The 144,179-nt window shown below is 46.6% G+C and overlaps 1 protein-coding gene across 2 annotated transcripts; it reads right to left on the reverse strand.

Moving 5' to 3' along the window:
• Window positions 1–19,149: 19,149 nt before the first annotated feature.
• LOC138268434 (protein S100-G-like) lies at window positions 19,150–78,829 on the reverse strand. 2 transcript variants are annotated; one of them, XM_069218059.1, is made up of 3 exons: window positions 78,733–78,829; window positions 36,615–36,742; window positions 19,150–19,434 (listed from the first exon to the last, which is right to left on the reverse strand). In XM_069218059.1, exons 1-3 carry the CDS (start codon window positions 78,791–78,793, stop codon window positions 19,297–19,299), a joined length of 327 nt encoding a protein of 108 aa, XP_069074160.1. In that variant the 5' UTR covers window positions 78,794–78,829; the 3' UTR covers window positions 19,150–19,296. The 2 variants fall into 2 exon arrangements, with proteins under 2 accessions (XP_069074160.1, XP_069074159.1); XM_069218058.1 differs by having other exon boundaries at window positions 36,588–36,742; window positions 78,733–78,808.
• Window positions 78,830–144,179: the final 65,350 nt, after the last annotated feature.

The following is a 144,179-nucleotide window of genomic DNA, read 5'->3' on the forward strand; positions in this document are numbered from 1 at the left end:
AGTCACCATGCACATTACTGCACTTTCCAACCAAATAGGCTTATTGTACAGAGGGCTGACCATACCCTAAATGTGTCCAGGTAAATGGAAGGCTTCGAACAACAAGGGTCTCACGCTTTAGCCATGGGCCATTGGGAGCGGATGCAGGTTGATTAGGTCTCTGCAGTCTCTCTCCAAAATACCCCAGGAGTTTTTTTTTTATTCTTCTAACTACACCCCTGGAATATGTTTGGGAAAGTTAAAAGTTCCCCACGTGTTAAATAGCAAAGTATTAAAATGATGTAATTTTGCATTGTCAAACACTGCAGCACTGAAGACGCCTCTGGAGGAAAAAACTAGGAATATCTTTAGTTGAGGACAGGAGAAGCAGGCAGGTAGTGTTTCTATGCACCCTGCTCTGCAGCCTTTCAGAGGCCGCCTCCGCACGATGTTTTGAAATATACGTTTTTTCTGCTGAATTAAGGACATTGAAAGAATGGCAGAAGTGGGTGCTCTTCTTTTTTTCTAATATTCTCGCTGGCATATCTTTAAAACACGTCTGAGGTCCTGCATCAGAACACTGACAAGAATTTGTGTACGAACCTATTCCACTGCTCAACTTCAACAATGCATTTGCTGAGCTATGAACAGTTCAAGGTCCATGAGTGAATATGCCATCAGTGCTGTTTTTTGCTTAAATTTTGGAATTTGTAGTTCTGATTTTATGATTTTATAATGGGGTAAAATTAATTGCAAATTTTAGAATGCATAGAATATACCTGGACTGAATCCCATATGGAACTTTGAAACTTCGGACTCACTGTTTAACTGCTAGTCTCTCATTACCCATAAAATGTAATGCTGCTTGCTTTACCCCTCTCTTCTGTTAATACCTCTTCTCCCTCCTCCCTCAATGTGCAGGTTCCTTTCTTCTCCTCTCTTTATCCTTTAAAGACACTTTTATATAGTGGTGGAGTTCCACACTGGCTACTGAAATATCGGACACGTTATAGGGCCCCTGCCTAGTCTGTTCCTCAGGTGTCACGGAATGTTTGATTCCAACTTGTCCAATTCATTTATCTCCAACACACCATCTGACCTCAGAGAGCCTGGCACGGATCTTGGCAAAAAGATGTATAGCTATGGCCTGGAAATCTGATGAAGCCCAGCTTGTGACCCACTGTTGGCCTGAGGTGGTGAAGTGGGCCAGTGCAGAGCTAACTGTTCTAGGACTTTGAGCTCCAGGGTGTTGGAAAAACCCTTTGGGGCATTGGGAAGCTGACCTGGTAAAGTTGGCAGTGGCGACTGGTGACATTTGAAAGTGATGGGGCGTAAAAGTCTGGGTACAACTTTTATGTAGCGAGTGAAGTGAGCTAGCTCAATGGACAAACTTGGGGTCCAGGGTGGGTCCTCCTCCCAAGACAAAATTGAAAAAAGATTGACAAATGGTGCATTTGAAAGGAAATAAATTTAGTGAGAAAGCAAGGTTCATAAAATACATGGGAATGTATAGTATTGAAACGTTAAACACATTAAAAACGGCCCCATATCTTACTGCATTAATATGTTCACCCTTTGCGTGAATTGTACACTGCAACAACTTCAGGCCCTTTAAAGTGTGTGCTTTACCCAGTGTCTTGCACTACATGCGGCATCAACTTTGGAAGAAAATGCTCTAACCAGGCATCAGGAAGCACCCACAGCTGATGGCTGCAATCAGTCACACATAAATATGTGCAGACAGGTCTTTAAGTGGGATGGAAAAAGTGGGGGCTCTCTATAAGGGAACATGCAAAACAAATGTCTGTGATTCCCATAGTGTGCCACCCAGCCTGTATTTTGTTTTCTCTCTGAGATGTTATTGCATCCAGAAATAAAACACAACAACTGACATAAACCTAAGACCTGCCTGTACTGGTGGCTATGTCAGTGGTTGTTAGCTGTTGAAGATAAATGAGTAACAACAATGATAAGTTATAAATAATTAACATTGGACATGTTTCAATTCTGAAATCGTAAGACTGTGAATTAAATAATATTGAGGACTGTGGAAGGAGTAGAGCCTTCATTTATGCGTGCTTTATGTTAGATATGTATGCCCTCTTTCTCTTCACATCCCATCCATCTGCACATTTTCAACCTTCTCTCTCCTATCCAACCCATTCACACCCTGGAAATGATCATATATTTTACTTTCTTTCTAGCACTGGAAGAAGAATGGTTCACCTCCAGATTTGCGGGGGTGTGGAGGAAGGGTTTTCTCCATGAAGATTTTTTTTCACATGAAGGACAAAATGTGCATTTGCGCAGAGGGCTCCTTTCTCTCTGAGCCTAAATTTGCCCTCTTTAGAACTGTACAGGGGGAGTAGAAGCCGTGGGAGATGTCACCTGACATTCCCAGTGGAACACATAGAAGCCTGGAGTAGCTTTCTAGGCCAACTACTGCCAATGTTTTTGAACTGGAAACATAAGTAAAGTAACGATGAAGATTAATTGCTCAGCATGAACATATATACCCTTAATGTTTTTTTGTGTTAATCGCAGTAGTGGCCGCCTTATGTCTTGAGGGTGGCAACAACAGAGAGGGTGGGAAAGGAAACAGAAAAAAAATTAAAGAAAACCAACCTGCCTGTTCTCCTCATCATCGATGCATCATGCTGCCTCGCGTGTAGCTCCTCTTAGTCTGGTGTCCCAGCATTCACTGGGACACTAGCACAGGCTTCCCAGCAATCCTGGCACTGCTTTTATACTAAAGCAGCACCAGAATTGGTCTGTGCAGTTTCTCCAGCCCGGCTGTTCAACCCGGGCTTGAGAAACCTAAATGCGCATGTGTGTTTGGCTGGCCGTCTCTCCCCTCCTCCCCCCACCCACCTCCCATGGCCCAGCCCCGCCCCTCCCTTTACATGCTGGCTGAGCCAGCAGATGAAAGATAAAATGATAGTAAGCTATTGTTTTATTATTCATCTGCTGGCTCAACCAGGGGGGCGAGGCCCCTTCGCCACTTCGGAGGAGCTACCCCTGAAAGTTGGACCAGAAATTAGATGAATGACCCATGTGAATGTAGACTTGGTCCTCTAGCGAACGTGTGGTGGGGGGAGCTCAAATACAACCTGCAGGTGTCCAACAATAGTATGCCCCAAAGACTGTTGCAGTGGTTGCAGGTAGCCTGCCTACTTGCGGCGAGTAAGTTTACTTATGTAGATTTATCTCCAGAGAGCGATAAGGTGGATTATGGGATCCTGGGGAAGAACGCAGAGGGGAGACGGAAGGCACACACATTTTGTTTATTTCAATTCAGGTTTGTAATTAATGTGGTTGTAGTTGCTGTTTTTGCTTCTTTCTGCTCAGACACAATATAATTATATCAAATGCCCAGATTAACAGATGTCCCCTTGGGAGGTGGCATACACATTGGAAATGGGGCCCTCAAATTCCACCTGTATTTATTTCTGGGTACAATATGGCTGCTGACAGCTTCCCTGTTGTCAGCGGTTGATAGCCATGTGACACTGAAGTAGACACTGTAATTGTAAAAACCAATAAAAATATTCGCAAAAATAGAGACTTTTGTATGACTCTCTAGTCCCCTCTCATTGACTGCCACTGCAATATATATGTGCTCTGTCCCTCAAGGGTTCATTCTTGATCTTTCGGAGTCTCTATTATTTTCGTTCAGTATCCCATTCACTCTTTCCTGTTCATTACCCTTTTCTCTGTCTCTGGCTCTTTGTCCTCTTTTGTCTCACTCTGTTTTTTCTTATTGCCTTCTCCCTTGACTGTATTCTATCTCTTCTTCTTTTCAGGATCCTTTTAATCATCCGCTGTACATTCTCAGCTCTAGTCATTCTCTCCATGACTACCGTTGCTCTCTGCCTCTTTCTACCTCCTCCTTGATTGGCCCTCATCAGTGGTTGTCACTCTCACTGACTGACTAATATTGCTTCCTCGCTTCTCCCTCCACTCTATAATTGTCTCTCCTCTAACAGTTCTTCTCTTCCTCTATCTTGCGCCTCTCCCGCCTTCTCTGTTTCTTATGTATCTTGACTTCCAATCCTCTTTCTCCTCTTGGGTGCTAATATTTATTCAATACTCCTCCCCTCCCTTTTATTGGTTTACATTTCTGTTATGATCTGGAGGGAAAATGGACAGGTTGTTACCTGATTAACTGAGTGTGCCAGGCCAGAGTAACGCCACACATTGCTTATTGTGAATCTGCCTGACATGGGTGACTGAATGGTGAGCGTAACTGTTCCTGGAGAGCATTGCTTACATGTACCTAACTCTTCACAAGCAACAGTGTAAGGTTTTAGTTGACAGATGTACTGCGCAAAAATCCCTGCTTACCCTTGTTCCCTAGACCATTTATGTTCCTTGTTAGTATTGAGTATCTCGCATCCTCTGAGTGCCTAGGATGTGCCATTGATACTGAGTATAGTGGTATCTGACTGCATTCATGCTTTTTTGAACATATAACCCTCTATTTCTTAGTGCCCAATACACATATTAAAAGGACTTCTCACAGTAATAGCACTTGGTTTAACAAGGAGTGCATGCAGGCAGGCAGGCAGACTAGAAGACACAAAGCAAAAAGGTACTGGGACGAGAAGAGGTGGCATGATCTCTTAAAATCATGCTCTGAGAAAGATTTGTGCAAATTCTAGTCCCTAGTGACATGGGGAGGAATGGGGAGGGTGTAAATGTGGTCCCTTCACAACCTACACATTTTATCTTGCCTCATGATTGGGTTAACCATTTTAAGACATCATATACTCATGAAGTACAAGCCCCAGAGTATGATCCAGAATACCCCGGAAGCCCCGTCCCAAGATTATTTGACTTAAGTGACGTAAAAACTTCTATAAATGCCACTGTCCCAGGGAAGGCTCAGGGGCCTGATGGTATTCCAGAAAACATCTTCATCCACAACACAGAAAACTGGTCTAAATATATTTTAGCATTGATTAATGCTATTGCAAGGGGCGCGCCCAACCCCAGTTCTTAGAAAGGAGCCAAGGTCGCATCTATTTATAAAAAAAAGGGAGACAGAAAGGTGCCTATAAGTCTAATTGATTTTATTCTGAGGGTCTTTTGCTTGGTGGGTCTGGAAAAACCCAGGTGGATTGATGATGAAAAGCTACCTATCACATTGCAAGCTGGTTTTAGAAAGAAAACTAGTACTATAGACCAGGTCTTTCAATTATTTTTTCTCCTGTATTGAAAAATTGTGTTAATTGACAAGGGTCATCTATTCGTGGGCTTTGTCGATTTGAAGTCTGCTTTGATCTTGTAGCCCGGCAGAAGTTGTGGCAAGTACTACAGGAGATGGGGATGCCAACAAATATTATATCAATTGTTGTTCGCCTCCAGGAGGGCAATTTTGCCAGAGTTCGATGGAGTGAGTAGGGTGAGCTTACAAGTCCAATTCCTATTAAAAAGGGCTTCTGACAGGGTTGTGTGCTTGCCCTTACTTTGTTTTCTTTGTATTTGAATGATGTAATGCACTTTTTTCTCATTGTTCCCTCCCTATGTTCCAACTTTGGTCAAGGTAAAAATACCCACCTTACGTTTTGCTGAAAACACCCTACTAGTGTCTCAAATCCCAAGTAGGCAGCAATGCTTACTGAACCGATTTAAATACTTTTCTCTTTGCGCAGTTTAGAAATAAATACAGCTAGGACCAAGTATATGTCCATTAATCAAAACAAATCATATAAAGGGTAGGATGGCCATGGGTGAAGTACAGCTGGAAAGAGTAGGCACCTTTAACTTTTTAAGAATTAAACAAACAACTGGTATGTCATGGAAAAGGCATGTTGACAAAATGCCCTAAAATATAAACAAATTGTGAGCGCTATTTTGCAAGAACATTAAACATCTTACAGCAAACCAGCAGCTCCAGTGTTGCAGGTTTATGATTCAAAGGATGTGGGCACTGCTTTTTATGGAGCAGAACTTTGGCATTTTTACAATGTAACAGATATGACAAGATCTGAACATAAGTTCTTGACTAGTTTAGTTTCCCTCATCTCCCCTCCAGTACTCCCACATAGCCGCTAAAAATTGATATGGGGAGGAAAATGATTTTAGATAAAGCAAGAATTTAGGCCGGTTCCTTTCTGGAGGAGACTGAGAACCACTCAGAATTAGCTGCATATACAGAAGCTCTACAAGATGAGTAAACCAGGACAGATTCCACAAAATTGACTGGCTCAACAACATTAGGAAAGAGCAAATAAAGAAAATATAATGGCGGTGGGTGGCACAGATAGATGGTCAAAATACTAGCAGGGACTCACTGTCAAATTAATTTGCCGAAATCAAGTCTATTAGTTTAAATTAACATTATTTGGGCTATATCACGAAGCTAGTTGATAGGAAACTATATATTCAATTTAGGATAGGATCTTTACCTCTCAAGGCATTTATAGCGAAATGGTCAGCTACATCCAGGCCATTGATGAAATGTGCACTATGCAAAACACATAATGAAAATGAAGTGCATGTTTTATTTGCCTGCAAGGCTTACTCATGCCCGAGATCAATTTGGATCAAGCCAGTCTGTCTCCAGATAGGTGCACGGAATTATCTAGTAGCCCTAGGAATATTAAGATCAGATCCTAATCTTCCTTTTGCCTGTTCTGTTGCCAAATATTTGGGTAGGATGTGGATTATAAGGTATAAAGCTTTGTAAATTCAAACATAAGGTTAACAAAATAACTTTCAATGTGTTACATACAGGGGAGGGATTAATACCAACTAATAGCAATCCTGCTGATGTTGAATTACCTTTTTCTTTGCATTGAGGGTTTAAAACGAGAATGCTGTTCGATGTCCTGGTTTTGTCAACCATTATAGGTTTTGGTTTACAGATTGTATAAAGTCTACAGAAACAGTTAACACGATCGCTTGAGGGGATAGTGTAGTTGAAATGGAAGTTGAGTGTTTGGTCATTTATTTTGGATTACAATTGTGATTTTTAGCATTCATGTACCCCGAAGATAAGAGTAATGCCACTGTGCATTGACTTTGTACCATTGCACTTTTTCTTTTAGATTGCACATTGTACTTTATATTATATGCAAGGGATGTACAGTTCTGTTCACTACATTTGCAAATGACATTCTGGCCCTCATTCTGACCTTGGCGGTCTTTTCGCAAGACCGCTGAGTTACCGCCGCGGTGAAGACCGCCGACCGCGGCGGTGTGCCGCTGTGCGCATTCTGACCGCTGGGAGCGTTCCGCCGGAAAACCGCCAGCAGCCACACTGGCGGTCGGCGGGAAAGTGGAGACTGGTCAACCTCCACCGCCACGCCAGCCGAACACCGCCCACAGAATTACGACCCACATTTCTGTGTGGCGGTCTTCTGTTGGCGGTCTTCTGTTGGCGGTCACGTCCCTATGGCTCCCGTCGCCTCCCGGAGGACCAACGCACAAGGTAAGTTGATCGTCCGTGAGGGGAGGGGGTGGGGGGGTGTTGTGTGATGTGGGCGTGCATGGGGGTGTGCGTGTGAGTGTGTAGAGGGGGTGTGTGAGTGCGTGTATGCGGGCGGGGGGTGCTGCTGTGTCTATGGGTAATGTGTGCTGTTCGGCAGGTGCGCATGTCGGCATGTATGTGTGCGGGTATGTGTCCCCGTTGTGTATGTGTGTGTAGGGGGTGTGTATATGTGCATGTTGGGGGTGTGTGCATGTCGGGGTACATGTATGTGCATGTCGGGGTGGGGGTGGGGAGGGGGTTCGTACCACCTCTGGGGGGTGGCAGGGGGGTGGAGGGTGTGGGGGGAGGACTCGGGTGGGTAGTGGGGGGTGGGGGAGACCCCTATCAGTGCCAGGGAAGGAATTCCCTGGCCCCGATAGTGCTTACCGCCATGGTTCGCACGGCGGTTCCCGCCCGCAAGAAACCGCGGCGGTAGGCAGGGTCATAATACCCTTGGCGGTCTTGGGACGACCGCCGGGCCGGAGTGCGCAAACTCCAGCCCCGCGGTCATGACCGCCGTGGCGGTCGGAGTGGAGAAGTAGCGGTCGGTCGCGGCGGGGACCGCCGCGGTCAGAATGCCATTTTTAATACCGCCGGTCTGTTCGCGGTCCGACCGCCGTCTCTCCGCCGACCGCCAGGGTCAGAATGAGGGCCTCTGTCTCTTTGGATAATCTCCACAAAAAGAACCAGTTAAACTCGCTATCTCGGTTTTATTTTTAGCAGGATGGTTGGAGCATGGACAATAGCCAAGTAATTTTATTATGTAACCTATCTTTTGATGGTCACAATGTACTATTGGAATTTATGTATCAGTCTGTTGCATTTATTTGCATATAATGTTTTAACTTAGCTACTTGCCCGTAGAATGAGTTGTGTATTTTTAAAATGTGTACATTTTATCACGGTTTCATTGTGCTGTGGTCTACCTTTTATGGCATTTGTTGCCGAATAAAGCTACTTCTACATAAATGGTGGGAATGGATGTCAAATGTTTTTTCCACATCAAAAATGTTTGACAATGGAGACAAAAATTGTTAGCAAGTGCAAATGCACTTTTTTCATATTAAGTTCTGGTTCGTAAATGTACACTTGCTACATTTCAAATGCTTGACCATTGATTACAAGTACTCCTGGAAGTTGCGACGGTTGCAGCTTCACACCTGGAAATTTTGATGAGTTCCAAGGAAACAGGAAAACTTCTTCAAAAGTAAAACTGTCCCAACGGGCAGTGGTACAGTAAAAGTGCCATGAGCTGTAACTCAATCGAGGAAAATAGGCATAGGTGACCCAGGTTGGGCCTCTACACACTCTTTGCCCCCGTGTACCTGCTACACTATTGATAGTTGTGCTGGTCCATAGAGAAGCACTTTTTGACGTTTTTATGCCTCTATCTCATTGCTTTTTGCTCCATGCTGTGTCACACTGGCTATTTCAGTGAACTGCATATAAAATGAAAACTGTCTTGGGCCCTATAAGCTTTTTGCATTTCTTTGTTCATTTTACCAAAATTCTGCGTTCACATCATTGTTTTCCCTGCATGCAATACATAAGAGAAGATGCAGCACACAAGGTCTGAGGAAGAAGCATCAGTGTGTGTGGCGGTGAGAAGTCCATAGACAAGTCAAGACCTGCAGGAAAATTAGATTTCCCAAAAGGGCAAGGCATTTGAAACCCAATCATTTGTGGCAGGTATCATGAACTATGTGGCTTTCTAGAGAACCATCAGCCTTTCCGTTAGTATCCCTATCTCTATAGGCCACCCCATCTCTGGTCGAACAATTTCTAACTGCAAATCCGTGATAAATAAGCAAAATAATTGGGGGGGGCAAAAGACAACCCTCATGTTGCCCATTTTTATTTAGAATTTTGGGCAACGTTTTATCCTTAAATTATAACTCAATCTGGGCCTACCTGTCAGTATGCAAATGTTTTATAACTGATAATAGTTCAGAGGAGTCTGCATAGCCACTAACCTCACCCGTAGAATCAAATGATCCACTAAATCGAAAGCCAACCCAAAATCCATGAAGCAGCAGTACATAAGCTTTGTCTACTCCAGGGCCCTCCGGACTGTCAACAGCACTGCAAAACATTGGCCGAAGTTGGACAGTTTCTCTGAAACTTGGCTTGCTCTAAGGTTATAATTTATTAAGTTCGGACCATTTATTTAATGATGCAGTACTAGTTTGAAAAGATCTTTGCAACCGTATCCCTAAAAAATGTAGTTGATAAGTGGCAGGACGTCTTTTCAATCTTTATTGAAACATGGTTTCATAATTGTCACACACCAGGAAGGAGGATGTTTTCTTTCCCCTAGCAACTACTCATGCATAGAGCAAAGTTAAACAGACCACCACAAGATATGAAACACTGAAGTACATCCCAGCAGTTGATCAGAGCCCACTCCCTGGGATAAATTCATAGTTTGTTTCACATTACTATTGTTTTCAATGGTAATAATGTCCTGGGCTGGCTCACCTCCTTCATCTCCGAAAGAACCCAAAGAGTTTGCCTCACTCCTTTCAGGTCGACAGCCACCAAGACCCATCTGTGGGGTCCCCCAAGGATTCTCCCTCAGCCCCACCCTTTTCAATATCTACATGGCTCCACTCGCCAGCCTCATCCGCTCCCATGGCCTCACCATCATTTCATACGCTGACGACACCCAGCTCATCATCTCCCTCACGAGGAACCCATCTACCGCCAAGAATAACCTACACGCCAGACTCCTCGCCATCGCTAACTGGATGACAGCAAGCCACCTCAAATTGAACTCAGAAAAAACCGAGCTCATCATCTTCGGTCCCAACAAGACAGCATGGAACAACTCTTGCTGGCCCACCACCCTAGGACCACCCCCAACACCCACCAGCCACGCACACAATCTCGGCATCATACTGGACTCATCTCTCTCCATGACTCAGCAAATCAACGCAATATCATCCTCCTGCTTCAACACCCTTCGCATGCTACGCAAGACTTTCAAATGGATTCCTTTAGAAACAAGAACAATGGTCACCCACCCTCTCATAAGCAGCAGACTGGACTTCATCAATGCCCTCTACGCAAGGACCACAGACAAGCTTCAGAGAAATCTCCAGCGCATCCAGAACGCAGCCACACATCTCATTCTCAACCTCCCTCGCCATGAACACATCTCCGCCCACCTCAGATCCCTACACTGGCTGCCCATCAACAAAAGGATCAATTTCAAAATCCTTGTCCACGCTCACAAAGCCCTCCACGACACTGGACCAGCCTACCTCAACGAACGAATCAACTTCCACAACCCAACTCAACAGCTCCGCTCCACCGACCTCGCAACAGTCCCCCGCATCCAACGCACCACCTCCGGCGGCAGATCCTTCTCCCACCTCACTGCCAAAACCTGGAACTCCCTCCCCACCAACCTACGCAAGACCCAGGACCTCCTAACTTTCAGAAAGCACCTCAGAATGTGGCTTTTCAAGCAGTAACCCCCCCTCCAGCGTCTTGAGACCCTACCGGGTGAGTAGTGCCCTTAAGAAATTTGATTGATTGATTGATTGATTGAGTAGAGACTCGCCTACAACATAGTGATCACACTTCCATTATTTGCAGATCCATTATAAAGAAATTACATGTAGGCGGCCATACAACTATAAACGGTTGTGTGGTTTTGCCTAAATGAATTAGCACATAAAACACTTAATCAGGGCACAAGTCTTAAAAAAAAGAAGTGAGGGGACTAAGCTAGTTAGGCAGTATGCAAGTGACAGCACAGCGTGTGACATCATGGTGCGTGACATCACGGCGCATGACCTTGCATGTGGCATCACAGTAATTGACATCACAGGAATTGGCATCACAAGCCTGACTTTACAGGAAATGGCATCATAAGAAGTGACAACAGATCTTAAGACTTCACATATATGTTGATCAGGTCTATCATGGGTACATTTGAGAGCCTTATGAGTATACATGCAAGCCCTCCTGATTAAGGCAGGAGACTCACACTTTTGTAAATTGCACATAAAACAATGTTGCCTTTTGTCAGTGTAAAGCTTCCTTTACCCAAGGATTGAACAAACTATCTCCACTGCCTGCCTCCTTAACCAAGCATAATATTCAATAAGCAGCATATTTCCATGCAGATGTGATTGCTTTAGCTCCCTGCGCTCTATTTAGGTGAGACCACTCTCCTATGTGAAGCATTCATACTCAGTTTTACCCACCTGCACTCATTTTAGGAGACTGGACTCATTTTTCATCAACAAATGATGACCCAAAGCAAGATAGAAAGACTTAAAGGAAAGAAAGGAGAAGAGAGATAAAAAAAACAATGATGAAGGCAGAAAATGGGATGAAAAAGAACCTGCAAAAATATTCAAGTGTAGGGTAGTGAAAGAAAAAGGATATGGCAACCTTCGCATTTAGCAATAGGACAATAAGAAAAGGTTTGGGGCTCTGCATTTGTTTTTACAAATTACACGCTGCCCCTTAAAACGTCACCTTCACATTTAGCAGCAGGCATCTCTCATGTTCTTATTGTTGGCAAAACTATATCTAAACCACTCTCACCTGCACCAGTGCAACCTGACAGCTCACCCTGGAATCAGTACCACCATAATGCCCACACCGCAAACTATGGCCAGTAATCAGAATCTACACCAGACTATGCTCGCTAATAAGAACTGTGAACATCCTAGACATATTACACTGCCAACATGGTGCACTGGAGACGGCCTGCTTGGCCTACTTGTTTACAATAACACTGACCTATAGGCTCGCCTGTCAACAGTAACCTCATGCAGAAGGAGCCAGCCCTAAGTAAGCACAAGTAATCTTTCATTTCATATATAGCATAACTCTGAATTATATCAGTCTCCCAGACCTAACAACATAATAGCAACAAAGCTACCCTGTGTTATTGTGTTATAATACAGTACATTGCAAACTTTGCAAGAATCCTGCAGTAGGGAGGAGTGAGAATGGCAAAAAACAAGATCACCCATACCCCGGCAGGGTAACATCTTGGCAAAATTTAACACAGCCAAATGCCAGAGCTCTCAAATTTCCGGAGTTTCAAAAAAGCAACTTGTCTTCCTTTCAAGGAAAACAGCTCTTCAACATTTAGTGATAGAAACTGGTAAATAAGGCACATAGGCCCTCATTACAACCTCAGCGGTCTTGTGAGAAGACCGCGGAAGACCGCCGAGGCTGCGGGTGCAAGAATACCACCAGTGCTGGCGGTAGTCCTGGCTCCCTATTTTGACTTTTCCGCTGTGCCAGCGGACGGTAACAGTGTTACCGTCTGCTGGCCCAGCGGAAAAGTCACATCAACATTGCTGCCAGCTGGTAATAGAGCCAGCGGCAATGCTGATGTTCAGGCAGTGAAATGCGCGATGGGGCTGTGCCTGGGGGCCCCTGCACTGCCCATGCCAAGTGCATGGGCAGTGCAGGGGCCCCCAGGGGCACCCTGAGTCCCCTTACCGCCAGCCTTTCCATGGCAGTGTCTACCGCCATGGACAGGCTGGCGGTAAAGGAGTCGAAATCCCCAGGGCAGCGCTGCTTGCAGCGCTGCTCTGGTAGATCACGGTTGCCGGGACTGCCATGGCAGTATACCGACGGACCCGGTGGTATTACCGTGGCGGAAGTGCCACGGTCGATATGAGGCAGGCAGTACCGCCAGCCTGTTGGCGGTACTACCACCACAATAGCCCTGGCGGTCACCGACCGCTAGGGTTATAATGAAGGCCATAATTTCAAATGTTTGGAAATTATATTTTGTTGTGGTGTGACAGATTTAGATACTTCTGCACACAACTGAAGTATTTGGGTCATGGAGGTGCAAGCAGGATTATGCAAGGCAGTCTTTATTTGAAGTGAAAAGTGTACAGTTGCAACATCTGCCTGGCACCCAAGTTTCAACCTGGTGTACCAAGAATTAAAGACAAAGTATTAACATTTTTTGTAAAACATGAGAAATAGGAGAACAAAAGAGATGTCTAGTCAATGGCTGAAATGAACAATGTGAAAGCAGAAAACCTGGGCTTAATCACAGCTTCCTAGTTTGACCCACTTCTGTAATCCTAGGCAAATCTCCCTCTTGTGTTTGATTTAATAGGCTATAAGGTTGCACGGTGTATAATCAAAATCCATTTGCAGGGAAAGGAGGAACCAAGTAAGTTCACTGCCAGTAAGAGATCTTTGATGAAAATTTGACTATAAGGTCCACGTGCCTCCTTACCCTCATGAAGCTCTAAATAGGATGCTACCAAAGAAATGCAAATATAGGGACCAAATGGGTCAGTATTCAAGGCATGTATGAGTATGGTGGATGGAAGTTTCACAATTGAATGCAAACAGATAGGACAGTAAGGGGATCCTTGTGAGGTCCTGATGAAAGCCAACTAGCTGAGTGAGGCATTGATGTGATGTATGAAACATGTTGACCCAGGGATACAGGGGATACTGATTTCCTTAGTGCCTCCCCACCTATCTTCAACTCCAGCCGGGGGCCCTTCGAAAACAAATTAATCCTCAGGACACCCTGGACTATTTTAAACCTCAGATCCCACCCAATAACCACAGAGCACCCTTGGCTATCAAGGTTGACCCCGTCCAGATCCATTAGGTATCTGGACAAGGACTCTATGATGAAACATGCCACTTGGAATTCCAGTGGGTGAGGGTCCTTTTAATGCCATAGGGTGATCTACTTAGGCTGGTATGACGAAATAGACGAGGCACTGTAGGGGTTACCTTCTGTTGTTTTTGTATGGTTAGATGAGTGGACTATCATATCTTACTCCTTCCTTCTTGGGCATAGTAATGAGTCATCTAGGCCACATGAAGGATGCATTTGACACTTGACTTTCATGTGGCTTCTGTCATGCTCCCAGAAATAAAGACAAACATTTTTTCTTTGGTGTGAAATAGGAGAAATAAAGAGATTTCCATTATGTGGCTGAATTGCACAAAGTAAATGCTAAAAACCTGTGTGCTGCCCATGACCTTCTGCCAGGTGGGAGCCGCAGTGATGATTGAGGGCTGTCCCCCTGGTGCATTTCTCTATCAAGTGCAATGCTGTGACCTGAATGGGCTGTTTTCCTGTGTGTGCTGTCAAAAAAATCATATTCCAGTAGGGGGGCCATGGTGAAATGAGAGGGGTGTCACCCTGGAGCAGTGTGCAGCTGTGAAGGAGAAGCAAGTCATTACCCACAAAGAAAGAGCAATGATTCAACCACTGAACAATCCAGGAGGACCCAAGAGCTGCCGCAGGATTCAGAGAGGCTTAAGTCGGTGGAGGAGTGTGTGGACACCTGCCATCTCTACCGTAGCATGCAGTATTTTGCTCACTGCCAGGCAGCAGATGCTTGCCAGTGCATGCTGAACCTCCACTCTAGAGAGAGCGAGCAAGACTGAATACTGGGCAGCCAATACTGGTCTTGCTCTGACTGACACGCTATAGCGCAGAGGCACTTTGACTTTCTCAATACCATCATAGAACTTCTAAATCACTAGTGGTACCTAACTGGAATGTCGCCTAACATAAACAGGAAATAACCTTGATCCTTTTAAAGAGAAGTGGAACTCCAGACCTGATCCAGAGAAAGCTAGTGTGTCTGCCTTAAGACGACTGTGTAAATTATTTGTACACAAAATAAATGGGTGGCCAATGCACCACCCAAGTAATGCTTACTTGATGCACTGTAATGCAAGGCAGTGCATTGCACTGCCTTGCATTAGGTTTTTTTGTTTGTTTGTTTTGTTTTTTTACACAAAAACTATCCAATGTGGCTATTACCTTTTTGTATGTGTGCTGCAGAATGCAGCATATGTGCAAAGAGGAAATAATAAAGGGAAATAAAGAAATGTCTCCTTGTTATGCCAGCTCCTGGTAGACTCACCAGTTTCGTGCAAACCTATGTAAGGTAACGCAAGGCAGGGCAATGTTCTGCATTGAGTTCGTTTTTTTTTTTGTTTTTTTTTTACAAAGCCACACAAACGGGATTTGTGTGGCACTGTAAATCCCAAAATAGATTTTGCGTCAAGGTTGTGTCAGAAAAGTGATGCAACCCAATGCAAAATCTGGGCCTCAATTTATGAATTTAGGGACAGATTTATGTCTGGGGTTACGTTGATTTTGCACCACGCAATGTGGTGTATGCACAACGCAACCCCAAAATGCAATGTATCAAGCAATGCAAGGCCACCATGTGTGGCCCTGAGTGGCTTCATAAATCTGGAGTAACACAACACAGCACAGAGTGTTGCGTGGGTGTTCCCAAGCATCACCCAGGATTCTGACACATTACCAGAAGTGGTAGACCTGGGAATGTGCCAAAATGCTGCATCTTCGCAGGTGATGCGTAACTAGGAGAAATATCTTTATTTCTGCCCATTACTTCCTCTTTCTATAAGTGCTGCATTTTGCAGCACACAGAAAGAGAAAAATGCCTCAGGGGATTGTTTTGTGCAGGAAGAGGCCCCTTCATGCACAAAAGCAATCCTCCTTGCAACACAGGCAAACTTGCACCATGGTACAAGGGTACCTGCATTGGCCCTAGACAGCCAAAACAGTGCCTGTGCAGGGACAAAAGCAGGAATGCTCCATAATCTTGTAAATGTGGTACATTCCTACCCTTTGCCTGTCACGCATCACAGCATAGCAAGGTGACTTGCTGAGCTGTACTGCTTGACTTTGCCAAACATATGGCCCATATATTTTTTTAAAGTCTGACACAAAGAATTGTGCAACAAAGAGAAAACTGACAGTAAATCTGTTCTGCTTACTTAGTTGTAAAGCCTGAATTTTAAAATATCTTGGGGGGGGGGGGGGGGGAGGGGGCACCTCCTGCAGAGATCTGTGTTTTCCCAGTCACTCTGAGTGAATAATAATGGTAAGATAACTTTGGAGGTCAAATGCACTTGCTGGAAAGATCTGTGTTTTGCCATGCCCCAGTTTTGACTCAAAGTAGCATAGTGGGTGAAAGTGTCTCCTGCAAAGCACATCATGTGGAATGCAGATGACAGGTTTTATTTTATGTAGGTAGGTTAATGGGTTACTGCTTTGAACACTGAGATCCTTACTTGCAGTTGCAGTGTAAGCCTTCTGATATAGCACAATGAGCTATGAAGGATGGTATGTGACTTCTAAACATTGTACCTGCCACTAATTTATGTAACATATTCAGTACATTAGTTTACAAACTTACATAATTTATTGTGTATGTAATATGTACATGTAATGTAAAATGCACTGACACCCTGCATTGACATGAGTGGCGCTATAAAAGAAAAATAGTAGTATTTAAATTATTTCAACCCCTGAGGGTAGTAGGGGCTATATAAATGCAATTTATTTTAAGTAACTTCTGGGAAAACCAACACTTCTGACATTCTTGCAGTGCATGCATATTTGGTATACAGGGACTGAACAGTCAAAAGTATGCCTCTCTAAATTATGTGTGAAGTGCTAACAAGGTGTGTATCCTTGTTTCCCTTCCACCGCATGTGCATCTAGGTGTGAGGCTCCAGACCACCCTCAGCCAGAAGACTCGAACAAAAGGCCTGATGACCCCTCCCTCAGATTCGGCCTTTGTAATGGGCCCAGCTGGAGACTGAAATGCGAAAGCCTCCTGCTGCCTGCACGTTGTTGCGGATTGAAAGAAAACAACATGCAGGCTGCGGAATGTGCCCCGGTGTTTACAAATACACCGGGCCGGGTTCAGCATATTTTATGGTAGGGCCCAACTTCTTGGCAGGCTGGACGGCCTCCACCCTATTGAAATAAAGGGCGGACGCCATCTACCCGCGGGTACCCCCCACTTGTGCCCTGCACTTAACACTATATGCACAATCTTTATTGTTGCATCTGGTGTACAATTTTGATAAGCTAGCTTTCTGTTCAATAAAAGCTTTCCCTGTGTGAGGATGAAACATTTTCTCAGCTCTTATATACCCTCCAGCATAGTTAGGCACTCACTCTTCTTGATTTCAGATAACTTTGAATATTGTCTCCACTCACTTGAAATTCTGATATCAGACGTTTAATGTTTCTGCATTGCTGATATACAAATAATGTTTTTTTCATGCATACCATTTGAAATCGCTAACTTTGCAGAACTGTCCAATGTCTATTGTTGACATTTTTCATTACAGCTTTGAAGGCTGATAATTTAGAGTCATATGCAATGCTGATACTGTGATATTTCTAAATTATATGTAATCAATTACTTCTTTCCAACTTTCGTTCTTACTTCATCAAATATTTGTATTTCTGATTTTTCCAAATAATTTCATAGTTGTGGTTTTCATCCATACTGGGTGCTTGCAAGAACTCATTCCACTTGACTGACAAATATTTTTTAATTAAACAATTTTTATGTTTCCTTTGAAATGTCTTTCTCAACTATAACGCTCTATTCCTGACAACTTCTCAGTCTCCTCTAAACATTTTTAGCTCCAGACATCTCTGCCTGGTTCAAATCCCACTGAAGAGACACTTAGGGGGTTATTACAACTTTGGAGGAGGTGTTAATCCGTCCCAAAAGTGACGGTAAAGTGACACATATACCACCAGCCGTATTACGAGTCCATTATATCCTATGGAACTCGTAATACGGCTGGTGGTACATCCGTCACTTTACCGTCACTTTTGAGACGGATTAACACCTCCTCCAAAGTTGTAATAACCCCCTAAGGGCCTGATTTAGAGTTTGGCTTAGGGGTTACTCCATCACAATGGTGACGGATACCCCATTGGCCGCAATCTAAATCCCATAGGACATAATGGGATTTAGATTTCAGCAGACAGGATATCCATCACCGTTGTAACGGAGTAACCTCTCTGGCAAACTCTAAATCAGGCCCTTACTGTTGAATGGTGGCCTTCTTCGAGGAGATGGCTAGTCACTGCTCCTCATTCACTTTCTCTGATTCCCAGCTGCTACACAGCTCTCGTAGATGTAGTGCTCAGTCGAAGATTGCTTAGCCACTGCTCAGCAAGGGCCTCAATCAACAGCCAAAATAGTTCTAAATAGTTCTGAGGCTCAACTGCTCACTCATCAATGATAGTCTGCACATACTAGTCATGTCAACTGGTCCTGTCGTCTACTGCGTGCTTCTCCACCACTGCCCACTTCCCTGATGTCACTGGAAATCTCCAACTCACTAGTGCCTTTTCTCCTTTACAGCCTGGCCACCCACGCCACTCCTTCTCTGAACTCCTGGTACTAGCCTAGATGGTGATTGATTCTGCTGCACTTGCGTTTCTCCAGCTTCTTTTACTGCTTCCGCACCAGGCAGCACTATTAAGGCCATTCCACTAAACTAGAACTGTGTGATAGGACATAGTACACTCTGTGAAGCACTGTGAAACTGTTTGAAGAGCCAAGATGTACTTTGGGTATTCAGGAGTGGAGAAAATCTCAAAAACACCAAGGCTTGTGCTTGAAGTCATGCTCAGGTTTCCCTTTGATTACATAGACAAACTCGTATATCAATAACTCTCCCACAGTATGATAAGGTCTAGGGTATGTTGTATGCTTTTCCTGTTCACCATCATCCATGTTCGTTGCTTTTATTGTAATTCTGGTATTATTATAGGTTTACTTAGACATTTCAGCGATGTTGACATGTGTAAGGTGTTATATCCGAATTTTCTGTCCTGTGCTACATTATTCTTCCCATTCCCATAAAAATGAATGCACTTTATTGGTTTTTAATCACATGATCGAAATATGTTTATTTGAAAAAACATATACAGAAATGTAAGACATTTATAGTATTTTGTTGCTGTTAAATCATCAGAAGAGCCATTCTTGAAAAAGATTCTGACATCCGTAGCATGTGTCCCTTCATTTAGAAGCTCCTTGCATCTCTACGCTCAGGAAAGCCAGAAAAAGGACAAACTCCTTGAAATTAACACTCTTGTCTCCATCGAAGTCCATCATTGCCATCACTGTCCGGATCATATTGTCGCCATCCTCTTGTTTCTGTCAGTAAAAGAAAAAACAGAAGCTTGGTTTATGGCAGAGGTGAGTGCCACTATCAGACCTCGTGTCCCTCTTGCCCCACAACATTTCCAACTCAGTACTTTTTTCTGCCCCGTCTATATTTGAACCTTATCATAGCACAAGAGACCAGAGACACATTGGGTACTTCTTTCTCATTCCTGCCTTTGGTTCTTGAGTGTTGATTCAGAGATACATCTGATTTGATGGCGTTTTAACAGTTTATTCATTGTCTTTGCAGATAGGTTATTCATGTTTTGTGAACATAGAAGAAATCCAGGATATGTACGCTTAGCTTCAGATGAATATCCGATAACAGACTGTGAAAGTGCCTGAATTTCTGCTATTTCCCCAGACCATACATATTGTGCCTGTAAGGAAACTGAATGAATAATTACAAAATTATCAAACTATTCTCTATGCTTGATACTGCTTAGCTTCCCTTTTAATAAATTATTCATAGCTTCTTGTACAAGCTTTCCTATTCCAGCACCATCCTAGTTAAGAAGTCCTCCATTGCTTCCTTTTCCAACTTTCCATCCGCATGCCAAGTCATGCCTCAATTCTTTGAAAGCTGCATTTAATACTAATACATTTGCAATAATTAATGGCTAAGAATTAACATGAATTATGCTAGAGTAGTGAAATCAGGAGTTATGAAAATGTGCCCACCTAGGTGGTAACAATAACCATGTGCGACATTAATAAAAATATTATTAACTGTTTAGAACTAATATTCATATCCTTGAATACAATGTATTAATGTATCATATAAACGTAGTAATGAAATGTTTTGCTTACAATTACTAGGCATTGAGTAACGTTGAAATAATGGGCCTAGTAGACAAGGCCTCATGTTAAGTTTCATGGCATAAATAACTCTTTGTAAATGTTTTGTAAAAGCAGTGAATTCACACTTATTCATTGTTCACACAGAGCTGACCAAAGATTTGTAATGTTGCAGCACACCTGGAAGCATTAGCTATTTGGGAGTTCGTGGCCAGACAGCAACAGAAATTTGAGAGGAGAATGAGAAAAGTCGAGAAAACTTTAGCAGTGGCAAGATGGGATAGAGAGCAGAAATTTTGGAGAACTGAGACTTTACAGGGAATTAAGATGTTTCCTGCAATTACAGAAGAGAACAAGAGCCATGTCAAACAGAATGCCAAAAAGAAGGGTTCATATCCTTCTGAGGAAAAAGAGCAGGAGGCAAAGATGTCTAGAAAATCCTTGCCCTATGATTAAGACTCAGATGATGATGAGTTTATCTTGCAATTATTGAAAAGTCGTCCCCCACCATATGCAGCACGTGAGACAGGTCCAAGTACTAGTGCTGATCCTACTGCTCCAGTACCTACTGAAGCAACACAAAGCCAAGTACAGGTTAGCCATATTGTCCCTACCACTTCCACAATTCAGACTCCTATGCAGCAGGTTGACATACCAAGGATTTATCCAGACGTCCCTATTATAAGTTCAACCGCAGGTTTAATAGTGCTGACAGGACAAGCGTCCCAAATGAGACAGGTTTACCAAAAGCCAACATTGATTCAAATCGAATCTACACCTAATTTAATATCCTAGTGCAAGCTCAGACAATCCCGAGATATAACCCTATAACAATGTCACAGACAAATACATCTGCATTGACAAATCAGAGTACAGGAGTAATGTACCCTAGAGATCAGAACGTCCAACCGAGTCCAGATGCTTCATCAGTACCTGTTACCATTCGTCACAGAATACCATTGTTTGCTCAGGGAAATAATTAAAGCAATGAACAGAAAACTTTCAATTCAAGTGCAGAAATCGAGAGATTCAATGTAAATGCAGGAGTCTTATCCCCGATGGTTAAAGCATTTTACATGACAGGTCCATTAACTGACTTAAATTATTCCAGGACTCCACCGAATATCTTGGGGAGACCAGACATAGGTTCTAACCCATTCTTGGTGACTCCAGAGACTCCATGTTTAACGTTACAACAGTTGCCCAGTATAAGTAATAACAATATCTCATTGCAAGGTTTGACAGCCCAGCAATTAACCAAATGGTTGGAAAAGTTGAGTAACACACCAGAAGATTCCAGTGGGGGAAGGCCGCTGAATTTGACCAGGCTTAAACTAGAAACAGAGAAATGAATTGAGGGAACAATTGAATTAAACAGGATTGACTCATATAGAGAAAATGAATTACGCTTTTCGTGCAAAATATTTATCAACAAAGCAGGATTGGTGCACCAGAGATTAGCAGATGTAGCAGATAAATATTACATAGAAATTGAGAAAATAAAGCATTTAAAAAGGATTTACAGGTCAGAATTTGACCCAAAGAACATTGAGAACATGAGAATACCGGGAATGGAAATTCACATTAGAGAATTAATCCAGAGCATTCAGACATGGGGAGCATTAGATAAATGGGAAGGCAGATGGGTAAAGAAAAGAGACAAAAGGAAAAAGTAGTCTGCAAACCAAATTGACAGTTTGCTGCAGATTGATGATCCAGTAAAAATATTACCAATAAGAGAAATTCCGGGCGGGAATTTTGTACATGTCCCTTGGAGCCTGAGTGACATTCTGTCATTTACAAATGACTACTTGAGACTGAGAGAGAAACCAGTGAAATGGTACCAACAAACAGACAGGTTTGTGAAACTTGCAAAATGCCTGTGGAAGGATTTGAATACCCAATTGGAAATAGTAGTTCCAGCTGATTTGTGGGTGCATTGCAAAGTAAGTAGAGATTAGCCAGTGAGAGAGTCCCCACAAGACCCATCCACAGGTGCACTATCTCCTGATGTAATGAAGTACTATTACAAAGTGACTGAATTCTTGAAAACAAGAATTTCCTCCCAAAATATTGATTGACAGAGAATAGACAGGACAGCTCAGGAGGGAAAGGAGTCCATACATGCATACTATGGGAGATTGTTGCAGGCATTCAAAAATGACAGTGGTACTGAAATGATTGAGCTGAAAGACATGATACATTTTGTGTTCAGATTTGTTGAAGGATTGAGACCTGAAATCAGCTAGATGATTAAGAGTCATTTGATTTCCTGGCAAGCAAAATCGATTGATGAAGTATTGCAATATGCTAAATATTGTAGTGATGAGACTGAATTGAAGCAGAGAAAGTTGAAAGAGAAGGCAATGGTGATGCAGATTAAAGTGGCACAATAAGTAATGCAGGGAGTTTTTTCTGCAGCAGCTGCAGGGAAACGTTGTTTCAGAATCAGGCGAGAGTTAGAGGTTGTGGTGAAAATGGAAATGTGAATTGTGGCATCGATCTGAGCACTTTAGTCATTCAGCATGATATGCAGGCAATAAAAAGGATGTTACCTTGTCACGCTTGTGGTGACCTCGGACATTGGAAGCGGGAGTGTCCGAAAATAGATCAGGAATGTGTTGTCATACAGACGAATGAAAACAATCCTTTTGTGAACATGAGAGGACCAAGAACGAAAGGGCAAAACTTTAATTTCCAAAATAATATGAATCAAGTGCAAGGTCCTCAGCCCATGCAACAAATGCAAATGCCATGTTTTCAGATGCCACAGTCACAGCAAATGCAGTCACAAGTTCAGATGGTACCTAAGCAACAAATTCAGATAACTCAAGCTCCAGTGGAACAGCAGCAGATGATGCTTCCTCAGCGGGGAACAGGTCAACAGTTTGACACTAGTAATAAAAATACACCAATTCCCATTACACAGCGAGAATGAATTGAATGATGAGTTGATGAGTGCATGTTAGCAGCTTCATTAGTAGTAGACTAAAAGGGTATATATGTGAAAGGAAAGGTGATGGGTCACAAGGTTTCATTCTTAGTCTATACAGGAGCTACAAATGTCCCACTGTGAGAACTGCAGAGGTCCCAACTTTACCCCTTTCAGAGAAAACAGTGCAAATCATGGGAGTCGCAAATCAGAACCTGATTACAGAACCAGTTTCAGTTAAAATTGGAAACTTCAAAGGCTAACACAAATTTGTAGTTTGTGACTCAAGTTCCGTTTCCTTACTAGGAGGAGATTTGCTACGTAAAATGAGATGTTCAATTACCTGTTCAAATAATGGGATTGCCATTCAAACAAACAGTGATGATAAGACGATCAATCTGGGTAAACTGACTGTAACTCAGTAAGTAAAGAGTACCAATTGATCAGTACGAGACCTTCCCTCTGACCTACAGTGAACAGTTAAGATGAAAGTGTGGGATTTTTCATGGAACAGTCATCGGTCAAATCAAAGGAGTTGAGCCAGTTAAAGTCACAGTCAAGCCAAATGCTGTTTTTCCACAGATTCCCCAATACCATATGACACCAGACACTATTGAAGGGGTTGCACCTGCAATTGCAGGGTTCGTGAGACAAGGTGTCCTAAAAGAACTACTGAGCAGCCGATGTAATTCTCCTATCGGGGTTTATGAAAACCCTGTGGAAAATTTTGGATAGTTCAGGATTTGAGGAAAATAAATGATATTGTGATTAAATGTTGTCCGGTGGTGCCAAATCCAGCTATAATATTATTTCAGATCCCATGTGATGCTGAATGGTTCACTGTAGTGGACCTCAAGCATTCTTTTCTCTACTTCTTCTTGAGATAACCAATTTCTTTATTGTTTCAAATTTCTTAATCAAATATATTGTTGGTGCAGAATCCCACAAGCTTTTTGAGAGTCCCCGCCCATCTTTAATCAAATATTAAAGAAGAGCCTGGAAACATTGAAAATGCCTTTCCAACTTTGGTTCAGTACATTGAAGATTTGTTGATCGCCTCAAAAACAAAAGAAGCATGAAGGCAAGATACGATTGCATTATTAGTAAATAATTTAGGAAAGAACCAACATAAAGTGTCCCCAGCAAATTCACAGTACTGTCAGAAAGAAGTGAAATATTTGGGACATCAGATTGAAAAGGGAGCAAGGAAAATATCCAGAGAAAGATTCACTGCCATATTATAGATGAATCCTACAGCTACACAAAGGGATGTTAGAATCTTTCTGGGGATGGTGAGCTCTTGCCGTCAGTGGATTCACAATTTTTCAGTCATTTCCAAACTACTACAGAAGCTGACTCACATAGAGGTTACTGACCCTCCAGAGTTAGACCAAGTTTGCATGAAAGCCTTTACTGAGTTAAGAGAGAGTCTGTGCAAAGCTCCGGCTTTGGGAACGCCTGACTACACAAAACCATTCATATTGTTTTTGTCATGAACGTGATGCATGTTCCTTATCCATTTTGAAACAGGTACATGGTGGTGTAAACCGCACGTATCATATTTTTTATCTACTTTGGACCCATTTGCAGCAGCTTTGCCTGGCTGTTTGCGAACTGTGGCAGCAGTTGGATTGAGCCTCACTAAGCGTGAGAGCATTGTGATGGGACATCCCTTAACTGTTTTGGTTCCTCACTCCATTGAAGTTTTGCTTACCCGAACGAAAACCCAGCATCTCACGTATGCTAGACTGACCAGATACGAAACTCTGATTGTATGTTTGCCAAATGTTACTCTGAAAAGGTGTGCAATGCTTAACCCAGCAACTTTGCACCAAAAGAAAATATTGAAATTGATAAATTAAAATTTGTCCGGAAGTTACTGAATTTTGCACAAAACCCCAACCTGACATTCAAGATACCCAATTGGAAGGAAATGACCAAATTATTTTTGTTGATGGTTCCTGTTTGAGGGATTACATTGGAACATTAAAAGCAGGATATGCTGTGTGCACAATTTCTGGAATACTCAAAGCTTCCTGGCTTCGAGGAGTATTTTCCGCACCGGTAGCTGCATTTATGGCTCTTACTTGGGCATGCCAAGTTTAAAGTTACCATCTATACCATGGGTACTCACAAACTTTTTCTCGGGGCCAAAATTGCAGTATAGTTTGCGGCCGAGGGCCGCACTGAAGTGACAGCGGGGGGCGGGGCTTAGAGGGGGCGGGGCTTAGAGGGGGAACAACCACCCCACCCCCTTTTTCAAAACAATGCCCCTACCCCAGTAACACACACAGCGCGCACACATACAGCGCCATCTGCTCTCACCCCTACCCCAGTAACACACACAGCGCGCACACATACAGCGCCATCTGCTTTCACCCCTACCCCAGTAACACACACAGCGCGCACACACACAGCGCCATCTGCTCTCACCCCTACCCCAGTAACACACACTGCGCCATCTGCACACAGCGCCATCTGCTCCCACCCCTACCCCAGTAACACACACAGCGCCATCTGCACACAGCGCCATCTGCTCTCACCCCTACCCCAGTAACACACAAAGCGCCATCTGCTCTCACCCCTACCCCAGTAACACACACTGCACCATCTGCACACAGCGCCATCTGCTCTCATCCCTACCCCAGTAACACACACTGCGCCATCTGCACACAGCGCCATCTGCTCTCACCCCTACCCCAGTAACACACACTGCGCCATCTGCACACAGCGCCATCTGCTCCCACCCCTACCCCAGTAACACACACTGCGCCATCTGCACACAGCGCCATCTGCTCCCACCCCTACCCCAGTAACACACACAGCGCCATCTGCACACAGCGCCATCTGCTCTCACCCCTACCCCAGTAACACACACAGCGCCATCTGCTCTCACCCCTACCCCAGGAGCACACACTGCACCATCTGCACACAGCGCCATCTGCTCTCACCCCTACCCCAGTAACACACACTGCGCCATCTGCTCTCACCCCTACCCCAGTAACACACACAGCGCCATCTGCACACAGCGCCATCTGCTCTCACCCCTACCCCAGTAACACACACAGCGCCATCTGCTCTCACCCCTACCCCAGTAACACACACAGCGCGCACACACACAGCGCCATCTGCTCTCACCCCTACCCCAGTAACACACACAGCGCCATCTGCACACAGCGCCATCTGCTCTCACCCCTACCCCAGTAACACACACAGCGCCATCTGCACACAGCGCCATCTGCTCTCACCCCACCCCAGTAACACACACACAGCGCAATCTGCTCACACGCCTACCCCAGTAACACACACTACATTAAAAACAAATAAATAAAAAACCAAAGAGCCTTACCTGACTCAAAGCACTGTAAAGATGCCACAAATCTGGAACAGCAGGCAGGCAGGCGGGCAGCAGACGTGGAGCCGGTGACAGCAAGCAGACGACCAAAGCCCCGTAAAAGTTAGCTGCAAGCGCTGACTTTTATGGGGCTTTGGCTTCCACGATCGTCAGGGCAACGCAATAAACAATGGCCGTCGTATGTAAACATAGAGGAGGGCCGCGGGAGCATGCTCCCGCGGCCCTCCTCTATGTTTACATACGGCGGCCATTGTTTATTGCGTTTGGTGTGCGTCTCGCGGGCCGCCAAGTTAGGTCCGTGGGGCCGCTGGCGGCCCGCGGGCCGTACTTTGAGTACCGTTGATCTATACAGACAGTATGGATTTGGAATAGTGCACGATTTTGGTCAGCTGTTTCTTGACCTCTTCTGGTTCACCAGTTAGAAAAGGTGACAGAATCCATGATTTGTTACAAGCTTTACAAATGACTGAAAAGATTGCTGTGGTGAAATGCAGTGCAAGATTTTGTTTCAATGGGAAATGGATATGCAGATCAAGTTGCAAGGTTTTGCACAGTGAATTGTATATCCTTCAAGGAAAAGTGGGACTTGTTGCCAGAAGAAGAAGTTGGCACAAGTTATGCAATGGCTGTAGTTGATACATGGGAGGAGTAGAAGAACATCCAAGAACACGCTGACAGAGAGGAAAGACACACATGGGTGAAACTGAAATGTGTACAAAGAGAAGATGAAGTTTGGGTGTCCGGGGAGGACAGGTAGTTCTTCCTAACTGTCTACTTACACAAATGGCTAGATACTATCATGGACAAGCACATGTTGGGAGAGATGGGATGATTCGAACCCTTAAACAGTCTTGGTTTAACCCAAAATTTAGACATGTTGCTGAAGCAGTTTGCCACCGTTGTATCATCTGCCAACAGATGAATGTGGGAAAAAGAACAGTCATCAACATAAGCCAAATTGGAAAAACGGAAAGTCCATTTAGCAGGATGCAAATGGATTTCATTGAAATGCCTGTGTGTGGAGGGTTACGATATGTGTTGGTGGCTGTTTGTATTTTTAGTCACTGGATTGAATCGTACCTCAAACGTAGGAATGACAGCCTTACCGTAGCAAAATTATTTCTTAGAGAACTGATGCCACGTTTTGGTTTCCCAATCTCTTTAGAATCAGATATAGGAAGTCACTTCAATAACAAAGTAATTAAATTACTATGTTTAGCCTTAAACATTGAGCAGACGTTGCACTGTAGCTATTGCCCGAAGCTTCAGGACTCGTAGAGCAAATGAATGGTACACTGAAGTCACGTCTTACAAAAAGGTGCGCATCCACAAACATGAAATGGCCTGATGCCCTGCTGTTGATTCTGAAGAGTATGAGAAGCACATCTGACAGAAAGACTGGACTGTTGCTGTATGAGCGGCGAGGCTGCCAGGGGTTCCCAGAAATGCTCATGTGAATATAACAGATATATGGTATTGGATTACTGCAAGGTTCTAGCCGATGTGGTTGGCTCTTTTTCTCATCAGGTGGAGGCCACCACTGGGCAGCCATCTCAAGATCAGAGTCACAAACTGAGAGCTGGAGACTGGGTTGTGATCCAAAAACACATGAGGAAGACTTGTTTGGAGCCCCGGTGGAAGGGGCCCTACCAAGTGGTACTAGTCACTACTACTGCTGTGAAGTGGGCAGGAGTTCTAAATAGGATGCACACCAGTCACACTCAAAAAGTACCCTTTCCTTGGGACAAGGAAGAAGAGTTGTTGAGATTACCAACAACATCCAGATACATTCAAGAAGCAGAGAAGATAACTGGAGAGTCAGAAACAGACTCTGAACCGTCAGAAGAAAATCCAGATACCCGTTTAAGAGACGAGAAGGAAGAGTTACAGGAAGTCGACAGTGAACAAGTCTCAACTAAGACAGCAGGAACATCTGATCAGTGGAGGGCTCTCCCAGAAGCAGACGATCTCTAGACACAGACAGAGCAGCCCACCGACCCAGGGGGAAGGGGTTGAGTTGGATCAAAGTCAACCAGATCTGACTCTTCCTGAGCCCACTGCAGGTACATCAAGTCAAAATCCTGCAGAGCAAGAAGTTACAAGTCCAGCAATGAAAACAGCAATGACAAATGGATCGCAGAAATAAGACAAGTGGCCAAAATCTCAAAAGAAGGGAAAAGACTCAGGCACATTGTCAACAATCCAAGAAGAAGTAGACACCACAAGAAAGGAAGATTTGAGTAACGGAGAATTAAGTGGAAATTGAAGACTGTAAAGAAAATGAGTTGCAAATCGAAGATATTCAGGCCCTTAATGGGCATAAGCAACAACTAGTGATTGGCAACACAAATGTTTGTCATTTTGTTTTGATTGAGAGATTCCAGGTCAATACTTTGGCACTTAAAGGTGTTTATGAACTGAACTTGGAATTGGAATTTGTGAAACTGAAAACCGAAAGAGACATTCAATAACCTGATAAGACTTTTAAGAAAACTGATTTGATAAACTGCTGAATCGATTTTGACAGCTGCTTTTGACAAAAGCTCTGGAAAAGAGACTGAAAGCTGGAAAATAAACGCAATGAAGATTGACGATTTTTTTTGTGTTGTCTAGCTGCACAGTCAATTTTCTCATTCTGCTTTCTGTTTCTTTACAGATCATGAATAATAACAAGCAGGTAAAAACAATAGGTGTTGTAAATGCATATGTATTGGATTAGCAATTGTATGCAGGACAGTATGTTTGCTATTGATTGTGAGTATAGGCTTTCTCAATAAAGCTGAGACTAATCACACCACTTCTTTAGAAGTTGAACATACACTTACAAAATTAGAAGAGTTTAAACAGGATGAGTGATATTTACACGTAGATAAATAACAAGGAGCTCTTTCGTCTGGTGTTTTCTATTGCTTGCTTTACGAATATGTTGAGACAATGAATGTGAGAGAATGCTATGTTTTCACTCAAATTCCTTCATCAGGGGAAGAGGGAATAACTTTCCATAGTTTGCCACTAACATATGGGATTAGTTGCAGTCTTTTATTAACAAGCTTTTATAACCAAGAAAACATACAGTATTTCTATTCAAATCATGACGTAGTATTTTCTTTTGTTCCTATTTAAGTATTTGAGTAATCTATCTAGAGAAAAGAGTATGGAATTAGTGAGAGGCTTCTTTGAACCGACACTAACCTTTGGTACTGCTTACACGCATAGAAATAAACTCACATGCTTTCTTTCACCCGTAGAGAAAAGTTTCAAACTGAAGACAGAAGAAGGGCATTAACCTCCTGGGTGCCTGGTACGAGCTGGTCGCGCCCTCGGCAACGGTTCCTGTGTGCTGAGGACGAGACCAGCTCGTCCTGCACCCGGCCCACGAGGGGAGCACTAGCTCTCCCCCCTTGGGCCTCCCACCACACACCTTTATCAGGGATGAAGGGGAATCTCCCAGTCCCCCCTAGTGACGTCTGATGATGTCAGCGCGCAGTCGTGCGCTGACCTCATCAGAGGTCACCTCCCATTGCGCTTCAAGCTGAGCTTCCAGCACGATCTGGAAGAGAAATGCAAAGCATTTCTCTTCTGACCGGGAGGTGAGGGCAAGCAGAGGCATGTAAGGAAAGGAAAGGAAAGGAAAGGCCTTTCTTTTTCTTTCATGCTTGTTAGACTTCGCATCATTGGCATGGTCCCCTCTAACTTTTTGCCTCTACTTCCCATGTTGTTTCTGTGTGCTGGACTCTGTTTTTGCTGTTTTGTTTGCTCTGGACACTTTACCTCTGCTGACCAGTGCTAAAGTGTAAGTGTTCCCTGTATAAATTGTATTTGTACATTAGCTTATCCATGATTGGCATATTGCTTTACTAGAAAGTCCCTAGTAAAGTTCAATAGAGGTGCCCAGGTGCTGTAAATCAAATGCTACTAGTAGGCCTGCAGCACTGGTTGGGCCACCCACATTAGTAGGCCTGTAAACATTTTTGAGACCTGCCACTGCAGTGTCTGTGTGTGCAGTTTTAAACTGCCAGTTCCACTTGGCAAGTGTACCCACTTGCCATGCCTAAACCTTCCCCTTTTATACATGTAAGACACCCTTAGGTAGCCCCATGGGCAGTGTATGTTAAAGGTGTGTTACATGCCCTTATGTGTTTTACATGCCCTGACGGTGAAAGACTGCCAAATTCCGTTTTCACTGTTTCAAGGCCTATCTCTCTCATAGGTTAACATGGGGGCTGCCTTTAAATATTATTAAAGCACATATTCCCTTTGGGAGCAGACAGGCGTGGGGTTTGGGGTCTCTGAACTCACAATTTAAAAATACATCTTTTAGTAAAGTTACTTCTTAGATTGTGTGTTTGGAAATGCCACTTTTAGAAAGTAGGCATTTTCTTGCTTAAACCATTCTGTGGCTCTACTTGTTTGTGAATTTCCGGTCTGGGTCAGTTTGCAGTTGGGCTGTTTACACCGCTTCTCTAGACAGTGACACAAAGGGAGGTGGGGTGTAGCCTGCATATCCTGATGGGCCATCTGAGCTGAGGGGAGGGGAAGAGTGGTCACTTACACCTGAAAGGGCTGTGCCTGCCCTCACAAAATGCAGTCTCCAACCCACTGGTGTGTGTCTGGGGCCTGGCCTAGGCAAGGCAGGATCTTGAAAACAACAGAGACTTCTCTTTGAAGTAGGCCTACTTCAAAGGCAGAAAGGGATGCAAGAGGAGCATACAAAACCCCTGAAAATCAGATTACTTCTGGAACCAAGAGGAACCTCTGCCAAGGAGAAGAGCTGGAAGGTAGAGGAGGAGTACTGCCCCTTTGCCTGTGACTGTGCTTTGCCGGGTTGGCCTGCAGTAGCTGCTTCTACCTGAGAGAGGACAAAGACTGACTTTTGTGTGACTACCCACTGGTAAAGATTCTCCAAGGGCTTGAGCTGAGCTTGCCTCCTGTTGTTGAAGTCTCAGGGACAACAAAGACTTCTCTCTGCCAGCACTTGGGCTTTCTGCTGAGAGTCCTGCCTGCCAAGTGGCGCCATAAGGTGTCTCTGGGCCCTTGAAAGGTGCAGCTGGTGGAAACGGACAGAAATCCACGCAAAGACCGCCAGGCGGGGAAACTTTTGACACACCACCCGTCTTGCGGCTAATAAATGACGCGCTGCCGGCCTCGCAGCGAAAATCGATGCTCCACCTGCATTGCGGCTGGGAGATCGACGAAACACGGCTGGAGAAATGACACGCAACACCCGCAGTGGCTGCTGTTAACGACGCAAGCCCCCAGGCAGTGAGGTTTCTTGACAGCGTGTGACCGGATTTCAACACAGCATCTCTGGGTGTGGAAAATCAATGTAAAGCCTGCCTGGAACCGAGGTGCCAGTCCGGATCGAGGCATTTCTCTCTTGCAGGAGAGAGGAAACAACGCACGCCAACCCGACCGGAGGAGGAACGACGCACGGTCTCACTAATGAGTGAGAAATCGATGCATCACTGGCATTTTTCAACAAACACTCACCTATGCGGCTTTATTTTGACACTACTGACGCTACCCAGGTACCTTTGTGCGCTAACAGCATTCTCACTGTTTTCTAAGGATTAAGACTCTTATTTTTTTTTTTAATTCATATCTTGACTTGTGTTTGTTGTATTTTTGTTGTCATTGAACACTGTCTCATCCGGCCCCTTTCCCACATTTTCACAGGCCACCGAACTGGAGGTGGAGGTATGTTCTATTGGTCTCCGAACTGGGCTCTTCTCCATACTGTTGTATGCTTAAAGCAGTTCTGCCGGTGGTGCGGGGGATCTTTTCCTTAATGGTAAGGTTTTTCCCAACATTTTTTCCCCTATTCCAGCAGTACTGCCATTCTACGGGGAGGAGGGCAGTCCCTTCTGTGTAGAACACTCAGTAGGTGGCAACCTGTAATGCACCACTCTGCCATCTTCCTAGGATGTTTAGTGATAGTGTTACAATTACTCCGTGGAGCTTCACAAATGTACTGTGGTCACTAATGCATGCGCTCTGTGTGGCAGCTGAGGCCACTACTTAGCCCATTGATGCAGGCACTGCATGCTGGCACTGACACCCATTATTAGGCTACTTACATGCAAACACTGTGTAAGGAAACAAACTCCCCTTTCTAGGACCATTGATGCATGTACTGTGTGGCACCACGAACTCCTGTTTCTAGGCCCATTGATGCAGGCACTCTGAGTGCTACTGACATCTTTTATTAGATCCAGTGATGTATGCTATGCATGGGGTTACTGACGCCCATTAAAAGGCTCATTGATGGGAGCACTCTGAATGCTACTGACATCTTTTATTAGATCCAGTGATGTATGCTATGCATGGGGTTAGTGACGCCCGTTAAAAGGCTCATTGATGCGAGCACTCTGAGTGCTACTGACATCTTTTATTAGCTCATATAGGGGGTCATTCTGACCCCGGCGGCCGGTGGCCGCCAGGGCCACCGACCACGGGAGCACCGCCAACAGGCTGGCGGTGCTCCCACGAGCATTCTGACCGCGGCAGTTCAGCCGCGGTCAGAAGCGGCAAGTCGGCGGGCTCCCGCCGACTTACCGCTGCTCGGGGGAATCCTTCATGGCGGCGGAGCGCGCTCCGCCGCCATGAGGATTCTGACCCCCCCTACCGCCATCCTGTTCATGGCGGGAAAGCCGCCATGAACAGGATGGCGGTAGGGCGGGTCGCGGGGCCCCTGGGGGCCCCTGCCGTGCCCATGCCAATGGCATGGGCACGGCAGGGGCCCCCGTAAGAGGGCCCCGCAAAGTATTTCAGTGTCTGCCTTGCAGACACTGAAATACGCGACGGGTGCCACTGCACCCGTCGCACCTTCCCACTCCGCCGGCTCGATTACGAGCCGGCATCCTCGTGGGAAGGGAGTTTTTCCCTGGGCTGGCGGGCGGTCTATTGGAGACCGCCCGCCAGCCCAGGGAAAAACTCATAATACCCTCCGCGGTCTTCTGACCGCGGAGCGGTATAATGGGGACGGAATTCTGGCGGGCGGCCTCCGCCGCCCGCCAGAATCAGAATCACCCCCATAATGTATGCTATGCGTGGCGTCACTGACTCCCATTAAAAGGCTCATTGATACGTGTACTGTGTGTCACCACAGACTCCTGTTTCTAGGCTCATTGATGGAGGCACTCTTGAGTGCTACTGACATCTCTTATTAGCTCCATCGATGTTTGCTATGCATGGGGTCACAGACGCTCATGAAAAGGCTCAATGATGCAAGCACTGTGTGACGCCAGTGATGCCTGTTACTAGGCCCAGTGATTCGTGCCCTTGGTGAAGCTACTGACGCCCTTTATAAGTCTCTTATCCTGTTGGTTGGTGTCGCTGATGGATTGTGTTGCTCCACTGCCATTAGGTCTCTTGACGCAAGCACTGTTTGGCGACATTGACCCCAGGTATCGCGACATTGATGCATTCACGTTTACATTAGACTGCGTTTCAAAAGCATCTGTCATCGAAATGCTTACAACCAACAAAAGACTCCTGAAATAAGCCAGAATTTTCAGTTTCGCTAATGCCTGTTATTATCAACTGCAAATGTTGAATTAATTTATGAAGATTACATCTGTAAGAACGAGAATATTGACTGTTGATGCAGAAAGACAACCACTCACCAATGTGGACTCTCTGTGTCTTCTTTGCCTTATCGCTGCAGTGTGTCTACACGGATATTCACTCAGTTTCTTGCATATCATGCACAAGAAGCTGAGTAGCCTTTTACTCACTGGGATACGTAAGTGGAGTAACAGATTGATTTGCGAGAGATTGCGGAAGTGGTCAAATAAGAAGCCAGAATTAAAGCCGTGCCACCTTGTACTGAGGTCTGCAACTTAGCCTCTGGTATACATTTGCTTCCCGCCCTGTTTATTGCTTGACCTGGTAAAAAGGATGAACAAATTGCTTAGGGTGTTTGGTAAAGTGAAAGTGGCGAGATCTGTTGACATGATTGTTCCACAGCACAATGACCCTGGCGGGCAATGGCTTTCCTAGTGCAATATGTATGTTTGTAAGCTTTTATGTTTTAAAAAAAATAAAAATAGAACATATATTCAATTAGTTTGTTTCTCATTTGAATAAAGGACCCAGTTGAGCAAATAACTGTCCATGCACGTGCTTATAGCAAATAAAATCTATTCTTGTGTTTACCCACCTCCCCGCTCCATCAGGTGTTAGATATGTATTGAAATTCATCATTTGACCCGGTTTCAAAGATAAAGAGTCTCACTGAAAGGAGCGTGATCTCCCCAAAATTAGCAGTTTTCCCATCTAGTCTACTCTTGATCATCCTGCCTGAATTAGAGGCCGAGGAAAATAGTTTTCCTGGTAGCTTTGTGATCAGGAAAAACTCAAAAAAGCAGAAGGAATGGCACGGAGGGCCACTACAGCTCCATTTCAGCCGCCCTTTGTTCTCTCAGCCATCCATTTTTAGTTCCCATACACAAAAAGTTCAGAAGTGTTCCAGCAAGTAGAAACATCATATATGTTTTTTTCCTGAAGGTAGGCTTCTGCTCTGGGGAAAAAGCAAGTGATGGCGGTGACGCCATACCTGCATGGACCTACCGCCATGATTTTTCTTTCTGAAGCAGATCCTGTCATGGACATCGAATGTGATTCTGGGAGAAAAGAGAATTACCGAGTAGGACCACGTCTATCTCCATGCTGATTATTATTGAATTAGCAACCAAAATATTTCGAACAGGGAAGTGTGATCCTCAACTGTCCTAAATTAATGGCTGACATCCAGTTTCATAGCTGCTTGCCGAGCCTGTTGTACAATGTTGAGGGGAGAAGCTGAGAGAATCTTTTGACCAACCAACGTTTTATCACTCTCTGTACTTCGCCATCAACCACAGAACCAACAAAGGGTAAAGGCAACACCTAGTTTTTGCAACTCTTACAAATGGCCGAAATACAATATGGAGATCTGTTTGAAAAACAATGTACTATTATTCTTAACCACCACACTATAATCACCTTTTTTAGGGGCGTACGCAAAGTGCTCCGTCCCGTGTTGTAATCTCTAAGCACGCCCATGTCATGTCAGTCACTTTCACTGGTTCGTTGGCTTGCCTTTTAAAATCTGCTTGCTTTCATTAGTGAAAGGCATGCATATGTCATGCCTTTTCCGGTGTTTAGCCCTCCTCGAGTGCACCGACCAACTACTGAAAACATATGAGGCTCCATGTTTTCCATCCGGTTTCTGGACTACTTTTTCTCTTTATTTAGCAGCGTGATCTTGCTGGGTAGTAGTCGAGCGCTTTGCATAACATCGATCCTGTTACATAGGTAATTGCACTTGAGCAGATTAAATAGATAATTGCACTTTTGCCGGTTACATGGATAGTTGCACTTTTGCCGATAGGTTTAATTGAGAGTGAACTTTTATTTACCTTTGTGTGTCTGCTTTGCGCTGATGGAGGCCGTCGGCTTGTTTATTTTCAGTTTGAGTGGCAAGAAAAGTCCAGTTACTAATTTTCATTGTAAATAGCTCTAACTCGAGCAAAGGCGAAACCCATTGCATTGCAAGTGCTTGTTAGTATAGTAATTATTCTTCAACACTGTCCACCAAGCAGAATCTTTTTTTGCATGCCATGACCGCAGCAGAAATATCAAAATATTTTTAGAAGGGTGCTCCGCTAAACCACTGGCCTGAAGATAATAAAGTATGAGAAATACAATACCTCTTGCTCCTGAATACCTACCCCAAAATGAGCTTACACTCTAAATGATGCAAATCCAACACTTATCTCAAATTAGTCAAGTGAATCAATCTAACAGCCTAAATGTGGCAGGGATGTATCAAAAGAGATCTAAAAATCAATTCCAGTTTTTTTTCAATCATCCAGGATTACAAATCGAGAAAAAAGAAGAGCTTGCTGCTTTGTGTGGACCTTTGCTGCTGGAGCGATCGGCTGCATTTTTTAAAATATTAGGCCACTTACAGCTCTGTCATCTTTTGGACATTGATGTAATTTGAGCTATGCTTAGCCTGAAATTATTTTCCTCGATAAGATTAAATTGTTACCCCCTAATCCAAGATGTACTCACGGACAGTGATGGGAATTCTGCACGCACCATCTTCTCAAGCTCCTCCTGGTTCAGTTCTCCTGCATTGAGGTCCTCCCCAGAGTACTTTTTGAAGGTGTAGCAGATGTGGTGTATAACATTCTCTAGGGTGATAGACATTGCACTTTGGGTATGATCTAGAAGCAGAAGAACAGCAAAGTGCATTTTTTCTTCATTCTTTTACAATTGGAAGCAAATGATATTTCCCGCACAAAAATAATTTCTCTATTAGTATGTCCCACATTGTAATGCCACATTCAAGTTAAGGTGTTCCGCATGGATGAAGTCGGGGCAAGGATTTTCTAAAAATACCTATAAAACTGTTCCACTTATAGTGATACACCAGGCATGTAGGTTGTTTCCCTTTATTATACTATTTTTGGAGGGTGAGGTTGTGTACTGTATTGCCACATTGTATTCTATGTACTTAAACTGTACACAATTTGCCCATAAGCCCATAATCAATTTATAAACAAGACATCAGTGTTTGATTTAATAAACATTGTGTGATTTGTATATTTTGTTTATTTAATTGTTTTCTGAAGCACAAATGGAGTAAGTGGAAATTTAGAGTAACAAGCAACAAATAACAAAAACTGGAAAATAGACTTGGGAAGGTTGGGGGGTCAAGACGGGGTCAGAAATAGGGCCTGATTTAGATCTTGGCTGGTGGAGTTACACTATCACAAACGCGACGGATATCCCGGTCACCATATTATGATTCCATTATATCCTATGGAAATTGTAATATGGCGGACGGAATAAACCATCAATTTTGTGAGTAACCTGTCCCTCAAGATCTAATCAGGCCCTTAGTCTAGATGAAGGCTTAAAAGGACGTATTTTTCATGATATTCTGAAAGATAGGATGTTGGTTGCATTCTTAGCTGGAAAGTATGAGTTCGATAAGTTATTTAGAGTTTCAGTGAAATATTGCTTCATAGGTTTATTTGTGATGTCATCAGTGATGTAAATTAACATTTTATGAGTGTAATGTGGGAGGTCATAAGCAGTAGAACAACGGGCCCAATTTACAGTTAATTCACTTAACTATAACTGGAAAATTTCAATGGTTTTATGTTTTGTTAAACATTAGTTCTTATCTCTTTTCAACACCTAAGTATGACATCACTTGAACTTTTGTTTTTTTCAGTGAATTTCTATGTTTTTATGATCATATTCAAAACTTTCCAGGGTTGGTCAGAGGGTATTGCCTTTGGCCTGCCCCTGCGCCCAACTTCCTACAGGTGCCCAACCCTCCACAGGTGCCAATCCTCTGGCTAGACTCTGCGCGAACCCCTGGGGTTGCCCAACCCACCGCTGCACACACTTTTTGTGTAATCCAGTTGTAAAAGGCACACAGGATATTAGCCACGTTTGTGACAGAGTATCACATCTACTAAACTCTAAATGAGGCCCTCAATCGCTCTAGCTCCCACTTTAGCAACATTTCTTCAAACGATTTCTCTCTATTGATTTGTGCAGTATATTTTACCTGTTTTATGTGACTAATTTTTCCTGCTAAGTTACATCATTGCCTGACAATCATATTATTGGAAGGAATTACATGAGATACCAAATTTCTAACTGCATAGCACACTGAGGTGTAGTAGGCAGCACCTGAACTCTAGATGCAAACTGAATGAATCACCTCAATTGACGCCAAGCAACCCCCGGTGACATTTGGTGCCCAAAATGGCTCTGAAAACAACACGAAGCAGTATTGCTTCAAATAAAGATGAAAACAGGCTTTCAGCCACAGTGCACATGCTATTTGTCACAGTCAATAGACGTTCTCATAAAACTGCATCTTCAACAAAAAGCACAATTCTTATTTTGATTTTAGCAATATAAGTAACAAAATGTGACATCATATCTTTACTTCACTCCTTTCCCCACAACCTTTATCTGTCTCTTCTACCATGACACCTTGTTGGTTGACACAGCATCACCTGGAAGTATGTATACGTCATGAGCCAGTTTGTGTCATTGAATAGTTGAATACTTGTTTCAGGTGTAGTTACAAGGCGTCATTTACACTGGCACTAAGGCCTTCATTACGACCCTGGTGGACGGTGCAGTGATGGCGGTAAGACCGCAAACAGGCCGGCGGTCATTACTGCTCCATTTTGACATTGCAGGTTTGGCATATGCCAAACTGGCAATGTACCGTACCGTCCGGCACAGCGGTAATGACCGCCAGGCTGGAGAAAACGGTCTCCAGCCCGGCTGCCCTCACTAGTCCGCCGGTGGTATCAGGACCCTGCATACCGACATGGATTTCGTGGGGTTTTGAACCGCCACGAAATCCATGGCGGTAGGCACTATCAGTGCCAGGGAATTCGTTCCCTGGCACTGACTGGGGTCTCCCCCTCCCCTGAGTCCACCCCCATCACCCACGACCCCCCACCACCCACGAATGTTAGTAGGACCCCCTCCCTACACTCGCCCCGACCCCCAAATACCCCCCATACATACCCCCACACCCCCTTCATGCACACTCACACCACTCACACACATACTCGCGCACATAATGCACACATACATACACATAACATTTCCCCTACACACATTACACCTCCCGTATACATACACGCACTCACACACCCCCTCTACACACTCACACACAACATCCCCATCCCCCTCCCCTAACCGACGATCACCTTACCTGTTTCGGTGATCCTCCTGGAGGGAACGGGATCCATGGGGGCTGCTCTGCCGACAGCACCCCGTCACCAGAACACCGCCACACCGAATACTGAGACGTAATTCGGTGGGCGGTGTTCTGATGACGTGGCGGTGATGGTGGAGCAGCCTCCACTACACTGCCGACTGCCAGTATGGCTGCTGGCGGCTCTCCATCCAAAAAAGGGCAGAGGGTCGTCAGCAGTCTTAATATGGTTGGCGGAAGACCGCCAACACTAGCGGTCTTCGGCCCGGCAACCTCAGCGGTCTTTGAAAAAGACCGCAAAGGTTGAAATGAGGGCCTAAGTCTAGAGGTGCGAATGACCCTTTGCAGCTTAATTAAATCTGTGTTCACTCACCCAACAAAAGGGCATGGGTCAATGTTCCTTGCTTGCACTGGAGCCTTTAGCATCTTTGCATTTTACAGAACCTTGTAGGAGAAGACTGAGATAAGATTGCACTTGAGTGTATTTCATACAACCCAAAGGACAATTTTATGCCTGCTATATATCCTGTCCCTTGGTTCAACACCAAATATTTCAAATTGTATACCTTTTTTAAGAGCTGTGATCTGGGGCATCACTCCAATGGTCCATTGTTAATGGGGAGCACAAAGATGCCCACAAAAACCACAGCTTTAAGAATTTTTTTTTTTTATTGATCTTCGTTAGTTTTTTTTTTATATGTTGGATACAGCAAGACAATTGTCAGAAAAAGTCCCTCAGTTTACAAAGTGTTGTCAATAAATTTAAGTAGCAGTTAAGCAGCCACATATGCGAATTAGAATCTTACTGCAGGAATGTAATGCAATTGCAATAGATCAATAATAAACCAAATGTACAACAATAGTAAGTTCAACAACTATGTAGCTAAAGAGTTAATCATGCCACATTGATCAGCATGTATGTATGTGGAGTTTTAAGCACTCTGATAGTAGTGTAGGGAAGTCCATTGGTTGTGATCCCTCTCAGTGGTCGCGGTTACCAACCTTCCAGCTCCAGTACTTGAATTGAAAATAAATTACTCCAGGAACCCATAAATTGGGAGTCAAGGTGTGGAAGATGAAAGGGGATAGAGTCAGGAGTGGCAGGACTTGAAAATCAAAGTCTAACAGTCCACTTTTTATTTTCAAAACAATCGGCAGTAAATAAATTGGACATATGTTACAATACATCTTTTCTAGCTTACTTAATTGGCCAGAGGCCGGTATCTTATAGGGTTAAAACACCTGCTGAGAGATCTTTGTGTGCCCAGTATTTTAGGTAAGATAACTCTAGTAGGTAACAGAGTTCTGGGAGAGTTCTTTGTTTTGTCAATCATAGTTTTGACTCCTAAAGTAGCATAAGGGGTTACTGTGCTAGCTGCAAAGCACATCGTGTAAAATGCAGATCACAGATTTGTATTTTATGTGGATAGGTAAGTGGGCTACTGCTCTTGACACTGAGATAATTTTGTTACTTCCAGCTTCTAATATAGCACAGCTATCTGTTTAACCAGCATCAATAAGCTGCATGCAAACTGTAAGTCCTGTGTTTAGATCCTTATTGTTTTTTCTCAATATATTGCTATTCTAAGTTTGCAAAGCAGGGTTCCTTTGGGAAGTCATAAAGTCTTGTTAATACAGACTATTGCAATCTCTGTGTTACGGTTTATTTCCTGACATTTTGTGTCTCCCGACTATTCACTCTTAACATATAATGCTCCTCATTACGACCATGGCGGTCTTAAGACCGCCAGGGCTGCGGTGGCGGTCGGACCACCGCCAATGTGGCGGTCCGACACCCACAATTACGACCGTGGTGGTTGCGCCATGGCCCGACTGCCCGCACCGCACTTCTCCTACAATGGAGAGCCTGGCGGTCCTGATCCGCCAGGGCAGCGCTGCACTTCGGTGCCCTGGGAATTACAAGTCCCCTCTCCGCCAGATTTTACGTGGCAGTAGCACTACCATGTAAAGGCTAGCGGAGATGGGGTGCAGAGGGCCCCATGGGGGCCACTTCACTGCCCATGTACTTGGCATGGGAAGAGCAGGGGTCCCCATGGCCAGCCCCGTCGCGCTTTTCATTGCCTGCAGTGAAAAGCGCAACGAGTGCTGGTGCACCCTACGCCCCGCAATATTGTCAAGGTTGTGGGCTGTTTCCCGCTGGGCTAGCGGGTGCCAACTCTGTTTCCGCCTGCTGACCCAGCTGGAAACTCTTAATAGGGGCCGCAGGAAGGGGACCACCCTGGCAGTAATCCGACCGCAGGAGTTTGGCGGGCGGACTTTTCCACCCACCAAACTCATAATTAGGGCCAAAATGTCTACAGGTATAGATGATATATGACTCCTACCCCTTTGTTGTGCCTCACTGTGTATGATGTAAAGTGCTTTAATGGCCCGCACTGGAATGAGTAGCTCTGTAAAGAATTCAATAAACAAAGTAGTAGGTGTCATTTAAATCATTATTTGTGTGACTACTCATATACAGAGAAATCTTGCATTCTTACAGTGCATGCACATCTCTTACATAGGGAGTTGAAAAGTCAAAAACCTGCCTCCCAGTCATGGTAAATCGCAACTGCTTGAGAAGTGATAAACTGTGTGCCTTTTTTCCCTTCCATTGCATTGGCTTTTAGGTAATTGGGCTCAGATGGCTCCTAGAGAGGCGAATACTTCAAGAAAAGAAGAGCTTATGGTCCTTTAAATAAGGCCTTTGTTTTGGGTCCTGCTGGCAGAGAAAATAAGAACGACTCCTCTCTGCCTGCTGGCTGCTACTCCGAACGGAATGCAGACAATGTGCGGGTTATGCCAAATTATGTCCTGGTGTCAGAAAACGGCAGCAGGACAAATTCAGCATGTTTCCCTGGGCTGGCTGGCTCCCAGATCTGGCCCAGAAATAGCTGCGGGAACATATATACGACAGAATCCTCATTCTTTCCATCACTGTCCAACTCTCATGATGCCCTGTAGTGGAGGTGTCAATATTGTTTTTGTGTGTATGCTAGTGCGTTATGTGAATAGATGGAATGACAAATGGTCAGATGGCAAAGCCAAGTAGGACTCTCTTTAGGACTCCATCTATGTTGCCAACAAGTCTTGTAGTCCAAGAAGGGGGTGGAGTATTGCAGATTAATACATTTAAAGGTGTACAATGACAGGTGTCTGTCATAGGTTCAAGACAACTGGATCTATGCCAGACTTTCAGAATATCTTCACAGTGCCAGCTTTAGGGTGGTGCGACTGGTGCTGTCGCACCAAGCTTGAGGGGCACTACATTCTGCAATATCATATGAGGTTAAAAGCACCTGCTGCGGAGTTCCCTGTGTGCCCAGAAACTGTCAGGCAGTAATAATAATATCACGATAACTATGGTGATTAATTTACCTGCTGGAGAGGTCTGAGTATTGGTTAATTTGTAAATAAAAACGAGCCTGTGCCCAAACCGCCCCTCTGAAACACGCGGCTGCTGCAATCAAATGTGCAAGCAGAGAAAACTGAGGCTGCGGAACCCTAAAGCCATCTTGGGCCTATTTAATCCATTTATGGCCACTCCTTGCCCCTTCATCTCACACTGGCAGCTTTCTGCTTTCTCGCTTTGTGATGCTTTTCAGTCTTTCTTTTCTCCGTCTTCCCCATACGTGTCACCTGATTGCAGAAATTGCCTGATGCAGAAAAATAACTGCTGGCCCTCAAAAGTAAGTGCTGGTGCCCCCCACCGGAAACCACCGGCTCAAATTAAGCACTGAGTCTGACGTTTGTCTTGAAGCAGCTTTGACTGACCAAAAGTAGTGCAGGGGGTTAATGTGCCTGCTGCAAAGCATTTGTAAAATGAACGTAACTGAAGTGTATTTTACGCAGAAAGCTCAGCGGGTTAGTGCTTTTGTTACAGATATCCCTTAGTTACTTGCAGTTCATAAGGTACAATCTTGCTAATAAAGCACAGCAAAATTTGAACTGGCATCAAGGAGCTGCATGCAAACTGCGAGGTATAGGTTTAGAACTTTGTGTTTTTCCCTAAGGTTGCTAAAAAGGGTTTGTTTGAGTAGAAGTGTATTCTTATAGGTAAAGTCGACCAAAGTGTTACATTTTAAATCGTAAGTTTGTGCTTCTCCAGGCCCAGGGACCTTTTCCCATTTGCGACTGGATTACCTCTACATGTTTGTAGTCTGTAAAATATTAATGTTTATTGACCCCGGACATGTGTTTTTCAGCTGAGTCCATGAGCTACAGCGAACTCCTCCAGGAAAATGTGTAGTTCAGCTAGTTCTCCATGACTCATTCTATCTGGACAAGCCTGGTTTCTCGAGAAGTCCACCAAAACAAAACTTTCAGGAAAAAGTATGTGCAAGCGTACCTGCTGGCATAAGGTAAATTGCAACAATAGAGACATAGGGACATTTTTCAGATTTTTTGCAAAACAGCTTCACTGCAGCACGAAGTATCAAGAATCAAACACACCACAGTTTGACTGCAGGTGGGGACATTTTTTTATCCAAACTTGAAGTGTGAAAAATTGAAATAGTGGTATTTCTTCGAAGATCACCATAAAACTAGTCCTGTTCTGTCACTCTAGAAACCAGATCCCCTGATGTTCTGGCCCTATAGGATGGTAAGCGTACATGTGGCAGAGTAAGATGGCAGGAATCTGCACAGAAGGGACACTGCTCTCCAGCTCTCACCCTGACCAAGCAGGTCCAGCTATTGAGACTGGTCCTCCTCTCTCCCATCTTACACTAGGACATACCTTTTTTATTACCTTTTCCTGACTAGTACGTCTGCCTCTGTCCTGCACTCCATCACTTAAATATCACACTTTTCTGTTTGTAGGAGAAATAATTTAATGGATAGGAAAGTGGCTGGGCCTTTCTGGTGATTCACTTAAACTGCTTACCTTGTCTATGTTCAGGTACCTCTGTTTACTTTAAAGTGGTACCATAAACATGCACATTTTATTTTTGCTGAATTGGATAATATTCTTTTTAAATACCTTCCTGCCCATTCCATTTGAGGCCATGCAGGACAATCCTGAAATCTCAACAGTTGATGTGAGAACTGAAGAGACTGCGAGAAAAGGGTGTGTGGAAATAGACCAGACTATATAGGAATTGGAGAAGGAGAAGAAAGTGATATGAGTGTGAGAGTGGCGGCTGAAGTAAGGGCAAAGTGGCGGGGCACAAAACAAAAAAGGCACAAAAAAACGTGCCTGCTGCATCGCTGGCAGTTTGTTGTTCTACCGGGTCCCTTGCACAGCCTCACATCTTGCCCTGCAGCCAATCGTAACACTGCTTTCATGCTGCTGAGCACACGCAGGCAGAGTGGGAGCCTGTGCCTGCTCTGCCTCACCCAGCAACACAGTGCTGGGTTGGAGACAGCTCAGTGCGCATGAGTGTTTGGCGGTCCTGAGACAGCTGGCAAAACACACATGCGCACTGAGGGGAGTGCACCTAACCCTCCCCCAAGTTCCTGCTATCCCCATGGCCTAGTCCCCCAAAAATAAAACAATAATAAACATAGTTTATTATTATTTTATTTTTCAAGTTTGCAGCTGATACTGCTTGCGGGAGCAACGCTCTTCTGCCATAGCGTGAGTAGCAAATGGAGAAAGAAAGGGTGGAGAGAGTACGGGAATAGTGTGGAATGTATATTTAAAGGTGAAAGGAGAAGAAAGGGGTTTGAGATAGTGATTGGGACATGGGATGAGATGGGGCGGGGTGGAGAAAGAAGAGATAGTAAGGCAATAGAACAGAACCTTTAGTTTGAATGAGAGAAGGGGCTCTAGAAATGTGATTATGATATGAAATGGGAAAGGTTGTGGGGAGATAAGAGAATGTACGGATTGAAGTCCTCTTCACCTATGCACCTACTTGTCTCCACATGTACACCTCATGTGGTAGTTTGTCTCCCACTCATTCCCCTCCAAAGACCAAAGTCTGTCCCATGTATATCTCCTCCAGGTCCTCTCGGTTTTGGGGAGTAAATAGCAATATCACAGATGAGATTAACCATTTGCAGCTTAAAACTATGATATATCCATGTGCTGTGCATAATTCACCCATCTAGTGGTTGGATATGGGAAATCGTCTTGTTTATCTTTCTTGAAAGTAGATGCTTACAATAGGTATGTCTAGAATGAGTCACTATAAAAACGGACCATTACTCAAAACTTCTGATTGTTGTTTTTCCTTTTTTGTTCAAATGGCCCTGTCCTTCCCATTTATAGTTTTCATTCTAATGAGGTTTGTGTAAAAGGCCTTCTCTTTCCTAGGGCTTTAGTTGTGGAGAAAACTACCAAATCAACTTAGAACATTTCCTTCACACCTGCACTTTTGCAATCATCTGAAAATGTTTTGATATAATTGTTGCTTTATTTAATTTTCTTTTCTCCTGCTGGTCAGAGCACTAAACAGCTCCCTGTCTGTGAGATCAATGTTTCCTCTTTTTCCCTACCTGCATCTCCGTGAGCAGGGAAACAGAGGAAACCTCTGCTCGCACTGAGTGAGAGCTGTTTGACAGCTCTCCCTCACTACGAGCGGAGTGTTTGCTCTGATTAGGCGGCAGCTGTCAAAGCTACTGTCAAGTCAGAGCAAATAGCTATGTCCTGGGGGTGGGGCCCCTGGGACATAACAGGAGCTGGGCCTCGGGTGGCGGTCCTCAGGTCCACGAGGTCCCTGGGACAGGGGGTCCGTAACAGATCGCCTCCTTGTTATACTTTAGTCCGGGGAGGTGGCCGACCCCGCGTTGAATTGTATTAGGACCCCAGGAAGGTGGCTTTCCCTGGGTCAATAATAAGTACCAGAAGGGGGCCCCGTGCACCCCCTACTTATTTTTTTAGATGCCCCCGAGACCATGCCCATCCGGGTGCTTTCAAAAACGAAGGGCGGAGACGACGCTTGTCTTTTTAAAATCATTTTTACAATGAATTTGCAGTGATGCTGCAAATTCGCAGCATTTTTTTTTTTTAAGTAGTTTTTTGCTCTGGCGGGAGCCCTCTGGTTCCCCAGCACCAGAGCTAAGGGGTCAGCGGCCCTACCTTGGTCCGTTTTCATTTTTTTTGCATTCTTTGGTGGGACTTGGCTGAAACCGAGTCCCAAGATGGCCGCCAACACTTCCTGGTTGAAAGCATAACCTGCGTACCGAAAGCTAGCTTTCTGCCAAATTTGATGTCATTCCGTCCAGCGGTTCGGGCTATAGTCGTGTTCCAAGGTCCTATGGGAATAACTATGGGAAGCACACGTTTCTTTAACCCCCTTTTTCTCGGCCCCCACTTGACAGATCACCCGAAACTTTTCATGCGCAACAAGAATCACCGGGGCACTTTTTTTGGAAAGTTTCATGATGATTTGTCAAGTGGTGCCAAAGATATAGGCAAGTCAAAAAATGCTTTTTTTATGGAAACATGTCCTAACTGTAACTACCTACTGGTGACTTCCGACTAGGAGATAATATATACATATATATATATCTCTTAGAGACAACTAGCCACAGATCTTTTATCTTAGAATTCTCCCCCAGGGATCAGACTGGATCCGGAACTTTTTCCTCAGCAGTACCTCTGTGCTTCGGTAGAGGGTGTTGAGCGACTCTGCAGGAACTTCATCCCCGGACATAACCACAGGGGAGTCCTCCTCCGACACGCTGCCGTCAGTTTCTTCTTTTCCGGGCAGCAACGCGGATCCGGTGTTGCGAATACCTCGGGCCCTTTGGCCTTTTCTCCCGATTTCAGGTATTTTTTTCTTATAACTTTTCACTCCAATAGTGTATATGTTCTGGGTTTAAACCCTGAGGATCCTGTTCCTGTCAAATGTCGGTCACAGATCCACATTCGGTCTGTTTGTGGTGTCTCGTGTCTCATCTCGACGTCGATGACTGCGACGCCTGCCATCATCTGAAGCCGAAGTATTTGTGGGAGAGTTGCATGGAGCTCCTTGCAGTGCGGGCAGACAAGTTGTCTTCCTGCCGGGGTCGGAGTCCGTCTTTGTCTTCACGGTCCCGGTAGGCTCCAGAAGTCATTCTCGGATGGTTCCATTGACCTTGGGTGGTCCAACAGCATCTGCGGGTAATCCTTCCCGGACGCCATCTCAACCTTCGGCGTTACCGCCCCCACATTCTCCTCTTGTGGAGTCTGCCCCCGAGTCCAACACTTTCTCTTCCGCCGGGGCGCCTGTGTTCCAAATGCAGGATAATTTTTTGTCCCTGCATTCCATCTTTGGATCTTCCCCTCCCTCTGGAGCACCTTCGTGCCCTAAGGAGGTGGTTTTTTGATGGGATCTTCGCTGGTAGTTTCATCCTTGGTGCCCGTTCAACCTCTCAACTCGGACTCTGGAGTCGGATTGGTGCCGGTGCACGGCCTTGTACGACCTGTGTCTCCTCCGCCTGATCCTGTTGTCCTGACACCTCTCACTGCGCTGTTGGACCAGTCCACTCTGCTTAATACTCCTATATTGATTTTCCCAGAGTCGTCCGACGACGCTTCCGAGGAGGCTTCCCCCACTTGACGTCGGCTGACGTTGTCTCCGACGCCTGGAGCAGCCTTGTTTGATATGGATGTGGTGCCTGTGCTGGATCCACTTTCTGAGCCTCCTGCACTACCACAAGCTTCTTTTGCAGGGCCCCTTCCGGGTTCATCCTCTGATTGGGTTCTTGATTTAGTCACTGCTAGTGGCCTAGACTCCTCCCCAGCATCCAGCCTACTCTTGTCCCCAGGATGGGCGACAGAAGCCAGCACTGCCTTCGCAGATGTCTTGAGACGTGTGGCCAGTGCTTAATTTGTGCTCGTTGTGTCCAGTGCGGAGCACCAGCACTTATTTCTGAGGGCCGGAGCTTAGTTTTCTGTCTCAAGCATTTACTGCGAGCAAAAGACACTTGGAAAAGACGGAGGGAGAGAAAAACGAAAAAGCGTCAGAAAGGGGAAAAGCAGGAAGCTGACAAAGTGAGCTGAAGGGGCAGGGAGTGGCTATAAATGTACTGAAGAGGCCCGAGGTGGCTTCAGGATTACGTTGCCTCAGCATTACCTGCTCGCACTTTCAATTGCTGCAGCCGCATGTTTAAGGGGAGAGCTTTGAGCACCGGCACCTTTTTATTTACAAATAAAGCACTTCGTGTGGCTGATGTTTTGCACTTGCAACGTCCAATGGTGCAGTTATCTACGGATCCATTAACTTTTCGCTCAGATCCGTTTACCACTGAACCCGTTCTGCCTTAATGCAAGGTTCTGTACGACATCCTTCTCAGTGCCTGGAATCAGCCTGTCTCTGGTCCTTCTGTGGACCGCTCAATCTCACACAGGCATCGGCCGGCACAAGAGGATCCGTTGTGTCTTCGCCACCACCCTACTCCTCGGGGTTTGTTGTCCATACTGCTTTGGGCATTCCTGATGTGGCACAAATTCCTCCTACTCCACCACACAGGGGTCCCCTCTAGTCAGCTGGATGCTGCCGGTAGGCGTCTTTTCACCTCTTCTAGTGCCGCTCCACGTTCCACCAACACTTCCTGTGTGTTGGCTTGCTTTTCCCATACTCCCTGGGACTCCATGGAACGTCTCTTACCATTGTTCCCTGAGGATGTTCGCACTGCCCTGATGCCTTTGATCAGAGATGGTCAACAGGCTGCTCAACTCATGGTCCGCACAGGTATGTACTCTACTGATTCTATTGGTCGGATCATGGCTGCCTCTGTTGCCATATGTCGCAGGGCTTGGTTTATCAGCTTCTGCTTTTTCAGCTCCGGTGCAAGATGCTCTCCTTGATATGCCATTTGATGGCATATTTTGGAGCACATGCAGATTCTACAATTGTGCCTTTTTCGAGATTCCCATGGTGGGGACGGATTCTTCTTCTCATCCCCTTGCACTACTCCATTGCAACTCTCTTGGAACTGCCCAGTTCCTATCAGGTGTGGGTACTGTTCGTGCTCACCTTTTTCTGTTGCATGTTACTGCATTTCTTGTAGTTCTTAACCTCTGAGTTGCTTCAGAGTCTCCTTCTGTTTCTTGCAGTGTTTTTTTTTGTCTCCATGTTGGATATTGTTGCACTTCCTATTGTGGTGTTTTGCGTTCTTTCCATGATGCTGATCCTATCAGCGGAGCTGTAGTTCTGTGGCAATGTCTGGTGCCTCTTCTGGAGCAGGCTCCCGGGCTTCTCTGTATGAGGGTTGCTTACCACAGCCTGTTACCGTACATTTCGACACCTCTATATTCAGTATACTTTCTATGAGAGTTCCTTTTCTCAGTTTCGTTTACATTCGTCAGATTATCATAGTGTTAAGTAGAAGCTCTACTTCTGAGGCAGGGCCAGGTGCCCTCTTATCATTTGACCATCACTACTGGCGGATCTTTCCACCTACTATTGGTCTTTTCATACCACGGTTCGTAGTTCTCTTTTTGTTGTGGTGTCCTGACTAAATTGCCTCTCCTTTAGTTTACCCTAGGCAACTTGCCTGTCGTCTCTGTTGGTACGGACGGAGATTGGGTTTGACATTGGCTCTTTTGGGCTTTTGGTAGTAAGCTACTTGCTGCAATTGAATAGTTTTTCTTACCATGTAAATATATGTTGTACTCCTACGGGAGCTTTTTCTCTGGTGTCTTGTCCTATTATTAGTTGTTCAACGGAAGGCTTCTTTTTCCATTTTTTGAATGGTTTCTTCTTTGTCCTTGTTTTCCTCTGCTTGCAGGTTCATCTTGGGGCTTGTTGCAGTTTCCCCACCCTGTCTTAAGGGTGTTGTTGGTCGCCTGTATCGTGACCTCTGATGTTTGCATTTCTTCCAAGACCGCGGCGCTCAATGGTAGCGTCTATTGCCTTTGGTGGTACCTGCTCCCCCACGACATGGGTTCCCGGCTATCTACTGCAGCAATATTTTATGTATAGAAAAAAAATTATAACAAATACCGTACTCTGCACTGCAGGGTCCCTTCCTCTCTTTCCATTTTACACTCTTGTCCGCTCCTTTCGGGTCATTCTGAGCTCTCTGTGCTGTTGTTTACAGGATCTTTGTTTCCCACAGGATATTGTGGATTCTTCTTGTCGTACTCCCTCTTCTTGAGGCAGTGCCGTTCCTCCTTCTGACCTACACAGGATTATCCCTTGTTTTTTCGTTTCCACTACTGGTGCCACATTCTACCATTTCCCCCCCACTTTAACAGGAGGGGTATGGTGCTACTTCCAACCCTAGCTTGTACACACTTTTTACGGCTTGCTTGATGGCCTTTTTCCTCGCCTTCCTTGGTCATAGTGCTGGCTTGGGAAGCATTCTATCTTTTGCTTCCGGTTGTCGGTATTCCTTCCTTTGCTCTTGGTTGATTTGCTGATGGCAGGTCGTTTGGTACCCTCCTGTGCACACCTGCGGGGATGGTTTCCTTCACAAGTGTCACTTGTCTGCGGCTCATTGCTCATGAGCACTGATTCTTTCAGTTCCTTTCCGTACATTCCATCCTTCTGGCTCAGGGATGGTTCTGTGTTTTTCCTGTACATCTGGTGTTTTTGACACCTTTCATCCTATCTTTCTTCCTTGGCCACGGCCAACGGTTGTTTCTCCATGCTTCCATGACATCCTGGACACGGTCATTGATTCTCACTCTTTAGTGGAGTAGGTCTTTTCAGGCTATTGTCTCTTAACATATCTCCAATTTCATGTTACTTTCCTGATCTTGTCTTCCTTCCGGGTGCCATGATTGGTTGCTTTTCGGTCATGCTCCTTTCGCTATGTTCTGTGTTTTTCTGCTGCACAATTCTGGGGGATCCTTTGTGTGTGGATGCTTATTCTGACTCTGGTTCCCATGTCAGGCTGCTTTCTTGTTTTTCATTCCTGTTTTCATTGTCAGGGGCTCTTTTGTTCCCTTTACTTCTTTTCTCACATTCATTTTTTTGCTCTGTGTTTACACAGGGTCAATTTCTTTTACCTTCTCGTTCCAGTTCTGCTTCAAAGTGACTTTCTTTCATACACTGTCTGTCTGTACACTTCGCACTTTTGCGCAGGGCCTCTCTGCTCTTTTCCACTTGTGTGTGTTGCCACACATCCCCTCTGCTGAGGTACTACCTCATTCTGACTGTGAGATTGTTTGTATGGCATGCTTACACTCGTTATTTTACTTTGACTCTTTTACACGTTTTATATCACATGTTTATGGTTCTATTTCTGGTGGCCATAGCCATGTTTCCCTTTCATCATCCTGCTGTTTTTTTTTGCAGTTTTCTCTACCTTATGGGTGTGGTCGCTGCCTAGTTTCCTGGGGAGATTTCCCCGACCCAGTCCTGACTTCTCATGTCCCCTATGGGTATGCCGGTCATTTATTCATATGGATAGCTTATGTTATTCTCTCTCCCTCTCTGTCTCGAGCCTGGTTATTCTTTTGTTTTACCGGGTTGTTCTTTGCAAGACTGGTGGGATTTGTTTGCACCCTTCCCTGTGGGGGAGATTGCCTGGGTATCTAATTCTAAGATAAGGAATCTGCGGCTAGTTGTCTCTATCAGATGAACAAGTTATCCTCCCCGCTTGCAAACTGTGTACTCTTCAGTCTCACTTAGGGTGACTTTGGGTGTTTTCTAGTTATTGTACGTCTCTCGATGTGTCTTTTCTTTTTTGGTTGGCATATACACTATTACAATGTTTCTTTATTTCACTGCCAGTTTCTCTTTGGCCCAGCATTGTTCTGCGGTTTCAAATCACTGAAGAAACAGACGTCAGCATGTCGGAGGAGGGAGTATATGGACTCCACTGATGTCATGTCCGGGGACGATGTTGGCACGGAGTCGCTCGATGCCCGCTACCGATGCACAGAGGTCCTGCTGATGAAAAGTTTCCAGATCCAGTCTGACACCTGGGGGAGAATTCTAAGATAAGGAATCTGCAGCTAGTCTGTGTCTCTACCAGATAAGGCGTTACCGAAAATAAGTAACTTGTATATATACAGTATATATATATATATATATATATATATATATATATATATATACACACACACACACACACACATGTATATATATATATACACATACACATAGATAGATAGATATACACACAAACTGCATCACTCGGGCCTCTCCTCTTATGGAATCCAAACAGTGATAGTGCATGTTACGAGTCGGGCTCCCAGTCAAATTTCACAAACTCTCACCATCTTCATTCGTCTGCGGAAATTATTACAAGCACTGCAGAAGGGTGCAAAAGAAGCGTTCCCTTTTAATTGTGAAACCTTCACATCCAATGGAAATCCAGCAGCCTGTTGGGTGGCACACGCATACAAGGTGGCCGACGAACGGAGATGGTGAAAGTTTGTGATTGATATATATATATATATATATATATATATATATATATATATATATGTGCTCCATAAGAAATTCAAACTCTGGCGCTCCATGCAGATTACTGGCCTATATTTATTCCAAAAATTCCATTGAACAAAACATAGGGCGACGCGTTTCAACCATCACGGTCTTCTTCCTTGGCCCTTCTTACAAACATACATATAAAATATTAATAACGTGCAGCCACTTGCACGTATTGGATGCACCCCATTAAGAGTTTGGTAGTTAAAAGTGGACTTTGGTGATAAAATATATATATTACTTTACGGCAGCAAATGATAGCTTTACTCAACTTCATTCAATAAATGGTTCCGCAACATTTTACTTTTAATATGCGGTTGCCTAATTCACCACCATCTGCTACCAGAGGCAGCTTCTGCGCTAAGGTGGAGGAGCGTCGCCCCACTGGCTTTTATCAAAAGGGAAAAGAAAATGATAATACCATACATTACGTCATCATTTTATTTTTCCTTGTAGGGCAGGGCGGGGCGGGGCTGGCCTAGAGGGAGGGGGCGAGGAGGGCTATCTGCACACAAAGGGGGTCATTCTGACTCCCGCCGGCCGTGGTAACCGCGGTGCCGGTGGGAGCCGCCAGAATACCGCTGCGCGGTCAAAAGACCGCCGCGGTTATTCTGTGTTTCCCGCTGGGCTGGCGGGCGACCGCCAGAAGGCCGCCCGCCAGCCCAGCGGGAAACCCCTTCCCACGAGGAAGTCGGCTCCGAATGGAGCCGGCGGAGTGGGAAGGGTGCGACGGGTGCAGTGGCACCTGTTGCGATTTTCAGTGTCTGCATGGCAGACACTGAAAATCTTTTAGGGGCCCTCTTACGGGGGCCCCTGCCATTGGCATGGGCACTGCTGGGGCCCCCAGGGGCCCCACGACACCCCTCACCGCCATCCTGTTCCTGGCGGTCACACCCGCCAGGAACAGGATGGCGGTGAGGGGGTCGGAATCCCCATGGCGGTGCAGCAAGCTGCGCCGCCATGGAGGATTCCTCAGGGCAGCGGAAAACCGGCGGGAGACCGCCGGTTTTCCGTTTCTGACCGCGGCTGTACCGCCGCGGTCAGAATGCCCTTGGGAGCACCGCCAGCCTGTTGGCGGTGCTCCCACGGTCCCCGGCCCTGGCGGTCAATGACCGTCAGGGTCGGAATGACCGCCAAAGTGTGCATGTCTTTTTAGTGTTCAACCGGCCAAAAAGACATGAGCACTTTGCATATTCTTTACCCGGCTGTATACCACAGGTGGGTAGAGAACATGCAGAGGCTCCCATTCCCAGTCTGAGCAACGTAGCAAGCCGCTCAGACCAGTCATAACGCTGCTGTCAGCAGCGTCGTGATTGGCTGGGAGCCTGTGCAGCCCAGAAGAGGATGAAGACTGAGGGGAGATGAACGCGTCTCTCCTCGAAGGTAAGTGTTTTTTTTTAATGTATTTATTTTTTTAAACCCCCACTCCCCTGTCCCTTTGCACCCCGTCCCGCCCCACCACCGACGTTCAGTGGCAGCTGCCACTGTGTGCTACATAATTTTGGACATAATTTAAGAAAACAAATTTTGTTTCCAGCTACAAAGCATCAGAAGCTGTTGGGCGTCGTCTGAACCTGCCACGGTTTGTGTAGCATTCATGGTAGCTCTATTATCTGAGACTGAACGTTAATATTTTGAATAACTTGCACGATAGCGCTGCTGGTTAAAGCAAACACTTGTATGATCTGTGAGCCTGAGAGATAAGTCTGCTGAAACTGCTTTCTCAACCCAAAGCTTTACAGTCTTTGCTAAATTTGTGCTGGCACTTGCCAGTGAAGAGGAACAGCCTTTTTTTGGGAACCAGGATTTATTCGTGTGTGCACAGTGCATTTATAGAACAATTCGTTGATGAGATCAAATAATAATGGCTGGTTTCTAGTTCTGAGCTTTCCCTGCTGATAGCAGCCGATAATACAGTGCTGCATATGGGCAGATATTGTCACGTACTGAGTACCTGGACTTCTCTCATTTGAAAGGGAGAGTATCTGCACTTCTCAGCCTTGCTACAATACAATTAATGGGAGGATATTGACACTTTTCAGAAGCAAACAGGTACTCTGTATAGTGAATACCAGCTCTTCTACATTCTTGTTCAAAACACTGTGTTAACACTTGACATCTGGGGCGGGGCACGCAGGCTCTGGTCAGCCTGCCACCTTTCAGTTGTGGATTTCAGCAAGGAGGAAAGCTCCTCAGCATGGTGGTGTAATACAAACGGTTGGGGCACCCTGAAGAAGGTGGTAAGGGGCACCTGACACTGCAAATGACAGATATTTAAAGGCTCTAAGATGAAAGGGTGTCCCCGAAAATGAACATTATCACCTGTTCATGCCCATCAAAGCTGATGGTTCATACCTAGGTTGCCGCCTAACCTGTATTTTACCGGTACCCCTGGTGCGGAAACTAATAAATACAGTCCGCCAGGATGGAGGCAGTGAAATGTGGACCCTTAGCCTTCCCTAGGCCCAGCTTGTTAACATTCACTGCTCTTTGTGATGCAGAGATTGTTCCTTTCAATGTACCTCTCTAAGGGACATCCGGATGTGGGTTTTTTTCTCAAAGAAAGGTGGCAACCCTCCAATAATACCCCAATTTTAGGATGACTCAGAGAGCGGTGCTTTCCATATGCATTCGAAAGCACAGGTGTGTTCTTCCTTTCACAACTTCAACCTTCCCTGAAACTAATAACATGTTTTCTTTTAAGATGTGCCAAATGTTTGTGCTATCAATTTTATGATGCTTGCGAAAGATGAACCTCCCTTGTCAAGATTGGAACTCCTGACTTGGAGATCAGCACATTTCATCAGGAATGCTCCTTTAAGTCACTACAGGCTACTAAGCTAGGCTGAAGTGTAGAACATAACCCTATATTAACTGCGTGAAATGATTCAGGGTTCGGGCACCCTTCAGCTTCAAACAGATTGAACAGACCAGGACTTATTAACAAATGACTAATTTAATAAATTGACTTTTCCATCTCCCACCCTGCCTGGAAACTAATGTAATATTACAAGTTGCATCTCGGAACGAAGTACATATTAAACACCAAATAAACATGCGTTGGCAGTGCCAGTAGGCCTGGCTTTAACAAAATGTTGCATGGTATTGTGAAGCATTACAGGTAAATACCTGGGAATGGATATGTATTTGTATGAAAGCAGAGAGCTCTAGAATAATATTGTTGTAGGTTAAAAGGCCAGGCAACAGTTGTCCTGCCAGATCTCAATAGTTAATGACTGCCCTCCTTCCAAATGTCCTGCTGCCAGAGAAAAAAACATAAAATATCTAGTTTTTTAGGACACTTTAATAGCATTATAGTGTGATGTGTGTGCCCTCAAATGTTTGAGCTCAGGAACGTGGAGAAATTAACTAAATGATCACAACAATAGGGGTAGGGCCTTGAAAAGCTGTTCAAATGGTAAAGCTTAATCGCTACGGTTTTAATTTAGAAGCTTCATGTTTTCTGACAGTTTTCAAAATAAAGGCCAGAGAAGGTTAACTTTCCATTTCTCTGGGTTAACTTTCCATTTCTCTGGTCTGTGTGTTATAACTGGTGCTGCAAAGAAGATGACACTTTAGATATCTGTCTTGGAAGTGAAAGGGATAAAGGGGCATAGCCTTATATAACTTCTCTCGTAGGGGATTTCCATGTATAGTCATAAGCACTGAATAGTTCCGCGCGCCTGCGGGGACCCCGGAGCACTGTTGTGTAATATATTCTTAAGTGCAATCATCAGCTCCTTGACAAAAAAGGTCTGTGAAAAACACTTAAGAATAACAATGTGCAGCCTATGTGAACAGCTACACAGGCCAAATTGTTAGAAGAAAAAACAGTTGTAGTGTAAATTCACGTTTAAACCTCAATTTATTCTATAAATACATAAATAAATACATTCTCATATTTTATTTACACCTCTCATGAGAATAAAACAATGTAGGGCAGTGTAGCCCATAGGCTGCCATTATACAGAATGAAAATAGAGCTGTGCCTTTAAGAAAGTAAAGTCTTCCTGTTTCCCATCATGCACAGCAAAAGGCAGTTGCCTCAGTTCTTTTTTCCGGCTCCTTTCTGACAGGACCCTGAAGCATTGAGCTCTACCTCACAAAATCCTTTTGTGACAGAAATTCATTTAAAATCTTTTGAATTTCAATTTCACTCGACGTTTTTAACATTGAGTGATCATTTTCTATTTTTTTTCGGTTAGATTCTGACAGAATTTTGAGGTTTTTCTACTTCAGAAATGCCTTCACTGTTTGACAAATGCCCTTCTTGTGGCAGAAAAAAGGCCAAAACAGATCCACATCGGGTCTGCATAATTTGCCTTCCATCCAGCCACAAACCGGAGTTGTGTGACATCTGCAAAACCTTCTCCAGAAGGACCCTTCGTGACAGGGAGAAGATCCGACTCCAGGCGAAAGAGGACAGGAGGAAAAGTGGTCATTCTACCACAGAGCGAGGAGAAGGTCAGTCTTCTACCAGGGCTCACACTGTTTCCTCTATAACTCCGACCAGACCGGCTCAAAAACGGCACAGGTCTCCGACGACGTCGAGGGCGTCGACGTCGAGGCAAGGAACGGCGCCAACATGCTCGCCGTCGAGGAGTGGTTCGCCGGCGAGAAAGAGACATCGCTCGCCGTCGACGACGATTTCGCCGTCGAGACGGCGTGGACTTTCGCCGTCGAGATCTGGGTCACCGTCGACACGGCGAGGACATTCCACGTCGAGGAGATCTGAATCCGGCTCGCCGTCGACACGGCGAGAGCGATCAACGTCGAGGGGTGCTCGACGTCGTAGGCGTTCACCGTCATCACGGCGACGTCGAAGGTCGTCGTCGAGAGATTCTCAACGGCGAGAAGAATCGACGGCGAAGGGCACTCGCCGTCACCGTACTTCGACGTCGAGGAGTGTGTCGACGTCGAGACAATCAAAAAGACCTAGAAGGGTTTATACAACCTCAGAATCCTCGGCTTCACTCATCCTCCTTCCAGCGTCTCCACAACTCTCTCCTCGACAATCACCATTGCAACAGATGCCGGTAACACCTACGGCGCCTCTTCCGGCTCCTCCTTCAGAGTCTGTTTTGAGGACTCCAACGCGGTCTGTAAGACGTTCGGGACATTCCTCTAGACGCTCTTCTTCCTCTCGGCACCGTCATGAATCACAGAGATCTCAGCATTCACATCACAGGCGTTCTTCTTCGTCTACACAGGACTACTCTCCAACCCTATCGGACTCACCGTCCCCGAGAGTGTCCCCCATAGATGATGTGAATACGTTCCAGGAGGTCTTAGTACGAGGGGCGACCAAGCTGAACATCCCGCTGGCGGTACCTGCCCCATCGACGTCAGTGATCTTTGAGACCTTGCATCACAGGACATCTTCCAGACCTTTGCTTCCACTGGTTCCAGGTCTCCTTGAACCAGCAATGGATATTTTCCTTGCACCGGCCGCAACAAAGTCTGCTCCTTCCAGACTTATTAAAAAATATCGTCCACCAGAACAAGATCCTCTTTTCTTGAGGTCGGACCCAGTACCTGATTCGGTGGTCATAGTAGCGGCAAAGAAACTGCATTCAACCTCACCGTCTTCTTCTTCGCCTCCAGATAAAGAGAGCAGAAAGATAGATGCTGCAGGACGAAAAGTATGTTCTACTGCAGCCGTCACGATGAAGGCAGCCAGCGCTACTGCGTTATTAGGGCGATACGACCGTGCCCTCTGGGACTCTTTAATGCAGTTTGTGGAACATCTTCCTAAGGATAAAAGGGAAGATTTCCTGGAGGTCGTGGGTGAGGGAGCCATGGTTTCTAACCAAATTATAAGTGCTGCAGCTGACTCTTCGGTGCTATCCGCACACAATTGTGCACACGGGATAGCGCTCAGAAGGCATGCATGGTTGAGACTTACATCACTCAAACCTGAAGCGCAGCAGAGAATACAAAACTTGCCTTTCTCGGGCTCCACCTTGTTCGGTTCTCATGCCGATGACGAGATGGCTAGAATGAAGGCTGAACTAGATACCCTGAAAGTGGTAGGCATGGAAAGACCGAAAGAACAAAGAAAGGTTTTCCGGCCATATCAACGACGACTTTTCACCCACCGGTATCAGTCGCCACACTGGATGTCTTCGCGCCCCCAGCAGCAGCAACAACAGCAGCATCAAAGGGGTTTCTCCACTCAGCGAAGGTCGACAAGGGGTCGTTCAACACCTCAAACTCAGGCAACTCGACAGGCTCCCACGTCTAAGCCCTGAATCTTTGCTTCCCCCTCCTCCGTTATCCACTCCGGTAGGGGGAAGTATCTCAAATCATCTGGACGAGTGGCTACGCATCACAACAGACGCCTGGGTATTGAATATTGTGAGACATGGTTACGCTCTCAGATTCACCAGTTCTCCACCATCTGTTCCACCCAAAACAGCCAACCACCATCTCGAAGCTCTACAGTTAGAGGTCAATATCCTATTGCAAAAAAGAGCCATAGAACCCGTTCCCATCAGCCAACAAGGGAAGGGGATTTATTCGAGATATTTCCTTGTACTGAAAAAAGACAAACAAGAGTTTCGTCCCATCTTAGATCTGAGGACAGCAAACAAATGGATTCGCAAAGAAAAATTCAGGATGTTAGCCTTACACCAAATTTACCCACATCTACGTCAGGGCGACTGGCTCTGTGCGATAGATCTTTGCGACGCTTACTTTCATATCCCAGTAACCAAGAAACATCGAAAATTCCTAAGGTTCACCGTCGGAAAACGCCATTACCAATTTGCAGTTCTACCTTTCGGCCTAAAATCAGCGCCGAGAACTTTTTCCAAATGCATGGCGGTAGGAGCCGCCCACTTGAGGAAACAGCGAATATTCGTCTACCCCTATCTAGACGATTGGCTCATAAAGGCCTCCAGTTGTCTCGAGGCACAACAACATTTCGAATGGACTCTACAACTGCTGCAAAAACTTGGTCTTCAAGTCAATCTCCTGAAATCTACAGCAACACCTGTTCAGAGGTTGCATTACTTAGGGGCCATTGTAGATACCAGGCTAGGAAAGGTGTTTCCTTCGGAGGAACGACGGTTATCGATTCTCCAAAAGTGCAAACAACTGCAGGAAAGACCTCAAGCCACTGCAAGAATAATAGCTTCTCTACTGGGCTCGATGGCGTCTTGTATCCATCTGGTTCCCAATGCTCGCCTCCATATGAGACCATTGCAGGAAAATCTGGAGGATCAGTGGTGTCAACTGAGGGACGATTGGGAGAACAAAGTCCTTCTTTCTCCTCACACCCTACAATCCCTCAAGTGGTGGTGTTTACCCAGCAATCTCTTGGTGGGGATTCCGTTCCAACAACGGCCTCCATCTCAAACCATCGTAACAGATGCGTCACTGCTCGGATGGGGGGCGCACATGGAACATCTTCGAGTCCAAGGTGAGTGGTCACAGAGAGAGAGTCTCTATCACATCAACCTGCTGGAACTTCGCGCAGTCCACCTTGCGCTCAAAGCCTTCCTTCCCTCTCTGAGAACGGAAACTCTCCTTCTCCAGACAGACAACGTGGCCACTATGTACTACGTGAACAAACAAGGAGGCACCAGGTCCAGAATTTTATCCAGAGAGGCTCAGACAATCTGGCATTGGCTTCTAGCCAGGAACCTGTCGCTAGTGGCAACTCACCTGCCCGGCATCCAGAATGTTCAAGCGGATGCCCTCAGTCGGGTAATGGACGAGAACCACGAATGGGTGCTACACGACGACGTTGTTCGTTCCATTTTCGCACTCTGGGGTACCCCCTCTACAGACCTATTCGCAACCCCAGAAAACAAAAAATGCCAAAACTTCGCCTCCAGATATTACCATCCAGGGACATTGGGGAATGCCCTATGGATAAGCTGGTCAGGAGCATTTCTTTACGCTTTTCCACCGCTTCCCCTGATTCCGGCGGTCCTCCAGAAGCTGTCCAATGCTCAGACCAAAAGGATCCTAATTGCTCCGGAGTGGCCACGCCAGTGGTGGTTCCCAGACCTTCTTCACCGGTCACTCAAACCACACATCAGGCTACCATATCGTCCGGACCTTCTCACGAAGTTCAGAGGGCAGATATCTCATCCCAACCCCTCATCGTTGAGTTTGGCAGCATGGCTCCTGAGATAGTGCAATATGGACACTTGAACCTACCTCAGGACTGTATGGAAATTCTGAAGGAAGCAAAGCGCCCTTCCACACGATCAGCCTATGCAAGCAAGTGGAAGAGATTCTGCATTTGGTGTTTACACAACAACATTGACCCGGTTTCCTGTGGAGAACAATCTATCCTGCCATACTTGTTAAGTTTGGCAAAATCAGGCTTACAACTGTCGTCAATAAAAGTTCACTTGGCGGCGGTAACGGCATACAGAAAGAGTCCTTCACAAACTTCCTTTTTTCGGATTCCGATTATTAAGGATTTCCTAGAAGGTTTAAAGAAGGTTTTTCCTCCCATTAGAAAGCCTTCTCCTCCATGGGAACTGAACGTTGTCTTATCACGTCTGATGCTGCCGCCATTCGAGCCGATACATAAGGCATTGCTGCAGCATCTCACATGGAAAGCTGCTTTTCTGGTGGCAATCACTTCAGCGCGTAGGGTCAGCGAAATCCAGGCCCTTTGTGCTCAGGAACCCTACACGTTTTTTCATTCTGCGAAAGTGGTAATGAGAACTCATCCAAAATTTTTACCTAAGGTAGTCTCCGACTTCCATGTGAACCAAACAATTTCATTACCAACTTTCTTTCAGAATCCAGCTACTCCTGCTGAGAGAACTTGGTGGTAGGCCAAAAGCCCACTCTACCAGAGGGAAAGCAGCTACTGTAGCCTTGATGAGAAATGTCCCTTTGGCAGAAATATGCAAGGCTGCCACTTGGAGGTCGGTCCATACCTTTACTAAGCATTACTGCCTTGATACAGACTCTAGGGCAGATGCGCAGGTTGGACAGGCCTTGCTCAAGAATTTGTTTGCATGATTCATGTTTTCTCAGTATTCTTATGTCTACTCCACCGCGGTTATGGGGATGGGCTTGCTACTCTATTCAGTGCTTATGACTATACATGGAAATCCCCTACGAGAGAAGGAATGGTTTCTTACCTGTAACTCCAGTTCTCTCGTAGGGGTATTTCCATGATAGTCATAAGCAACCCTCCCTCCTCCCCGGTGGAGTTGACATAGAACATGAATATTATTGAGGTTGGTACTCCAACAAATGTTTTGTTTCTTCATGTCAGGTTACTAGCCTCCAAAAAAGAACTGAGGCAACTGCCTTTTGCTGTGCATGATGGGAAACAGGAAGACTTTACTTTCTTAAAGGCACAGCTCTATTTTCATTCTGTATAATGGCAGCCTATGGGCTACACTGCCCTACATTGTTTTATTCTCATGAGAGGTGTAAATAAAATATGAGAATGTATTTATTTATGTATTTATAGAATAAATTGAGGTTTAAACGTGAATTTACACTACAACAGTTTTTTCTTCTAACAATTTGGCCTGTGTAGCTGTTCACATAGGCTGCACATTGTTATTCTTAAGTGTTTTTCACAGACCTTTTTTGTCAAGGAGCTGATGATTGCACTTCAGAATATATTACACAACAGTGCTCCGGGGTCCCCGCAGGCGCGCGGAACTATTCAGTGCTTATGACTATCATGGAAATACCCCTACGAGAGAACTGGAGTTACAGGTAAGAAACCATTCCTTCTGTGGCTTCAGCAAAGCAGCATCACTTTTTCTTTTTGCATTTGTTGCCCCTAGTGGGAAGGGAATGCCCAGGCGTGGGTCCCTTGCTCCCCATGCCAATGGAGTCAAGCTAGCCTGGCTGATGAAGGGTGATACCCTGAAACTGGTCCTAGGATGCTTGTTTCCAGTTCAGGTAGGACCTGGTTTGGCAGTTCAGGCTGGACTGTTCCCATGAGGAACAGGGTCAAGACTGATTTGCATATTGCTAGGTCCAAACTTGAATAGTATGGGTGGCAAAAAAACAATGGATTTAGGCCCAAATATCTGTACTTGGGGTGAATGTTTGACATTGTTCAGCATTCCGTCCATCGCTTGTTCTTTCTGCATTTGTCACCCCAAGTGAGAAGGGTATGCCCAGACGTGGGTCCCTTGCTCCCCATGCCACTGGAGTCAAGCCAGCCTGACTGATGAAGGATGATACCCTGAAACCGGTCCTAGGATGCTTGTTTTCAGTCCAGGGAGGACCTGGCTTGGCAGTTTGGGCTGGACTGTTCCCATAGGGAACAGGGTCAAGACTGATTTGCATATGGCTGGGTCCAAACTGAAATGGCATGGGTGGCAAAAAAACTATGAATTGAGGCCCAGATCTCTGTACTGGGGGTGAGTGTTTGACATTGTGTAGTTTCTATCCATAACTTGTTCTTTTTGATTTTCTAAAAGTGGCATTTTCAAAATTGTAATTTAAAATCCGATTTTACTATAAGAGGAGAATTGTCATTACAATGCCAAAGACACCAAACATCATTTGGTTACCTGTTACAGCTGATAAAATGTAATAAGGTAACGTCACTATTATCCTATGGGAGAGGCAGGCCTTACAGTATGGAAAAACGAATTTAAGAGTTTTTCACTATCAGGACATATAAAACTTATCACATGTTTTTTACATACACTGTAACCGGCCCGTGGGGCTGATCAGGGTCTATCCCAGGAATTACATATGTGTTAAAAAGGAAGGTTTCGGTCTGACAAAAGGTTCATTTTGCCAGGTCGAAATGGCAGTTTAAAGCTGCACACACAGGCTGCATTGGCAGGCTCAAGACATGTTTGTAAGGATTACTTAAGCAGGTGGCACAATCAGTGCTTCAGGCCCACTAATGACACTTAATTTACAGGTCCTTGGTACATATAAAACCACCTTACTAGGGACGTACAAGAGAATTAAATAGGCCAATTGGGTATAAGCCAATTCCGTCATGTTTTTTAAGGAGAGACCACTGGCACTTTTGCATTGGTTAGCAGTGGTAAAGTGCGCAGAGGCCTAATGCCAGCAAAAACGAAGTTAGCAAAACAGGCGGTTTGAAGGCAAAACGTTAGGGGAAAAAACACACCAAGGATGCCAGGTCTAACAAAATCTATGCTGTCAGAGGCTCGAACCAGCAAGCTCGATGCACGCCAAAAGACAGCTCTGCTGTCAATTTACCAAGCCTTTAAGTTATGTGTCACTTGAGGATAGCCCTGCCATTAAAGGTAACCATATATGTAATCTCTTAGATAGCCCTCTGTCTACAATTAAACCCTAATTTTCAGTGACACCTAAAAGATGTATCTGCTGTGTGAGGCCCAGATCTGTAAAGATTTAGGGCCAGATGTAGCAAGGTCCGAATTTGCGATTCGGAAATTGCGAGTCGGTGCGACTCGCAATTTCCGAATCGCAAATTCGGATGCAGAATGGTGTCTCAGACACCGTCTGCGACTCGCTATGGGGTTGCAAAAAGCGACCCACCTCATTAATATTAATGAGGTGGGTCGCTTTTTGCGACCCCATAGCGAGTCCCTGCACTCACAGGGATGGTGGCCTGCTGAAGTCAGCAGACCTCCATGTCTGTGACTGCTTTTTCAATAAAGCAGTTTTTTTTTTTAATTTTGCAGCCCGTTTTCCTTAAAGGAAAACGAGTTGCAAAATGAAAAAAATTATGAAACCATTTGGTTTCGTTTTTTCAGTGCAGGCAGTGGTCCATCGGACCACTGCCTGCTCTGAAAAAACCTTTATGCCCACATTCACAAAGGGGAAGGGGTCCCCTGGGGACCCCTTCCCTTTTGCGAATGAGTTACCACCAGTGTGACACTGGTGGTAACTGCGAATAGCGATGCGACTCGCAAATAGGAAGGGAACACCCCTTCCTATTTGCAAGTCTCATTCACAAATTGCGAGTCGGTACTGACTCGCAATTTGTGAATGAGCATCGCGTTAGGCTGTTTGCATGGCGCAAACTGCGATTTTTGCAGTTTGCACCATGCAAACGGCTTCCTACATCTGGCCCTAAGATATGTGATATAGAATTCCAGCCAAGAGCTAGTATCTATTAGGTTTGTGTAATATGAGGAATGACATTGATATGTAAAGCCAATGAACATCAGATGTGTCTAACCTGAGAGGTAGCTCAGTCAGGCGGGGTCCTAATTCTGTGTCACTATGTTCCACTAAGTATTTTTTGGGGGATGCAGAATAAGAGACGAGAGAGGGCGTAAACAACTCATTTCAATTGTGACTCTCAACAATGGTATTCCTTTCATATCGAAATGTCCTTTAAACTGTATATTAACTCAGACGTCCGTGCTGCAACAATTCGTGTGCAATAGGACTCCAACAAGCAACAACAAAACCGGCAGACACAACACTTTTAATTCTGTACACTCTCCGTTTAAGGAAAATTATTTATTTTTAAGTTGTATATACTCAGACCAGGCCCACCAGGGCAGCAGAGTCAATTACACATGGCAGAAGAAAGAGGTAAGACGTTCAAAGTGCATCCAAAGGGATTGATGGGATGATGGTCTTTGGACTCAAAATGAACATTTTACAAAAGCGCCATGGGAGTCGAATTTGGTGCTTATGAAAATCCGCCAAAGACATGCCTTCTCTTCTCCAAAGTAAGAACTTAGAGACGCTACTCACGTCACAGTGAAACCTCCCACCTGCGCCATGTGGTAGAAAACGTCGAATAATGGTAATATCGAGCCAGGCCTCACTCCCCACCTCATAAATATGCACCCTCGTGTTTGCTGCATCACACGAGTGGGGATGTAGTTAGTTTTGGAATTCGAAACAGTTTTTCTCTAGTTACACCAGGAAACATGTGCTAGTCGCAGCTTTCCAGACATAAAACTGGTACATTTTTGAGGATGCCTTCTCAATAAAAAAAAAACACACACACATATATATTCGGAGGAGGACAAAAGAGCTACTTGCAAATGCCCTTGCAATCTTGCTGCTTGTTTTCCACTGACAAAATATTTTTAGATGTAGCTTTTGTTCCCTTCCGCTTCCCACCTTGGAAAGGGATTTACATTGGCCCTTGTCTGGAGCACATCTATAACTCATTCAGCATGGAAAGGACTTAGAAATGAGTTCGTTAGATCCTCTAACACGTCCCGTCGTGGGTGTTTAAACATCCAGGGCATTTCAGTGCTAGAATACAAATTCCCCTCCTACAGGAGATTTACTTACACTGAAACCCGCCATGTAAAATCTTCTATGTGTGCAGAAATAAACTTTCTGAATCCCAAATATCATTTACACTCATGGAAGAAGAAAAATATGTGTTTAAGTTAAACCAGCATGCACAAAAAGCATTGTGAGATGTATCCTTTTTGTAAAAAATTAGTCTACGGGGTTATTCAGAATAAGATGGCTTGGATCCACCCTTTTCGATGTAAGTTTGATGTCCCAGTTATGGAGTGATTATGGCTCGCCCTGTCCTACCTACAACAAAGCCAGAACATTAACAAGGGCAGCCTCGGTTATTTAAAAGCTTCCATGTGCTTCAGAGCTCAGGGACAAAACAACATATAACCCTGTTACGGACGGATGTTGGTCGTACTCTGGTTTATTCTATGATTATTACTAGTTGTATAGTTTTTGCAGTGGCGCCTTAGTCACCGCTTTTGCAGGTAAAGTGGGGGTTGCCACTTGACTCCATGGCCTTATAAGCTAATCCCTAGACAATGTTTATGTGTTTTTTATTGCCCTCCTCTGTCTGCAGGAATGCAGAAGGTTCAGCCGGAGAAAGGAGGCATGGAAGGAAGGGCGAAAGAGTGCTTGGCAGTACAGATGTAGGGTGGGGATGGGTGAAAGGGAGGAATGGATGGACGAGTGTGAGGATGGGTGCATGGGTCAATGGAATAGACATTAGATTGGTGGAATGCGCATGGATTGGTGGGGGGAGAGGGATGGAGGATCAAAAGAGTGTTTGGGTGAGTAAAAGGATGATGAATGAATGTGTTCACATGTATGATGGAATGACGAAATGGTGGACGAAAGAATAAAAGGATGGAAGGGTTTATGGTTGGGTTGAGGGAAAGTTGTTAGAATGAATTATTAGATGGGTGGGTGGAAGGATCTAATCTAGGAAGGGTCGGGCTTGCTTGCTTTTGCTCACACGTAATGAAAGGTTGGTTCAGAGTAGGAGGTATTTTAATTTTGTGGCTACTCCCTTGTGTGTGACATGTACAAATTCTTTGAGCATTGCTTTTCCATCCCACTTCTGCTTCTGAGTGCCACCCTACTTGTGGAACCCCGCATTTCACTCTGTCCCTTTTCCGATCTGTTCATTGTACAAAAAGATTATATACTGCCCCATCGCACCCATTTTGTAACAGCCTGGGTAGAAGGTTTCACACCTGGAATTTTCGGGTTGCAGAACACCAAAGCTGCCTACTTTTGATTAGACGTTATGTCTCTCTCTGTCTCAGTCTTGCAGGTTGTTTTTCCATCCCAGTTGTTTATTTTGTTAACGTTTTCCTCCTTCCCCTTCCACTCTCCCTGTTTTTTGCCTTTCTCTCCCTGGCACTAGGTCAAAGTTGAATGCTGAAAAATAAATCATGGTCCCCAAAAACCGCTGGTGCTCACCACCTGCAATTACTGACACAAATTAAGCACCAGATTCGTGGGACTGGTTTTTGAAATGAAATAAAATAGTTCTTACCTGGAAACGGAAGCTTGTGAAAGAGTCCCGCTCTTTATTAAACTGTGGCGTTGTTCAAGTAAGTACATTTATATGTTGGCACATCATGCCCCGTCCCGTAATTACTGACGCAGCACGATTACCTCAGGCGGACTTCACTTGCACAAGATGCAGGGCAAGTTGAAACCGAGAGTTGTGTTTTGAGGGCTTGCATACAACTTGCCTGCCCTCCTGCTGGCCCTGGCCCCACCAGTTAGGTACCGGAAGTTGACTTTAATTCCCGCCTCTGCAGTCTTTTTCGGAGGGCGAGTTGCTGAATTCTTAAATTGTGTTCCGTGCCAATGGATTCTGCGGTTGCACGGTTTCTCACATAATTATGGATTTGCGTGTGTGCCGCATAGTCTGCTGCATTATCTGCAGTTTAACAAAAAAAATATCCCTATCTCAAACGGATAAAAAAGTACTAAAACATGGTACGTGTTCTTGCACACTGGTAAACCCTTCGCAAAGGTTGACTGGTCATCTTTCAGCTGCGTTTTGCTTTATTTGGGCGATAAATTGGCAATAATTAAGTCAAATATTTCCCAGGTAGTGTTGCCATGTTTAAAAATAACTAAATTATGAAGCTGTACTGTCACAACATTTGCCACATTACGGCGCATAATTTGCCACTTCTTGTTGCAATATTTAGTCAACACTGCCGTATAATTTGGTCCTCCCCTGCCACATAACTCCAGTGGCCCTGGTTGTATTCTCTTTTGGCAGAAGCCATGACAAAGCAAGAGCCCCTTGGAGGACAGTGCTCGTCCATTTGTGTTTTTTTCCCCTCCTTTTTACTATTTATATAGCACAATAAGACGTTCCGGGGCTTTAGAGCATATCAAACGTAAACATTACAAGTAATTAAAATGAAAACAAACTCTGGAAGTGGTATTCAAGGGAGTGTGCATTGTGCATCCAATTCATATTTGATAGTGCCGGATGACAAGCTGGACCACTGGCATATTCTGAGACACTTTCACTATTACTTTTTAATGAGTAGGTGTTGACATACTATTGCATATGCAGTAGACGTCACTCCTACTCGTGGAAAAAGTTGTGCCAAGGGTGTGAAAAGGCAGGAAATATGTTTCAGCGAGTTAATCAGTTGCCTCTTTATATCTATGTATTTGTAGGTTACATCTTCCTAATCATGGCAGTGCAGAATCAGCCTTTCACTTTCATCCTTCAGATGTCGGTAAATTAAGAACCACTGATTTGAATTATAGTAACGTCTGTTAGTTACAGCACACAGCAGCATAGAAGTGCAGGAGAAAGTGTTATGTGAAAATAAATTGGTAATTGTGAAGAGCTTTGAAACCTCCATCCCCTGGGCCAATATCATATTTAGGAGAGTGTGTGTGTGGCCCCCCTCCCCTTGGGAATCCCATATCCAGGAGCCAGAACAAAGTAGTGTCCCTGAAAGACATTGTCTTGGACACTGTTGTTCTCTTCCTGGGAGAGTGCAACAGTGTTAGACCTGACAGCCTAAAGGTGCTCATCTCCAAATTTCTGCCTGCCTCTTTCCATTTTGCTGACCCCTTTTTTGCTGGTTTTAGGACTCTGCGCACTTTACCACTGCTGACCAGTGTTAAAGTGTATGTGCTGTCCTCCCTAAACTTGGTAACATTGGTCCCTACCCAATTGGTAAATTTAATTTACCTGTAAGTCCCTAGTAAAGTGCGCTACCTGTGCCCAGGGCTTGTAACTTAGATGCTACTAGTGGGTCTGCAGCACTGATTGTGCCGCAAACATAAGTAGCCCCTTATTCATGTCTCAGGCCTGCCATTGCAAGCTCTGTGTGTGCAGTTTCACTGCCATGTTGACTTGGCATTTAAAACGATTTGCCAAGCCTTAAACTCCCCTTTTTCTACTGTACATAGAAGTCAACCCTAAGGTAGGCCCTAGGTAACCCATTGGGCAAGGTACTATTTAAGTAAAAGGCAGGAAATGTTCTGAGGTGTTTTACATGTCCTCGTAGTGAAAAACTCACCACTTAGTTTTCCACTACTGTGAGGCCTGCTACTCTCATCGACTAGCATTAGAACTGCCCTCATATACTTTTAAGCTGTAGATTCTGATCTGACAGGAGCAGCCCTGTCATGTTTAGTATTGCCAGAATGCTAATAGAAAATCCTGCTTACTGGTGAAGTTGGATTTAATATTACTATTTTAGAAATGCCACTTTTAGAAAGTGAGCATTTCTCTGCACTTACTGCCACCTGTGCCTTACAGCCCTGTCTCCAATCCACGTCTGGTCTGTGCTGCTTGACATGCGTTCCATTCGACCCAGACAGCCATAAACACAGGACACTCAGTCACATATGCATTCATCTGCAGACTGAATGGGTCTCCCTGGGCAGGAAGGGTGGAGGGGCTCTCTCTGACACTTCAAAGGCCAGTGGCCTGCCCTCACAAAAAGGACTGATAATCCCCCCACAGGGATCCTGGCATACAGGAGTCGGCTGAATGGAGAACTTGTGCACTTCAAAACCACTCTTTGAGGTTTACCCCACTTCAAAGGCATTTTTGGGTATATAAACTTGGTCTCTGACCTCACCAAATTAGACACTTCTGGACCTACACCTGGACTCTATCAGAAAGACTGCCTGGCTGCCCGAAGGACTCACCTGGACTGCTTTGCTGAAGAACTGCTTTCCTACTTGTTGCCCTGCTGCCTGGTGCTCCTGATTTTGCTGGAAAGACTCTGTCTTCCTCCTAAAGTGCTCTCCAAAGGCTTGGATTGAGCGTGCCTCCTGTTTCTGAAGTTTCAGGGCCAACAAAGACTTCACCTCTTCTGGGAATCCTCGTACATCGAAAAAAAACAATGCTATACCTGTAGAAATCGACGCAGCGCCTGCATCGCAGCTGGAAAACTGCTGCACCACTAACCGGAACGACGCAGCATCGGCTTCACGGCTGGGAATCGACACAGCGCCTGCCTCGCAGCTGAAATTTCACCTCATCACCGACCGGATCGATGCAGCGCCTGCTTCTTCTGCCACTGTGTCTAGGATTTTCAACACATTGTCCTTGGGCATCAAGATATCCCCACATCGCAGTGAGGAACCAAGGCTGCATTCCTGGAAATCAATGCATCACCTTACAGCGTAGAAAGAAACAACTCATCGTCTGCCATGCCAGAAAAGCCGACGCAGCACCTTATTTTTCAACGCATCTCCTCCTCTGCAGCCCCAGCATCGTTATTTTTGATGCATCCCAGGTACTGTGTGTTACAAGGATACAACCTCTGTTTCTTAATGAGACTCTTTGGAACCTTTAAAAATTGATATTTTAACTTGTGCTTATTGGATTTTTGTCATTTTGATTGTATTTTATTCAGATAAATATCTATTTTTCTAAACCTGTGTGGTGTATTTATGTGGTGTTTTCACTGAGTTACTGTATGAGTTATTGCACAAATACTTAACACATTGCCTTCTAAGTTAACACTGCCTGCTCCGTGCCAAGCTACCAGAGGGTAAGCACAGGATAATTTGGGTTGTGCTGTGACTTCCCCTAGCTAGGATTGTGGTCCCTACTTGGACCGGGTGCATACCTCTGCCAAGTAGAGACCCAATTTCTAACAGACATGTAATAAAAATGTTCCCTGCCTGCACTCTCCTGGGCAAGGAACATAATTTGGGTCCACTGAGTGGAAGAAAGGAATTAAACCAGCACCCGCAAGCACTTAGGATGGTTGCAATTTGAAGAGTCAGTAGGAGCCGTGATGACCTTGCAGCTAGCCCCAACATTTCTACATGTTGTCAGTGGACTGGGTGGGCACCTGGGCACTAACTGTAAAAAAAAAAAAATCTGTGGCTCCCACTAGCACCCTGTGACCGTATTGGCACAGTGGAATCACTCAGGACACACGTGTGCTATATAGAATGATTTTATTAGCAGGTTGTTGTAGGTTACAGTCAAGGTAGATTTGAGTCTATCTTCTCCGGACGTGGATAGGGAGGGTTTATCCCTCGTAGTCTGTCCTTCACTCTTCTCTTTTGTCTCCTCGTCTCACAGGTGTCCCCAGGAAGCGTATGTGGAGAGAACAGAACAACAGAGGTAAGTGGTCAGGGTTGGTCCCTCAGTAAGACTTATTATTCTCACTTCCTGTCTCCTTTCTTGGTGAGCTTCCTTTGCTTTCATTCTCTTATGGTCTTCTCTTCTATGATACTCTTTCTCTGGGTTTTCTCTTTAACGGTGCTTTCTAGGCTATTCTCTTTCTCTCTTTCGTCTTTTCCTTTTTCTTCTTATCTGGGTCTATGCCTTGTCTATCTTCTTCTGTGTCTGTAGGATCATGCGCTCGGTGCCTTGTGTGATAACTATAGGTGCTACGATATTTTGGTGTGTTTTAGTGATAGTGCTCCCCAGTTATTTTCCTCTCTCTCTCTCTCTGTTCCCCCCCCCTTTCAGTGCCCTTATTTGTGAAACCCCCTTCTTCCACTTCCCCACCTCACTCTTTCACTCTCTCTCCTTTCGGGCAGTGGCCCACGCACCTGGATCTGCCACGCTTCTCCAGAAGCGTGGCGGGCGCAGCGTTCCGTCCTCCTGGTTGCCTGCTATTAGGGATCCCGTCGGATGCCTCCGAACTCCTTTCTGCGACGAACCGGAGTTCCCCGTCTCCAAACTCCGACTTCTGTCTTCCTCGTCTGCTTGGGTTTCGCCATCCTCCTCCTGCTCCTCGGTCCCGTCTCTTCTTTCTCCTCCACACACTGTATGTTCTGATACCGGGGTATTTGACCTCCCGGCATCCCGCGCCCATAGTCCAGTCCACCAATCACGGGACGGGAGGCCGGGAAGGTCAGGAGCACCAGTGGCAGTGCCAGCACTAGTCCCGTCCATGTGCGGGCGATCCGAAGCTGGCCCATCACACACCCATTATGGGTGCTGCCTGTAAAGCTTGCAGGGGCTGTGGAGGCCCCCCTGGCAGTGCCCAAAATTTGGCATGTTATGTATGCCCCTGGTGGGCACAGGGGCTCCCATTAATAATAATAATGAAAGGCGATAGGAGCCTCTCATTTATTATTCACTGCTCCAGGGACGGAGTGCCACATAATGCCTGCAAGAGCTTTTAAATTATATTTTTGTGCACTAGCCACCCAGCAACATAAAAAAAACACACAGTGTGCTTGTTTGTTATGGATAGTATGTTTTAACTGACATTTTCACTTAACTATAAAATCCCTTTAACCTTTGTTTTTTCAGTGAATATATGTGTGTACGTGAGTGTACATGTATGCATATATACATTTTGATATGTATTTAATCCCTAAATTCAGCCCCTCTCACATCACATGTGTTTTAAAACGTTGTTAATTTACTACTCTGCATGCATTCCTAGCATGTTTTAGACAAGTACTTGACTGCATTTCACAGTTTATGCCAGTCCTTATAGGTGGTGGGCACCTTCGCTTATTTTGAGGAATGGGACATATATTTAATCATTTTACTATAAAAGAGAGAGAGACAGCAAATGGAGGAAGCAGATAAGAAAGGCAAATAGTGACAAAGGTAGAAAGATGGGGTGAAACAGAACATGTAAATATGAGATGAAGGGACAAAAGGTATGGGGTCCTGGTGGAAGTGCCATGAGTTAAATGAAGACTAGAGAGCTTTGGTACTTGCAACCCCAGCATTCGGCAGTGTCAACATTTGCCCGCATTGTCAGGCTGCTCCTAGGCAAAACTTTGGGCCTCCGTTTTTTCTAACTAATTAAACACTGTATCATGAGACAAGATATGCCAGACAAAGGTATTACATATTGAGAATGTATCTTTGCAGGCCCTCTCAGCAGGGTCGGACTGCCTGTAGGACAACCAGGCAGTGCTCGAAGGGCTGGTTTTACAAGTCAGTCTGTGGGCAGGTTTTTTGGTTGTTTGTGGACCTGTTTTATGGTCTGCTGAACCGGTTTTTAATGTTGGCCTCCATGCTATTAAAACGAACATTGCCTGCAGCAAACTCAAATCAATGCATTCTCCCATACCTTGGAAAACACTTACACCCATGTCTCTACAGTTCAAAACTGCCCTAAATTGCGAACACTCGCCGCTTTTTTAGCCATCTAATCCACTTTTATTTTGGTGCGTGGCCAATTTTCTGTCCCAGTCTGACCCTGCCGCTCTTGGATCCAAGTAAACTGAAGCCACATCAAAATTTCGAGCCGCTGTGATTAATACTAGTCATCAAATACCAAAGCAAATAAACTCTCTATATGTGTAGCTCCCTTTATCCAACAGGATCAAACTAAATTGCCCTTCACGCCCACTCTGGGGTCCAACAACTGTGTGTGCCATTAACATAGGCTTGCAGTGACACTTTTTTAGCAGTCAGATCGAGCTAGCTTTAACTAGAATGCAACCTTGTATTTATTTGGTGGGTTCATTTTTAGGATTCTCTCTAGCACAAAATACCTATGTTTATGCTTAATTTACAATGGTGTGCATATTAATGTAGTGTTAATTCTACATTCTACATTTTTTATCTATAGAATAGAGGTGGTGAAAATCACATAATTTGCTTTCTCGTAATTATCTGAAATTTTGCCACAATTATGCGAAATTAAGCATAATCCAAAACTGTCATTTATCTCTATATATTAGTACAAAATGTGTCCTCGAGTCACCTTTATCAACATCAAAACAAGCTTTATTCGGTTAAAAAAAAGCTAGGCATAAAATATATAAACATTTCTGTGCAATGTCTTACATTAATACCAAGCCATACAATGTCCTGTGTTAAAGAGTTTAAAAATAAAAACAGTAAAACTAAAACCTCCTCAGTACATATATACAGGCTCAGCATTTGTGTCAACCAGCGCCCCTCAAAACACAAGATATAAATAGGTTGCGCAGATGCAGACTTACAATTCCACAATAAAAACCATTACTTTCCCACCAGTGTCCTCGATCTAATAGCAGCAGAGATATAATTGTAACCATAAGGCAGATATATTCTGAGTACAATAGCTGAAGATAGAGCAGGGCAGACGCACATCTTCTGATGTTCCGTGACCTCAGCAGTGGAAGCAGATATGTTTGCCTGGGTATGGCATATAGATTGCAAAAGAAAAAGAAGTGATGTGGACTGGAAAGAGCTCAAGCTGTAAGGACAAGGTACGAGGACAGATTCATGAACAGCTTTGCTGGGGTATGAGACCAGAAAATGGACTATGTTCAATGTAAATCTTATCAAATACAATCTCTGTGGTTGCTCAAGAGGAAAAAGTAGGTAAGGTTAATGGAATGTAGGCAGACACTCTTTTTTTCCCCACCACTCTGCTTTCTCCTCTTGCAGTCAGAAAGAAAAACTGTTTTAATTGTTTTTTAGAGCTAGAGTTGGAATGTCAAATAAATCAGGCCTTCCTAACAATATAAATTACTTTTATACATATCTTAACCACAGAATACTATGAGCCTTGTCTAATCGTAAGCAGTCAGTAATGATCTCCTGATTTAAAATGGTTTCTTGTTTGACCCATACATAGTGCCACAACTCGAGGGAACCTAACTTCATGCTCTCTTCCATAGTCAGTAAGCCTAGTTTTGAGTGGCAGAGAAATATGGGTAGAGAATTAGGGATGGACATGAGCCTTCTCATAAACATGTTTTCTTTGGCCTGTAGGGACACAGTATTACGGTATCCCCATACCCCAGGTCCATATATCATAGCAGGCAATATATATCTTGGTCATGACATCCTATGGCTTGCAGCCTAACTTACCAGCGAACCAGAATAAGCCCTCCTTTATTTGGTCGAACTGGGCGTTCCGAACCTTCATTAAATTAGATAATGTTCCTTTATGATCAGAAGGGATTCGCAGACAAATAAAGGTTGGAAAACGTTTAAGTTTTCCCTTGTTAATAAGATGTAGCCTGGGCTTGATCTGAGTGTGCCCTAAGACCATAGTGTGTGACTTGGCAGTATTGGTCCGTAGGCTCAGTTCACTCATGTAAGAAGGAAATGTATTTAACAGCATCTGGAGGCCCATCCCAGTTCTTGACATCAAGACACAATTGTCTACATATAGCAAAGCTGGAAGTCTTATCGATCCCAGTCTAAGAGTGTCTGCCTCTCCCATATTAAGGGAGGTATCCAGATCATTGATATATAAACAAAAGAGGAATGGGCCAACACGCATCCTGATCTTACACCTCACTTCATGTTAATGGGATTGATGCATTCCTCTTGGGCTCCATACCTGATGCAGTCTGACACTGTCTCGTGAATTTGGGCCAGGAGGTGGACCAGAGCTGCCTCCACTCCTACGTCAAGCATCTTGCACCAGAGTTTACTCCTGTCCACCCAGTCGAAGGCTGAGGTGAGGTCCATGAAAGGTAGGTGAAGACAGCCCTTCTTCCCCTGTGTGTATTTGCTGATAATCAGATATACGTTTAAACAATGCTGGACGGTGCAGAGGTCCTGCCTGAACACATATCGTACTAGGGAAAATCTACCTTTATCAGCAACCCAGGCCGCCAAGACTTTATTTGTAGAATCAGGTAGGGTGATAGGGTGATAGCAACAGGGATCCGCTCGAGTCAATTTTGGACTTGAGGACACATTTCAAGCTAAAAAACGCAGCACAGAAAACTTAAGGCCTACAAATAACATCCACTCAGGTGGGGGTAAATTGCATTGTTCTCAGAGTTCTGTGCTAGAATTTTGCTGTGAACACAGCATAATTACGCTTGATAGTGTAGTGGAGTAGTTTCGGGAATTTTTGCCTAACAAGCATAATGCTAAAACTGCGAAAATACTTGAGGTTATTGTGTCATAATGGAAATTTAATAGAAAGGTTGAGCTTACAAAACAAGGCCCAGAAACTGTATATTAAACGTATATTAGCTATACTTTAACATGTACAAGGGCACCAATTTGAAAAATTGATGGCCACTTTTTTAGTAGAGTCACGAGATATCATGTCATTCCCGATTGTGGTCATTTTATTTAGTGAAAGAGGTGATATCTGTTGCTCATTTAGGCCGTGCATAGACCTACTATGCCGATGTGAGACCAAAAAGAGTGAGTTTCTCTGACCCATCTGAAGAAGAACTGTAAATATCAAAGCGCTTGTTTGGACCCATTGTTGGAGACATGCAGTCACAACAAAGCAAGTCTTGGATCTGGTCAGCTGAGCTCATGATGCAATTGTACAAGATGGCCGGATCATCGCTGTAGACTCTAATACCTATAACTGCTTGGAAAAATTAATTGCTCGAGTTCCCACCAAGTGTAAGGCCTATAAAAAGATGACACCTAGTTAAAGTACCTGGGATCTAGACAATTTGCTTCACAACAAAAGTGTGGTCTTTCTGCAGTCCGAAACAGTAGACGTTTAAGCCACCTGTATTTGCAGGATGCCATACCTTCAAAAGAAATTGGTGTATGTATGAAACCTACTTTTCTTGAAGAAAGAAGCTTAGCCAGTTCTGGAGAGGTGCGAAGAGGGGTTCAAGATAGAGTACCCAGGAAACGATTAGAATTGAGAAGTGTCATTGTTTGCAGGAGTGCTTGCTGAAGGCGTGCTGTGGAGGAAGGAGTTAGGCAGTAATGAAGGTAGAGGGATATCAATAGTGATTGTATATTTCAGGCGTGTCTGCCATTGTGGCTTTAAACCACTAGGGGAAGCTAACACATAAATAATACATCAGTCCCTTTCCCTGATTATGCCAGTGAATGTTCCTGTTTATTTTAATATAATTTGAACATACAATTTAATTGTAATATATTAACATAAGAACACAATTATAATACAACTTTATACACTTTTCAAAACCATTTTTATAAATATATATACATTTCTAGCACTACATCCTTTCCTCAATTACTTATTTGTGCAGTTATTAATACACTTGTTATGAGGCAGGAGCCACATAGAGATGAGAGAAGGAGAGATGTTATCAGCTATGGTGAGTACAAGAGCAGCGTAGGACTAGCCAGCTGTAAAGAGAAACACATGAAAGTTGAACCTGGCAAGAGAAATGCAACTAAAACTCCCGACTAGAGAGAGTATATACAAACATAATGAGTGAAAAGTAAAACAGCAGTGTGACCACATGGTTCAACTTTGCTATTTTGTCCTGCAGCCAGGATGCACGAGCCATACTTGGGTCTCTAACCCTTTGGATTTTCTAATGCACCCCACATTTCCCACCCTTCCTCCTTCACAATGATCATTTTACCAGCTTCAGAGGACATGAGAACTTAGGGCCATGTGTACAAAGCATTTTTTGCGGTCCTTTCCGACAGTAACATTTCTTTTTCATATGTACAAAGCACACATTGCAATTCGGTAACATATTACCAAACTGTAATTTGTGTGTAGTGATTTGTCATTTGTATTTAGTGATTTGGTATTTGGATGGGGCATGTTCATGGTGTCAGTTCCAAATACAGAATCATAGTGGTGTATGTGAATGTCTTACAACCAAATTACGGTTGACACTTCAAAGAAGGTGGTAACCATTTGTAAATGGGAACGGGTCCCCAGGGGACCCATTCCCCTTTGTGAATGTTGAAAACAATATTTTGTAAGCGCAGGCAGTGGTAACGGACAACTGCCTACTTTTAATGAAACTTAGACATTTCATTTTATATTTTTAAACGTTTCCTGTTTTTCTTTCAGAAAAAACGGGCTGCATTTCCAAAAAAAAAGATTGCTTTATTAAAAAGCAATCACGGACATGGTGATCTTCTGACCTCAGCAGGCCACCGTCCCTATGATGGCTGCAATTCTTAATGGGTTGCAAACTGAAACCGACCTCATTATTTTTCATGAGGTAGGTTGATTGGCTACCTACTAGGAATCACTATTTGAAATTTGTACATGTTTATACATTAGGAATTGCGATTTAGGAAATTGCGATCCATAAATTCTGTACATATGGCCTCCTGAGTGTTTGCCACCCATGGGGACCCTCAATTATTACACAATTACTTACCTTAAGTCCTTCTCACAGCTTTCCTCTCGTCAAAATGATGCTTGTTTCTCCTTTAACTTTGGAGGTCCTGTTGTAACAACAGTCACCTGGTGGGATTCCCTGAGCTCATCGGTTCATTGAAACTCTCATAAGGAAGATTGTGAAGCCAGAGGACCTCTCCATGGTCAAGAGGGCCCATCACATCGCGGGATGACACCAAAGCCAGGCAGGAGACCACAACCCATCATTTCTTGAGTTCTTAACTTTAGAGACCGCTACGCAATACTAGGGGTGGGTTATCAGTGCAGGCCCATTCCTTTAAAAATCAAGTCTATCATGATGTCCCACTCTAAACTCAAGACGTGCAAGTACATGATGCTATTTCCTGCTTGACTAAGAGACTTGCCTGAAGGGAAATCCTGGATCTTTACGACACCAAAGGAGCCCTTGGAGTAGCTTAATTGATGGCAGAAAGTCAGAAACAAGAAACAAAATGTAATGCAAGAGCTACCTTGAGAAGGCACCGAAGAAGGAGCTGAGATTAGCAAGTCACTGCGGGTGGCTATGGACATGGAGCAGACTGCTGAAACAGAGCCACACCAGCCCTAAAGAACTCGGACCAGAGCACTGATGCACCCAGTCGTAATGCAACAAAGACACCGTAGGAAGTCAGAGGAATGTGGACAGCACAGTGCAGCAACCAGGAAGAGTTTTCTCTTCTCTCCACATGGGGTGACTAGGGTGTGGCAGGCACATCTGTCATTGGGGAAGTAGGTAGTGTTAAACTTGTTGCAGGAGGCAGTGGGCGAAGGGTGATTGAGGTAGGTAGACATGATTGTATAACCAGGTACACAAAGGATGAGAGGCACTTTTTGAAAGATAGAGGAATACAGAGGCAGTATAAACAATGGCCACATCACTAATGATAGAGGCTCAGAGGGAAGGGCTTAAAAATACTGAAGTGAATGTGAATGGACTGGACCACAAGTTGATGAGAGGGGTAGTAATGAAATTCGTGACCAGGCATGGCGCTGATATATTGGTCCTGCAGGAGACCCTCTTACTGGGTGATAATTGTAGGTCCCTGGACTGAGGGAAATTCGAGGGCCTGACACACTCAAGGTTCACATCTGGTTCTCGGGAGATTGGAATTATGTCCTAGAACATACTACCATTGTCAGTTTGTTAGAGTTGGTTGGGCCCTCATAGGTGTTATGTGGCTATACGTAGAGAATAGAATCACAAAAATAGTATAGTGGTCTTTCTGTACTTTCCACCGGGGCTGCAAATGGCTGTGCTGGAAAAGCTAGGAAATGGATACTCCAGTCTCTGGATACACTCATAGCCGTGGGGGTAGATCTGAATGTAACAAAGCAGGCATGCTGAATAGAGTCACTGCAAACAAACAGGTGTGCAGGGAGGATAGCTAACGACATAATGTTACGAGAGCAATTGGGCTGATGGACATAAGGAGGGAGGTTCACCTCACCGCACAACAACACTCTTAAGTCTACAGGTGTATGAAATCACTCTCTAGACTTGCTTACATCTTTGTGCTGTTGATACACGGACCCACATTTTTTTGCCAAGCAGAATATCGGATAATTCCCCACGACACACTAGGCTGGAAACCTCTAGAATTCGGATTCTAATGGGATAGAGACGTGATGCCTTTGGTCCTGAATGACTGGGATACCAGAAAATGACAGATACAAATGAAGGATCTCTGCCTCTAAAAAAATGAAGGGTCAGTGGCCTCCAGAGTGACTGTGTGGGTGACTTACGAAACTGTCATCAGGGTGCAGCTTATATCCATCATAGTGGGTGGAAGTAGAGAGATGGAGACTGAGGTGCATCACTTACAGTGCCAATGGCCATTTAGGAGATGGAGCAAATATGAATTCCGGATGTGAACCTCTCCCACCAGAAAACTTTGGCTAAGGATGCATATAGCTGGCAAGTGGGCAGAGAGGTAAGGGCTCAGTACCGAGTGAAGCAGCATAGGTTATATAATGATGCAGAAAAGGCGTACAAGCTTTTAGTATGGTTAGCAGAAAGAGAGGAGGGCCATACGATTCAAACTGTATTAAGGTGGGGTGATGAAACCGGCTGAGATGGCACAGGAATTGTCTCAAATGGTTATACAAACCCAGAATGAGATGCTACATTGTGGCACTGGGAACATTTGTAACTGATATCCCAACCATTTCAATGTCCTGGCGACCTTTGACCCTGTCACCAGGCAGGTCGCTCCCCCCATCTGCCACGCAGCCCCCTGTGGGTTGAACCTCCGTTGCCGCTTTTGCCGCCTGACTACTCGCTCCCTTTTTTCTGTACACCTGCGCTTGGCTTCTTTGCCACTTTGTTTTTTCATTCTGTGCCCCTGTGTTTTGCTTTCTGTACCCCTGTGCTCTGTTGTCCCTCTCCCGCCGTCTTTTCCCACCGTTTTTTCCCCGGATTTTCCCCCGGGTTTTTCCCCGGGTTTTTCCCTTGCTGCTGAGCCCCTGCTGCCCCACCCCCTTCACTCCCATTGGCCACCCCGCTCCCACCTCCCAGCTGCTCCTCCCTCCCTCTGCCCTCATATGGAGGCCGCGAAGCGGACGCTTGCCTTAGGCGCGCCAAATGAGTGCCTAAGGCAAGCCCGTCTGTGCCCGTCCGCGCCTGGACCGCACCCAGCACCAGAACCCCTGGAACCCGCACCCCCCGCAACGCCAGACTGCACTACGACGCAAGCACCCTCCATGCACTCAACACCAGACGAGACCACCCCTGCTACCGGGCCACCACGAAACGCACCCAGGGGCCTTTCACCTGCCGGAACTGCAGATTCACCAGCATCCAACCCTCCACACCACCAGCCAGAGAACCCAACCACCTCCGCTGCATCCTCCTCAACACCCGCTCCGCTCGCAAGCACGCCATCGAACTTTGGGACCTCCTAGACTCCACTGCCCCCGACGTCGCCTTCCTGACGGAGACCTGGCTGAACGCCACCTCAGCACCAGACATCGCCATAGCCATCCCACAGGGCTACAAGATCTCCCGTAGAGACTGCATCAACGGAGTGGGAGGAGGAATCTCCATCATCCACAAAGACTCCATCAAAATCTCAACGAACACCAATGACACCCTCACCACCACCGAGCACATGCACTTCCAGATCCACACCGACCCCAACACCACCCTCAGAGGAACTCTCATCTACAGACCTCCCGGACCCCGCCCACAGTTCAGTGACACCATCGCCGACCTCATCAGCACCCACGCCCTCACTTCCACGGACTACATCCTCCTCGGGGACCTGAACTTCCACCTCGAGAACAACAACAACGCCAACTCCACTGCCCTGATCGACAACCTCCCCAACCTCGGACTCAAACAGCTCGTAACGACACCCACTCACGCCGCTGGACACACGCTCGACCCCATCTTCTCCGCAAGCCCCCACATCTCCTTCAACCACACCACTGAACCACACTGGACCGACCACAGATGCATCCACTTCACCCTCAGAAAACCCACCACACACCACCGCACCCAACAGCTACCACGCCGCTGCTGGGGCAAGGTCACTGAGGACCAACTGACTACCGCCCTCGCCCTGAGACCACTCACCGACCCCACCGACCCAGACACCGACGCGACCAACCTCACACAGTGGATCAACGACTGCGCCAACACCCTCACCCCTCTCAAGACCTTTACAACCAACCACACCAACAAGAAAGCCGCCTGGTTCACCGAGGACCTCCGGATCTCCAAGCACACCTGTCGGAAGCTGGAGAAGAAATGGCTCCACGACCGAACACCAGACAACCACACAGCCCTCAAGAGCGCCACCCGCAGACATCACCAACTCATCAGGACCGCCAAGAAGACCGCCTTCAAGGACCGCCTAAACAACAACGCACACAACACCAAAGAGCTCTTCAGCATCGTGAAAGAACTCTCCAACCCCAGCTCCATCACCAACGACATCCCGCCATCTCAAGACCTGTGCGACTCCCTGGCCACCTTCTTCCACCGCAAGATCACCGACATCCACGACAGCTTCAACCCCGACCCCCCCGCACCCACCACCGAGTCCACCACCCCTGCGACTACCACTTGCACCAGTCGCCTGACCGTCTGGTCCAGAGTCAGCGACGAAGACACCATCAAAACCATGAACTCCATCCACTCCGGATCCCCATCGGACCACTGCCCTCACCACGTCTTGAACAAAGCCAGCGCAGCCATCGCGCCCCACCTCCGGAAAACAATCAGCTGTTCCTTCGAGACAGCAACCTTCCCAGAAAGCTGGAAGCAAGCCGAGATCAACGCCCTTCTGAAAAAGCCCAAGGTGGACCCTAAGGACCTTAAGAACTTCCGGCCCATCTCCCTGCTCCCTTTCCCGGCAAAAGTGACCAATAAGATTGTCAACAAACAGCTGACCCGCTACCTCGAAGTCAACAACATCCTGGACCCTTTCCAATCCGGTTTTCGCAGTAACCACAGCACTGAGACCGCCCTCATCGCCGCCACTGACGACATCCGGACCCTGATGGACAAAGGAGAAACAGCCGCCCTCATCCTCCTGGACCTATCAGCAGCCTTTGACACAGTCTGCCACCGCACCCTATCAGCACACCTCCATGACGCCGGTATCCAAGAGAAGGCCCTGGCCTGGACCACATCCTTCCTCTCCGGCAGAACCCAGAGCGTCCGCCTCCCACCCTTCCGCTCCAAAACCACAGAGATCATCTGCGGCGTCCCACAGGGATCCTCCCTCAGCCCGACACTGTTCAATATCTACATGGCCCCCCTCGCCCACGTCGCACGACAGCACAACCTCAACATCATCTCCTACGCCGACGACACCCAGCTGATCATATCCCTCACCGAAGATCCCCACACCGCAAAAGCTAACCTCCACTGAGGAATGAAGGCCGTAGCCGACTGGATGAAGGACAGCAGACTGAAGCTGAACTCAGACAAGACGGAGGTCCTCATTCTCTGACCCACCCCATGAACCTGGGACGACTCTTGGTGGCCCACGTCACTAGGCACAGACCCGGAACCCACGGACCACACACGCAACCTGGGGGTCATCCTCGACTCCACTCTCTCCAGGACCAGGCAAGTCAACGCCGTCTCCGCATCCTGCTTCAACACCCTCCGTATGCTCCACAGAATCTTCAAATGTATCTCCCTCGACACGAGAAAAAACGTTACCCAGGCTCTCATCACCAACAGACTCGACTACGGGAACGCCCTCTACTCAGGAACTACAAACAAGCTCCTGAGACGACTCCAACGCATCCAGAACGCCTCGGCCCGACTCATCCTCGATGTCCCCCGCCGCAGCCACATCACACTCCACCTGAGAGGCCTGCACTGGCTCCCTGTCAACAAAAGGATCACCTTCAAGCTCCTGATCCACGCACACAAAGCACTGCACAACACCGGACCCACCTACCTCAACAATCGACTCAGCTTCCACACCCCCACCCGAAGCCTCCGCTCAGCCAACCTCGCCCTCGCCATAGTCCCCTGCATCCAAAAAACCACCGCCGGCGGCAGATCTTTCTCCTACCTCGCCGCCAAGACCTGGAACACTCTCCCCACCATCCTACGACATACCCAGGACCTGCTGGCCTTCAGAAGACTCCTCAAGACCTGGCTCTTCGACCAGTAACATCCCCGCTCCCCAGCGCCTTGAGACCCTTGCGGGTATGTAGCGCGCTTTACAAATGCAGTTATTGATATTATTGATATTGATACTGACGTGGGAGAAACCACAGAGTCATTCAAGCAACTTGAGTAGGAAAACCTCAGGTCGCAGTTGTTTACTGCCAGAGTTCTTTAAATGCGTGAGTAGCATGTTGGAGGGACCTATCAAAAGCATGTTGGACAACACTGGGAAGGAGGGGTGCCTACCACAAGACCCTTGAAGAGTTAGCATTGTATTTCATAAGAAAGGTAAAGCAATGGAGGAATGTTGGTCATATTGTATAACTCACTGCTTAACGTCTGCTTAAGATATTAGCAAAAGGTCTGGCAATTTGCATTTTCAAAGTAATCAATAAACTAATATCCATGGGCCAGGTGGGTTTTATGTCCCTTAGATCCTCGAGCCGCAATGTCAGGCACCTGCATGGATACCGGGCGAGACTGGGCAAAATACACGATCCAGCAGTGCATTCGGCACAGGACACCTGCAAGGCATTTGATTCACGAGTACATGCTTCAAAACTCCATATGTGGTTCCTGACACAGTGTTTCAGAGAGTTGACAGTGTGAGAAAATCGTTGTTGTGTGTTTGTAGTGCACCCAGGATTGAATTACTGGTTCTGACCAGAAACCGCATCGGAGCGAAATCACCCTTCCAGACCTGGGATTGTACTACTGGTCGACGGAGCTGCTGGTAGTTATTTACTGAGCATTCGCCCTACAGCAGGAGCCTCTAGTTCGGTTTTACAGGAGAGCTATGGAGCCAAGCTGATACACAATGGCATTGGATGGTGGGAAGAGACCAAGGGTGTAACCCTCCTTGACAAACAAATTATGAGAGCAAGCAGGTCAGAAGAACATGATTGGATTTTAAGTTACTCTACAGAAGGCACAGTGGAACTCTAGTATTCTGGCAAATTTGAATGGGCTGGAGGGTTTCAGAAAACGCGATCTCCTGGGTATCTCTAAATTCGGGGACAAATGGGGAGCACAAGGACTTTTGTCATTTGAGGAATTACAAAGACACTTTGAATTAACAGATAACCTGAGGTGCAAATACCTTTAGGCTAAGCATGCACTGACTACAAAAACAAAGTCCAAGAGGTTCAAGATGAGTCACCACTGTAGTACAGGGTGCCTGCAACTCCCCTTCAATAACATGCCATCTTGTTAACATACAGGATACTCATAAGCCAGTGGGTGCTTATTGCCCTAAAAACTAGTGGGACATGGTTGGGATACTAGAGGAGGAAGACTGGGGGCGGCATGTAGATGCCCCAGAGAGGAGGCAATCAGAGCAGGATTTTAGTTTGTGCAGCTGAGGATGCTACATTATGCATATGACGAAGGACCTGTTTGCTAAAAATGATCTGGGTGAAAAATTATACATGCCTTGGAGATGTGATGAGGCTGCCACAATAGTTTACATACGATTTTGATCAGGGGTTGGCTAGCAGACCACAAGAGTAATTGGAGGGAAAATAGACCTAAAAGCACACTTAGGGGGTCATTCTGACTCCCGCCGGGCGCGGTCACCGCGCGCCCGGCGGGAGCCGCCAAAATACCGTACCGCGGTCGGAAGACCGCGGCGGGTATTTTGAGTTTTCCCCTGGGCTGGCGGGCGGCCTTCAAAAGGCCGCCCGCCAGCCCAGGGGAAAACGACCTTCCCACCATGAAGCCGGCTCGTAATCGAGCCGGCGGAGTGGGAAGGTGCGACGGGTGCTACTGCACCCGTCGCGTATTTCACTGTCTGCTATGCAGACAGTGAAATACAAGCGGGGCCCTCTTACGGGGGCCCCTGCAGTGCCCATGCCATTGGCATGGGCACTGCAGGGGCCCCCAGGGGCCCCGCGACACCCCCTACCGCCATCCTGTTCCTGGCGGCCGAACCGCCAGGAACAGGATGGCGGTAGGGGGTGTCAGAATCCCCAAGGCGGCACAGCATGCTGCGCCGCCTTGGAGGATTCTGACGGGCAGCGGAAAACCGGCGGGAGACCGCCGGTTTTCCTGCACTGACCGCGGCCAAAGCGCCGCGGTCAGAATGCCCTAAGGGGCACCGCCAGGCTGTTGGCGGTGCTCCCGTGGTCGGTGGCCCTGGCGGCCACCGGCCGCCAGGGTCAGAATGACCCCCTTAGTGTCATTGGGGATATGGAGAGACATTGCACTAAATTAGGTGATCCCATGTACCACTATTAATAACGGTGTGGTCACATTTAATATTCATGTTCCGTTAATAAGGAATGGTGATGTGTGCTTTTTCCTCTGGATATTTAACTAACCCATTAGTGTTGAGAAGCAAACCCACAGCGTAAGGCCGGAACTTATTTTGTATATAGCTACAGATATTTGAGCTGGACACAATATGGGAAGGTATGAACTGAAAAGTCTTTCAGGGCACAGTCATTGTGATATATTAGGGTCCCTAATGTACAACTGGACCACTTTAGAAGTAGAAGAGGACTCACTTGCTTCTCTTTTCCTGTCAGTTTATGACAATGATCTTGTCCGCCCTCTTCAGCCTCTCACCCCAGTATCATCCCCATCAAGCTCAGTGCCCTTAGCCGCTGATCATGATCACTTGCTAGTGGCTCACCAAAACTCTCAAAAATGCACACAATCCAGAAAAGTGTACCCATAAACATAATTGTGCTGCACAAAGAAAAAAATAATTAGTGGAAATATTACTCCAGACCAGGACTTAAAATTGGCTGTCTAATAAAAGCATATTTAAGTAATCTTTGACAGGAATATCTTAGCAAATTACTTCTGAAAACCTGAATGGAGACATGCGCCTACTAAGAACATCTATGGACACCTGAACCTCAGCATTCAAATTTTCAGAAATTACGGTGATAAATTAGAGATTACTTAACGTTTGGGAGCCCCATGGAATCACTAACTCAAAACATTTTGATTACATGTGAGAGCTTTTTTTCGTGTTGGCCACTTTGATACCACAAGACCCAGCTGTCCTGCAACACCGATTAATCTGATTGGCTGGAAGCAACATGAAGAAAAATGTTACGCCCACCAAGAGAGGACTCTTTTGGGAGTTTTCAGCAGCTCCCCTGGGACTTTCAAAGGAGCCACTGCAGAAATCTGTACTCATGTGAGAGTCAAGTGGGACCCGAAAAAAATTAAAAGCCGAAAATGTGTGGTGAGGGTCTGTGGCTGGTTGTCGGCTCATGGGGTTTTGGCCACCTGCGAGGGATGGGCCCAGGGCCTGGCCGTGCTGTGGAGGTTTGGCCACAGACATATAGGCCCTCATTACAACTTTGGCGGTCTTTTTACAAGCCCGCCAAAGCCGCGGGTGAAGGAAGACAGCCAGTGCTGGCGGTCTTCAGCCTACCATATCACGGGTACTGTCGGATTTCCGCCACACTTTGGACAGAAATCTTGCAGTAGTCGTGCTTGCGGGTGGAGGTGCTCTGGCGGTTCCACCACGTGAGCCGCCCCGCCAGTAGGACACCGCCCGCCATATTATGGGCCATAATACGGCCTGCTGGGCCCGCTGCCGGAGGTGGGAGCGCCTCTTCCCTGCCAGAAAACCTTCTTCCCGGAACAGGTAATTTGATCGTCCGACAGGGGAGGGGGGAGGGCAGGAGGGTGAGGGGTGTTGTGTGTGCGTTTATGAGTGTGTGGTGTCTGCGTGTGCATGAATGTGTCAATGCGTGGTTGTATGCATGTCTGTATGAATGTTGAAGTGAGTGCGTGTCTGCATGTAAGTGTGTATGCTTGTGAGTATGCATGCTTGAATGCGTGTATGAATGTTGTGAATGCATGTATGGATGAATGCTTGAATGAATGTATGAATGTAGTGAATGCATGTATGGATGCGTGCTTGAATGCATGTATGAATGTTGTGAATGTGTATATGGATGCGTGTGAGTGGACGCGTGTGTGTAAGTCTAGGTGAATGGGGAGAGGGGGTGGGTTTTGAGGGGGTGCTATGGTTGAAGGGGCAGATGGGGAGGGGGGTGGGTTTTGAGGAGGGTGCTGTGGCTGAAGGGGGTGGGGGAGAGGAGGGTCTAGTGCTTACTGTGGGGGGGGAGCTGTCTACAGGTGATAGGGAAGAAATTCCTTGTCACCAGTAGCCTTTCCGCCATGGTTTTCATGGTGGTGCTTCTGCCGCGGAAACCATGTCGGAAGGCCAGCTCCTAATACCACAGGCGGTCTTCTGTGGACCGCCGGGTCGGAGATGATCATCCCCGGCCTGGCAGTTCCGACCTCCATGGCGGTATGAGTGGAGATGTGGTGGGTTGGCAGAGGCCAACCCGCCACCCTCATAATGTTACAGTCTGCACCACCAGCCTGTTGGTGGTGGGACCGCCACATTTACCCTGGCAGTCAAAAGTCCGCCAGGGTCAAAATGACCACCATAGTTATAAGATCTTATTTTACATGTAAAAACATAACAATTGACTGAAAAAACATAGAGGTTAAAGTGGTGTGGTGGGAGGTTGGCTGTCCAGTTGGCCACAGGGCCTGGCCAGTTGTGCCAAAAGCCATGTGTCACAGGTGGTTGCTGCAGACTTATGGTCTTGAAATCTTACTTCATGTTAAAAAAAAAATAGAAATTCAATGAAAAACAATGGTTGAAGTGGAGTTATATATAAGTAAGGTAAATACGTTTTTAACTTATGTTTAAAAACGTAGAAAATCACAGAAAAAAAGTTTAAAGTGGAGTTATGTGTATGTCTTCTAATAATAAAAAAAAACTAATATTTAAAAAACAAAAACATTGAAATTTACCAGTTCTGCTTAGGAGACCTAAGTATCATTTACACTGCTATGATGCACTTTTTAACTAAACATTGTTTTTTTATTAGTAGAAGAATAAATGGCCTACTTATAACGCCACTTTAACGTTTGTTGTGTGTATGTATATTCATATATATTTTCACTGAAAAAAATAAAGGTACAGTAACAGTGTAGTTAGGTGAAAATGTCAGTGACAACGTAATGTTTAAAACATTAAAAACTGAAATTCACCAGTTATAGTTAACTCTAGTAACTCTAACTTGTGACCTAAGGTAACTATAACTTGCGCCCCTGCCCCTGCTCCTTCACGAACCGGCATCTTTAATCATTTGTTTTAAGTAGGGTGCCCTGGTGCCCAGCAAGGGCCCCTCACAGCAGGTCCCTTGTTGGGGGCTTTCGAGGGGAGGCCCAGGGGTACAGTGAGAGCTGGCATTGGTCCTACCTGGCGGGAACATTTTTTATTTGTTGCAGCTGGACCGGTGCGATTCACTGTTTTTCCCTGCCTGAGAGCGTGGGCACGAAAAAGGTTTTGTTTTCCCACTAGGTGGGAACTGCTTTCTGTTTTCACCAGATGGGAGTTCATTACATTTTGATTGCCTGTGCTCTCGGGCAAGGAACTAGATGATGTTCTGGGGTTTGGAGAGCTTGGTACACCATCCCTGAGTGTGCCCTGGGGGGCAAGGGTCCACTTGTCCATTTATTGGCACTGGAAAGTGTACCACGTGCCCCACTCTCCATTTGCAAAGTAGTGGCCCAGGGGAATGGGGTTTCTGGGGCCTTTTCAGGCACAGGTAAAGGGGCCATGCCCCTGAAAGTCAAAAAAATGCGACCCCCCCCCCAACAGAGTGGCATAACTGAACTTGAGGTGTGCCCCCAGCAAAGGACATGGTGGGGGCCCCCGCCTCCCCGACCCACCACCCGCCAGTTTTGCTGAGAGGGAGGAGCCCTTAAAGCTCAGGGCCCCCTTAGCACCACAAGGGTTGCAGGGGCTTTCTGGACCAAGGTCTAGCTTTCGGCCAAGTTTGGTGTAATCCATTTGGCTGTTTGGGCTGTAGCTGTGTCTAACGTTCCTATGGAAAAATAAATGGGGAAAACACCTTTTGGGCCCCCTCCTTTTTTCCGGCTTCTGCTTGACAACCCACCTCGAAACATTCCGTGCACAAAGTATTCAAAAGAAAACACATTTTTGGAAAGGTTTGTGAAGATTTGTCAAACGATGCCAAAGATATTAGCAACATAAAAAAGCCATTTCCTATGGAAACTTGATCCTACCTATAATTTTCCATTATACCAGTAATGCAGAATGAAGACATGCATTGTAAAGGTCAATGCATTGTAATGCCCAAAGGGTAAAGCCCTGTGTTGTAATATCTGATATTCATAAAAAATCTTTCTTGTACTGCTTGTTATTTCACTGCATGTGAGTCATCACCAAAATGAGCTTGACATGCATAACAGACTTAAGTCATACCTGTATTAACTCAATGCAGGACAATCCTATACTGCTTAATCTGTCAAAGTAAATCTGACTGAGCTGTATTCACAGACTCTCTGACCCAGTCGGTAGAAGCATGAACCAAACCATGTATAACTGTATTCCTGCACCATCGCTACTTCCATCTGACTACAGTGCACTAGGATAACCAAACAACACTATACTACAAGTTATATATTACAGACACACTATTCCCACATAACTAGCTATACATAACTAAAGCACCTGCATCAATAATATGAACAACTACATTTCCAATACACCTGAATTGCATGCACCTAATCATTATACCAACTCTCATAATGTCATAATATACGACTAACCACAGCTAGCAACAGGAACTAACTCTGATCTCCACAGACTAACATGCTATCTATTCACAGCGCTTCAGCACCATGTCTGAAATAGTACGCACTATATAAATCTACCTTACACCAAAATATAATAATCAGTAAACCTAGGGGGTTGCCTTTGTATTGGCTTCTGTGACTGCAGGCTTTAATGTAGTGTCCGTGGAGTGGGCAACATGGACTCTAGTGTGTTTAATGATGTGGTTGGACATTTGGTGGCACCTGGGAACGTATACCTCTGTCCACCAGTTGTTTGACTTGCCCATTACTCAGTTCCAGGTATGAAAGTATTAATGTATACTTTTGTCCAGGCCTCCTCACTTCAGAGGCAACAAAGACAAAGGGACTGAGGATCCACTATCTGCACCAAGCAGTAAATATACTGAGCAAATAATACAACGAAACCAAACAAACATTAATATTATTAGAATGCACAAATAAATGAGGTTTTACTCATTGAATCCAGACCACGATCATCATGTCACTAAAAGTGTTTTGGGTAAGCATTTGTGGGCTCGGTGTGGCTTATGAAGAGGCAGCCTTCTTATCAATGCGCATCATTGGACCGCCAAATTGTAACTGAGGAGCTAACAGCATCATTATGAGAAGTCATGAGCTGCCCTACAAAGCTTCTCAAGCATCATTTTCATGGTAGGGCAAAGTTGACTTTCTGTTTAAATAAATATTACATAGTCACTCCAGGAGTAGACTTCTGTTTTAAAAGTAACAAACTCTTGGGGCCAGATGTATCAAAAATCCTATTTGCATTTCCTAAATAGTGAATTTTAAGAAACCGCTATTTAAGAAATGCAAAATTGTATATCCCTATGGGCCTGTAGGCCCATGTGTGCGAAGGGTTTTGAATTTCCCAATTTGCGAATTCCAGTAAGGAATTCGCAAATTAGATAATGCAAACCCCATGGTGCGGGGGGCCTAAGGCCCCCTGTGATGCACCCCAAAAAAATATTTGCAGGCATGTGAAGCACACACATGCCCTATGGGCACGTGTACGCTACATGTCATTTTTAAAAATGCATTTATAATAATGCATTTTAAAAAATTGCACATGCTTACCACCAAATTGGATTGGGTGGTAATAGCATTTCCTAAATCACCAATTCACATTTAGGAAATGCTTGATACATGTGCTTTGGAAATCGCAAATAGGGATTCCTATTTTTGTGATTTCCTATTTAGAGAATTGCAATTTGCGATTCTCTAAATGGGGTTGCAATTTTAAGGAATCGCTATTTTTGAGATTCCTTAAAATTGCACTGCGAATGCCTTTCATACATTGTGAAAGCCATTTTAGCATTCGCAAACGGCCGAATTTTGCGATTCGCACCGTTTGCGAATGCAAAAACGTTTGATACATCTGGCCCCAAATCTCTTCAAAGGAAATGATAGTCTCTGTGGCGATGTATTCCTGAAGGTTCTCAGCAGTAAAAGGGTGTGTTCACATGGACTGGAAATTGTGAATTTCTTCTGAGTTTAAATCATTGGCTTTGTTAAATTTTCTTAAAATATTCTATAGCAGTGGATCAAAATAAATGATTTTACTTTCCATCATTGGCGGTTGGTGACCTTTAAAAGTGGTGGGGATTAATCCTGGGCTCAAATTCCAAAGAGCTTTTTCCAGAAGAGTTCTCTCATACTTTCTTGCACTAAGTTTACTCTCTCACTCTTGCTCACTCAGTCTCACTATTCACCCCGTCTCACTCATTCTTTTCTGACCCATTTGGTCTCACTCAGTCCCCGTCATTCTCACTCATTCTGAATTACTCAGTCTTACTGCGTCTCACACACAGTAACACTCAGTTACATTCACTGTCATTCCCATTTACACACATTCATTCTCGTACATACTCGCCCTTACTGTCACTGATTCTCACTCACTCCTTGACTGGCTCTCTCTCTCACTTTAACTCACACACATAGGCCCTCATTAAAACCTCTGCAGTCTTTTGAAGAGACCGCCGAGGCTGCGGGAGCCAGAATACCGCCCGTGCAGGCGGTATTTCTGGCTCCCTTTTATGACTTTTCCACTGCACCAGCGGACGGTATCAGTGTTCCCATCCGCTGGCCCAGCGGAAAAGTCACATCAACATTGCTGCTGGCCCGTAATAGAGCCGGCGGCAATGCTGATGTGCGGCGGGTGCAGTAGCACCCGTCGCACATTTCACTGCCTGAAATTCAGGCAGTGAAATGCGCGACAGGGCTATGCCTGGGGGTCCCTAGACTGCCAATGCCAAGTGTTGGGCAGTGCAGGGGCCCCCAGGAGCACCCCAAGTCCCTATTACCGCCAGCCTTTCCATGGCGGTGTTTACCGCCGTGGCCAGGCTGGCAGTCAGGGACTCATAATCCCCAGGGCAGCAGTGTTTGCACCGCTGCCCTGGGGATTATGACCGCCAGGCGAAAGCCTAGCGGTATTGTGGAGGGGCCGGCGGTATGGCTGTAGCTATAGCGCCACGGTCATAATAGCTGGCAGAACACCACCAGCCTGTTGGCGGTGTTACCGCCAGCTTACCGAAGGCCGCCAGGGTCATAATGAGGCCCATAGTCACAAAGGCATGCCCACAGTGCTGGGATTTTACCAGCTCTGAACCATCTCTCTGAAGGCTTGCACAGGCACCTTCATTCACATGTGTCAAGAATCAATGTCACTAGCTGCCTCAGTTTGTTACTGGTCCCAAAGAGGACCTGCATTTAATGTTTATTATATCAAGAGTAATTAATTATTCACTCTTGATACAGTAAAGATGGACCACAAAACAAGGAGGGTGTAGTGTAGCGTTGGAGCCCGTAAAAAGACAGCCACCACTTGTTCAGAAACACCTCCCCATCAAACCAATCCATCCACTCAATCATCCATCCTTTCACTTATCCATCTCCTTTTAATCCATTCATTCATCCATCCTTTCAATCATCCATCCATCCTTTTGCTTATCCATCCACCATTTCACTCAACCACCTATCCATCCATTCACTGCATCCATCCATCCTCCTCCATTTTTGCTTATCCATCTATCCACCCTTTCACTCAACTATCCATTCTTACACCCATCTATCCACCCTTCGTCCAATCCATCCACCCATCCAGACATACATCCTACCATTTACCATTTCTCATCCTTTCACTCACTCATCCATCTGTTCATCCATCCATCAGTTCACCCTTTCACTCATCCATCCACTCATCCATCCATTTCCCCTTCCATTCATCCACCCATCCATCATTTCACTCGTTCTACCATCCATCCATCCTTTCTCTTTTCATCCATCAACCCATTCTTTCATTCTGTCCATCCATCCATCCTCCCTTTCACTCATACACCTCTCTTCCTTTCATACTTCCATTCGTACGTCCATTCTTTCACTCATTCATCCATGTATCTATCCATCTGCCATTTCATCCAACCATCCGCCCATACATCCTTACACTCACTCACCCTCCTAAGTTAATTATGAACCTTTGTCTGCAAAACTGCAGTCAGAAAAAACCCTTCAAGAACCCCAACACGCTGTAGATGCTAAAGCAGGGGTGGGGTTGACGATTCCCCTGATGCAGGCAGAAGCTTAACTGCATACTTACTTCCAAGTACACTGGTGCAACTGTTGTCCGCAGCTGGTTCCTTCCCTCTCTTGGGCCTCTGCAGAGTTGAGAAAAGAAGCACTCTGTGGTGCTCAGCTCCATAAAGTTTTTTTTTCAAAGTGAAACCAACTGCAGTATTAAATAGGTGCTACTGCAAAGGGAACAGCCCCCTGCACCCCTCCTACATTCTGTCCCTCTGTGATAAACAACAAATTGTTGCTACCAACTCTCTCATTGTCCTCAGGAGCCTGCCCTACCCCCAGCCATTGCATTGGATGAAGGTTTGCTAACTCCTCTCTGGGCCAGTGTTCATGCGCTTCAAAAGTAATTGGATCCGTGGCATTTTAATTCAGCACTCCCTCTCCCTGCTGTAGCTTGTGCCTGGCTTGCAGTTGTGCAGTAAGACATCTCTAAAGTTCACTAGAGTTCACCCAGGAGATTCAGCACACTGACTCCCAGCAGTAATTTATTTTCAGTTGCTCAGCTGTTCTTGCCATTCTGCAAAGGTAGTAGTGCAACCCCCTTTTGCCCATTAACACCAGTTGCCCCTGCTTTTCATGTGTTTTCGGCTGATGTCTTTATTCAGGAGAATACATCATTTCAGTTTCTATGATAATAAACAAACATACATTTCTATGTTAACATTTCTATGTTTATTTATGGTTCGCCATTGTTCTTTTCTTCCCCTTTGCTCTTCACCTCTTATTAATGGAAAAGTCCACTTGATCTTGACTCACTCTATCACCATGATGTAAATCCCTCACAGTGCTTTCTTTACAGTTTAGAAATAGGAATTTCTTGGATTGTCTTCCTTATCAAAATCAACCATTTTCAACTGTTTTTCAGGCTCCTCGATAACCTTTTCACAATTACATCTGCAAAATTGTAAATTTCATTTCCAAAAAGGTGTCCAGTCCTAATGCTTATTGAACCCATGCAAGGGTTAGTATTCATTAATTCCATCCAGAGAAAATCATGTTGACACATTTTCCACTTGGTGCCTTCCTGGAGAGAGTGTTGTATATGTTCTACTATTTAATACAAAATAACAAGGTGATAGATGCAATGCTTTAATTCATCTCAGCCACTGGCAATCGCTTGGGCCTCATCCCCATCACTAGTTGTGGGCTCATTAGTTGGGTACAGCTTGGTTCTAGTGGCACAGTGAGCATGGGACCCACAACTGGCATACCCATGCCACTTAGGGTGGTACATGAAACACACAAGAGGTGATGGGAGGCTGCTTGAATTTATCTCAACCACTTGGAATCCCGAGGGCCGCATCCCAGTCATCATTTTTTTGCCCACCAGGCCATCTCAGTGTGAACCTAGTTATGTAAATCAGTTTTGACCCTGCTCCTCATGGGAACAGTCCAGCCCGAACTGCCAGGCCAGGTCCTCCCTGATCTGTAACACAAGAAACCTAGGACCTGTTTCATCATGGTTAAGGCTGTTAAGACATGTATAGTGTCAAAGCCAAATTTGTCTGGAAGGGAAATGGCAACCAATACACAGTCATAGTGATTAAACAAAGCAAATGTTTATTTGCTTTAGCCCAAGGCGGAAGACAAACACACAGGCCCTCATTATGAACACAGCGGTAAACACCGCACCGCCAGCAGCAGCGGAAAAACCACCAACAGAGGAGCGGTCCGGACCGCCAAATAATGAACCAACTGAAACACAGGCATCCTGAAAACCACCCACCGCCAGCAGAGGAATGCCGACAACGAAGGCAGAGCCCGCCCACAGGCCGACGGAAAGGCACACCCTGCCCATCAAATAATGAACCAATAGACCGCCGTCAGTTCGGGGCGGGAACCACTGCCACGCAAAGCCAGGCAGAAACAAACTAAATATAAGGAAACACTCACCGGAGGCTAACACAACACGCCGAAGCAGACTTGGATAGAGAGCTGCATATCATGCCAGACCTTCTCCTTGCCATATACCTCCACGACCGAGACCGCCGACGAAGACGACGATGGTAAGTACTGCAACCTACGAAACAAGGGAAGAAAGGGCACAATTACATAACAACTCACCCCACCCACCCAGCAACGCACCCACAATCCTTCACACCAGCACAAGCCATACACCCCACAGCAAGAAGTACTTACCCGACACAAGGCAAATCCAACCTCTACAAAGTACATACATGTGCCCCACACCCACAAACAATGAAACGAGAGAACATGGATCCAGAGTGTGCCGCCAAAACACAGGCCACACATAAACTTTTAATTCAGCTCTCTGAGCAAACAAATTGTAAATAAGGCCAGTGGCCAGTCCATAGTGCTACAAGTCCAATGGGCCACAATGGCCCCATCCTGACTCCCACAAGTGCTACGGTACTCCACCTCATAGGGGCAACAATGTGGCATCCAGGCACCTCTGGGAACGGTGGCATGGGGTAGTGGGGGTGGGGACTTACGACAGGGGTGGGGCTTGGATTTGCATTCGGAAGGTGGAGGGAGTTTGGGTTTGGCCTTGGAAGGTGGGGGAGTGTGCTTGGATTGGGTGGAGCCAGATGGAATTGCCTCAGCACGGGCTTCTTTCTTTTTGGGGAGGTGGCACAGGAATGTGAAGGACAGACAGGGGAGGGCTGTGACGTGGAAGGAATGGAAAGGGCAAGGAGGTGTGCACGTTTAGGGACGAGACGGGGTGGGCCAGTGGGTTGGAATAGGCCAGCACAGGAGAGGAAAAGTTTCTTTGGTGCAATTGGGTTGGGCCTGGAGGAAGGTGTGGGAGTGGAGGTAGCGGGTGTGGCTGTAAGTGGTGTAGGTGTGCGTGTTGTGGGTGCAGGTGATTTTTACAGTATGCTGAGGTGTGGTGGTTGTGTGATGGGTGGGTGTTTTGGTGCATTTGTGTGTTTTTGGAGGAGGGAGAGTGGACACAGTGGGACAAGACAGGCTGCCAGTGTGTATGTATGTTGTTTTGGAGTCTGCAAGTCTGGTGAGTGTGCTGCATGTGTCAACTAAGGTAGTTGTGGTGAGTTCAGGTGTGGTGTCTGAGGTGCATGTATGGATGTGTGCTATTGTGGTGACTGCAGGAATAGGCTCAGCAACAGTGACTGAAGGTGCAGTGCCTGGGGTGTGTATGTAGAGGAGACAGACAGGGAGGCAGAAGAGGTGGGCACACTGGGGGAAGTGGATGATGCTGTGTGTGCATGTATCTGGTGGCTGTGTAAATGCTTGTGGTGGGAGGTGTGATGCTTGTGTTCGGAAGTGTGCTTCTTGTGTGTAGAGGTGTGTGCCTGGGTGTCAGAATGTGTGCTTTGGACGGGTAAGGGAGTGGGGTGCTGGAAGGGGTAGAGGAGGTTGGAGGGGGGACGGAATGACCAGGGACAATGGCTACCGCCAAAGTGGAGACCAGAGCCTGAAAAGATCTCTGTAGGCCAGACACGGCACTGTGAATGCCATCCAGATAGGCATTGGTCTGCTGCATCTCTGATGCTAGCCCCTGGATGGCATTAACAATTGTTGTCTGCCCTACAGAGATGGTTCTCAGGAGGTCAATAGCCTCCTCCGTGAGGGCAGCAGGGCTGACTGGAGCAGGGGAAGAGGTGCCTGGGGCAAAGGAGACGCCCACCCTTCTGGGTGAGCGGCCACGGGCAAATCAGTGGGGAGCAAATGGGAGGGCGGTGATGGAATGAGGGGTGGCGGAAGATGTCACAGTAGGTGTGGGCCCACTAGGGTCTGCCAGGGAGCCCCCATCGGAGGAGGTATCAGAGTGACTACCTCCAGTGGTAGTTGCTTCCCCCCCTGGTACCCCCCTCGCCCTCCAACCTACTGGTCCCCTTGGCGTCGGACGACTCTGCCTCCGAGGATCCGTGGGCCGCTGCATCCCCACTCGCCGGTGCCTCAGCTCCCTCGCCAGATGATGCTGATGTACAGAGACAACACAAGAGAACAGGGATGGGGAGACAAAAAAGCAGAGACATTTGTAAGTAGCTGAATAGAGTGAACATAGTGGTTCATACATACTCCCACCCAGAAGACCCTCAAACAGGCAACACCTACTGCTATACCCATGGCTATGCCCTTGATTATTGCCCAGAACCTTGCTCTACAGCCATTCCCCAAACAACTTAAGGAACCGACCAAAATACCCACACTCCCCTGGGAGGCCATAACGTAGATGGACATCAGTCAGAGTCCCTGCAGCTAAGCAGCATAAACTTGATTGCACACACAGACATCCATCAATGGTCAAATATATGGTATGTGTACTCACCCCCTTGTGACTGCTGTGCAGCCTTCAAGCGTCCATCCAGGTCTGGGTACGGCACCGCCAGGATGCATAGCATAAGTGAGGTCAATGCCCGACGGGCACCCCTTCCCTGTTGGGAGGACTTCCCCAGCTGGGCCTCGCAGATTTTTCGCGCCCAGCGCCGCAGGGCCTCCCACCTCTTCCTGCAGTGGGTGCTCCGCAGGTTGAAGACCCCCAGGGTCTGCACCTCCTTGGCAATGGCATGCCAAAGTGCCCTCTTCTAGTGGGCGCTTACCTAAAAGGGGCACACAGGAAGGTAACACAGAGGTCAGGCACTGGCCAAACCTATACAGCTGGCTATACGTCCACTATGGGATGGACAGTACAAACGGACTAAAAGCACATACACACGCAGCATGTCAGGAACCATGGCCTACCCAGGGTCAGAGGTGCACACATGTATGCTGCTAACACCAACCATTACACACATCCATGGCCCCCAATCCTCCTACTCACCTGTACCTCTGGCCGTCCGTAGAGCTTTGTGTACAGGGGCAGGACCCCTTCCACGAGCTTCTCCAATTCCTCTTGGGTGAACGCCGGGGTCCTTTCCCCTGCAACAAGTGCCACTTCCATGACCAGAGGCAGGACACAGCAGTACACTCAGTGGAGTACCTGCTTGCACAAGATCAGGGAGTCAAGTGAAGTTGGGGTGACGAGCTCGGGTAGGCCATCACCGCCAGCGGCGATCATAATACGCTAGGATTTCCCATTGACAGCCATGTTAACCAATGAATTTGCGCATGGCGGTAAACACAGTCTTACGCTGTTACGTCAACCGCTAGTGGTATGAGGTAACTTCCACAACGACAGTTCAGGATTACAGGGGGCAGACATTTTGGCAAAAACTACGCATTTATAAAACTCCCATCTGCACAATACAGGCCCTACTGTTCCCCAAACACGCATAGGCATGTGACAATTAACATTGCCTCACCTGATAAGCCCTGAGCTATCATTGTGGTCAAGTTGATGTTATGTCATACACATTATGCATTTGTGTTGCGACAATCAAGCCAGCACCGCTCAATGACTGACAATGTGTGTCCATGTATGTGTGTTCCTCACACGTGTTTCCAACTCCTTCTAGGTACAGACCCTTGTGGCGAGGAAGGGCCCCATCAGTGTACAGACCACTTGTGGATTTGCGGACCATGGTGAAGCGTAATATCATTATCAATTACAGACTCACCCTTGCAACTATTCTTGACATTTGTGCATTACTCGATCCTGCACTGACTCCGGCAAATCGTAATCAGCATGCCATCCCTACTGAAGTGCAGGTGCTTTATGCACTCCATTTCCTGGCCACAGGCTTATTTCAAGTGACAGTGGGCATGGTGCTGGTTTTTCAAAGCCTATGTTTAGCATTAAACTGACAAGATTCCTGAATACATTTGTACGACACCTGCAGTCCTATGTGAGGTTTCCCCAAATTACTGACCTCCCTGCCATCAAGTCGGACTTCTATGCCTTTGCCAACATACCCCATGTAATAGGTGCCATCGATGGCACCCACATACCTATAATCCCCCCAATAGTGAGTGAACAGGTGTACAGAAACAGGAAGAACATTCACTTCATGAACATTCAATTGGTGTGTACAGCAGACCAGTACATCACACATGTGAATGCCATGTTCCCTGGTTCAGTCCATGATTCATTTGTGCTGAGGAACAGTAGTGTGCCACAGAAGATGGAACAACTACAAGAGGACAGAGGGTGGATCATAGGTAGGTGTTTCTGTCTCTTATTGCCACCATGCAGACAGACAGCTTGTCTGCCTCTGAGGCTTGTCATTTTAAGTTGTGTTGTTAACCTTTTTCTAGGTGATTCTGGCTATCCCAACTTGCGTTGGCTACTGACACCAGTGAGGAATCCTGGGACAGATGCAAAGAGGAATTACAGTGAGGCCCATGGACATACTAGGAGGGTGATAGAGCGCACAATAGGTCTCCTGAAGGCTAGATTTCGTTGTTTACATGTCTCTGGCGGTTCCCTGGCCTATGGGCCTGAAAAGGTGTGTAGAATAGTGGTGGACTGCCTGATGCTGCACAACATGGCTGTCAGAAATTCTATCCCCCTCTTGGAGGAGGAGGGTGCTGTATATCCAGACCAGCTTCCTCAGAGAGGGGACGAGAGTGATGGTGATGATGAGGAAGGGGGAGATGTAAATTCCAGGACCCAACTGATACAACTCTACTTCCAGTAACTATGTGGGACTATTGGATGAGATTGGTGTCTGTGCATCATACTGTCAGTGGGCCTTGTCATCTGGGGGGGGGGTTGGAATATACTACTTGCCACTGTGTCCAGGTCTGCATAGGACAGAATATAATTTAGTGTTTTTTATCTGAACATATTTAGGCACAACAACATGTAAGGCGAGTGGTGCATTCCATGCTTCTCAGGTACAAATAAAGAAGTTGACAACCATTTCCATCCATACTTCACTTTGTTCACACATAAGGACAGGGGACATTGTAACTGCTGTGATATGTGTTTTATTTGGTGCAGGGATAAAATTGTGCAAATCACAGTGATGGCAGTGGGTCATTGGTGATTATCAAAAATGGCAACATGGTGACAGCATTGTTGTTAGTATTGGTAGGTCCATCCATGCTTACATGAGTTTTTAATTATTGGCAGCACTGTTTGGTGGTTGATTGAGTGGTATAGTTGGTGGACAGTTGTTTGCAAAGTCACTTCTTAGAGGGGGCCTTGTTCTTGGCAGGTGTTCCTGTCCCATATCTTGGCCTGAGTGTCCATTTGGCCTCCTGTTGTTGGCCTGTAGGGGATGATATGGATGTCCCCTGTTTTTCCTCAGAGGGTAGTACATGTGAGGTTGCTGCTGATGCTCTTATTGTCAGGTCTGTCTCCTGTGATATAAAGGGGGCTTCCTGTTCTGTTTGGGCCTCAGGCTGTGTTTGGACAAGCTGCTGCAGTGCACCTGCTATGCTAACCATTGGGACATTATGCAGTTTCCACTGCTCCATGGCCTCTTGGTGGTGTGCTTGCTGCATCCTCTGACTCTGCTCCAGGGTGGATACTATTTGGGCCAATCTGTCCTGGGTATGGTGGTAGGCTCCCAGGACCTCAGAGATCACGTCCTGGGCTGCAGCATCCATCCTGTGCCCCCCGGCCCACTGATGCCCTCACACTGGGCCTAGCCCCCTGTGCCTGTGTCCCCTGCACAGGTCTGGCGGTACCACTTGTACTAGGCCCTTCGTCTTCCTGCCTGTTGGTAGGGGATGACTGTGGCCTCTGTACTTGTGTTCCACCAGTCTGCGTCCTGGATACACAGGTGTGGGATGGTTGCCCTGGGCTGATGTTATTGGCTGGGTGGTAGGTGTGTCAGTGGTATCCTGGGTGGGGCTGCTGGATGGTGACAGTCCAGGACTGCGTGCTGGGCCAGCCTGCTCATCAGTGTCTAGGTTTCCATCCCCAGTGTCCTGTGAGGTGCCTCTGTCTCCCTGTGGGGCACTGGCATGCCTTGCCCTGTCCGTCAGGATGGCATGGGTGGTGGTGCCTGTTGGGGAAAATGGACATGTCTGTTACATTTGCATGGTCGGATGGGAGTCAGGCGTCTGGGCGGGTTTGTCCAGCTTACACACTTTGGGGCCATTCAGAATGCTTTGGTGGGGTTAGCATTGCTTTTAGCTTGGGATGTGGTGGTGCATTGTGGGTGTTTTAGGCCAGTGGTTCCCAACCTTTTGATTTCTGTGGACCCCGACTTTAACATTAATGGAACCCAGGGACCCCCACTGAATCATCATGGGAATCCGGTGACCCCGTCTGAGTCATTACTGGAAGCTGGGGACCTAATTTGTCAATATTTGTTAATATTTTTAATTTTCTAGGCTCTTGCGGACTCCCTGAGAAGGCTTCGCAGACCCAGAGGGGTCCCCGGACCACAGGTTGGGAACCACTGTTTTAGGCCATTGTGTTTCCTTGCAGGGGTGGATGGTTGTGCACAGGGGGAGGGATGTGGGTCTGTTAGTGGGTTTGTGGGCATGCAGGGTGACTTGATTTAGTGATTGTGGCTTGGGTGGGGTAATGGTCCTGGTGGGTGTTGAAGTGGTGGGGTGGTGCATGCATTCCAGGTGTGATGGATATGGGGTAAATGTAGATGACTTACCCGAGTCCATTCCTCCTTTGAGTCCAGTGAGTCCCTCAGGGTGCAGGATGGCCAGTACCTTTTCCTCCCAGTCAGGGTATTCGGGTGGTGTTGGTGGAGGACCTCCCCCAGTCTTCTGGACTGCAATGTGGTGCCTGGATGCCATGGCCCTGACCTTCACCCGCAGGTAGTTCCATCTCTTGCGGATGTCATCCCTGGTGTGTGGATGGTGTCCCACTGCATTGACCCTGTTGACAATGGTCTGCCATAGCTCCATCTTCCTGGCGAAGGGTTTGTGCTGCACCTGAGCCCTAAATAGTTGTGAGTCAACCTTCAGGATCTCGTCCACAATGGTCCTTAGCTCACTTTCTGTGAAGTGTGGGTGTTTGGAGGGTGCCATGGTGAGTGTAGTGACTGGTGTCTGTTGTGGATCTCGGTGAGGGTGCTCTTGTGTGGTTGGGTGTAAGTATCGTGGATTGTGGCGTTCGGTGTCTGCATCAGGTGCTCTCTGTCTACGCTGGCCTACTTTCGTTGCAAAGGATTGTGGGGCGTGTCTGTGAGTGTTTTATGGTGTTGTGGATGTGTTTTCAGGTGTGTGGGTTTCTAACTTACCCAGTGTGTGCACTTCTTAATGTTGGGTCCACCTGCCGCCTGTGGCGGTCTGCACCGCCAGTGGTCGTTCGGCCTCCACTGACCGCCAAGGTGATTTGTGCATCATTATTTGGAGGGGGAGGTGTGGGTGTGCTCGGCGGTGGTGGGGTGGGAGGTCCAGCATTTCCACCGACAAGGTCCTAGTGGAGACTGGTGGACTGGTGATTTTTGTCGGAATTAGATTTTTGGTTCATTTTATGGCAGGTTTCTGTTCACCGCCAATGGCGGTCTTCTGTTCACCATAGCCACGGCGGTTCAGCGGTGTTTACTGCCATGTTCATAATGATCGCCACAGTGACACACTGTGGGGCACTTCACTCTTCTCAAGTTGGGAGGAACCCTTTATAGGTTTCAACATTCATTGGTTTGCATTACAAGCACTATTTCATCACATACGAGCAGCTGCAAGGCCTACAATTGACAGAAAAATATTTATATTTTAAAGGAAAACAAGCTTATCAGTAGAGTAAATTATAACAGCGACATCTCAAGGGGGCCTATACTAGTCTGTTATCTCAGTTTCAAGACCACTGTTTGGGGGCAAATTGCATTTTATATGTAACAACCAAGCCTCCCTAAAGGTCACATTCTGGTTACATGGTGTAAAAAGATACAATTTTCGAATACGTCACTTTTATCTTAACTAAAAATCCTATTCTCACAAGTGAGTGTTCTGGCAGGATGTCCATTGCAAATTAGCTAATTATTTTCTCAGGTTTCACAGAGTTTAGGGTTACAAAGCATACACAGAGTTGAGAAAAGATGGCCTTGTGTGCCTACGTTCTTGCACTTGCATTTTATAATGAATTCAGCAAGCCTAAAGCTTTGCATCTTATCTTAAGTGGCCTTTTTCACAGAAATGTGAGTATGTCTTTGAAAACTATTCTAAAAGCGCAATTCAAAATGGAGAATCTATTGCTAATGTTTGAACATTGGTTCAAATCTATAAGTCTATATTTTTTTCTTCTTTCACAGCAGCTAGTCCCATATATTGGGAATTTTGTATAATTTATTTTTCTCTTTCTGGTAGATACTGTATTAGAAATGATTCTTTTAAATGCAGTAATTGACTTAATGGAAAGAAATATACATTCATAATGTGGAGGATGTTTTGGCGTACATAATTTATGTAGTACCTTTTACAGTTACGGAATAGGCTTAGAAGGGGTTGGTTAGTTTACTGGGTGGGTGTGAGAAAGGCACAGGCATCAGGTTATGCTTTAATTGGAATTTGTAAGTACTTTTATAATAAAACACTTTTCAATTGAACTATGTTGTTATCTGAAAATATTGTGGCTTCTTGAAACTGTTTCATTTAATCATCTTTACATAATTTCGTTACAGTTCTGTCAGTGTGGCTCAGGACTTCTCAGGGCAATTGAGAGGCTAAATTTCTGAAATATACTAATTTCCAGACATTACATCTAGGTGTGTAAAGAAATGGCTCCCTGTTGCAGTTACCCCCCACTTTTTGCCTGATACTGATGCTGACTTGACTGAGAAGTGTGCTGGGACCCTGCTAACCAGGCCCCAGCACCAGTGTTCTTTCACCTAAAATGTACCATTGATCCCACAATTGGCACACCCTGGCATCCAGATAAGTCCCTTGTAACTGGTACCTCTGGTACCAAGGGCCCTGATGCCAGGGAAGGTCTCTAAGGGCTGCAGCATGCATTATGCCACCCTAGAGACCCCTCACTCAGCACAGCCACACTGCTTACAAGCCTGTGTGTGCTAGTGAGAACAAAATTAGTAAGTCGACATGGCACTCCCCTCAGGGTGCCATGCCAGCCTCTCACTGCCTATGCAGTATAGATAAGACACCCCTCTAGCAGGCCTTACAGCCCTAAGGCAGGGTGCACTATACCATAGGTGAGGGTACCAGTGCATGAGCACTGTGCCCCTACAGTGTCTAAGCAAAACCTTAGACGTTGTAAGTGCAGGGTAGCCATAAGAGTATATGGTCTGGGAGTCTGTTTTACACGAACTCCACAGCACCATAATGGCTACACTGAAAACTGGGAAGTTTGGTATCAAACTTCTCAGCACAATAAATGCACACTGATGCCAGTGTACATTTGATTGTAAAATACACCACAGAGGGCACCTTAGAGGTGCCCCCTGAAACTTAACCAACTATCTGTGTAGGCTGACTAGTTCCAGCAGCCTGCCACACTAGAGACATGTTGCTGGCCCCATGGGGAGAGTGCCTTTGTCACTCTGAGGCCAGTAACAAAGCCTGCACTGGGTGGAGATGCTAACACCTCCCCCAGGTAGGAGCTGTGACACCTGGCGGTGAGCCTCAAAGGCTCACCCCTTTGTCACAGCCCAGCAGGGCACTCCAGCTTAGTGGAGTTGCCCGCCCCCTCCGGCCACGGCCCCCACTTTTGGCGGCAAGGCTGGAGGGAACAAAGAAAGCAACAAGGAGGAGTCACTGGCCAGTCAGGACAGCCCCTAAGGTGTCCTGAGCTGAAGTGACTCTAACTTTTAGAAATCCTCCATCTTGCAGATGGAGGATTCCCCCAATAGGGTTAGGATTGTGACCCCCTCCCCTTGGGAGGAGGCACAAAGAGGGTGTACCCACCCTCAGGGCTAGTAGCCATTGGCTACTAACCCCCCAGACCTAAACACGCCCTTAAATTTAGTATTTAAGGGCTACCCTGAACCCTAGAAAATTAGATTCCTGCAACTACAAGAAGAAGGACTGCCTAGCTGAAAAACCCCTGCAGAGGAAGACCAGAAGACGACAACTGCCTTGGCTCCAGAAACTCACCGGCCTGTCTCCTGCCTTCCAAAGATCCTGCTCCAGCGACGCCTTCCAAAGGGACCAGCGACCTCGACATCCTCTGAGGACTGCCCCTGCTTCGAAAAGACAAGAAACTCCCGAGGACAGCGGACCTGCTCCAAAGAAAAGCTGCAACTTTGTTTCCAGCAGCTTTAAAGAACCCTGCAAGCTCCCCGCAAAAGGCGTGAGACTTGCAACACTGCACCCGGCGACCCCGACTCGGTTGGTGGCGATCCAACACCTCAGGAGGGACCCCAGGACTACTCTAAGACTGTGAGTACAAAAACCTGTCCCCCCTGAGCCCCCTCAGCGCCGCCTGCAGAGGGAATCCCGAGGCTTCCCCTGACCGCGACTCTTTGAATCCAAAGTCCCGACACCTGGGAGAGACCCTGCACCCGCAGCCCCCAGGACCTGAAGGACCGGACTTTCACTGGAGGAGTGACCCCCAGGAGTCCCTCTCCCTGGCCCAAGTGGAGGTTTCCCCGAGGAACCCCCCCCTTGCCTGCCTGCAGCGCTGAAGAGATCCCTAGATCTCCCATTGACTTCCATTACAAACCCGACGCTTGTTTCTACACTGCACCCGGCCGCCCCCGCGCTGCTGAGGGTGAAATTTCTGTGTGGGCTTGTGCCCCCCCCGGTGCCCTACAAAACCCCCCTGGTCTGCCCTCCGAAGACGCGGGTACTTACCTGCAAGCAGACCGGAACCGGGGCACCCCCTTCTCTCCATTCTAGCCTATGTGTTTTGGGCACCACTTTGAACTCTGCACCTGACCGGCCCTGAGCTGCTGGTGTGGTGACTTTGGGGTTGCTCTGAACCCCCAACGGTGGGCTACCTTGGACCAAGAACTGAACCCTGTAAGTGTCTTACTTACCTGGTAAAACTAACAAATACTTACCTCCCCTAGGAACTGTGAAAATTGCACTGTGTCCACTTTTAAAACAGCTATTTGTGAATAACTTGAAAAGTATACATGCAATTTTGATGATTTGAAGTTCCTAAAGTACTTACCTGCAATACCTTTCGAATGAGCTATTACATGTAGGATTTGAACCTGTGGTTCTTAAAATAAACTAAGAAAAGATATTTTTCTATATAAAAACCTATTGGCTGGATTTGTCTCTGAGTGTGTGTACCTCATTTATTGTCTATGTGTATGTACAACAAGTGCTTAACACTACTCCTTGGATAAGCCTACTGCTCGACCACACTACCACAAAATAGAGCATTAGTATTATCTATTTTTACCACTATTTTACCTCTAAGGGGAACCCTTGGACTCTGTGCATGCTATTCCTTACTTTGAAATAGCACATACAGAGCCAACTTCCTACATTGGTGGATCAGCGGTGGGGTACAAGACTTTGCATTTGCTGGACTACTCAGCCAATACCTGATCACACGACAAATTCCAAAATTGTCATTAGAAATTGATTTTTGCAATTTGAAAAGTTTTCTAAATTCTTAAAAGACCTGCTAGGGCCTTGTGTTAGATCCTGTTTAGCATTTCTTTTAGAGTTTAAAAGTTTGTAAAAGTTTGAATTAGATTCTAGAACCAGTTGTAGATTCTTAAAAAGTATTCCAACTTTTAGAAGCAAAATGTCTAGCACAGATGTGACTGTGGTGGAACTCGACACCACACCTTACCTCCATCTTAAGATGAGGGAGCTAAGGTCACTCTGTAAAATAAAGAAAATAACAATGGGCCCCAAACCTACCAAAATACAGCTCCAGGAGCTTTTGGCAGAGTTTGAAAAGGCCAACCCCTCTGAGGGTGGCAACTCAGAGGAAGAGGATAGTGACCAGGAGGAAAATTCCCCCCTACCAGTCCTATCTAGGGAGAACAGGGTCCCTCAAACCCTGACTCCAAAAATAATAGTCAGAGATGCTGGTTCCCTCACAGGAGAGACCAACACCTCTGAAATCACTGAGGATAACTCCAGTGAAGATGACCCCCTGTTAGCCAGGATGGTCAAAAGATTGGCTTTGGAAAAGCAGCTCCTAGCCATAGAAAGGGAAAGAAAAGAGATGGGCCTAGGTCCCATCGATGGTGGCAGCAACTTAAATAGGGTCAGAGATTCTCCTGACATCCTAAAAATCCCCAAAGGGATTGTAACAAAATATGAAGATGGTGATGACATCACCAAATGGTTCACAGCTTTTGAGAGGGCTTGTGTAACCAGAAAAGTAAACAGATCTCACTGGGGTGCTCTCCTTTGGGAAATGTTCACTGGAAAGTGTAGGGATAGACTCCTCACACTCTCTGGAAAAGATGCAGAATCTTATGACCTCATGAAGGGTACCCTGATTGAGGGCTTTGGATTCTCCACTGAGGAGTATAGAATTAGATTCAGGGGGGCTCAAAAATCCTCGAGCCAGACCTGGGTTGATTTTGTAGACTACTCAGTAAAAACACTAGATGGTTGGTTAACTGGAAATGAAGTGTGTGACTATGTTGGGCTTTATAATTTGTTTATGAAAGAGCACATTTTAAGTAACTGCTTCAATGAAAAGTTGCATCAGTATCTGGTAGACCTAGGTCCAATTTCTCCCCAAGAATTGGGAAAGAAGGCAGACCACTGGGTCAAGACTAGGGTAACCAAAACTTCCACTGGGGGTGACCAAAAGAAAGGGGTTACAAAAACTCCCCAGGAGAAAGTGGGTGACCCTAGAAACAAAGAAAAAGAGTCCTCTGTAGGCCCCCAAAAACCAGAACAGGTGGGTGGGCCCCAAGACACAACCCAATACAAAGGTGGGTACCAGGGTAAGAACTGGGATGCCACTAAGGCATGGTGCCACAACTGTAAACAGTCTGGGCACCACACCAAGGACACTTCTTGTCCCAAAAACAAACCCCAGAACAAAATTCCAGGGGTAACCAGTGTAGCCATGGGAGATGACTCCTCAGATGAGGAGGTCTTCATAGCCTTCAACTGGAAACAGGGCCCAACAGGTGAGTTGGAGATTCCAGAGGGAAGTAGACACTTCCACCACCTACTGGTGAATGGAATCCCAACCACTGCCCTGAGAGACACTTGTGCCAGTCACACTATTGTGCATGACAGGCTGGTACTCTCAAACCAGTACATCCCAGGTGAGATGGCCAGAGTAAGAGTTAGCCCAGACAGGGTCACTAATAGGCCTGTGGCTCTTGTGCCCATAGAAGTGGGTGGAACTTTTAGCTGGAGAAGGGTGGTAGTCAGTACAGACCTCCCCCTTGATTGTCTCCTTGGAAATGACTACCCAGAGGTTAGTCAGAGCCTAAGAGATGAACTGGTCCAGGGCCAGTCCTCTCCCAAGGATTCTGGAGTGCCTGCCTCTGCAGTAAATGCAAGTAGGCCCCAGAAGAAAAAGAAAAGGAAACAGAGTAGGAAAGGTGGACAACCTTTAGCCAAGGTTCCAGCAAGCCAAGGAGATTCTGCTCCAGTAGGGGAGAACTCCAAAAATGGCTCTGATAAAGTCCAACCTGACCCACAAGAAGTCCTGGCTAGTCAGGCAACTGTTAAGCCTGAGTGGGTGGCTCCTCAGCTAACAGAAGAAAGAGTGGAAGAAGGGTGTTTACTACAAGATGTGGTAACCCCCCACTCTAATACAGCAGACAGGCCCTGAACCCAAAGAAGCCTGTAACTTAGCCCCTTCCCTTGTAGGTGAAGAGCTAAAGGTGTGGTTCTGGGCACTGACAGCTGTCAGTGGCCTCTGCTGGGTGTTAGCCTTTATGGCTGCACTATCCTTGGCATGGTGGTCTGACCCCATGCCAAATAACAAGTTAGGCCCCCTGACCCTGTTGGTCATGGTGGGGTTACTCCAGCTCTGGGTAACCTCTTTGGGTAAGCTAGGGGTGACCCTGGCTAAGATAAGATTAGCAGAGGTGGATACCTCTGACCTCAAAATAGAGAGAATGGGTAAAGACATAAAAAGCACAGACAAGAGGCAGTTCAGACTAGGTCCTATCACTGTGGAAGTGGGTCAGTTCCCCAGAGGGAATGACCTGAACAGGAGGATGTAAGGCAGAGTAGGCCCTGCAACAAACCAGCCATTTCCTCTACTCTTCCTCGCCTGACAGACTAGGAAGACTCTTCCAGCGTTGGCTGAGTCTCCTGGCCTGTGGGCTGGGGGGGGGCTTGTGTAAAGAAATGGCTCCCTGTTGCAGTTACCCCCCACTTTTTGCCTGATACTGATGCTGACTTGACTGAGAAGTGTGCTGGGACCCTGCTAACCAGGCCCCAGCACCAGTGTTCTTTCACCTAAAATGTACCATTGATCCCACAATTGGCACACCCTGGCATCCAGATAAGTCCCTTGTAACTGGTACCTCTGGTACCAAGGGCCCTGATGCCAGGGAAGGTCTCTAAGGGCTGCAGCATGCATTATGCCACCCTAGAGACCCCTCACTCAGCACAGCCACACTGCTTACAAGCCTGTGTGTGCTAGTGAGAACAAAATTAGTAAGTCGACATGGCACTCCCCTCAGGGTGCCATGCCAGCCTCTCACTGCCTATGCAGTATAGATAAGACACCCCTCTAGCAGGCCTTACAGCCCTAAGGCAGGGTGCACTATACCATAGGTGAGGGTACCAGTGCATGAGCACTGTGCCCCTACAGTGTCTAAGCAAAACCTTAGACGTTGTAAGTGCAGGGTAGCCATAAGAGTATATGGTCTGGGAGTCTGTTTTACACGAACTCCACAGCACCATAATGGCTACACTGAAAACTGGGAAGTTTGGTATCAAACTTCTCAGCACAATAAATGCACACTGATGCCAGTGTACATTTGATTGTAAAATACACCACAGAGGGCACCTTAGAGGTGCCCCCTGAAACTTAACCAACTATCTGTGTAGGCTGACTAGTTCCAGCAGCCTGCCACACTAGAGACATGTTGCTGGCCCCATGGGGAGAGTGCCTTTGTCACTCTGAGGCCAGTAACAAAGCCTGCACTGGGTGGAGATGCTAACACCTCCCCCAGGTAGGAGCTGTGACACCTGGCGGTGAGCCTCAAAGGCTCACCCCTTTGTCACAGCCCAGCAGGGCACTCCAGCTTAGTGGAGTTGCCCGCCCCCTCCGGCCACGGCCCCCACTTTTGGCGGCAAGGCTGGAGGGAACAAAGAAAGCAACAAGGAGGAGTCACTGGCCAGTCAGGACAGCCCCTAAGGTGTCCTGAGCTGAAGTGACTCTAACTTTTAGAAATCCTCCATCTTGCAGATGGAGGATTCCCCCAATAGGGTTAGGATTGTGACCCCCTCCCCTTGGGAGGAGGCACAAAGAGGGTGTACCCACCCTCAGGGCTAGTAGCCATTGGCTACTAACCCCCCAGACCTAAACACGCCCTTAAATTTAGTATTTAAGGGCTACCCTGAACCCTAGAAAATTAGATTCCTGCAACTACAAGAAGAAGGACTGCCTAGCTGAAAAACCCCTGCAGAGGAAGACCAGAAGACGACAACTGCCTTGGCTCCAGAAACTCACCGGCCTGTCTCCTGCCTTCCAAAGATCCTGCTCCAGCGACGCCTTCCAAAGGGACCAGCGACCTCGACATCCTCTGAGGACTGCCCCTGCTTCGAAAAGACAAGAAACTCCCGAGGACAGCGGACCTGCTCCAAAGAAAAGCTGCAACTTTGTTTCCAGCAGCTTTAAAGAACCCTGCAAGCTCCCCGCAAAAGGCGTGAGACTTGCAACACTGCACCCGGCGACCCCGACTCGGTTGGTGGCGATCCAACACCTCAGGAGGGACCCCAGGACTACTCTAAGACTGTGAGTACAAAAACCTGTCCCCCCTGAGCCCCCTCAGCGCCGCCTGCAGAGGGAATCCCGAGGCTTCCCCTGACCGCGACTCTTTGAATCCAAAGTCCCGACACCTGGGAGAGACCCTGCACCCGCAGCCCCCAGGACCTGAAGGACCGGACTTTCACTGGAGGAGTGACCCCCAGGAGTCCCTCTCCCTGGCCCAAGTGGAGGTTTCCCCGAGGAACCCCCCCCTTGCCTGCCTGCAGCGCTGAAGAGATCCCTAGATCTCCCATTGACTTCCATTACAAACCCGACGCTTGTTTCTACACTGCACCCGGCCGCCCCCGCGCTGCTGAGGGTGAAATTTCTGTGTGGGCTTGTGCCCCCCCCGGTGCCCTACAAAACCCCCCTGGTCTGCCCTCCGAAGACGCGGGTACTTACCTGCAAGCAGACCGGAACCGGGGCACCCCCTTCTCTCCATTCTAGCCTATGTGTTTTGGGCACCACTTTGAACTCTGCACCTGACCGGCCCTGAGCTGCTGGTGTGGTGACTTTGGGGTTGCTCTGAACCCCCAACGGTGGGCTACCTTGGACCAAGAACTGAACCCTGTAAGTGTCTTACTTACCTGGTAAAACTAACAAATACTTACCTCCCCTAGGAACTGTGAAAATTGCACTAAGTGTCCACTTTTAAAACAGCTATTTGTGAATAACTTGAAAAGTATACATGCAATTTTGATGATTTGAAGTTCCTAAAGTACTTACCTGCAATACCTTTCGAATGAGCTATTACATGTAGGATTTGAACCTGTGGTTCTTAAAATAAACTAAGAAAAGATATTTTTCTATATAAAAACCTATTGGCTGGATTTGTCTCTGAGTGTGTGTACCTCATTTATTGTCTATGTGTATGTACAACAAGTGCTTAACACTACTCCTTGGATAAGCCTACTGCTCGACCACACTACCACAAAATAGAGCATTAGTATTATCTATTTTTACCACTATTTTACCTCTAAGGGGAACCCTTGGACTCTGTGCATGCTATTCCTTACTTTGAAATAGCACATACAGAGCCAACTTCCTACAGGTATGTGATGCCTATTTTGTATTAGTGGATTTAGAGTTCAGCTTAGTAATACAGGCACCTGATGGTGAGTCGTTGTTTTGATTGGTCATTTTAAATTTTGATGATCAATTCAGATTTCCTAGTGGTGATTGTTGAGACGGATAAGTCCTCTGCATGGTAAGTGACATGCATCCCTGCCCTGAGTGCCCAGCTGTACTGTTGTCTGGATTCCTAATGCAAAAATATTGTCATGCATGTGTGCCATAGCATAGCGCTGTCTCATGGATTGTGATCTTGTTGGCCCGGGAGGGTCGCCCAAAGTGCTATCCTCGTAAGGATGTAAGGCTACCGCCTTTACCAGGACTTAAGCAGCATGAATACGATGGTAGCAGCCTACCATGTAGGGCTCAGTAGTAGTGAACAGAACTTTTTTTTACCTTGTGTGACTGGAGTGATACTTACAGGCTCTTCCACCTTTTTACATGTTAAGCTGCTGTATTCTTAACTCACCCTTGGACTACATCAGGTAGATGTGTAGTGCTGTGCAGCGCAAAAGCAGTGACACTGTGTTAGTTGTACATGTGCCTGGAAAAGGTACAGTACAAGGAGAGTGCAGCACTGTGCAGTAAATGTGTGGTCAGTACATGTGCTGGGTGTATATGTGCATACATGAAGTTCAGTACATGAAGGGTGAAGAGTTGTGCAGCGCACATAGTTAGTATGTGTGTGCTGGCAGTGTGTGTGTGTTTTAAAATAAACATGCCCTGATTTAAGATAGGGAAACTTTATTGCTAAACATTACACATAGATTGAGTATGTGTGCTGGCTGCATGGGCACGGGTGAGGGTACAATGCATTGATGTATTACGGCTGAACAAATAGTGTGCTATGAATGTACACTGAGTGAGTGTGACTGAGATGGTACATTTAATGGAGGACCCTGGGTTCCATTTTGGGAACTCTAGTGAAGCCATGAGAAGGAGAGGAATCCCCCAGATGAATTTGTGGGTTGCGGCATTCCTGGGACCTTGGTGGAGACACACTCTGGAGGGAACAGACACCCCATGCATTTCAAATACTGCTCTTTCATCCAGTGATAGATCACAAGGAAGGGGCCTGGCCACATCTCAAGAAAGGAGATTGTGCTGATAAAAGAATCCTAAAGGTTAGGACTTGGGGTCTGGGATTAACTCTTTGATGCACATATTACTGTAGCTGACATCCAGTTGTAAACTCTGATCACTCCCATGAATTATGTTGTGGATAATCAGCTTTTGGGATCATCTGCTATGGAGCCTGGAACACCATCACCTGCCTGCTTGCCAAGATCAGTGTGGCTTGTGAGGAAAAGGACAGCGTTGGAGGGAGCGAGGTCCAGTGGGGGGCCCTGCTGAGAGGGCCCCTTGAGGAGGTGTGAGGAGAACAACTGAGCACTGATTGGGTTGTGGCATGTGTGCAGGAAGATTCCAACATCTCCATATGCCATGAAAGAGCTGCTGTGACCTCAGGCATGTGAAATGCACCGTGCAGGAAGCACCAGGCCCTTGCTGCCCGCCGTTGTGACCCCATGTGCCAGAGGGGGCCATGGATGAACTTAGTTGGGCCAGAGCAAGAAACTTTTGCCTGCTGTGTTTGGGGCGAACACACAAAGAGTCTGCACCTGAAAATGTGCAACACAGCAACCCCATATGCCCAAGAGGTCTGCTGGAATCACTGTGGCCAAATGTTTTAGCCGTGGCCTTGACGAGAGTATTACTGATGTGACCAGCGGGTCTAGCCTGCCAAAGGCATCTGATTGTATTCCCAAGGACCGCAGGACACCTTTGAGGACATCGCACCCTCACAGGAGCTCCAGTCAGGAGTAGGAAAACTCCATCCTGATTTGTTAGGGGAAGAGGAGCTTATCTTTACTATCTGCCAAGCGGGAGCAGCTCCGTTCACTGGAAACCAATGGGAATGCTACTCGACAGGAAGAGCCTCTGCCACCTGTTGCTGCTGCATCCATCACTAGCGGCCCGACTTAGCTGTTCAAGATTTGGACGAGGGAGCGCCCAAGGAGAAGGCACTTGCACTGCTGTACCCTGCCATACTGCCAGGGCAGGTAAAACTGAAACCAGGTCTTTGAGGCCCAGGGGGATTCACTGCTGAAGGTGCTGCAGCACTGTGGACACTTTTGAATGAAATCTTGAAGAGTGAACAGTGAACTCTTGAGTACAGTCAAATAGTTTACATTTCCTAATCCAGTCACCGGTGAATGGAGAATAGCCCTGAAAAGGATACATGAAGGAGGATGGCACAGAGATTTTCCTGAGAACTACTAGAGCCCTGACCTCGGGGCATTGTGAATGTCGTATTCTTTGTATGTGTAGAGTTAGAAATAAAATGCTACTTTTTTCTTATTGAAGCAAGCATTTGGCTGGACATTGATTTATTATTTGTACGGTCTACACACCCAATCAATCATTAGATTTGTAGATCGCTCCCTGTCACCCATGAGGGTATCCATGCGCTGGCAGGGTACAGTGGATTAGTTGAATAGCCAGATCTCAGGGACTTTCATCACTCTAGAAAAAGGGGTAGCTTGTTCCATGGCTTTGCTGCTAGGTAGTAGAAGCAGCAACCTCTGCATCGGCTGGAGATGAGGGCCTTTGTCATGGTGTGTCTGGAGCTTTAGGGTAGCCATTTTTACATCTTGCGAAGCATTCGGAGGATGAAGAAGCAGGAGTAAGAGATGGAGTTGACCTAAGTCGCCATGGTTAGCTTGTTGTCCAGAATGAAGCCTAGGATCCTAGCGTGATGAGTGGGGGTAGGAATAGGTCCAAGTTCCGAGGGTCACCAGGATGGGTCCCATGAGGAGCTTTTGATTCCAAAAATCAGTACCTTCGCTTTGTTCGTGTTGAGATTTCACCCAGTTGACCTTCATCCAGTTGCCGACACCTGTCATGCAGTTGAGGATGAGTTGTGGGTTGTCGGCATAGGATATGATGTTGAGTTTGTGCGTTTTGGCGATGCAGGCCAGAGGTGTCATATAAGTGTTGAAGAGGGTGGGGCTGAGAAAGGATCCTTGGGGTACTCCACTGATGGTTTCCTTGGGTTCGGAGGTGAAGGGGGGAAGACAGACTTACATGTGTTCTTCTATTAAGGGAATAGACGATCCATCTGAGGGCAGCTCCTTGAATGCCTAATTTGTGAAGCTTTGTAAAGAGTGTGTGGTGGGAGACCATATCGTAAGGTGCCAAGAGGTCTAGGAGAATCAGAGTCACAGTCTCTCCTCAGTTGAGTAGGGTTCGGATGTCATCAGTAGCTGCAATAAGGGCTGTCTCTGTGCTGTTGTTGCTTTGGAATCCGGATTGGGAGGAGTCAAGTAGGAGGGTCCATTCCAGATGTGAGGAGAGTTGTTGGTTGATGGCTTTTATCTAATACTTTGGCCAGGAGCGGGGAGATCAGTCGGTGGTTGCTGAGTTTGCTGGGGTCTGACAATGGTTTCTTTAGTAGGGTGTTGACTTCTGTGTGTTTCCAGTCCTCGGGGAAGGTGAGCGTGGCAATTGAGGTTTGGAACAAGGTGGAGAGTACGTGGCTGATTCTGACCACCTAGGAAGAAGATGTGGTGAGGGAATGGGTCAGCTTGGGCTCCTGAGTTGTCCAACTTCATGATGGAGGCAATGTCCTGTGGAGTGAACTGGCTCCATTTGGTTAGTGGGATGTCTATGGTGGTAGCGGAGTTGTGTTGCTTGAAGAAGTCAGTGGCCTTGGGCTGGGGTTTGAATTTTCGGTAGATTAGATGTTAGTGATCTTGCTGTGGAAGAGGTTTGCAAGGTTGTTGCAGAGTTCCTGTGAAGGGATAGTGTTGTTTGTTGCAGCTGAATGGGTAGAGAATTATTTGATGATATTGAAGAGTTCTTTGCTGTTATTGGAGCTTGGTTCGATGTATGAGGCTAAAGCCTTTTTTTCATTCCTCTCAGCTGTCTGTGGTAGAGGTTGAGCGATGTCTTGAAGGTGTCTTGAAGGTGGTCTTGTGTGTCATGTCCTTGCTGGTGCACCATCTTTTTTCCAGTAGTTTACAGTGTCATTTAGGTGTTCTGAGGTCTTAAGTGGACCAGCTAGCCCTCTTGTTAGACCTTCTGTGGGTGTTTCCGATAGGAGTGATGCTGTCAACCCAGTTGGTGATCCAGTTTTTGAAATTTCTGAAGTTCTGGTATAGGTTGTTGGAGGAGAAGGGGTGGGTGGTGTTGAGGGCATTGATCCATGTGTCCTTTGAGACTTTGCTCCAGCTGGGTTAAGGGGCGTACGCAGACTAGGGGTGGAGGTCTGTGAGATGGTGAAGTTAAAGTGTAGTATGGAGTGGTCAGTCCAGGTGAGTTCCTTGGTTGGCTGTACCTGATGTGAGTATTGGAGGTGAAGATGAGGGATGAGGTCTAGCGTGTGTCCTGCGTCGTGCAGTTGGGTGAGTCAGATATTGTTCATGCTGTCGAGGGGATTGGTAGTGTTCACGTCATTGTTGTTGTCATGATGGAAGTTGAGGTCACAGGGGAAAATGTAGTTGGAGTTTATCGAGAGGAAAATGTAAGTGTTACGTGGGTCGGTGACAGAAGGACTCAGAGACTCAGGTAAGTGGTAAGGTGTGTTTATTTACAAGTTATTATTGGTGTTACAGTATCTTGGTGTTATCTCAGTCCAGATTCTCTCTTTGTCCTTTTCACAGCTCCCTGCTTGACTGGCGGAGATCCTCGGCTTTGTCTCCCGACGTACCGAAAAAGAAGGTAAGGGAAGGTAAGTCGGGTGGCTATTCACTACAGGAAGCGCATAGAACGATAGGGACAAAAAGGAGGGAGAGAGAGAGAGAGAGACAAAGGTAGAGAGAGAGAGAGAGAGAGAGAGAGAGAGAGAGAGAGCCCGGATGCGTATGTGGAAAGTAATGAGTGGTAGAATGTGTGGGTAGTCACCCTCGGTGATGGATCAGACTTTTGTTATTGCGACAGTTTCTGGGGGTCATTCCGACCCCGGCGGGCGGCGGGCACCGCCCGCCGGGCGGAGACCGCCAGAAGACCGCACCGCGGTCAAATGACCGCGGCAGTCATTCTGACTTTCCCGCTGGGCGGGCGGTCGACCGCCAAAAGGCCGCCCGCCCGCCCAGCGTGAAAGCCCCAGCAACGATGAAGCCGGCTCCGAATGGAGCCGGCGGAGTTGCTGGTGTGCGACGGGTGCAGTGGCACCCGTCGTGATTTTCAGTGTCTGCTTTGCAGACACTTAAAATCTGAATGGGGCCCTGTTAGGGGGCCCCTGCAGGGCCCATGCCAGTGGCATGGGCGCTGCAGGGGCCCCCAGGGGCCCCACAACACCCGTTCCTGCCAGCCTCTTCCTGGCGGTGTAAACCGCCAGGAACAGGCTGGCGGGAAGGGGGTCGGAATCCCCATGGCGGCGCTGCTTGCAGCGCCGCCGTGGAGGATTCTCTGGGGCAGGGGAAAACCGGCGGGAAACCGCCGGTTCCCCTTTTCTGACCGTGGCTTTACCTCCGCGGTCAGAATTGCCCCTGAAGCACTGGCAGCCTGTTGGCAGTGCTTCCTCCGTCCCCGCGGAATGACCCCCTCTGTGTTGTTTTGATTGCCAACAGTGCTGTCTTTTTATTTTAATTGTTCTCTGGTGCCTCGACTCTCTGCCCGTTCCCCTTGTCCTCCTCCTCCTCAATTCCCTTACCCCTTCCTCTGCCCTCCTCCCTCCTATCGTCCCTCCCCAGGTGAAACAATTGTCTGTTCCTCAGAAGGGACCGTACCTTGGAGAGCCACGCCCCTCCTGGGACGTGGCAGGGTTTTGGCGCGTCCTCACTCGGTTCCTCATTTCTCCGGCCTCCCGCGTCCTTGACGCTGTCAGGATTCTCTGGTTCCGCCCTGGGCTGCTCCTGTATGTTCTTTTCGGGGTCTCGATCCGTGGTCCAGCGTCCTCGCTCGTCACCGTTGCGCGCCTCGTTTTGTCCGTCTTCTGTTTTAACAAGTTCCTGAGCCCGGAAATCCGGGTGGGCGTTGCTGACGCCGGCCTCCCGGTCGTCAAGGCAACCAGAGACGATGTTTGCGCGGCCGCGCGAACATCGCCATTCCGACATGGGAGCTGCATCGCCGGATAGCCGGCTACAGTAACTTTTGGAGTTTATGGAGAGGGGGGCAATGAAGACATTGATGAAGTTGCCGAAGGCTTGTCAAGGTCCTGGAGGACAGTAGGAGAGGGTGTCCCTGATGGTGATTTTGCTGTCAGAAGTTGAGGTGTTCCATGGCTGGGGTGATGTCGCCATTTGTGGTGGTGCATTGGATGGATTCCTTGTGTATGATGGTTTTTGATGCAGTCTTGGTGGGTGATCTTGTATCTTTCGGGGATTGCCGTAATGGGGTGATGTCATATGTGGTGGTGCATTGGATGGATTCCTTGTCTATAATGGTTGTTGATTCAGTCTCAGTGGCTGATCTTGTATCCTTTAGGTATTGCAGTGACGATGTTGGGTGTGGAAGTGAGGGGGGTGCTAGAATGGAGATGGAGATGAAGTCTCAAGGAAGATGAGATGCAAATGAGGTCCTTAGGGGCCTACTCTTTCAAGACAATTTGCCAATATCATCTTGGCATCCAACATTTCAGCTATCAATGGAGAAACCATCTAAAGAGCCAGCAGACTGCTTCATATTTGCAGCATTTAATCTCACAGCATCCCCAACAACTGCTCACGCCTGTCTGCCAACAGGCAAGATAAAACAACAAAAGTGAACATAACGGAGACCTTCATACCTCTTATACAATATAAACTCTAAATCCTAATATCGTATTGGTATAATATTATGGATTTTGGTAGAACTGGCAAAAGCATCCACACTCTGGAATCACTTGAGGAACCACCTGAGGAACCACCAACAACCCAATCACTGACACAAAAAACACAATTGTGTATTACACCACCCCATTAACAAGAACTTCAGTAATTATTATTTAACTAGCCAGGGTATATTCCTCTTTCAAACCAGCTATGCTATATATAATACTAATCCTAGAACACTAAGCAAACACAGAATACTTATGCATGACTAGCTAGCCCATCACCACTTGAAATCCTCTTAATAACTGAAAACGGGTTTGGATACAATTTTAAAACTATGCCGTTATGAGGCTGTCCTTATTGATACCTGGCAGTCTATAGCAATGTTGTGACGCAAACTGGTGACTGGGGGTCACTAGTCTTCAAGGTGCACAGCATGTAGATGGGTCTGTAGGCCAATGAAATACCAATAACATAGTCATCAATTTAATTCTTATTTTTCTCAGTTTTAAAACAAACTTGTCTTCAATCACTTCTGTCCATTTTTAACCGGTTCAACTTACAATTGAGATGTTGATATTCAAATCTTCTGCGTTTTATTTACGGCTTGATGGTTCCATCGAACACAGTCCACAACAAGCATTTGCAATGCAATGGGTTCCGTGTTTGATCGAGTTAGAGCTGTTAACTTTGTAAGCTCCTAACTGGACTTTTCTTGCCACTTAAATTGAAAATGAAAAGTAAAACTGTTGACATAAGCGAGCCGATTCAAAGCGCCACGGACGCCATGAGCATGAGAGCAAAGGAGAGACACAAAAGGAGAAAGAAGTTTGCTCGCAATCGTGCAATCATCCATTTAACAGGGTTAATGACCAAGGTGGTAACAAAATCACCCCTAGTAGGGACAAACTTAAAGCACTTACCTATAATAACAAAGGATTTTTCACAAGCAAGCCCATGAATGAGTGATAGTGATGGGCGTGCGCTGAGCGTGGTTAAAAGCCCACAGATAGATTACATCAGGTCAGCGAGCTTGTGCGCTCGACCTAAAAACGCTGTACAAAGCTTCAATTTGTAACTGTACAGATTTCATCCTTAATCTTATGCACCCAATGCACTCCGGAAATAATCCCTTCGTCAGGGGTAACTGTAAAACATTTAAAAAGGTCCCATAAGAATGCTTATTTTCAATACCTAATAACCACTCGATAACAAAGTGATGTTTTATACTGGGCAAATACCCTGCGACTATAAACACGTTGCCGCCTATATACTCTACATACATAAACAATATTCCTAATCCTCTAATTCAAACTAAATAGTATGACCCCAAATAAAACCCACTGCATGATTAAAAACCTCCCTTAATAAGAAACTAATCACAGCGTGACACCCGTGTGAAAGATCAAAAAGAAGTACTGCTTACGAAACAATGCATATTAAAAACGTCCTCTACAAAGAAAACATGAATGATCATGCAAAATCAAATCTACTGTAAACTTACGGTGAATATACCAAGGGACCAAGGTGTATTCTTCTCTCAAACCAACTATCCTATAAATACTTCCAACACTAAGCAAATACAGAATACATATGTATGACCAGCCAGTTGCATAACAAAGGCCCCTGTGGCCCCCGTGGTGCGGGGTACCCTGAGCTCTAGAGTGCTCCCTCTGCACAGTACAGTGTGCACGGGCGACAGGCCTCTGACTGGGTCCAGGCAGGAGGGGGGGCCCCCTCAAGGTAGTTTGCAGGGTGCCCCCTCAAGTTTAGTTACACCTCTGTGACTAGCTAACACATCACCACTTGGAAATCTTGGAAAAACAGGTTTGGATATAACCTTAAAACTATGCTGTTATGAGGCTGTCACTTATTGATACCTGGCAGACTATAGCAATCCAACACTGAAAAGGAGGGTCTAACAATGACTTTCAAATCACTTCACCAGCCTCCAGCATTGAAGAATGCTCAGTTTTAGAATGTGAATCATTACTTGTTTGCTGCTCACTATCTTCAACATTCTCAAGCCCATTTTCCTCATCTACCAAGCACTCCCACCCCCAAAACATGGCATTTGCCAGCTCTGTCATGGTCCCAGTATTACAAATTACTATCATTGCCCAAACTGATGCACCTCATACCTTATGGAAACCCAACTCTTGGTTAGACAAACGAGTACTTCTCTCACAGGGGATTTCCATTTATAGTCATAAGCACTGAATAGTCCCTATGTGCGGTGTCCCCTCACCCCTTCCTCATAATATATCCTCTTAAGTGGAGATGTTTGCCTTTCTTCTGGAAGGCATGCAGAGTCATTTAAGAGAGAAAAGTATTGTGCAGCCTATAGGGATATAGACTACAATGGCCCAAATCTTCATCTTTAATTCAAAAAGGGGCCAGAAGATTGTATATGTATCTAATTTGATGGTGGTTTTATTAAAAACAACATAAATGTCTTTCACAAACTCTTTTTTGCAGTAACAGAGAGATGAAGCAACCCATGACAGTGTATAGCCCTAGCGTGCCATTAATGAGTGAAAATAGAGTCTTTGCCTTTGCTTCAGTTCTTTTTTCCGGCTCCTGCTGACAGGACCCTGGAGCATTGAGCACGACCAAAATTTGGCTTTTTTCCTCAAATATTAATTCTGTAATTCTGTGACATCTGTTGTATTCAACGTTTTCGGTCTTTACCAAGTATTTTCTTTCTTTTCCTGACAGAACGTAAAGGTTTTTTAGCTGAAAAATGCCTTCTCTTATTGATAATTGTCCATTCTGTGGGAGAAGGCCAAGACAGACCCTCTCAAGGTGTGCATTCTCTGTCTACCAGACACACATGTTCCTTCATCGTGTCAACATTGCAGTACCTTCTCCGGACGCACCCTCAAAGACAGAAAAGATTCACCTCCATAGAACAGGGGAGGGAGAAGACACTAGGTGCAGTCTGTCTTAGGGACCTCAGAGTGAGGAGAGGCTAATACCTCTACCAGAGTTCTTTCATCTGTATCTGGTGAGCGTCCCAGACAAAAAAACAGCTGGAAAACGGTGAAGGTCCTGATCGACGTCGAGGAGTGGTACGGCCCCTACATGTTCACCGCCCATCCATGACTCGCTGTTGAGAAAATAACATCATTCGCCATCAAGACATGGGACATCGACGCCGAGACCAACAAGACCTATATCGACGTGGAGTCCGATGCCACTGTGACACAGGTAGTCAACCAGGTCACCCTCAAGACACCCTAGAATATCGACGTCAAGATCGATACCGGCCGTTGAGGCGTCGGTATTTATCACCTTCAACAAGCAGGGCGACATCGAAGCAGAGAGAACGTTCCACGTTAAGGAGCTTTACAGCCTCCTCAAGACTCCAGGAGGTAAGACGGAAGAGAAGGCGCATCTATACTTCTCCAGACCTTGAGTATTCAAGAACGTACTCCCCCTAAACAGCAGCACATGGCTCTCCGATGCCAGGACCATCTCCTCAACTGACTCCGCCTCCTCCACCACCTTCAAGTGTGCCTCCTCCTCCAGCACCAGTAGTTCAGAGGTTCACAACTTGTTCTAGATCCCGCCATTGTTCCAGACATCACCACAGTCCAAGATGCTCATCTCGTTCAACTACGCATTCGCGTCATCGCCACTGTTCCAGGAGAAATTGTTCAAGGCACACCCTTGACACCTCTTCCTCCACTACTCTCCGACATTGTCAGACTCCCCACCGCTACGTATATCACCTGTGGGTGACATTACTGCATTTCAAGTCATCCTGGTGAGAGGAGCTGCAAAATTAAATATCCTGATGTAGACTCCATCACCGCCGACTTCAGTCATCTTTGAGACCTTACAACACATCCAGACCTCTGTTACACTTAGTACCAGGCTTGTTAGAGCCAGCCTTGTTTTTAATGCCAGCCTCGGTCAAGCCAGCCCCTTCCAGGCTTCAGAAGAAGTACTGCCCTCCAGAACAAGATCTGGCTTTCAATGACACAGATCTAACACTGATTCGGTCACAGTAGTGGCAGCCAAAAAACAACATGCTACTACTCCTACTTCCACAGTACCTCCTGATAAAGAAAGCCAAAAAATCGACTCATTTGGGTTAAAAATCTGCACTACAGCAGCACTCTCAATGAAGGCTGCAAGCGCTATGGCCCTGTTAGGCAGGTATCACAAGGCATTATGGGGCTCCAAGGTAACAAAAAGTGGACCATCTCCCAAGAGATAAAAGAGAGGTATGCCTGGAAATCCTTAATGAGGGTTTGCTTGTATCAAACCAGATAATTAGTGCCGCGGCTGACTCCTCACTCCTTGCAGCACACAAATACTGCCATGGGGTCGCTCTCCAAAGACGTGCATGGCTTTGTCCTACCTCTCTAAAACCAGAGGCTCAGCAGATTTTAAATCTTCCATTCTCTGGCACAACTCTTTTAGGAAATCATACTGATGATGAGATGACAGGGATGAAGGCTGAGATGGAGACCTTGAAAGCTGCCAGCCTGGAAAAATCCAGAGATCAATGTAAATCTTTCCAACCCTACCATAGGAGGTACTATACCCAGAGGGTTCAAACTCATCAGTGGGGACAGCACCAAAGTGGCTCCCAGCAAAAGTAACAGCACCTTTACCACCAGTACCAGAGGAAACAAGCCTGGGGTAGATCCACACAGCAGACCACTCAACGTGGAAAACAATCATCCACTTCTAAACCTTGAGTCATTACTTCCCCCTCTTCTGTTACCCACTCCAGTGGTGGTAGGCATATCATCACATTTGGCAGAGTGGCAAAAAATAACAAAAGACTCCTGGGTTCTGAATACTGTGCAAACTGGATATTGTTTCAGATTCACCAGTCCTCCACCATCCAACCCTCAGAGACCGTCCAGCTTTCCCTCTATGAGGGTCAGAGCTCATCATCCTCTTTCAAAAACAAATGGTGGAACCTGTCCCTCATCACCAACGAGGAACAAACAGGCATTTACTCCAGGTACTTCCTGGTGAAAAAGAGAGGCAAGAACGAATTCATACCTCAAATCAGCTAACAAGTGGGTTCGGCAAGAAAAGTTCTGGATGCTGTCATTACACCAAATTTATCCCCAGTTACACGAGGGGTTTGGCTCTATTCCATCAACCTTCAAGACGCATATTTTCATGTTCCAATTGCCAGAAAGTATCACAAGTTCATAGTAGGTCAAGACCACTACGAGTACAAAGTCCTTCCGTTTAGTCTCAAGTCAGCACACAGAACATTCTCAAAGTGGATGGCAGTGGTGTCTGTCCATCTGAGGAGGCACAAAATATTAATCTACCCCTACATAGACGGTTGGCTGATCAAGGCATCCACATCTCAAGAAGCTCACTTTCACTTCAACTGGACTTGTAGTCTTCTCTAAAGATTAGGCCTCCAGGTAAACCTCAGTAAGTCAAATCCAGTTCCAGTTCACACATTGCACTACCTGGGAGTGACCATCGACAAATTGCAGGAAAGCGTGTATCCTTCGGAGGAGAGATGTTTATCAATCTTTCGGAATTGTCACTCTCTCATGATAGCTTGCTGCCCAACAGTGAGAACAATATCCTCTCTCCTACGCTCAATGGCATCTTGCATCTTACTCACACAAAATGGTCGTCTCCACATGAGACCTTTACAGGAATGTCTAGAGGACCAGTGGGACCAGCTGACGGGGAATTGGGAGGACAGGATAACACTATCTCGTCATGCAAAGCTGTCACTGAAATGGTGGTGCTCCCCAAACAACCTGCTTCGGGGTATGTCTTTTCATCAGGAGGTTCCTCCTCAAACAATAGTGACGGACGTCTCACTACTAGGCTAGGGAGCTCATATGGACCACCTCCAAATTCAGTGCACATGGTCAAAGAGGAAGTCCACATACCATATCAACCTTCTGGATTTACGCGCAGTCCATATAGCGCTAAAAGCCTTTCACCTGTTGTTCAAATCCAACTTCCTGCTTGTCCAGAAGGACAATACGACCACAATGTACTACCTCAACAAGCAGGGAGGGACGAAGGCCAGACCTCTATCACACGAAGCCTGGCCAGTATGAAAGTATCTAGCAATCACCGCTGCACATCTTCCAGGTGTGCAAAATGCTCAAGCAGACTCTCTCAGCAGGATTCTGTAAGAAAATCATGAGTGGTTCCTGCACGACGATGATGTTTACAACTTATTTCACCTGTGGGGCACACCTTCTATCGACTTGTTTGCCACCACAGAAAACAAAACATGCTGATGCTTCACCTCAAGGTACTACCAACCAGGGACAATGGGAAATGTCTTATGGATCAACTGGTCCAGCAGATTTCTTTACGCCTTTCTACCAATTCCCCTAACACCAGCAGTTCTCATCAAGGTGTCTTACTCGAGAACCAAGAACTTCTTAATAACCCCAGAGTGGCCACGTCAGTGGTGGTTCACGTACCTCCTTCACCGGTGCATCCGTCAACATCTCAGGCTGCCATGCAGGATAGGCCACCTGACAAAGTTCGAAGGTCAGATACTACACCCCAATCTCTCCTCCTTGAGTTTGGTGGCATGGCTCCTGAGATAGCACGGTATGGACAATTGAATCTGTCAAAGGAATGCATAGACATCCTCAAAGAGGCTAAGCGGCCTTCCACCCGTACCGCATATGCCTTCAAATGGAAAAGATTCCGCATGTGGTGTTCCTCCAAGAAAGTGGACTCCACTCCTTGCCAGAAGGATGTTGTGCTGCCATACTTACACCGTCTGGCAACATCTGGCTTGCAATACTCATCCATAAAGATTCACCTGGCAGCCCTTACTGCTTACAGAAAAGTCCTTCACAAACCTCTTTTTTTCAAAATCCCAGTCATCGAGGATTTTCTAGAAGGTTTCAAAAAGGTTTTCCCTCCCTTTAGGTGTCTGTCTCCTACCCGGGAGCTAAATATTGTACTCTCTTGTCTAATACATGATCCTTTTGAGCCTATTCACAAAGCATCCCTGCAACACCTTTCCGGGAAAATAGCTTTTCTTGTAGCAATAACATCAGCTCGCAGTGTTAGCAAAATCCAGGCGCTCTGTTCTCATGAACCATATACAGTCTCCCACTCCAACAAAGTGGTTATGAGAATTCATCCGAAGTTCCTCCCTAAGGTTATTTTGGATTTTCACGTTAATCAGACTATGGTGGTCATTCTGAACATGGCGGTAAACACCACACTGCCGGTGGTGGCGGTAACTACCGCCAACATGCTGGCGGTCCGGACAGCCAAATAATGAACCACATGAGAAGCAGGCAGTGGGCCATCCACCCACCGCCATTTTGGTAGTCCCGCCGACAATGGGGGAGGCCATCCTCAGCCCAGCGGGAAGGCCCTAGCCGCCCACCAAATAATAAAACACCACACTGCCATCAGTTCCGGGGCGGGAACCACCGCCACGCAAAGCTTGGCGGAAACAACCCATATAAAGGAAAACACTCACCAGAGGCACACAGAACACACCGACACCGACATGGAGTGAGAGTTGGAAATAATCCTGATGCTTCTCCTTGACATATTTCTCGATGACCATGACCGACGACAATGGTAAGTACCGCAGCCTAGTAGACATGGGAGGAAAGGGCACAGTTACACACCCACCCAGACCGCAACCCACTCCCAACCCCTCCCACCATCCCAAGCCATACATACCATAACAAGATGTACTTACCAGACATAAGCCAACAAATACCTGCACCAATGCACACACCTGTGCACACCACACCTCCACATTGAAACGCTGCACAACGGCTCAATATTGTGCCAACAGGAGTGCTGGGCAGTACAATTTACTTCAACTGGATTAAAAACAAATGTACAAACAAGGCCATAGGCCAGTCCATATGTACAAGTCCTGGAGGGGCAAACATAGGCTACACTTGACTCCTATGATGGCAAAGGAAACTCCACTGAGAAGGGGCTTCTATGGGGCAGCCAGGCACCTGAGGGATCAGGGGCAGGGGGTGGTGAGTCATGTTTTGAAGGGGGGGTTCTTGGGCTTAGGTTCAGGAGGTGGAGGTGGAGAGGGTTTGGGTTTGCCCTTGGAAGGAGGGGCAGTGGGCCTGGACCGGGGGTGGCAGAGGGACCTGGGGCAACACGAGGCTTCTTCCTCCCTGGGGAAGGGGCTCGGGAATGGGAAGAGCGGATTGTTGAGGACTTTGAAGAGAAAGTAGTAGACTGGGCAAGGGCATGGGAACGTTTAAGGACAAGACAGGGTGGGGCAGTGGGTTCAAACAGGTCAACACAGGACAGGAAAAGCTTCTTAGGTGCAGTTGGAGGGGCTTTGGAGCCAGGACTGGGAGTGGAGGTTGAGGGAGTGGTGGTATGAGGTGTAGGTGTGCTGGACATGGATACAGGTGCCTGTTTAGTCTCCTTATGTATGGTGGATGTGTGTGGTGTGGATGAGTGTGAGCGTTTGAGTGTTTTGGGAGGAGGGGGAGTGGGCACAATGGGAGAAGACATACTGCCAGTGTATATTATGTTGTGTGGGTGTCTGCAGGTCTGGTGAGTGTGCTGCAAGTGTCTGTGAATGTAGTTGTGGTGAGTGAAGGTGTGGTGTCTGGGGTGCATGACTGGATGTTATCTGTTGTGGTGACTGCAAGAATGGGGGCACCAGCAGTGACTGAGGGTGCAGTGCATGGGGTTGTGCATGGTGAGGTGACAGACAGGGAGGCGGGGGAGGTTGACACAGTGGGGGAGGTAGATGTTATGTGTGTGCTTTGGTATGTTAGGTGTGTGCCTGCCTGTGGTGGGAAGTGTGGTGCTTGTGTTTCTCTGTGTGCTTCCTGTGTGTTGATCTGGGTGCATGGCTGTCTGCATGTGTAGTTGGGATGGGTGAAGGGAGTGGGTTGCTGGAAGGGGTAAAGTTGTTGGGAGGGGGGACGGAAAGACCAGGGACACTGGCTGCCATCAAAGAGGAGGCCAGAGCCTGAAAAGATCTCTGTAGGCCAGACATGGCACTGTGAATGCCTTCCAGGTATGCATTGCATTGCTGCGTCTGGGATGTTAGCCCCTGGATGGCATTCACGATGGTTGTCTGCCCTTCAGAGATGGTTCTCAGGAGGTCAATAGCCTCCTCCATGAGTTCAGCATATCTGACTGGGGCAGGGGATGGTGTGCCTGGGGCCAGGAGACGCCCACCCTCTTGGGTGAGCGGGCACGGGCAACTTGTTGGGGAGCTACTGGGAGGGCGGTGATGGTATGAGGGGTGACGGAAGATGGCAAAGAATGGGTGGGCCCAGTAGGGTCCGCCACCACCAAGAAGCTGCCATCAGAGGAGGTATCGGAGTCACTACCTCCAGTGGTAGTTGTCTCCCCCGTGGTACTTCCCTCACCCTCCAACCCACTGGTCCCCTTGGCGTCGGTAGACTCTGCCACATGGGTCCTGTGTGCAGCATTCCCATTCGGCTGGTGCCTCAGCTCTCTCCCCAGATGATGTTAATGTACACAAGGACACAAGGGCACAGGGGGGGACAAAACAAGAAAAAAGTATGTCAATTCCAGGAAATATGTATATGTTAGGACACATACACTCCCCCAGCTCAGGCACTAACCCTCAGCAGACACAACACGTTATGAATGTGCCCCTGACTGGTAGGCATGACCCCACATTACACGACATTCCCATCCTGCCCCACTACTCTGATACACTTTGTAAAGTGAACAAATGAGAGACAATGCCAAGCCAACACATCTGTAAGTCCACGAGGATACACTGAATACAATGGCCCACACAGGGGACCCCTCACAGGCCTACAGACCCAGCCAAAACTACCTAGGACAATATTCCACGGACGTGGAGGGGGGCAGGACTGCAGGGACACATCTGTCTATGTGCCTGGCACTTCTATGCATGCACCCCTTAGCACCTATCTACACTCATCATAGTGGCATCACAACAGTGTTGGTACTCACCCCCTTGTGGCTGCTGTGCTGCCTTCAAGCACGTTTCCAAATCCGGATTGGTCACCGCCAGAATGCGGGCCATTATGGGGGGTCAGGGTCCGACGGGCACCCCTCCCTCTTTGGGAGGCCTTCCCCAGCTGGCCTTCTCCGGTCTTCCTGACCCAGCGCCACAGGTCCTCCCACCACTTCCTGCAGTAGGTGCTCTGCCCGGTTGTAGTCCCCCAGGGTCTGCACTTCCTTGGTGATGGCTTACCCCAGTCCCCTCTTCTGATGGGCACCGACCTGCATAGGACACACAGAGTAAAGAAACAGATGTCAGTATGGGTACCCCATACACAAATGCCATGCCCGTTCAACCTGACATGGCCCATGAAGACATACATAAAGACAATTTCCAAGCCAAAAACTGCCAGACACACTACGGGTGGGCATTCCCACAGCAAACAAAAACGCATACAGGCATCGGCCACATTCACACACATCTAAGGAGGACAATTAGCAACTCACCTGCTCCTCTGGTCGTCCATACAGCGTGGCATACAGGGGCAGGACCCCGTCCACCAGTTTCTCCAGTTTCTCTGTGGTGAAGGCTGAGGCCCGTTCCTGTGTAACACGTGCCATCTCAGGGACCAGAGTAAGGACACAGCAGCACACGCAGTGGAGTTCTTCCCTTCTCGTAGTGTAGGAGTCAAGTGTCAAAGGCCTATCAAAATGGCTGTAGATACCACAGCGGTGTCCACCGTCACCGCTGGTGGGGATCATAATTGGCCCAGCTTCCCCATTGACAGCCATGTTATCCAATGATCAGATGCATGGCAGTGAACACCGCCTACCGCCATGACGAGTAACGCCAGCGGAATGAAGTCACTTTCACACTACACTACCGGTATGGCAGGAGGCTGCCATTTTGCATCCACCATGCCTCCATAGCCTGGCCTGGGGCCTGATTCATGGCTCCATTCCCTCTCCCCTTTGCGACTACTGGTCCTCCACATGTAATCATGGTGGGAAGTGTGTTTACACTGTGATGCCATTATGACTGAGACACCTCACCACACATTAGCCTGACAGGATTACCTCCTTCTTTGTGTCTGTGTGCAGTACATTTCTGTAGCATGTAAAACATGAATTCTGTCACCATGTGATGCAAGTATATGTCCCAACTCAATGTGTCTTCCTTCCTCCACTATAGGTACAAACCCATGTGGCGAGGGAGAGCCCCATCTGTTTACAGACCCCTGGTAGATCTGGCCACCATGGAGGAACCTCACATCATCATAAATTACTGCCTGAATCGAGCTACAATCCTTTAACTCTGTGCAAAAATTGTGCCTGTTCTGAAGCCAGCTAATAGGAATCACCATGCCATACCTGTGCAGGTACTATCTGTGCTCCATTTTTTGGCCACAGGCTCATTCCAATTTCAGTGGGCATGGCTGCAGGGGTGTCTCAGCCATGTTCAGCCACATCCTGTCAAATTTCCTGAATGCATTCGTTCAACACCTGCAAAGTTATTTCCAGTTTCCCCAAAGGGCTGATTTCACCGCCATCAAATCAGGATTCTATGCCTTTGCAAATATCTCCCATGTGATAGGTGCCATTGATGGTACCCACATAGCCCTCATACCCCCAAGAGTAAATGAACAGGTGTTTCGGAATCGTAAAAACTATCACTCCATGAATGTCCAATTGGTGTGTACTGCTGATCAGTACATTTCACATGTCAATGCAAGGTTCCTAGGATCAGTCCATGATTCATTTGTCCTGAGAAACAGCGTTGTGCCACACATAATGGGACAACTACAGGGGGACAGAGCTTGGCTCATAGGTGAGTGTTCATGACACTGGATCAGTTACATAGCTGACAGGCAGGCTGTATGCAAGTAGATAGTGTGTGTTTCAACCCTCTTTCGCCCACATTTGCAGGGGATTCTGGCTACCCAAACATGCAATGGCTCCGGACACCTGTGAGGAATCCCAGGACAGAAGCAGAAACGCATTATAATGAGGCACATGGTCGAACTAGGAGGGTGATTGAGCAGACCATAGGACTCCTGAAGGCAAGATTTTGTTGCCTGCATCTCTCTGGAGGATCCCTGTGCTATGTCCCTGACAAGGTGTGAAAGATAGTGGTGGCCTGCTGCATGCTGCACATCTTGGCTGTGAGGAAAGCTATCCCACTTCTGAAAGAGGAGGATGCTGTCCAACCAGCCCTGTCATCTCAGAGGAGGGATGACAGTGATGGTGAAGAAGAGGGGGAAGACATCAACTCCAGGACCCAGCTAATCCAGCTATACTTCCAGTGACTCTCAGGTACTTTTCCTATGATGCTGATGGCTTCACTGCATTGCTTCAGAGTGACTCATGTAGTAAGTGCTGTGGTGTCCCTTACCAGTGATATAGCAAACTCATGACTGAAGTGGCAGATGTGAGTTAACGCTATGGAATGTACAGTGAGCCATACTTCAGACACTACAGTCTGTTAGACCCCCTCCTGCAATAAAAGCGGCATTATGATGGTAACTGGCTAATGCATTCACATTCACAATTGATTGCTCATATTGATTAAGGACTGATATTTTGAGTGCACAAGTGTATTTATTCAAAGTCAAAACATCCATGAGTGATGGGACAGTGGAAGGGAGTGGGCACATGGTGAACAACATACTCAGGTACATTTGCTCAGCTGTTGGTAGCACAGGGTTATAGTCCATGTGGACATTGGAAGATGATGAGATGGCAGTGGCATGTCAACAAGGTAGCTCAGTGATAATCGAGGGAGACTGTTCAGGGCAGAGTCACTTCCTGGCGGTGGGCTTGGTCTTGGCTGGTGTTTCAGTGGGATGTCTGGGTCTGAGGGGGAAACTGGGCTGCAGGGGAAGGGGTGCTGGTGGTCCTGTGAGTCCTCTGGCAGTGCCACCAGTCCAGTAGCTGCTTCAGATGTAGTTGGCAGGGAAGTGTCCTGGCTAGTGGAAGGGGCCTAGAGACACTGGTGTGGGTGCGTTGGGCCAGAGATGTTGATTGTGGCTGAGTGGCAGGGTTGTCAGTGGTGTCCTGGGTGGGGCTTCTGGAGGGTGACTATCCAGGGGTGTGGGATAGGCCAGGGATTTCCTCTGTGTCCAGACATCCCTCAGCACTCTCCTGTGTGGGGCTTTTGTCTTCAGGTGGAGGATTGGCACTCCTTGATGTCTCCATCCGGGTGGCATGGGTGGTGGTGCCTGTGTGTGAGAGAATACGGAAGTGGGTGTCCAGCACTTTCTTTTCAATTGCAGAACTGGTCAGCAGTAATTGGTGGCTGAATTCCCATGTGGTGGCATGCAGGGTACCTTTGTGTTCATTTTGATGCATTTATTGAGGAGGGGGTGTATTGTGGGTGTTGTAGTGCTCCTGACATTACATGCATGGGTCGGTGACTGTGCACAGGGGGCTGGATGGTGATTTGTATGGGGGATTGTGGGCATGCAGGTGACATGGATATGAGTGTATGGGTGTTGTGGGCTGGGTAGGGGAAGGGGGCATGGTGGTAGTGTGAGGGATGGGGGTAATACATGCATTACAGGTGTGGTGACTGTTAAGGTATTGTAGTTGACTTACCCGAGTCCAGTCCTCCAGTGAGTCCAGTGAGGCCCTCCGGGTGTGGGATAGCCAGGACCTTCTCTTCCCAGTCGGTGTATTTGGGGGGAGGAGGCAGGGGCCACCACCAGACTTCTGTATGGCGATGTTGTGCCTGGATGCCATGGAACACACCATCCCGCACAGGTTGTTCCATCTCCTCTTGATGTCATCCCTTGTGCGTGGATGGTTTCCCACGGCGTTGACCTTGTTGACGATCCTCTGCCATAGCTCCATCTTCCTGACCAAGGGTGTCTGCTGCACCTGAGCCCCGAATAGGTGTGGCTTGACCCTGAGTATTTTGTCCACCATGGTCCTTAACTCCCTGTCTGTGAAGCGGGGTGCCCTGGTGGGTGTTGTGGGTGGTGTGTTGTAGGTGTGTTGGTGAGGGTGCTGTTGTGTGGTTGGGTGTGTGGCTTGTGATGGTGGGTGTGCAATGTATTGGTTTTGGTGGTGTTTTTGTGTGTGTGACTTGTGTGATGGTTAGTTCAGTGTATGCATGTTGTGGTGTCAATAACTGTTGTGCTATTGGCGTTGCAAAGGATTGTGGGGTGTGTATGCTGTAAAGTGTTGTGTATGTGTGTCAGGTGTGTGTTTTTTAACTAGCCAATGTGTGCATTTGTTGTTGGCAGGTCCCATTGCTGGCCGTGGCGGTCCGTACCTCCAATGGTCGTTCGACATTCACTGTCCGCCGAGCCGATTTGTGCATCATTATTTGGTGGGCAGGGATTTGTCTGCATAGCTCCGGCGGGGAGAGGTGTACTGCTTTTCCACTATCGTTGGCCCTGGAGGTGGGTGGAGGTTACAAGATTTTGGGAGGTTTGTCTTTTTGGCATCATTATCCGGCAGTATGCAGTTCAACACCACTGGCGGTCTTTAGTTCATCGTCAGCACAGCGGTCGGCGGTGATTGCCACCAAGTTCATAATGAGGGCCTATATCTCTTCCAACATTTTTCCAGACTCCCTCTACTCCAGCAGAAAGATTTCTCCATTCCCCGGATGTAAGAAGAGTTTTAAATTTTTATCTAGATAAGACATGAGACTTTCATAGGTCAACCCAACTATTTATCAACTAAGGTCCAGTCCATAAGAGTTTGGCCGCCTCTAAACAGCCCATTTTCCAGTGGACTCCTATGTTATCAAAATGCTAATAAAACACTATCAGCTAAGCCTAAAGCACACTCCACTTGGTCTAAAGTGGCTACAGCTGCTTCATTAAGAAATATTCTTATCCAAGAAACTTGCAAAGAAGCCCCTTTGGGATCTGTCCATACATTTACGAAGCACTACTGCTTAGATTCAGATGCCAAAGCAGACACTCAGGTAGGTCAGGCCTCCCTTAGGAATCTGTTTGCTTAAAATTGCATTGTTTTTTGTCCTCTCCACTGCCCCAGGAAGCGATGGGCTTGCTACTCTTTTCAATGCTTATGAGCATAAATGGAAATCCAATACGAGAAAAGGAATAGTTTTTTACCTGTAACTTTAGTTCTCTCGTAGAGGAATTTCCAGTATAGTCATAAGTGTCTAAAGTGTCATTACACACACACACATCATGTTAAAAGAGAACTGAAGCAACTGTCACCTGCTCTGCACAATGGGATACTCGTGGTCTCTGGCTTCTTAAATGCACAGACTTTATTTTCACTCATATAATGGCAGCCCATGGGGTTACACTGTACTGGGTAGCTTCATCTCTCTGTTACTCCAAAAAGGGTTTGTGAAAGACATTTATGCTGTTTTTACTAATACACCATCAAACTAGAGACATATATAATCTCTTGGCCCCTTTTTGAATCAAAGATAAAGATTTGGGCCATTGTAGCCTATCCCTATAGGCTGCACAATAATTTTCTCTCTTAAGTGACTCTACAGCCCTTACAGAAGAAAGGCGAACATCTCCATTTAAGGGGCTATATTATGAAGAAGTCTTTGGGGTCCCCGCACGAGGGTGGGACTATTTAGTGCTTATGGCTATAATGGAAATTCCCCTGAGAGAGAACTGGAGTTACAGGTAAGAAACTATTCCTTAATCAGATCACAATCCAAGATCACAAGATACAAGAAAGAATCTCCTCACATGCACGCAACAGCAAGGAACTCTTCAGCATCATCAAGGAGTTCGCCCAACCCAACAGCGAAGCAACGTACATCCCATCCTCACAAGATCTCTGCAACAAACTCAACATATACTTCCACCACAAAATCAAGACCATCTACGCCAACTTCAGCAAGGACAACCTACGTGCAGACCCCCCTCCACCGGAACCCGATGCCAAAAAAACAACGATCACCAACTGGACCCCCCTTACCAAGTAAGTTACACTGAAGACAATGAGGACCATACACTCTGGGGCCCCCACGGACCCATGCCCCACCACGTCTTCAACAGAGCAGCTGAAACCATCGCCCCAAGCTCTGCCTCACCATCAACCGCTCCCTAGCAGACGCCTCCTTCCCTGATGACTGGAAACATGTTGAGAGCAACCCTCTCCTCAAGAAACCCTCAGCGGACCCCACCGAACTAAAGAACTTCAGGCCCGTCTCTCTGCTCCCTTTTCCAGCGAAAGTCATTGAGAAAGCCATCAACAGCCAACTCACCACTTTCATCAAAGACCACAATATCCTCGACGCCTCCCAATCTGGCTTTAGAAAAAAACACAACACCGAAACAGCCCTCCAAGCCGCAGCGGATGACATCTGCGTCCTGCTGGACAAGGGAGAGGTTGCGGCCCTCATCCTCCTTGACCTCTCGGCGGCCTTCGACACAGTCTCCCACCACACCCTGATACGCAAACTTCACAAGGCCAGCATCAGAGACAAGGCCCTCGACTGGATCCGACCTTTCTTCTCTGGCAGAACTCAGCGAGTAAGACTTCCCCCCTTCCTCTTGGACCCCACACCTACCAACTGCGGAGCTCACCAGGGATCCTCCCTCAGCCTCATGCTGTCTAACATCTACATGGCCCCGCTATCCGCCATCGTCAGAAACTATGGACTCAACATCGTCTCCTACGCTGACGACACCCAACTCATCCTCTCCCTATCCAACGAACCCAACACAGCCAGACACAACTTCTGCGAAAGCATGGGAGCAGTCACCAACTGGATAAAATGCAGCTGCCTACAACTCAACGCAGACAAAACTGAAGTACTCATCATGGGCCCTCAACCCGACGCGTGGAAAGACTCCTGGTGGCCCCTCACCCGCAGAAGCCCGCCCACCCCCAAGAAACCAAGCCCGCAACCTCAGAATCATCCTGCACTCCAAACTCAACATGGACTGCCAAATCAACTCAATCACATCCACCTGCTTCTGCACCCTCCATCTCCTATGCAAGACATTCAAATGGATCCCCCTCGAACACAGAAAGACCATCACACGCCCTTGTTACCAGCAGACTGGACTACGGCAACACACTCTATGCCGGCATCAACAAGAAACTCACCTGCAAACTACAGAACATCCAGAACTCTGCCGCCAGACTTGTCCTCGACCTACCTCAACATTGTCACATCTCCCAACACCTGTGCACACTACACTGGCTCCCCATAGAGAAAAGAATCACCTTCAAGATCCTCACCCATGCACACAAAGCCCTCCATGACACCAGACCAGCCTGCCTGAACAGGTGACTCAATTTCCACGTACCCCACAGGACCCAACGCTCATCCCAGCTCTCTCTCGCCATAGTATCCCACATCAGAAAAACAAGAACAGGGGGACAATCATTCTCCTACCTCGCCCTACCGGCCCACCTCAGACAGACTACACCCCTCCTCAACATCACGAAAGAGCTGAAGACATGGCTATTTAAAGAACCACCGCACTGATGGACGCTCCATGCCCTCCCACCCGGCGCCTTGAGACCCTCACAGGTGAGTAGTTGCGCTTAACAAACACTGATTGATTGACTGATTGAATCTTCCTCATTCACCTTAAGGCACTGCCTCTGGAGCTAACCATGCCAGCGCAATTAGGTATTGGGCCACTGGAGTACCATCAATTTGAAATAGAAGTCACCAACTCAGCAGGCTTCACCTTATAAACTATCTTCACTTCAAAAAGACTAATCCCTGTCAATGGAAACAATCCCACTACCTGGACTGTTAACAGTGTCATCAGTTTTACCACTGATGTCCCCAGGGCAACCATGCCTCCAACAAATTTGCACATCTATCCAAATCCTGTTACAAATGTTCCCTAATTACCTCCCAGTCAAAACTCTATCCAATATGCAGACCCTGCAATGTCCATAAACCTGGCCACCTATGGTTGATGAAGGTTCTTAGTGACATGCTTTCCACCAGAAAAATATGTCATCAGTCCCATTGATGGAAGGCGGGGTGGTTCAAGATGGACATAAAATGGAAACAGGAAGCCTTCAAAGGCAATGGAGAAAATGTTTAACCAGACTGGGAAAGAATATACAGGACAACCATTAAGAAAACCAGAAGATTCCATTATGCTCATCGAATCTTATATGTGACAGACTCAACCCAACCTACTCCTCAACGGGTTGAACGCACGCTCTGAAGGTCTGCAGATCTTTTCATCAAAAAGTGGAATTCCCCTTTCTCTTAAATTGACAGAAACAGCCTTTAACTGCAAAACTTACTAAATCATAATTCCCCACAACACGGCCTTTACTGTGGCCCTTCAGACTGCTGCTGGTAAAAGAAACCAAAGATCTAAACATCTCCTGCAAATTTGTGCTCTCCAAACACATATAAAAGTATTGTCCAAGAAACGTCTGCTGCAAATCGGGCCAGAGTGATGATCAACTCATCTTTATCAGCTTGAGAGTTCCACATCAACCTGAACAATCTTACAATAAACCCATACTAAATAACAAGAGACCGGATCAATGAGAGCCAGCAATTATAAGGACCAATCTTAGGTAAGCGTATTGAAAAGGTAGCCTTATGTCATATCTCCAGCTTCATTGAACATAACACACTCATCCTGAAGAGCGAGACAGGGTCAAGACCAGGAAGGAGTATAGAATCACCATTACCATCTATTAGAGTTGACCTCAAGACCACCACTGATTTCAAAGGAGTTGCGTACCTATGCCTTCATGTCCTATTATCAGTTTTTAACATTGGATACCATCATAAGCTAGCACAAAGACTAAGGGCCTGATTTAGATCTTGGCAGTAAATGGTCCCGCTGTTGAGTTTCGACTGAAAACCCGTCCGCTGCCATGACAGCCCACCCACATATTTAAATGTTGGTGGTCCCATTGACTTTAACCCACACAAGTCCCACCGACTCAACCAAGCATTCCCATCCAAGTCGACGTAGCCATAGAAACACAGGAAAGTGTGGCTGATGGCGGGACTCTTGCCACACTTACCACTGAGCAGATTTGGATGTGCCTTACTGCCAAACAAAAAGTGGCGGTCCGACCTCCACTTCTGGTGGACTGGGGGGAGGAAGAGGGTCTACTTCCATTTCTGACTTGACACAACTAGACAGGACTCTCCATTGGTGCTGCCACAGGTCCACAGAGAAAACACAACCCCCCCATTTCTGGACACTAAGGTAGGCAACGTGCATTGGCTAAACACGTGGGGGTGGGTCGCTGCACTTGAACACGGGACTACTGCAGACATATGCATGTCAAAGTAATTTTTTTTAATTACTGTGACATGCATATGTCAGGGGACATGCGTGGGTCAGACACAGATGGTGACACACTGGGTCACCACACATATCGCACACATATACAACTGTCATTATGGTGCCAGTATTCATTACCAAATGAATGCTGACACCACAATGATGATACAGGCCCCCTTGTCACATGTGCTGGTGTATGCACATTACAAGGGGACCTGTTATGTTATGCATCGAGTTGTGTGTGTGTGGTTCAGTACGTGTATATGTGTATGTGCGATGCGATTGGCTGAGTGAGATGGAGGAAGATGTAGTGGATAGTGGGTGATGCGGTTGTGTCAGTATGTGTGCCACTTGCATATGGTATGGACGTTGTGTATGTTGTGTTATGTGTTGTGATGCTGCGTGCAACATTCTGGTGCATGTTATGTGGCGGTCGTTGTGCTGTGTGGAGTTGTGCTTGTGTGCGCGTGCGTTTGTGTAGTTGAGTGTGTAGTTGTGGTTGTGTCGTGTGTGGGTGCAGTGTCACTAGTGTGTGTATGTTGTGTGATGGATGTTCGTCAATGTGTGTTTGCTGCATGTTTATGTTGTGGTGGAATGGCAATGGATAATGGTTTGTATGTGGTGTGCTGTGTTGTGCGTGATGGAGGGTGACACATGTGTGAAAGGAAGCGTGTGTGTGAATTACCTGTATTCCGCGGCCACTGGCATTGTTAAATGTCCATTGGGTCCAGCAGTGTTCTTCCACTGTCAGTAAACTGCTGGCATGACACCCCGGTCCAACTAAAACATCTAAATATGGTGACGGGAACCTGCTTGCCTAGTAGCTAAGAAGAGTGCTCTGTCATGGTTTCCTCGGGTCAGCTGCAACACATCTAAATACGGCGGACGGAACACTGTCGACTTGACTATCTTCTTGGGTCCGCTGCTGATGCGGCTTGGCAGTGCAATAGCCAAGATCTAAATCAGGCCCAAAATGACAGGAAAGTTAGGGCACAGTTCACAACTGAATAAAATGCACCTCAGTGAAAGAGCTCAAATTGTCATTCACACTGCTTTGATGGCCACACCTCTGGGGTATCCTCCAAGGCTCAGCAACGGTTAGAAAGTTGCTACTTGAGTAGAAAATCTACGCGAGTGGCAGCAAAACTAGCTCAAGAAGCAGCTCCCTTTGGCATACTGCAATATGCCCTTTGTGCTTATTTCTCTGTGCGGAATGAGCTCCTGGTGCTAAAAATCAGCGTGAGCAGTGCGACGTGCCAATTTCTGGCCATTCTCAGAACTCAGCAGAATCTCATGGTGGTTTCATGTAACTCTGTGGACTTCCGCAGAGTTAAACTCTATGAGTTCCACACCACCCCTTGTCAGGTATCTGTAGCCAACAGCAGTTTCTGGTTCACCCCTAGACATGTTGGGCATATCTATGGTCGTAGCAGCCAATCCTTCTATAATGGTGGTCACCCTTACATAACGGTGATCCTGGCATAATGATGATTTGTAGACCTATTTCGAGCATCGGTGGTCCCTTCTGCCAGAGCACTGGTGTCTCTCTGACATAATCATATTAAACCCTATCATAATGATGTAATTGACATACTGTGAGTATCCTTGGCCTATTTGGCGCTAGCTATGGCATAGTGGTGGGCATGCCTAGTGTGCCTGTCTGTGACCATCAATTATAATAATAATAATAAGAAGAAGAATGACACCTCAGGGCCCACTTCTGTGGTATATGTATTTTTCCTTGGATTGTACGATGTCCTCTTCTTGTGAAAACCCATAAACCCACTACTTTGCTGTCTGTGATTTTTCCTCCAATTGCACCTGAATCGGTGCTTTGCCTATCCTTGATAGTGCCAGCTCCTGCGTTGCACCAGTTCCACCCCTCTTCCCATACCAGTTTCCCTAGTGACAGAAGATAGTAAATTTGATAAGTTAATTTGTGGTAGGTATTTACAAAAGCAGCTATCTCACTCTCATTCCCCACTGCATTAGCACAAGCAGAAGTTTGCTGCAGCATTGTTGGAACACACTTTAGAGCTTCACACATGACACCAAAATTCTTGATAACCCACTCTAAATAATAACACTCTGCCACCCATGCATAACACATTTAATAGCCACAACCCACTTTCCCAAAAGTGCTCTGAGCTTCATAGGTGGCAAGAAAGCAGTATGTAAATGACAGTATAATCAATCCAATTTTTCATATACCATTACAGCACATCTGCTATTTCTAAGTACTACATGTCAGATATTATAACCTTTTGTCTGTGGACCCCTTGAGGTCTGCTGCACCTATTCAGGGAGTCCGTGATGCCTATTCAGGTGACCCACGAACCCATATGACCCCTAACCATTATTGTCTGTAGATAATCATAAGCTGAGTAACTCTACGAGAGGACAATATTGCCTCCACATAATATTTTATAGGAATATATCTTATTAAAATCAATAAAGTTATGTTTTAAAAAATGATAAGCATTTTTTAAATGGTTTTAGTCAGAAGCTGATTTCTAGTTCAGAATGGAGCATGTTTAACTGAGCAGTCACTGTTCACATTCAACCAGACTTCAGCCTGAATTAGCAAACAGCTGCTGACTAAAAACAATTGTGAATTGCATTTGAATTTCTAGAAAAACATATGTATCTGCACACTTAGAGAGCTAGTATATTGGTTGCTTCATGATCTATGCATGTATTCACAAGTAGACTTCCCAAAATGCCATCTAGTCTCCACGTCCACCCATCCACTGCTTTATATAGGCAGGCACTTGCAGGCTCAGAGCACCTGTGCTTCTTGTATTGAACCGAGGGCATGCCTGCATTTTTTGACAGAGCTAAAATACCTCCATAGGCAGAGTATCACTCCTCAGTTGACAGCGTGTACTCTGGCACAATAAGCACCTCGTCTTCTAGCATTTAGGCAAACGCTGTCTTTGTTACATTGTTGACACAAAGTGCATGCATGGTCTCTAGCTTTGCCCATACAAGCTCAATTGCTGGTATTGGTCTTGCAGGGCCCGGGGCTTCACGGGATCCACCACCCACACTTTTTGGCCAGGTTGAAACTTTTCAGGAGTGGCCATCTGGTCATACCAGAGCTTTGTAACCTTCTGGCAGGCTTCAGATTCTCTTAGCCTTCTTCCAGGGTGCAGAGGGCAAACCGATATCTGACCATATACTGAAGGCCTATCTTGGGAGCATGCTTCAAAACCTCCTTCACTGGGTTGAGATGCCCTCTGACAGGGTGACCATACAGAAGTTCAAAGTGGCTGAATCCAGCCCCCTGCTGAAGTACCTCCCTATGAACTAAAAACAGGCATGGCAACAGGACGTCCCACTTCTGCTTCAAGGACTTTGACTGGCCCATGATCATGCGTTTCAGAATATTGTTGAATCTTTCCACTAGTCCATTGGCCTGGGGATGATACGTTTTGGAGAAGTTGTATGTTACTCCACACTTGTTTCGCTTTGGCTTCATGCATGCTGATATGAAGTTGGTACCATGAACAGATACTACCGCCTTGGGGCATCTCTTATGAGTAAATATCCCCATCTGTACCCTGGCCACTGCAGGCGCAGCCCTGTCCTCAGAGGTATAGCCTCCTGGTACTGGTTGGCATGGTCCACCAAGGCCAAAATGAACCTGCTGCCTACGGCTGTTTTGAGGACCAGAGGACCAACAATGTTGATGTCCACCCTTTGAAGGGGGTGTCAATGACTGGAAGGGAACCAGGGGAGCCCTGTGCTTCCATCCTACTTTCCTGCTGGCCTGGCCTGTGGGACATGACCTGCAGAATGCATCTGAGGTCATTTTCAGCTAGGGCCAATAAACGTGGGTGACAAGCCTGCCAGAGTTCTCATCGTTCCCTAAATGACCTGCCATGAGAACGTAATGAGCCAACTGCAGTAGGAAGGTCCTGTGGCACTGGGGGACCCACCAACACACAGGTTGCACCAGACTTAAAAAACCGAGCGAGGAGGCCATTCCCCAGGTAAATCAGGTGATCACCAGAGATTTCACCTGCTGCCTGGGCCTTGGCATGCCACCGTAGGCCCTCCAAAGTAGGGCACTCCTTCACTGCACTACAGAATTCCCGCGGTGGGTCCTCTTTCCATCTGCCAATTGGTCAGTTCATGCATGTCTCCAAGGGCGGCAATATACTCCCCTGTAGGTTCCAGGGTGTCACCCTCAGGCTCAGCTTCCTCCTGGGCCCTGGGAGTTTCAGAAGCAGGTTTCCCATGTACCTTGCCCTTCCTCTTTTTGGCAGGTACTTGGTCTATTTTTTCAGGTTCCAGGTCCTACTGACTACCCTCAAGGGCTTCTAGGGGCCATGTGGTCAGGCACACCCACTCAGGCAATACTAACATCTCCAAGTGGGCCCAGAGTTCCACCTTTTTGCAGATGGTGTGCTCCAGGTCATTACCAAGCAGACAATCCACAGGCATAGATGGACTCACAGCTACCCCCTTAAGGACCCTGGGACACCCTCCCCCAATTCAACGGGAATGATAGCCACTGGATAGTGACTTTCGCGGTTGTCAGCAACTATAACCAGATGGAACACATTAGTGATTATGAACTCTGAGGACACTAGATGACACCTGACAGTAGTCATACTGGCTTATGTATCTCTCAAAGCCTCCACCCGCTATCCATTGATGGTGACCCATTGTCTGTACTTCCTCATATTATTGGCCTTTGACACCATCTCTCCATCACCCAGGGACAATAGGGTAACCTCTGCACTCCCCCCCCCCACACTAACTGGGACACTCTTGTCTCCAACCGCTAGACTAGCCAACCTCAGTGTCTGCCAGCTGGTGGGGGTCCATGCCCTCCTGGGACACTTGACATCACCCTTGAAGTGCCCAACCTTATGGCACTCATAGCACTTGGGGTGTATTTCTCTGAGGACATAGGATTAGGGAACCCATTCTTTTAGGGATTGGGAATCCTGCCCCATGGAATTATTTTAGAGACCTTTAGAGAAATCCTTATTTTTATTTGTGTCTATTCCCTTCCATTTTGGTGAAAATCCCTCCCTCCCCATCTGGTACTTTTTTGGACACTCTAGTGCTGACCCAGAGGTCCGCCTCCTTTGCAACCTTCCCGAGGTCAGTGAGTTTGCTGTCAGCTTGGTGCTCACACAGCTCCACAAAACATACACTGTGCTCTCCCAAAACAAAATTGTCTACCCAGTAAAATTATTCACTTTGCTGTCTCACACCCAACCACTCAGTACTTTACTCTAATAATCAAGGAAATCCAGGCAAGACTAGTTTAGCAGTTGTTGACAGTCCCAAAACTTCACGCAATATTTTTCAGGGGTGATTCCAAACTTGCCAACAAGGATGGCTTTCATTGGGGCATACTTCATCTGAACTCCTATATACAGTGTGAGCAGGGTGTCCCTTCTCACTGTAGACGTATTGTGGTGTTCCCTCAAACGGCCAAAGAAGAAACATAACAAAA

The sequence above is a fragment of the Pleurodeles waltl genome, chromosome 12 (assembly GCF_031143425.1).
Source record: "Pleurodeles waltl isolate 20211129_DDA chromosome 12, aPleWal1.hap1.20221129, whole genome shotgun sequence".
NCBI classification, from domain to species: domain Eukaryota; kingdom Metazoa; phylum Chordata; class Amphibia; order Caudata; family Salamandridae; genus Pleurodeles; species Pleurodeles waltl.

Coding starts and splice junctions, on each gene's coding strand:
- LOC138268434 (XM_069218058.1), bottom strand. CDS start 78,793: ATGTCCATAGCCACCCGCAGTGACTTGCTAATCTCAGCTCCTTCTTCG. Junction 36,743..78,732: donor TTCTTCGGTGCCTTCTCAAG/GTAGCTCTTGCA, acceptor TTCTGCTTCTAG/ATCATACCCAAAGTGCAATG. Junction 19,435..36,587: donor CAGAATTCCCATCACTGTCC/GTGAGTACATCT, acceptor TTTTACTGACAG/AAACAAGAGGATGGCGACAA.